The sequence below is a fragment of the Macaca thibetana genome, chromosome 1 (genome assembly GCF_024542745.1).
Source record: "Macaca thibetana thibetana isolate TM-01 chromosome 1, ASM2454274v1, whole genome shotgun sequence".
NCBI lineage: Eukaryota > Metazoa > Chordata > Mammalia > Primates > Cercopithecidae > Macaca > Macaca thibetana.
The window spans coordinates 26,026,011-26,164,267 of NC_065578.1; the positions used below are offsets into that span (position 1 = coordinate 26,026,011).

The window sequence follows — 138,257 nt, forward strand, 5'->3', positions numbered from 1 at the left end:
GGCCCGTATACATGCTATGGTGGCAGGGATGACTGGCTATGTCTGGTGTGGTAGGCAGAGTAACAGCACTCCAAAAATGTCCATGGTCTAATCCTTAGAACTAAATATGTTGCATGGTACACGGCAAAGGGTGAATTTTTTTTTTTTTTTTTTTTTTTTTGACACAGTCTTGCTCTCTCACTCAGGCTGGAGTGCAGTGGTGCGATCTCAGCTCACTGCAACCTCCACTTCCCGAGTTCAAGCGATTCTTCTGCCTCAGCCTCCCAAGTAGCTTGGTACTACAGGTACCCACCATGCCCAATTAGTTTTTGTATTTTTAGTAGAGACCGGGTTTCGTCACGTTGGCCAGGCTAGTCTCGAACTCCTGACCTCAAGAGATCCACCCGCCTCAGTCTCCCAAAGTGCTGGGATTACAGGCGTGAGCCACTGTGACCAGCTGCAAAGGGTGAATTAAGGCAGAAGATGGAATAAGGTTGCTAATCAGGTGACCTTACAAATAGGGAGATTGGCCGGGCGCAGTGGCTCACGCCTGTAATCCCTGCACTTTGGGAGGCTGAGGCAGATGGATCACGAGGTCAGGAGATCAAGACCATCCTGGTTAACACTGTGAAACCCCGTCTCTACTAAAAATACAAAAAATACAAAAGGGGGCAAGCTGGCCACCTACTGGCAGATTGATTACACCGACCCCCTGTCATGAAGAGAGCAGTCTTTCTTTATTCTTTTTTCTTTCTTTTCTTTCCTTTTTCTTTTCTTTCTTCTTTCTTTCTTTCCTTTTTTTTTTTTTTCTGAGTCTCACTCTGTCGTCCAGTCTGGAGTGCAGTGGCGTGATCTCAGCTCACTGCAACCTCTGGCTCCTTGGTTCCAGTGATTCTCCTGCCTCAGCCTCCTGAGTAGCTGGGATTATAGGCGCCTGCCACCATGCCCGGCTAATTTTCGTATTTTTGGTAGAAACAGGGTTTCACCATGTTGGCCAGGCTGGTCTCGAAGTCCTGACTTCAAGTGACCTGCCCACCTCGACCTCCCAACGGGCTGGGATTACAGGTGTGAGACACTGCGCCCGGCCCAGAACACACTGGTCTTAAAACAGGCCCTGTAACCAGAAGAAGCTGACTGGGCAGAACAGAGTTACAGCGCCAGGTGGGAGACAACCTCCGCAGCTGAGCTGTTGATGGGTAGGAGGCAGCACACGCTTGAAATCAGTGGCTAATACATGGTCCTACCTCTTTGACAACCGAAATACACAGGCCCAGGGACCAAGGGATGGATATGGGAGTAGCTTTTCTCACCACTATTCTCAATTACCTACTGGAGGAGTTTTGGCTTCCTATCCCCTCAATTTTGTGTTCAGTGTGTGAGCTCAATGCTCAAAGGAGGAACACTCCCTCCAGGGAATGTGAATATGACTCCTTTAGAATTGGAAGTAGAGAGGCCAGGAACGGTGGCTCACGCCTGTAATCCCAGCACTTCGGGAGGCCAAGGTGGGTGGATCACTTGAGGTCACGAGTTTAAGACCAGTCTGGCCAACATGGTGAAACTTCGTCCCTACTAACAATACAAAAATTAGTCGGGCATGGTGGTGCATGCCTGTAATCCCAGCTACTCGGGAGGCTGGGGCATGAGAAGCACTTGAACGCAGGAGGCGGAGGTTGCAGTGAGCTGAGATCACACCACTGCACTCCACCCTGGGTGACAGAGCGAGATTCGTTTCAAAAAAAAAAAAAGAATTGGAAGTAGAGTGTTCTCCTCTGGTCATTTTGAGGTCTGCATGTTGCTTAACTAAAAGGCAGAGAAGAGGGTCAACTGTCCTGTACCTGACAGGGTGATTAGCTAGGATTGCCGGAAGAAAAATATGTTACTGCTACACAATGTGGGGAGGGCAGAAGACAATGACAGAAAAGAGGGGATTCACCAGGTGCCTCAGTCCCCCCAGTCCCCCTTCCAGTATTGACAGGGAAGGGGAAATGTGACAAACATAAGACCAGAAGAGGCTGAACTGCACAGGAGTAAAGGTTTAGGACACCCCACCTATAAAAACCCCAGTCAACCAAAGTGCTGGCACATGGTTAGAGGAAAGTGGGGGTGGAGGAAGGATGCTGTGATTGCTAACTTGGGCCTGCTGACCAGCTGCCAAAGTGGGGGCTGTAGCAATTTTCTGTTGTTATTTGCATGCCCCACTGTCTTATTTAAAGAGCCCGGTTGCGCGGTGGCTCATGCCTGTAATCCCAGCACTTTGGGAAGCTGAGGTAGGCAGATCACGAGGTCAGGAGATGGAGACCATCCTAGCTAACACGGTGAAACCCCGTCTCTATTAAAAATACAAAAAATTAGCCAGGCGTTGTGGCGGGCGCCTGTAGTCCCAGCTACTCAGGAGGCTGAGGCAGGAGAATGGCGTGAACCTGGGAGGCAGAGCTTGCAGTGAGCTGAGATTGTGCCACTGCACTCCAGCCTGGGCAACAGAGCAAGACTCCGTCTCAAAAATAAATAAATAAATAAATAAATAAATAAATAAGCCCTGTTGATGACTAATGTGTTAAGTTAGGCTCCAGGTGAGTATGACTGAAGGTTAACAAGAACAGGGTGAATCTGACAAGGTTGATGGTGTTGATGAGACTGTTCCTTCCATTAAAAAAAAAATGAAGATGAAATTCACATAACATAAAACTAACCATTTTAAAGCAAATACTTCAGTGGTGTCTAGTACATTCATGATGTTGTACAATCATCACCACAACCTATTTCCCAAACTTTTTCATCACCCCAAACAGAAATTCTGCAACCATTAAGCAACAGGGACATGAGTTTTTCACCCAAAGGACAAGAGTGGGTGCTGAGGGGTAAAAGGAATAGCCCTGCTTGGATCTCGTTTCCCTTCCACATCCACACTCCCCATTCGATGAAGGGCCAACCTGCTCTGGCTGCCTTCCCTTCGGGCTTTCAGTTGGGATTGGCCAGTGGGAGGCACCATCAGGATGAAACCTGTCCACCCCCAACCTCCCTGACGCCCTCTCTGGCAGGGGCTGTTGTAAACATGGCCACAGCTCTAGCTGGGCAGTCCCCTCCCATGATGAGAGCTCCCTCCTCTTGCCCTTTCAGCTCTATGGGTTGTAACGGCTTCCTGTAGCGTGAGCCCTGCTGGGTCCCATCCTTGGTAGGTTCCCACAACCCTGCCCACATCTCCAGTTAATCCCTTAGTTGAAGGCTCTTGGTACCCCTTTGAATATACAGTCGGCCTCTGTACCCTCGGGTTCTGCAGCCTCAGATTCAACCTAGCACAAATTGAAAACATAAAAACAAGTAAACAAAAAATAACAATACAATAAAAATACAACTTTAAAAACCAGTATAACAACTTTTTTTTGTTTTGTTTTGTTTTGTTTTTAAGACAGGGTCTTGCTGTCGCCCAGGCTGGAGTGCAGTGGCGCGAACATGGCTTACTGCAGTCACGACCTCCTGGGCTCCAGCAATCCTCCCACCTCAGCCTCCCAAGTAGCTGGGACCATAGGCGTGCACCACCATGCCCAAGCAAATTTTGTATTTTTTGTAGAGATGGGGTTTCACCGTGTTGCACAGGCTGGTCTTGAATTCCTAGGCTCAAGTGATCTGCCCATCTCCGCCTCCCGAAGTGCCGAGGTTATAGGAGTGAGCCATCATACCTAGCCGACAACTACTTACACAGCATTTACATTGTATTAGGTATTATAGGTAATCTATGGATGATTTACAGTATATGGGAAGATGAGTGTTGGTTATATGCAAATGTATTCATCTCTTGGTATCCATGGAGGATTGGTTCCAGGACCCTCCCAGGTACCAAAATTCATGGAAACTCAAGTCCCTTATATAAAATAATGTAGTATTTGCCTATAACCTACATACATTCTCCCATATATATTTTTTTGTTGCCCAAGCTGGAGTGCAGTGGCACAATCTCAGCTCACTGGAAAGTCCACCTCCTGGGTTCAAGTGATTCTCCTGCCTCAGCCTCCCCAGTAGCTAGGACGACAGGCATGCTCACCACACCCAGCTAATTTTTTTATTTTTAGTAGAGACGGGGTTTCACCATGTTGGTCAGGCTGGTCTCAAACTCCTATCCTCAAATGATCCACCTGCCTCGGCCTCCCAAAGTGCTGGTACTACAGGCGTGAACCATCGTGCCCAGCCATTCTCCCATATACGTTAAATCATCTCTAGATTACAATGTAAATACTATGTAAATAGTTGTTACACTTTATTATTTGAAATTTTTCCCCCAATATTTTCAATTTGCAGTTGGTTGAATCCATGGATGCAGAACCCATGAAGGGCCAACAGCACTACACCATTTTACATCAGGAACTTAAGCATCCAAGGATTTTGGTTTCCATGTGGATCCTGGAACCAATCCCCGGAAAATATGGAGGGATGGCTGTAACATCCATTTCCTGCTAGGGAACGGATGGATACAGGAATAATCCTTTAATAATAACTCTGTAATCCTCTTGAAACTAACCACTTCAGATTTTGTGAGTCAAACCAGTTCCATACTCAGGTCCCAGCCCGGGCAAAGGAGATGCTTTCCTGGACAGCCCAGGTTCGAAGGGTGCCTGGGGTGCGTGCCAAGGCCCCACTGCCCTCTGGTGGTTGGATCCAGGAAATGCACCTCAGGGCTCCAGCCTCTGCTGAATTGACCCCATTAGGAATTGAGCGATCCTTACCCCAAATGCTTGAAAGCAGAAGTGTTTCAGATTTTGGAATATTTGTACATACATAATGAGATATCTTGGGGATAGAGTCCAAGTCTAAACATGAAATTCATTTGTTTCATATACAGTTTCTACAAATAGCCTGAAAGCAATGTTATATATATATATATTTTTTGAGACAGAGTCTTGCTCTGTTGCCCAGGCTAGAATGCAATGGTTTGATCTCAGCTCACTGGAACCTCCACCTCCTGGGTTCAAGTGATTCTCCTGCCTCAGCCTCCCGAGTAGCTGGGATTACAGGCATACACCACCATGCCCAGCTAATTTTTGCATTTTTAGTAGAGATGGGGTTTTGCCATGTTGGCCAGACTGGTCTCGAACTCCTGACCTCAGGTGATCCACCCAGTTTGGCCTCCCAAAATGCTGGGATTACAGGCATAAGCCATCACGCCCAGCCCAATTTTATATATTTTAAATAATTTTGCGCATGAAGCAAAGTTTTGACTGCAACCTGTCTCATGAGGTCAGATGTGCATTCTCCATTCGTGGCATTGTGCTGGGTTTTCTGATTAGGGATGCTCAGTCTGCACACACCCGAGCTTATCTCATGCAGGGGTCACTGTCCCCACTTTACAGGTGAGAACTTGAGGGCTCCAGTGACTTCCCACTGCCCTTTTGGTCTTCCCACGGTTAAGAGCAAAATCTTAACCGTGGAACACGAGGCCCCATCCTTGCCTCCCCTGTCACTCTGACCCAGCCACCTGGCCTTTCTCAGGTCCCAGTGTTCGTGGGCACAGCTCCCAGTTACAATGTTTGGGAACTTTCTGGGTCCTTTTCCACCCGGAGGCTTCAGCTCCTTCTCCAGTCCCCTCCCGGGGATATCACTCACTCGGGACTCAGGAGGGTCCTCCTCCCCATCCCCTCCCTCTCCTCTGCCTCTTATTCACCTCTTGCACAAACACTTGGCCCTGGTTAGTGCCGCTCTCCCCCACGGGGCAGGGGCAGGGCACGTCCTGCTTAGCTTGTTGCAGTATCTCAGTGCCTGGCATGTGGGAACAACCATCCCAGCAGCTGACAGCCATGAAGTGTTTCTGTGCCAGCCTTTGAACTAAGTACTTCAGGCCCCCAGGCCATTCTCCCTCCTAAAGACCCTTGTCCCCAGGAAGCAGCCCTTGACTCTGTTAAAAACTCACATTGATTTATTGGAATATGAAAAAGACTCAGTTTCTTCTGTGCAGGCGGCAGAGTGGCAGCAGCCGCGGCGGCTTGGTACATGGTTGTCGACGTCACCCTTGCATGGTGACTCCTGCCCAAACAGCACTTGCATGGAGAGGAGGATGGACAGATGGGCCGAGGACCCATGGCCCAGTCCCCTGCAAAGAGGGACACTCTGACTATTGCACAATCCTGGGGGAGCGCCCCAGGGACAGGGGGAAGGAGTGTGTGTGAGCAAAGGTCTCTGGGGGCCCAGGATTCTGCCCAACCCACCAGCCCCGGGGGACAGGAGATCCTCAGGGGAGGCCTTCCCCCCCCACCCCCGACCGCCTCCACAATGGGCTCCACGGCAGGCAGGGTGTGGTACACACGAGGGAGAGGTTCCAGGGGCCAAACCCAGGGTGGGGGAAGTAAGAGCAGGCCAGCAGGACTGGAGGTCAGGCCCAAGAGCTAGGCAGGCGCCAAGAGGCCAGCATCTGTGAGGCTGGAGAGACTCTTGATTAGGATGGGAGTTACTTCTGATGTCACAGTCTTCGGGCAATAGTTAAGAGCCCAGCAGGCAGAGAAACATGGGGGACGGGGTTGGACAGACAGGCACAAATGAAGAAGGGTAATTCCTGGAGTGTGAGGAGTTAGAGGCAGAGCACTGTTCAGCCAGGGGTTTTCAAAATGTTTTAAAAAACAGGAGTGCCCTCCGTGCAAACAATCATATATAGAAGTGTGAACAAACGAAACTTAAAAACGCAGCACATTCTGGAGCCACGGCCAGTCCTTCCCCCAGCAGCATCCCCTGAGGGGCCCAGTGGTCCCCATGGGAGCACAGTTCGGAAAGCTCTGAGTCACGTCACTGTCGACCTAGAAACCACCCCTGCTCCCGGCAGAGACGCTCAGAGATGCCCTCAGCCCGCAGCTCTGAGTAAGGACAGGTTGGGGTGGTAGCCAGGGTGACAGAGCTGGCAGGAGTGTGAGACCTTGGTGGGTCAGCAGTCCCTCCCCCAGCCATGTGACTGGTACCTCTGGCGTGTCCCCTAATAAAGCAGGGCCTGCTCGAGGGAGGCCTCAGCTCCCTCCCTTCCTGGGTGGGACCACGGCTGAGCCAGAGACTCTTTGGTTAGAAACTAAGATTGGTCTGAATGAGGAGGAGGATGAGGCAGAGGGAGGAGCCTCCGAGGCCCTAGTCCAGGTCCGGGAGAAGCCTGGATCTAGGGAGAGGCAGAGCCGGCCTCACCAGCCCCAGCAGTTCTGCCAAATGGATTGGGGAGGCAGCTCTGGTGGGGCGGATGCTTCCCAGGAGGCGGTGGCGGGGAGCTGTGCTGGGGTGGGGGCTGTGGGCCCAGCTGCCATGCGGTAGGGGGAGGGGCAGGGCCAATCCGGGTCAGGAAGGGCAAGGGGAGCCCCCAGCAGCCCCTGCTCTGGTGGGAGAGTCTGTGAGGGGACGGGCGCTGCCTGCTGGCCCTGGCGCTACTGCCCCTTAGGGATGAACGGCTCTCCCTCCCCCGGCTCAGGGTGCGGGCCTGGGTCACTGAGGCAGCGCTGTATCCTCTGGGAGCTGGGGCTGTCACTGGGTGCGGGGGTGAAGACATCGTCGGTTCCTGGGGTCGAAGGCTCCTTGCTCCGCATCATGATACCCCCGTCGTCCTCCTCGTCCTCCTCCACCACCTTCGCAGGATCCCGGCTCAACCCCAAGACCTTGCCCTTCAGCTCCTCGTTCACCAGGTCCACAGACTCGGGTGACTGCGGGGAGGCCGGGTCGATGGTGATGACAGGCAGGTCCTCCTTCGGCTCATACGCCAGCGGGTCTGGGACCAAAAGCAAGACACAAGCTGGATTCTGCTCTGGAGCCCAGCCCAGCACGTGCCATTCGCCGCGTCAGCGCTTCCTGCAGGTCTTCTCATGAGCACAGCTGTCCTGGTCCCAACGGGCCTCAGAAGCAGGCCTCTGAGACCCTCCACCCCACAGCTTCTCTTCCTCAGACTGTGCCCCTCTCCTCTGACAGGGACTCCCAGAGGTGTCCCTCCACAGGCCAAGACCTGGGGCTCCTCCCGGCATGAGTCTACCCTGGGGCCCTGCCCTCACGTTCCCCACACGCGTTAGGGGTTTTGAAGGGGCAGATACCCTGCCTTCCTGCCAGGCACCATGGCTCTCCCAGCTCCCCACACAGTCCTCATCCAGAACGTCTCTGTCCCTAGGGATGGCCCCTGACGTAGAAGCAGCTCATGGCTTGGGAGGGGCCCCTGAGGTCAGCGAGGGCCAGGCCTGTCCTCCCAGTGGCTGGGGCCTGTTCCTGTGGACCCCCATCCTCAGGAGGTGGCGGCTCGGAGCGCCCAGACCTGAGGCCCCTCACCAGGCCCTTACCTGAGCCGATGCGGGCCCGAGACATGGTGGGCGAGTCCAGCTTGTGGGCTGGCACTGTCAGGTAGTTGTTGATCTGACAGAGAGGACAGACGGGGTGAGCACAGGCAGCTGGGCAGAGGGAGCCCCTCAGGACAGAACCAGGCCACTGCCACCCCACCTTCCGTGTATGCGGGGCGCTCGTTCCCCGTCCCTTGTGCCTGTGTGGGCAGCCGTACTGGCCCTTCAGGAGCTCCTGAGGGCTCAACCCAGGCTCCTGTCACAGCCTCCCACAACACACCTACACTGCCCAGCCTTAAATCCACCCATTCCTCTGTCCCCTGCCACTGCCCTAACCCAGGCCACACCCCACACCCCCACGCCAATCCCTTGCTTAGAACTCTTCATGGCTCTCCATGCCCTTACACGGCCAACAAGCCCCTCGAAAGCCAAACCCTGTTCCTAGAATGGGTACATTTCCGCAGAGGCTGTTGTGGAGCTTGGGTGAGTGGGGTGGGATACAGGTTCCCAGAGAAAGGCAGAGGCTACCTTCTGCTCCAGCTGCCGGGCCTTCTGCCTCCGGAGCAGCATCTGGTTCCAGGCTTCCTCGTAGGGGTCCGCCACCAGCGTGTGTCTGTTGTAGGACCGCAGCTGTGGAAGGCACAGCATCAGGGCAGTGCAGGCGCCGGAAGGCTCTGGTCATGGAGGGGTGGGGGCAGTTCTGGAGGCCAGGCCAGCCCTGGGGTGGGTGCCGAGGGGCACGGGCAGGGCAGGGCTGCCGTGGAGAGGGGCTGAAGGGCTCCTGTACCCCGGGGGTCGGGCTGGGGAGCAGGCCCTCACCCGCTGCCTGGTCTTCTGCAAGTTGTTCCTCAGGATTTTGCGAATCTCCTCCTCCTTGTCCTTGGACAGTGCTGGCAGGATGCGCTCAGAAGGCAGGGACTTGGGGTGGATGTTCCTGGGACAACAGGACATAGGTTAGGTCCCCAAGATCCTTGGGATCCTAAAGCCTCCCAGGTTTGGCTAGAAGGAAGTCACCCTAGGGATGACCCAGGTGGGCACCAAAGCCTCAGGTCCTTAGTGTGAGCCCACAGCTCTCTTGTCCGCCCCAACAGGACAACAGAGGGCTCTGCCCTCAGGTGGCCGCCTCCAGCTGGGCTGGAGGGGCCGGTGTGTGGGAGCAGAAGCTGCCTGGTTGCCCCGGCACTCACTGCATGGAGACGGTGGAGACGGCAGAGGGGATCTTGCCCATGCCCCCGCTCTCCACCAGCTCGATGGCCTGCTTCATCTCCATCTTGTGGTAGAAGGCGATGAGTTGGGGCTCCTTGGAGCGCTCGCCGGCTATCAGACACTTCTTCACGTATTTCTTATTAAACCGGTTGAGCCTGGTGGGAGAGGAGGGAGATGGATGGAGCCAGCTCCCAGGAGTGGGGAGATGCCCAGGCCCAGGAGACCCTTGCCTGCCCCTCCCGGCCTGCCCACCAGGCCTGCCACCTACTTGTCCTTCCAGTGGTGGTGACCGTAGTGGCCACAGATGTCCTCGATGCCTGTCAGAAGGTGGTCCAGGAACTGAAAGGGGCCCAGGGCCAGGTCAAGCCTCGCTATGGGGCACCTTCCCTACCAAGACCCCTGACTAGCCCCCCTCCCTCCTGCAGCTGCAGCCTTGCTGGGCCCAGCCCTGTGGTTCCATGAGCAGCCAGCAGGTGGTGCCCAAACTCCACTCATCAAACCCAGTGGCCCTGACTCTGGATATCTTGAACCCTCGCCTGTGTCTGGCTGAGCCCCCTTCTCTAATCCCACCCGGGATCCATGCCTAGGATAGGTCTCAAATGGAGGCAGAGATGGCATGATGCCCCCTCCTCAGGCTCCCAGCTGCTCACACCACACCTTCCTATGGCTCCTGGGGCAGAGGGAGACCCCGGGCACCAGCACAGGGAGGAGCGGCTGATGCGGGGCAGGGACATGAGGCCCAGCTGCTCCCCATCTCCCTGTTCCTCCTCCTGCAACCGAGGGCCCAGCCCGCACTCCAGTACCTGCGTGTGGATCTCCTCGTTGATGGAGCGCTTCGTCTCTTGCTTTTTCTTCACAGCCAACAGGTCTACCAGGGGCCGAATGGTCATGCCCTGGGAGGCAGGCAGATGTCAGGCACTCTAGTTCTGCTACCCAAGCAGGGAGGCCACGGAGCCTCCCTATGCCCACCCTAGACCCCCAAGGCTAGGATGCCCTCTCTGCTTTGCCCTCTCCCAGGACCCAAGGGTGTGAGAACTCTCCCACCTCCCGGCACTTATCTAAAGACAAGTCCTTCAGGCCTGCTTTTTCCTGGAGACACGGGCAGAGGTTTCACTGCCAAATGACCCGCATGCTGGTCATCTGGCCTGGGCCAGGCAGCAGCCAGCCTGGGTTCAGATGTAGACAGCACCGCAGACTCGCTCTACAACCCCAAGGAAGTCAGGCCCCACACACAGGGAAAAGCACCTCTGCACTGCCTCCCTACCAGGACTGCGAGAAGGACCAAGTAATAACAGCAGCAGTGGATGGAACTGCACACCTGCCATGTGACCAACACATGTGCTTGGAAGTGTTCTAGCATCAGCTCTCTAATACCCACACACTAAAAGGCAGGTCCTTCCATTGTCCCTATTTAACAGATGCAGAAACTGAGGCTCAGAGAGGTTAAGCAGCTTTCTAAGATTCCACAGAAGCAGTAAAGCCATGGTTCAAACCCAGGCAGGCTGGCTCTGAAGGGACGCCCCCTCCCCAGTGCTGCCTTCAATGAAAATGGGCTTGGAAAATCATTAGCACAACCAACTTGTAAAATCAAGGTGAAAAAAATATTTTTGAAGACGGAAGCAGTGCAAGAGGACAAAAGTAGCAGCCTCCTCCTCTCCTTTTCCTTTTCTTTTTTTTTTTTGAGATGGAGTCGTGCTGTTGCCCAGGCTGAAGTGCAGTGGCATGATCTTGGCTCACTGCAATCTCTGCCTCCCGGGTTCAAGCAATTTTCCTGCCTCAGCCTCCAAGTAGCTGGGATTACAGGCGCCCATCACCACACCCAACTACTTCTTGTATTTTTAGTAGAGACAGGGTTTCACCATGTTGGCCAGGCTGGTCTCAAACTCTTGACCTCAGGCAATCTGCCTGCCTCAGCCTCCCAAATTGCTGGGATTACAGGCATGAGCCACCATGCCCAGCCTCTCTCCTTTTTCTTAACTCGAGACAGAGTCTCACTCTGTTACACAGGCTGGAGGAGTACAGTGGCGCAATCACAGCTAACAGCTGCCTTAACCTCCTGCGCTCAAGCTATCCCCTCCTACCTCAGCTTCCCAAGTAGCTGGGACTATAGGTGTGCACCACCACACCTGCCTATTTATTTTATTTTTTTGTAGAGACAAGGTCTTGCCATGTTGCCTAGGCTGCTCTTGAACTCCTGGGCTCAAAGGATCCTCCTGCCTACGCCTCCCAAAGTACTGGGATTATAGGCGTGAGCCACTGCACCAGGGTCCCCTCTCCCTTTAAAGGACAGAAAATAAGCCCAGCCCCAGGTTTCCCCTATCTTTTTTTCTCGAGAGAACGCAAAGATGTATCCCATCTAGGGCTTTTTGAGGATCAGTGCCCAGAAAAGACAGAAGGGATGGTAAAGAAATGGAGGCTCAGACAGAGTGTTTCTCATTTGCCCAAGGTCAGACAAAGTCAGGTAAGGAAGAGCAATTTGCACCATCACAGGCTGGGCATCCTTGGGGACCTTAGGCAGGAAAGTGGCTCTCAGCTAAGCCTGGGCCAGTTAAATGCACAGAAATCACTGACCAGCAGGCTGGAAGGATTCTTGGGAATCATCTCACCCAGTTCCCTCACTTTATAGATGGGAACTGAGACCCAGAGAAGCAGGGGGTCTTTCTTAGGGTCAAATGGACACCAACACAGAGCTAGGGCTGACTCCAGGCTTCCTGCTGCCTATCTCAGAGCCCTTTCCAGTTCCCCATGCTGTGATATTACTCCCATTTTACAGATGCAGAAACTGAGACCCTAAGATATGAAATCTCTTGCCTAAAGCTCTACAATGAGTTGGTAGCAAAGAGAGATCTTGGGCCTATTGACTGTACCCACTTCTCTTTTTTTTTTTTTTTTTTTGAGATAGAATTTCACTCTTGCCCAGGCTGAAGTGCAATGGCGCGATCTCAGCTCACTGCAACCTCCACCTCCCGGGTTCAAGTGATTCTCCTGCCTCAGCCTCTCAAGTAGCTGGGATTACAGGCATGCGTCACCACGCCCAGCTAATTTTGTATTTTTAGTAGAGGCAGGGTTTTACCATGTTGGTCAGGCTGGTCTCAAACTCCTGACCTCAGGTGATCCACCCCCTCAGCTTCCCAAAGTGCTGGGATTACAGGCGTGAGCCACCACGCCCACTTCTCTTAATGCTCTATGAGTTCCAAATTAAGTTGGGCAGCATTCTGGTTCCTTTACATTTTGATCAGTCACTCTGCAATGACTCATCACAATTCTCATTTTATGACGGAAGAAACTGAGGCCCAGAAAGGGGGAGTGGCTTGCCCAAGGTCACTCAGCAAGTTAGTGGTGGAGCTGGGACTAGAATCGCATTTCAAATCACACGCTTTCCTCTCTTTCCACGGGAACAGCATGAGGGTCCCCAGGGCCTTCTCTGCCCTGGCCCAGCACCTGCACAAAGACGGTGAAGAAGATGACGGTGATGATGGCAGTGAGGAATAGGTCACACATAGGGAAGTGCTTCTTGTCCAGGAGGTAGCCCAGAGAGAAGGCGATGGCCCCTCGCAGGCCCCCATAGGCGATGATGAATTGGTCCTTGGGGGTCAGCTTCACGATGCGGAACTTGTTGATGAACCAGGTCAAGCCCAGCACGCCTGCAGGGGAGGGGATGGGGGGGATAAGGGTCAGGTCGCTGTCCCCAGTCCCTCCTAGCTTCTGCATCAGTGATTTCTCTGCGTATCCAGGAAGTCTCCACTACTAAGCCCACCCCGCTCACTCAATTCCTGGGTCCCTCAGCCCAGAGTGCCCTGAACCCCTCAATTCAAGAGCTGGGTGGATCCTTAAGGGACTTCCCCAACCTGGATGTGCTTTAGAGACATCATGGAGGCTTCCAGTGACTGGAGGGTGGGGGTCAGGAAGAGGGAGAAAAGGTCAAACAAGATGGGTCCCAGGTCAATACTCGTTAAATGTGACGGGTATGTTGGAGGGGTCATGATCCTATTCTCTCTACTTCTCTAAGTACTTGAAATTTTCCATAATAAAGCATAAAAAATGCAGAGGGCTGGGCCCAACCTCCACCCACAGAACCAGAATCCCTGGAGGATGAGGCTCAGGAACAAAGGGGATTTCAAAAGTGCACCAAATAAATGCGAGGTCGCACCAGGCGTGGGGACACAGACCTAACCCTCAGAGAGGAAATGAGAGATCCAGGAGGAGGCGACGGAGGCACTGGGGTGAGGTATGTGGGGCACATGTGAGTGGAACCCATGCACCTGGGGCCCGGTCCCCACGTGTGCCCCAGCCTGCCGCATAGGTTTGGAGGACTGCATGTGGCTCTGCACACGGTTCAGCACGTGCTCACGTCACCTGTGCTTGAGACAGTGCAGAGAGCACTCAGCTCAGAGTCACAGACCTATGTTCTGTGGGCCTCAGGCCCCTTGTCAGGACAGCCACAGGCTCAGAGTCTCAGGGCCCCCTCACTTTGACACAGTTGACTCTGTCTCCAGAGACTACAGCCTTGCTGTGACACAGGCTTCTCCCAGCTCAAGGGCCCATCATGGAAACGGGAAGCCCCTCCTGTCCAGCTGTGCTGGGAGCAGGCAGGAGCCAATCAGGAAGCCTCCACCACAAACTGCATCACACATATACCCCCAGCCCCTCCACACACACACACACACCCCCTACACATACACACACACACCCAGCCCCTACACACACACACACACACACACACACACACACACACACACCAGCCCCTACACACACACACACACACACACACACAGCCCCCTACACACACACACACCACACACACACCCCTAGCCCCTACACATACACACACCCCCAGCCCCTACACACACACACCCCCCCAGCCCCTACACACACACACACACACACCCCCAGCCCCTACACACACACACATATACACACATTCAGCCCCTACACACACACACACACACACCCAGCCCCTACACACACACACACACCCCCAGCCCCTCACACACACACACATACACACACATTCAGCCCCTACACACACACACACCCAGCCCCTACACACACACACACACACATACACACATTCAGCCCCTACACACACACACACACCCAGCCCCTACACACACACACACATATACACACATTCAGCTCCTACACACACACCCAGCCCACACACACACACACACACACCCCCAGCCCCTACACAGACACACACCCCCAGCCCCTACACACACACACACCCAGCCCCTACACACACATTCAGCCCCTCCACACACACCCACACACACCCAGCCCCTACACACACACACCCCCACACACCCAGTCCCTACACACACACACACCCAGCCCCTCCCACACACAGCTGCTCCACACACACCCAGCCCCTCCACACACACACATACACACACATCCAGCCCCTCCACACACACAGCCACCCCCCACACCCAGCCCCTCCACACACACCAGCCCCTACACACACACCTAGCCGCTCCACACACACACCAGCGCCTACACACACATCCAGCCTCTCCACACACACACATACACACACACACCCAGTCCCTCCACACACACCCAGCCGCTCCACACACACACCAGCCCCTACACACACACCCAGCCACTCCACACACAAACACACCCAGCCCCTACACACACACCCAGCCCCTACACACAGCCCCTCAACACACACCCCATTTCCTCCACACACATACCCAGCCTCCCAGACACACCCCCCAGCCCCTCCACAGACACACCCAGCTCCTCCCGACACAAAGCACCTCCCCAACACACACACAGCCCCTCCACATACATACACACCCAACCCCTCCACACACACACCCAGCCCCTACACACACACCCAGCCCCTCCACACACACACCCCTAACCCCTACACACACACACACACACTCAGCCCCTCCACACACACACACCCAGCCCATCCAGACACACACCCCAGCCCCTCCACACACCCCAGCCCCTCCACAGACACACCCAGCTCCTCCCGACACAAAGCACCTTCCCAACACACACACAGCCCCTCCACATACATACACACCCAGCCCCTCCACACACACACCCAGCCCCTACACACACACACCCACACACATCCAACTCCTTCACACACACATCCAGCCCCTACACACACATCCAGCCCCTACACACACACACATCCAGCCCCATCCACACACACACACCCCTAACCCCTACACACACACACATCCAACCCCTACACACATACTCCCAGCTCCTCCACACACACCCAGCCCCTCCACACACTCCCAGCTCCTACACACCCAGCCCCCTACACACACACACACCCAGCCCCTCCACACACACACACACCCAGCCCCTCCAGACATACACACATTGCCAACCCTCCAAATACACCCCAGCCCCTCCACACACACAAAGCCCCTCCACACAACGCACTACATACACACACCCCTAGCCCCTCACACACACCCCCAGCCCCCACACACACTCAAAGCCCCTCCACACAACACACTATACACACCCAGTCCCTCCACACAAACACACACAACCCCTACATACACCCAGCCCCTACACACAAACACACACAACCCCTACACACACACCCAGCCCCTACACACACACAACACACACACAAAGCTCTTCCACACAACACACTATACACACACACTGCACCATAGCCCAACCCCTCCACACAGCACACACACATATACAAAGCCCCTTCACACAACATACTACACACACACACCCCCAACCCCTCCACACAACACTACATACACACCACACACACATCCAGCCCCCGACAATGCACTACACACACCACACACGCAATACACGTACACACACGACATAGCCCAGCCCCTCCACACAATCCACACTGCACCACATGCACACACCACATAGCCTGGCCCTTCCACATAGTGCACTACACACCCCACACACACAGCACCACAGCCCACCACCTCCCACACATACCACACCCCCCCCCACCCCAGCCCTGGCCCTCACCCAGCACGCGGGCGATGAGGCAGAAGAGCAGGGTGCTGATGACGAAGGTCCAGTTCCAGTGGTGGGAGCCAGCCACCGTGGAGACGCCAAGGAAGATGAAGATGAGGGTCTCGCTGACGCTGCTCCACATCTTCAGGAAGTATTTGATGGTGGTGTGGGACTTGTGGGAGATGTTGGCCTCCACATAGGGGCGCATCACCACTCCCGAGGCTATAAGCCTGGGGCAGGAAAGAGCGGGGTCAGGGTTCCACGTCGAGCTGCACCTGCCCGAGCCCCTCCGCTGCCAGGGGCAATGGGGCCATGACCAAGGTGCCTGTGTTCCGAGCTCCTCTATGGGCCAGGGACCCGCTGTGTGCTTTACACCCTGTTGCCACTCATCCTCACATCAACCCTACAGACACGGGTCTACTCCTCCATTTTTAAAATGAGTGATCTTGGCTGGGCACGGTGGCTCACGCCTGTAATCCCAGCACTTTGGGAGACGGAGACAGGCAGCTCACTTGAGGCCAGGAATTTGAGACCAGCCTGGCCAACGTGGTGAAACCCAGTCTCTTCTAAAAATACAAAAATTAGCTGGGCGCGGTGGTGGGCACCTGTAATCCCACGTAATTGAGAGGCTGAGGTGGGAGAATCTCTTGAACCCAGAAGGTGGAGGCTGCAGTGAGCTGAGATTGTGCCACTGCACTCCAGTCTGGGTGACAGAGTGAGATCCCATCTCAAAAAGAAAAAAAAAAGAGAGAAATCTGATTCTAAGAGAAATAGTCACCTGTCCCATCACGCTGCCTGCAGGTAGCAAAGGCAAGACACACAAACCACACTGTGTCCAACTCCAAAGCCTGCACCTTTGACCCAAGGCCACGCTGCCACTTGACCCAATAGGAGTCAGTGACACAGGCCCATGGTCTCCTGGGTTTCTTCCCCTCAAGGGTGGCATCTGCCACTGCATGGGGGTCTCCACAGGGAGCTTTGTTCCAAGCAGCTGCTTGGAGCTCGGGGTCCTCCCAGCCCAGCGCTCACACCCGGGCTCTGCTCCTGGGAGCCAGGGGTCCTGAACCCCAGTTCTGCCTTGCCTCGGCACTGGAACACGTTCGCCCCTCACTGCCTCTCCACACCCCATTCTCCCCATTTCCAGACCTGGCGGGGGCCTCAGGACTGCCAGGACTCAGGCCTGGTGAGCCTCCTACTGGGGCTGCTAAGGGGGCTCCCTTTGAGACAAATGAAGTAGCAGGGCTGTGGCTTTCCTCAGCTTGAAGCTTGGTGGCTTCCAACGCTCTGCTCTCATCTACTCTGGGCTTGCCCTCATGCAGGTCACTCTTGCCTCATCTGCTCATAGCCTGAAATGCTCTCTCCAGATTCCTGGACCCCAGGGTGCCTAGCAGAAGTGCCCCTCTTCTAGGAAGCCACTGATGCCCTCGGCCATTTAAATGGCTACCAAGCACGTCTGGAGCCTGGAGCTCATGTCTCATCCCTGGAGCTCAAGGCTGGGCCCTGGGAGCTCCGTGACCCTACAAGCCTGGGGAATCCAAGCTGGCAGCCCCCGTCCCCACCCTGCCAAGCCCACTGCCTGCTGCACGCAGACTCACGCCATGATGCCTGACAGGTGGAAGAGCTCGGCCGACAAGTAGGCCATGTAGCTGTAGAGGAAGACGAAGAGCGGCTCGATGACCCGGATGTGCGAGGTAAATCGGGAGGTGAAGGCTGCAACGACCCCGTAGACCACGCCTACAAACACCCCGCCCAGGGCCACCACGAAGAAGCTCAGGAAGCCGAGGAAGATGTCCACGATGCCCACGTGCTCATAGTTGGCAAACTCCTCAAAGAGGTGATACAGGACCTGGGGAGGGTGTGTAGGCTGGTGGGTGAGAGGAGAGGGCCCTGGCCCCACAGCTCCCTGGGGTCCACCCTGGGCGATCCTGTCCCCTCCGTTAACCATGGCCACAAGAAGAGGCCACACGGTAGCAGAGAAACCCTAGTGCCAAGGAGGTGCTCAACCCTAGTGCGGGGCTTGCTCTGGGCCGGCCACGTGCCACACTGGTGAAGGGTGGACCCTGGGGAGCTCTGTGAAGACCCTGAAGCCAAACTGCCTGGACTGGAATCCTGGCTCTGCCTCTCCTGAGCTGTGTAAAGGAAGCAAATTCATCCTGTGTTTCAGTTTTCCCTGTCTATAAAATGAGGATAATAATGCCAACTTTTAGGACTGCTGTGAGGACTAAATCAGCGAATCAAGTGCTCGGAGCCTTACCTGATGCAGTGTTAGCCACACCTGGTGCTATCAAGTCTGCCTCTCACTGCCTGACCTTGGGTATGTCATACCCATCACTGGGTTTCAGTCCCTCCTTCAGCACAAAAAAGGGACATTCACACAACGAACTAGAAGGTGATTTCTTAACCTCTGGAGCTTTCTGAAAATACATATGTTCAGGCCATACTGGACTTGGACTCTCTGGGATAGGGCCAAGAAATCTCTATGTAACAAGCCCCCCAGGGATTGCAATGAACAGCCAAGTTCAGATGCTATGGAATTAGAGGCTCGCTAAGGTGCCCCTGTCTCCTGGACTGGGAAACAGATGGTCACTGCAACCCTACCATCAGACGTTTAAGTGGCGGCACTTCATATACTGTAAAGCCCTTTGATGGTCTTTATCCAAGTCGACACTCAACCACCATGTGAGGCAGGTGGGTCAAGGATGCTCCTTTGCTAAACTGAGGCTCACAGTGGTAAACTGAGGCTAAACATGCCGGGGGCCCCCAGCCCAGGAGCAGAACTGGGCCCAGAACTTGTTCCCTGACAGCCATGGCTGAGGCCTCCTCAGCAGGCTCGGCTTTGAGGGTCTGCCCCGCCTGTTGCTGGGTCCCTGAGCTGCCTGGCTCAAGGCTGTCCTAGACAGCTCTGTCAGGAAGCAGCAGGGACTTTCCAGGCCTGGGGGAAGGGAGGGGAGGACTTGAGGATCCATGACAGGGAACCCTCCAAAGCCCCCAGGACCTGGAGCAGGAGGAATGGACTGTGAGGAGTGACCTGTCTAGGGCACAGACCTGAGACCAGGCAGCTCAGGGTCGGCCTCCGGCTTTACTCTCTGGGAAATGGGGCACTCACACCCGTGCTCAGAGCTCCAGAAAGACCTGACTTGGGCCAGGCAGGAAGGGGAGATGCAGAGCACTGGCCAGACCTGGTGCTGCCTGGCCCCAGCCGTCTGGGGGATAGGGCAGGGCTCCAGCAGCAGACAGCCTCTTAGCAGGGGCATGCTCAGCCGTGGGCTACCTAAACTCATTCCTGGCCTGAGGGGACTCATGGGTCCTCATGGTCTACCACATGGGCCCATGGAGTGGGCACAGAGGGGAAAGTCCTCCTTTCCGGCCTGGTGCTATTATCCCTGGAACTACAGAGAAGCAGAGTAACACAGTGGTAAGCACTTGGGCTTTGGACTCAGACTACGGATTTGAACCTCAGCTATATCATATATCAGGCTAATGTAACCTCTCTGTCCCTCAGTTTCCTCATCTCAAAAAGCTGGGATATAACTGTGTCAACCTCATGGAGTTACTGTATAGATTAAATGAGGCAACACAGGTCAGGCACCATGGCTCACGCCTGTAATCTCAGCACTCTGGGAGGCCAAGGAGGGAGCATGGCTTGTGCTCGGGAGATTGAGACCAGCCCAGGCAATATAATGAGACCCCATATCTACAAAATAAACAAACAAATAAATACATTAGCTGGGTGTGATGGCCAGCACCTGCAGTCCCAGCTACTCGGGAGGCTAAGAGGGGAGGATCATTTGAGGAGTTTGAGGCTGCAGTGAGCTATGATTGTGCCACTGCACTCCTGGGCGACATTGTCTGTGTGACAGAAGGAGACTCTGTCTCTAAACAAATAAATAAAAATGAGGCAATACACATTCAGACAGGAAGCACCCAGTGAACACCAGCAATCACTACCACCGCTGCCACTGCTTTTGGGAGACACGACTGTGGGTCCACAAGTGGCTGGGTCTGTTACCTGCTTGATGCAACCATGCCCCAAGCTCCACAGCAGTGCTCACCTGAACCCCAACACCCAGATCCCACTGGAGAGGGCTTTATCTTTGGCACCCACTGGCTTCACAGACATTAGTGAGTATGACTCACTAACGTAAGTAACCCTGTAAGAAGCCTGGGAGGATGACAGGCTGAGTACTGCAATCCCTATGTCACAGATGGGGAAACTGAGGCTCATGTGGTAACCCTGGGCAACAGCCTGTGCTAGAGGAAGCCAGGACAGAGGCCTGCCTGCTCAGGCCAGGCTGCTGCTCTACCCAGCCTCATGAGGAGGCCAGGTAGGAACAGGAAGCTGAGGCTGCCAGCAGCCGAACACCACAGTCTGTCTCTACTCTGAGGTGCTGCTTCCTGAGGGCTGGGGCTGCAGAGGAGGGAGTCATGGCCTGGACATGCACATGTGCCCTTGAGCTTTCCTGTGAGTGCAGCTGCTCTGAGGGGGACAGCTCAGGAGAGGGTGGAAGTGTTCTCACAACACAATGTTTGAATATGCACATGCACACATCTGTTTCCCAAGGAAACCAGCTGGGAGGAAGGGCATGTGCAGGTGTATATGGCGCCACCACGTGCAGATCCTGAACGAAAGCACTAATCGTCTGCCACTTTGCAGCTATCAAAGGTGAGGCCGGCTGGGCGCGGTGGCTCACGCCTGTAATCCCAGCACTTTGGGAGGCTGAGGTGGGTGGATCACCTGAGGTCAGGAGTTCAAGATCAGCCTGGCCAACATGGCGAAACCCGGTCTCTACTAAAAACACAAAAACTAGCTGGGCATGGTGACACACGCCTGTAATCCCAGCTACTTGGGAGGCTGAGGAAGGAGAACTGCTTGAACCTGGGAGGCGGAGGTTGCAGTGAGCTGAGGTTGCAACACTGCACTCCTGTCTGGGAGACAGAGCAAGATTCCGTCTCAGAAAAAAAAAAAAAAAGGTGAGGGCCACAGAGGTATAGCATTTGCTTAAGGTCGCACAGCAAGCAAGTGGCCAACTTATTTTACTTATTACCTTCTAGATGTTTTGGAGACAAGGTCCCTTTCCATAATCTCTGCCCAAAAACTGTGCACAAACCGAATTCTAACTTAAGATACAGCCAACATGAGAGCTGAAAGACCCCTCACAGATGACATGGTCTGTGAAGAGGGAACTGAGGCACAGAGAGTAAAAGTAATTTGCCCAAGATCACATGAAAATGCAAGTGACGGGCCAGGCTTGTTGGTTCAGGTCTGTAATCTCAGCACTTTGGGAGGCTGAGGCAGGATTGTTTGAGGCCAAGAGTTCAAGACCAGCCTGGGTAACATGGTCAAACCCCATCTCTACAAAAAATTTAAAAAATTAGCCAGGTGTGGTGCTGCATGCCTGTAGTCCTAGCCACTCGGAAGGCTGAGGCAGGAGGATCTCAGGCCCAGGTATTTGAGGCTGCAGTGAGTTATGACCATACCATTTCACCAGCCTAGGAGACAGGGCAAAACCCTGTCTCTTAAAAAACAAAAAGCAAGTCAAGTCAAGGAGAGAGCATATAACCTAGCAAAACCAAGAGTTTAGGCCCTGGAGTCAGACAGACCTGGTTCAATCACAAACTGGTTCATACTCCAGCAGGTTATTTAACTTCTTTGGGACTGTGTCCTCCCCTGGAAAATGAGAATAATAAGCACCTCCTAAGGCAGCCATGAGGACTTAAATGAGATAATCCATGCCAAACGGCTCAGCATGGTGCCTGGCACTCAGGAAGGGGAAATGGGCCTTAGCTGTGGTTTTTTTTTTTTTTTTTTTTTTTTTTGAGAAAGAGTCTCGCTCTGTCGCCCAGACTGGAGTGCAGTGGCCAGATCTCAGCTCACTGCAAGTGCCACCTCCTGGGTTCACGCCATTCTCCTTCCTCAGCCTCCCGAGTAGCTGAGACTACAGGCGCCTGCCACCACGCCCAGCTAATTTTTTGTATTTTTAGTAGAGACGGGGTTTCACCGTGGTAGCCAGGATGGTCTAGATCTCCTGACCTCGTGATCCACCCACCTCAGCCTCCTGAAGTGCTGGGATTACAGGCATGAGCCACCGTGCCCGGCCCCAGCTGTTTTTATTACTGTTATTAACGAGCGGATGAGGGATTCACTGCTGGGCCTGGATTCGGGTTTGTACCGTTTGGACATGGGCATGGCCCCTGGCCTCCTCACCACAGTGACGGCGTCATTGAGCAAGGACTCCCCAAAGACAAGGATGTGCAGCAGCTCATTGATGTGAATTTCCTCAAAGACAGCCAGAACCGCCACGGGGTCCACGGCCGAGATGATGCTGCCGAAGAGCAGGTTGTCCAGGAGGCCGATGTTGTTGATCTGCTCACCGCCCACCAGGCACACGGCGTACATGAGGCCGCCCAGGAAGAAGGCGTTCCACAGTGTGCCCACCACGGCAAAGATCAGGATGGTGCCCAGGTTTTCTGTGAACTGCCGCAGCGGCAGGAAGTAGCCGGCATCCAGGATGATGGGCGGCAGCAGGAAGAGGAAGAAGACGTCGGACTGCAGGAAGGGGGGTGTCTCGCCTACACCCTTGATCAGGCCCCCCACCAGCAGCCCCACCACGATCAGCAGGCAGCTCTCCGGGACGATGCTTGAGATAGTGGGGATCACATGGAAACCTGCGGAGGGCGAGAGAACGGGAGGCCATGGGCTTTCGGAGGAGCCGGGAGAACAGAAGGCTGGGGACGGGCCGGGGATGAGGAGCGCAGCTGGCCAGAGGTGCACAGGCTGGGTCTCAGAGGGCTGCTCTGTTAACTCTCTGAGCCGCTGCTTCCTCGCCTGGAAGGGACAATGCTAGCTTCACAGGTTTGCCATCATAAACCAAGTGACAGTGTTTTTAAAGCACTTTTTTCAAAGGATACATACATGCTATCTCTGTCGCTGTCATAAAATGTTATCAAGTAGCAGTTCTATATGCCTCCAGAAGGCAGAAATTATAAATTGATTACTGACGTGCCAAGTACCTACGGGCATCACCTACGCCTGAACCCAAGGCATTATTCCAGGCACAAGTTCAGGGAAGCAGATCTGAGCTCAACCTGAGGAATAACAATCTAATAATTCTGTCTGAGGGAAGATGGCAGTTCCCTATCACGGAGCTGTTTAAGCAGAAGGCAGACAACCAGCTGGTGGGGAGTGGCATAGGAGACAGAAGAAAGCACAGAAGAATCTAAGAATACCAGCGTGGGAAGGAACTTGGGGATAATAAGGCCTGGGGTCTGCAAACCTGCAAAAGAGTAGGCTTTCCAGCTGAGTCCAGGCAGCTGCCTGAGACATGGCTCAAGGACGCCAGTGGCAACCAGGTTTGGCAGGTGAGATAAAATCTATTTGCTATCCCACTTCTAGCTCAATGCCACCCACTTTAAAGATGGGGCAACTAAGGCTCAGAAAAGGGAAGGGACTTGCCCAAAGTCACACAGCAAATGGGGAGCAGAACCAGATAGAACCCAGGTCTGATGCCCCAGTTCCCATCAAACTGCACAGTTCTGTAATTCAAGCTCGCCTATCCTTCCCTTCCATCAAGGCCTCCTCACACACCCTTCTGCCTGAGACCCACCAGCCGTCTCCCCAGGCCGCGTCCTGGCCAGCAGCAGGCCGCTCTGCTGTATTCCACCTTGAGGCTCCAAACCCAGAGCTGAGAAGTAGCAAAAATCCCCATGAGAGGGCCTCTCTCAATACCAGGTATGACCAGAGAACCCTGAGCTCCTGTGAATGGTTTCTAGTGTTTGTTTTGTTTTGGGGTGGGAAAGTAGGTGGAAAAACCTGAGCATCTAGTTGTATGTTGGGTACCATGCTCCTAGGGGTGGCAGAGTCAAGAGTCATAGTCATAGTCATGACCCTTTGCTCAAGAGGAAAGTTCTCTCTGGCCTGGCACGGTGGCTCATGTCTGTAATCCCAGCACTTTAGGAGGCTGGGGTGGGAGGATCGCTTGAGGTCAATAATTTGACACCAGCTTGTACAACATAGGAGACCTCATCTCCACTTAAAAAAAAAAAAAAATAGCTGGGCATGGTGTGCGCCTGTAGTCCCAACTAGTCAGGAGGGCTGAGGCAGGAGGATCACTTGAGCCCAGCCTCAAAAAAAAATAAAATAAAATAAATAAATAAATAAACAAACAAAAGCAAGGCTCTTTCTCCTCCCCTTCCCTATCTTGCAAGCTCTGTGCAGGCAGATCCCGTAACTGCTTATCATTATACACCCAGGGCTAGGACACTAGAGGTGCTCAACAAATACCGGCTGACTTGAAAATACAGAGGGCTGGGACATCACCCAAGATTTCCGATAACCTGCATGCCTGGCCAGGCCTCTGCTCTCATTACTTACTCTTGAGATCCTTGGGACAGAGGAGGAACTTCCCTCTCCATGCCCAAAGCCCTTCCTACTCTCAGGTAGGAATCTGGGCGGTGCTAGTACAGTGACAAGTCAAAGTTCACACTGCTGGCTGGGCACAGTGGCTCATGCCTGTAATTCCAGCACTTTGGGAGGCCAAGGTGGGTGGATCACCTGAGGTCAAGAGTTCAAGATGAGTCTGACCAATATGGTGAAACACTGTCTCTACTAAAAATATAAAAAGTGGCCAGGCATGGTGGCGGGCACCTGTAGTCCCAGCTACTTGGGAGGCTGAGACAGGAGAATTGCTTGAACCTGGGAGGTGGAAGTTACAGTGAGCTGAGATTGCGCCATTGCACTCCAGCCTGGGCAACAGAGCAAGATTCCATCTCAAAAAAAAGAAAAGAAAAGAAAAAAAAAAAGTTCACACACTGAACACTATCCAGGCCCAGAATCCTGGCACAATGCCAAGCACCCTGGGACACTCAAAACACATTGGGAAAAAAAGACATCGCCATCCTAGGCCAAGAGGACCTCGAAGGCACCATGTGCATTCTCCTGATTTCAAAATAGACATGACCAAAAGTCACTTTTTGTTCATCTACTTTCCACATCAATAAAAGCGAAAATAATTCCAAAATCACCTCTTTTGCTGAAAAGTACCCCAGTCTTTGTACTGTCCACCAGTCAACATCCAGTGTGTAGCTGGCTGGTCCACTGAGAAGGGCTAGTCATGTTGGGCCCAAGTCTCTCTTGCTGTAGAGGATAAAGCCCACGTTTTCAGCACGGCCTCTGTCATCTGGTCTTGCCTCATGTCCCATTCTCCCCACTGTCAACTCAGGTTTCAGCCTTGCCAAATTCCTTGCAATTGCCCCATATGAGCCACATCCTCTTTTTGCCTGCCAACCTTCGCCTAGTCTAGTTCCTCTCTAGAAATCATTCCTCTACCCCTACCCCCACTGTATGTGGCTGACATCATATCCTCTGCCTGCCTCCTCCTCCAGGAAGTATTCCCTGACCACCACCTGTCTGCCCAGGTTAGGGCAGGAATCTTCTGGTACCTCCCTCTCTCATAGCCTTCAATCTGCAGTCGTCTCCTAGGTTCCTGTCTCTCTTCCTGGCACCCACTGAGATCAGTCAGACAACCCAGGCAGAAGCAGCTGAGGTAAGACAATGGCACCACACCCCAAAGACCTGCAGCGTGCTGGAGGGGAGACAGGTACAGCACAGGGGAGATAAGCAGGATGAAGATTTAGGGGAGCAGAGCTCCTTCAGGCAGGGGCCAGAAAGCACCTTCCCAAGGCCAGAAGTCCAGCTCCAGCCAGCTGCATGCTGGCCCCCTCCACAGCCTCCCTGCCCCTGACCTGGCGTCAGCACCAAGAGCTGCCTTAGGAGAAGGCAGAGTCTAAACAGAGTCCAGGGCAGGCAGACGATGGCTTCTACCTCCACCTAAGAGGTCAGGCTCTAAAAATGCCTCCTACCCCGACTCTGTGCCATCAGCCCAATCCACAGAGCTTTCCTGGCCCCATAAATCGCCAGACAGTGCCTGGGAGACCCAGAGAAGAGTTGGCCACAGCTCCTGCCTGGGGAGGGGGCAGGCATGTGAAACAAGCCAAGAGCAGCAACATAAAGAAGGCTCCTCAGCTCTGAGGGTGTCCCATGAGCCAGAACTGTGCTGGGAGCCTGGCACCCACCATCTCATTCAGTCCTCACCACAGTCCTTGGGATAGGTATTGCCTCCATTTTGCAGAAGACAAAGCTGAGGTCGGCAAGGCTATGCCGCTTCGCCAGTGTCTAAGGGAGGACCTCTATTCTAGCTTAGGTGTCTCAAACCTGTAGCAGAGAACGCTAATTAATTCTTTACTCAAAGCTCGGTATTTTCTCTGAGCCAGGCCATATTGGACACTGAAGACATTGAGGTGACTCAGACTCTGAACCTCCGTGAGCAGCTAATGGGGAGGGCCATGCTATTCCAGCCCTTGGAGCTTCTATGACCAGGTGAACAGACAGCTGGCATTCCTATTGGACACAAGAAAAGCAAGCTCTGAGAGGAGGCTGGATGCACTCAGCCAGGCCAACCACGACTGGGTCCTGCGCCTCCTGACTACAGCACAGCGACCTCTTTCTCCTTCAGCCAGCTCCAGAGTACTTGGGGCTGGAGCCATGTTCCCGGAGCTGGTTTCCCCGGCTTTCCTGTTTTGGCTCTGGCGCTCAGTGAGCTGAAGGAGCTCTAGGCCCTGATGGGCTCTCTGGACCCGAGGGGAGGGCCGGGCCGAGCCGGGCCAGGCTGATGAGAAAGGTCTGAGATCCACTCTTGGCTCCCTGCCCACGGGTAGGAGGCACATTACTGGAAAGCACTTCCAGGGCTGGGGGAGGAAGGGATTCTGTCATCAGAAGGAGGCTCCTTCAGGAGCAATGGCTCAGGCAAGTGGGAAGCAGCCCCTGGACCTGTGCTGGCTTGTCCCTCTCCCAACGTCCTGACTCCACCAACTGCGCTCACTCTGCATCCCTGCAGAGTCCCCACAAAGTGTAAGGCGCTTGCTGACTCCTGGTGTGGTGAAAGGGGCACAGAAGGATGGCTGGGGCCCCTGGAACCCTGACAAAAGCCCTGCATGGAGGCAAGATCCCAGGATGCCAAGAGATGAGGCAAAACTTTCAGAGCCCAAACGTGCAGCAGCGGTGATGTCACCAGGGTGAAATCAGGGGTGGGAAGAGACAGAGTAAGAACCAGAGACGTGAGAGCTGGAATGGATCTTGGAGAGCATCTAAATTCTCCATTATACAGTCAGGGAAATGGAGACAGAGACAGCCAGTGACCTGTCATTGATCACGTGTCCAGTTCTACCCCAGTAGTCCGTGACACTCCAAGCCCTGTGGTGTGCACAAGCCACACAGCCTCCTTCGAGGACGTCCAGTCCTCCCAGAACAAGGAGGCACAAAAGTGTGGAATTTGGCATCTCCAAGCACAGCCACAGGCCAAACCCTCTGACACAGTTCAGAGTTGGCTCTCCTTTTACAAGAGGCTGGGGGATGGGAGAAGTGTTTTTCATTCTATCTAGTGTAGGTGGTAGCTGGAACGAACACACACACATACACACACACACACACACACACACACACACACACACACACACACACTCTTGCTGAGCAGACACCTCACCAAACCTCCAATTGATGGGGGTTCCCAGCCCCCTGCGGCTGCTCTGCACCACAAGAATGTTTTATTTATATCTCCTCGGACGGTCCCCATCTGCTGAGACTGGCTCAGTGGAGCAGGCAAGGCTGTCCCACATCACCCTGGGTTGCCAGGGTGACCAGACATGCCTGATCCCCCTTCCCACAACCCTCCTCTGGCCTGGGAAGTCAGAGGAGAGTGCTGGGAAGAGGGGTCTCTTTGGCCCATAGTGCCAGGTCACCAGGGACCCAGGGACACACTGAGGGCTCTGTCGCCCTACTTCCAGGCCTGAGGACTGCTCTGGGGCTGCAACTCGGCCAGGTCCCAAGGGATTCCTAGTTGCACAACGATTCCATTTCTTTAACTCCCTCTTCAACTGCCCCAGCAACCAGTCTCAACTGCAGCAATGAAAGCTAATACTTCCTAACGAAAGCCCAGCACTCTACAGTTTACAGCAGCACACTCTGATGCTTCTTAACCCATTTGCTCTTCACCACAGTTCTGGGAAGTCACAATTACCATCCCCCTATTTTACAGATGAGGAAACTGAAGCACAGAAAGGTTAAGCAACTTGATCAAAGTCACATAGCTGGTAACTGAGATTCAAATCCAGGTAGTCTGGCTCCAGAGTCTGTGTTCTGGCCACTCACCGTTTTATCCCTGGCTTTATTCTCACTTTGTTTCTGAGGGGTGTGTGAGCCTAGGACTAAAGAGGCCCAAAGCAGTTCCCAAAGGGTCAGAGGTAGGTATTTCTTTCCATGAGCTCCTCTCCAGGAAGTATCCCACTGCTCCCCTTCTAGTCTAGTGGCCTAGTAAAGACTTCATGAAATCCTTCCTATCTTCTAAGGCTGCCCCCTCCAGGAAGCTCTCCTGAGTTAACTCAGCCAGGATGGGTCAGTCTTTTCTACCAAACTTGTAGAGCAAGAAGTGGTAACTATTCAGACTGTTCAGCCCCTGCCTGGCTGATCTGCACTCAGCCCTGGTGTCCACTGGGGCTGGAGGACCCATGGGTCCAGGAGGGCTCTGACTCTTTTTGAGTCTGATTCTCAAGGCTAATTCTTCCTACCATCAATGTCAGCTATGAGGACCAGGGAGAAAGAAAAGCCACATTAGGACAGACTCAGCCACTGCCTCAGCAGGTTCACAGCCAGACCTGCAGAGGAGACAAAGACACATGGCACTGGCCACCCCGCCCTATGTTCCCACTGTCAGAAAACTGAGTTCTAATCAGAGCCCAGCCACAACTTGCTGGGGGGCTTTAGACAAGTTACTTTACATCCCTCCCCTCAAAGTTTCTCCATCTGTGTAAAAGCCTATTTCAGAGGGTTTCTGGAGTACAAGAGGAGATAAGGATAAAAAGCACCAAGCAATAATGGTACTCAATGTTAGCCAGTGTGGTGCCTCCTATTACTATTGTAATTTTCTTTAAAACCCAAGCATAATACAATTCACTCTGCATTACTGTGACCTGTTGGTGTGTCTGTGTCCATCACTGGGCTATAAGCTCCTTGAGGGTAGTAACTGTCTAGATTCACATGGGTCTCCAGCTTCCAGCACAGAGTAGGCATCAACTATTTGTGAACTGCAACAAAACTGACCTCAGCACTTTGGGAGACCGAGGGGAGAAGACTGCTTGAGGCTAGGAATTTGAGACCAGTCTGGGCAATATAGTGAGACCCCATCTCTACAAAAAATAATAATAATAATAATAATTAGCTGGATGTGGTGGTGTATGAGGCAGGAGGATTGCTTAAGTCCATGAGTTTGGAGCTACAGTGAGCTATGACAGTGCCACTACTCTTCAGCCTGGGAGATAGAGTGAGCCTTTATCTCTAATGTAAAAAGGAAAGAAAAATGAAGTAAACTTCACTTGTTAGATGTGAAGTATGGGAAAGAAGGAGGTGGGGATGGGTCTGGAGTTTCAAGACTAAGTGGTGTTCCTAGAGCGGGGACCATTTGAATTGGGCTTTGAAGGATCAATAGAAGTTTGCCAGAAGAGAAGGGTTTGTATCCTTTAAAAAGTCTAGTATAGTACCTTGCACATAGTAAATGGATATGTGGGTAATGAATGAAAGAAAAACAAGTAAAGAAGACAATAAATAGGAAGGCAGGCTGACTTCACCAAGCTTTTGTCAATATCCAAACAAGAGGGCTCTTGTGAAGATTAAATGATATGACGTACATAAAAGACTCAGCACAATACCTGGTACATGTGTCTTTGAGTCTCATTTCCTCTCTGTAACTAGGATGATGATGATTAAAAGCAACTTTGAGATAATTTAATTAGAACTCCCGGCCAGGCTCGGAGGCTCACACCTGTAATCCCAGCACTTTGGGAGGCCGAGGTGGGTGGATCACCTGAGGTCAGGAGTTTGAGACTAGCCTGGCCAACATGGTGAAACCCCTCTTCTATTAAAAATACAAAATTAGCCAGGCGTGGTGGTGGGTACCTGTAATCCCAGCCACTGGAGAGGTTAAGGCAGGAGAATCGCCTGAACCTGGAAGGCGGAGGCTGCAGGGAGCCGAAATTGTGCCACTATACTCCAGCCTGGGCAACAAGAGTGAGACTCCGTTTCAGAAACAACAACAACAACAACAACAACAACAAAACTCCCATCCCACAGCAGAAAATCAATGAATAATACTTTTCATTTTTTATTTATTTTTCTGAGGTGGACTCTTGCTCTGTTGCCAGTCTGGAGTGCAGTGGTGTGATCTCAGCTCACCTCCTGGGTTTAAGCAATTCTCCTGCCTCAGCCTCCTGAGTAGCTAAACTACAGGCGTGCACCACCATGCCCAACTACTTTTTGTATTTTTAGTAGAGATGGGGTTTCACCATGTTGGCCAGGATGGTCTCGATCTCGACCTCGTCATCCGCCCACCTTGGCCTCCCAAAGTGCTGGGATTACAGACGTGAGCCACCGTGCCTGGCCAAATAATACTTTTTTAAAAATGTAGCAGCCAGCTGGGCGTGGCAGCTCACGTCTGTAATCCCAGCACTTTGGGAGGCCAAGGCAGGTGGATCTCCTGAGGTCAGGAGTTCTAGACCACAGTGACCAACGTGGCGAAACCTCGTCTCTACTAAAAATATAAAAATTAGTCAGGTGTGGTGGCAGGCGCCTCTAATCCCAGCTACTCAGGAGGCTGAGGCAGGAGAATCACTTGAACCTATTAGGCAGAGGTTGCAGTGAGCTGAGATCACACCATTGCACTCCAGCCTGGGCAACAGAGCAAAATTCCGTTTCAAAAAAAAAAAAAAAGATAAACTCTCTAGCACCCAGGAGACAAACACTGGACACTTGGAGAATCTGATGGAAGGCTCTGTGCAGGGGGCTTATACACACCCCCTCTCATTTCATCTCACATACTGACCCCCAATTTGACAGATGAAGAAATCCAGGTTCAGAGAGGTGACTTGTCCAAGGCTACCTAGCTGGGAAGTGGCAGGGTCATCATTAGAATCCAGTTCTCTGAACTGCTAGTTCTTTGGGCCATGCTGCTTCAAAGAAAACAGCTTGTCAGGATCACCAGGAAGAGAATTCAAGTCTGCAATAAATATGCCTCCCCCACAAAAACAGCCATAAATAAATCTGTTCCAAGTACCTGGGCAGGCATGCTTCCCCATACCCAGGGCAATCAGTCTCTCTCTGTGCCTTTCCCCATCATTCTTCCAAACAGCACTTTTCTTTCTTGTTTGTTTCAATCCACATTTCAGGGGGTTGGAGAGACAGGGTCTCACCCTCTGGGAACATCAGGTCTGGATGAGAAAGCAGGTAAAAAGCTGTCAGAAAACACAACCAGCATACACTGGGCTACCTGAGTCATGGAAAAGAGAAGAACGCGCCAGGAGGCCAAAACCCTGGGTCCAGACCCTGCTCTGCCCTTTAAGAACCATAAGCTTTGGGTAAATCACTACACAATGGAATAGCCTCCATTTTCTTGTCTGTAAACAAGTGAGAACAGGGACTAGACACAGGAGCAACTTGTGCACTGAGACGACTGAGAAAAGAGAGGTAAGGCAGGCTGGGGGGCCTGGGAGGCCCCTGGAGTAATAAGCAGCGATTTAGCCAGCACCAACTGCCTTAGAGACCTGGCAAGAGAGGCTGTTCCAGAGGCAGGCATGTTGCGATAAGGGATTACAGGCTCAGGGACCTTGGCACTGAGTTACAAATCCCTCACGATGTATAGCCTCTCTCTCTCTCCTTCCTTTCTCCTCTCACCTGTCCCATCTACATCAACTCCTTGACTCCAGCAGCCAGAAGTCCCCAAATCCTACCTCTAAGCAAACAGCGGGAAAATCTTCCTCACCTGGAACTTCTACCCACCTTTCAAATCTCAGTGGAGGGCCGGGCACGGTGGTTCACACCTGTAATCCCAGCACTTTGGGAGGCAGAGGTGGGCGGATCACCTGAGGTCCCGAGTTCGAGATTACCCTGGCCAACATGGTGAAAATCCATCTCTACTAAAAACAGAAAAAATTAGCTGGGTGTGCGCCTGTAGTCCCACTACTCAGGAGGGTGAGGCATGAGAAATGCTCGACCCTGCAGGCGCAGGTTGCAGACAGCCAAGATCGCGCCACTGCACTCCAGCCTGGGCAACAGAGTGAGACTCCGTCTCAAAACAACAAAAAGAAAAAAACAAAAAACCCCAGTGCAGGTGTCACCTCCTCTGGGAAGCCTTCCTGGAGCCACATCCCCGCCCTCCCCAGGCTGAGTCAGATGCTCCTCCAAACTGAGGAGCTCTGTGTTCAGTGCTTCAGCCAGCCTGGCATCCCAGCACACAGCTCTGGGCCCCCAAAAAGTGATGCTCAGAAAAAGCAGGTTAAGGGAATGATGAACACTTCCTGAAGGGTATAGGACTAAAGTTTGGTCTCAAGGGTGGCTGACTAAAGGGGGAAGAGTGTGAACAAATGAAAAGAGAGGTAATCTCAAAAGCCTTCTGAGGATCCTGAAGCCTGCAGCCAGCCTGGAAATGAGAGTGAACAGTGCAGGAGACGCCGGCACACAGGCCTGACCAGGGCAGACCAAGGAAGGAACTGAGTCAAGGAGCCTGAGCCGACACAGCAGGCCTCAGAGGGTCCCCTGACCTTCAGCCTGGCCCTGAATGCCCCATCCTAGCCTGCGGCCTGGTTCTACCACCACCAGCCTTCTCCCTGGGTCTCAAGGACCCATTTCCGTAACCCCTATACCACCCCAAGCTGGGGCAGCACCTCTTGGTATCCAGCTCAACCTTCCCAATCATCCAAGCTCTGCATAAACATTTGTTGAATAAATTTCACTCCAGCAGATCGCCCCTCCCCCTGCAGAAAAGGCGCTGGATCAAGAGTCCCCATGCAGTGAAGCAGAGGATGACTCACAGGGGAGAGGGGAGGGACAGGGACTGGGACTGGCAGTAAACAGCCTGTGTGTTGACAAGAGGCAGAGCTCCAACAGGCCCAACAGTACCTGGCAAGGGAGAGGTGCCAGGCAGCGGGGTGATTACCTGGGGAGAGGGTTATCTGGGGAAGCATTGGGGGTTAGCTCAGGGGGTGGGGGGCAGCTCAGGGGGTGGGGGGCAGCTCAGGGGTAGGACCTCAAGCTCCAAAGACTCTCATGGCTGGATTGGGTATCTGGTAGGTGACCATATGATATGCACTGGTTTCTTCTGATTTTCTCAAAATGGAAATATATTATATTGCTTTGGTGATTTTAAATAAAACTCATGGTTTTTTTTTCTAACAGTCATATAAGTGTTTAAGTATAAGGAAAATCATCTCTCAGTGATTCTCCCCCTTCCCCTTTACCAGCTATAGCAGTCTCCCCCACAACCAAATTTCCATTAAGTTTGGTATATATTCTTGCAGACTTTTCTGCATCTATAGGTTGTTTAAAATTACGTGGGAATGGTAAATCACACCTGCTGTGCTTAAACTGCTTCTATGGGGCAGAGACTGCACTAAGCACCGAGGCATCTCATTTAATTCTCTCAACAACCCTAATGCAGTCGGTATAAGTATGACCCAAATTTTATTTTTATTTTTATTTATTTTTTTTTTTTTTTGAGACAGAGTCTTGCTCTGTCACCCAGGCTGGAGTGCTGGAGTGCAATGGCACAATCCTGGCTCACTGCAACCTCCACCTCCCGGGTTCAAGTGATACTTCTGCCTCAGCCTCCCAAGTAGCTGGGATTACAGGTGCCCGCCACCATGCCTGGCTAATTTTTGTGTTTTTAGTAAAGATGGGGTTTCGGCCGGGCGCGGTGGCTCAAGCCTGTAATCCCAGCACTTTGGGAGGCCAGATGGGCGGATCACGAGGTCTCGAGACCATCCTGGCTAACACCCCCGTCACTAAGAAATACAAAAAATCGAGGTGGCACGCCTGTACCCAGCTACTCGGGAGCTGAGGCTCCCCGGGAGGCGGAGTGCAGTGATTGACATCCGGCCACTGCATCCAGCCTGGGCCAGAGCGAGACTCCGTCTCAAAAAAAAAAAAAAAAAAAAAGATGGGGTTTCACCAGGTTGGCCAGGCTGATCTCAGACTCCTGACCTCAGCTAATCCACCTACCTTGGCCTCCCAAAGTGCTGGGATTACAGGCATGAGCCACCACGCCCAGCCCTTTATTGGGCTTTTAAAAAAAAATGTTTTTTGTTTGTTTGTTTGTTTGTTTTTTGAGACAGAATCCCGCACTGTCACTCAGCTGGATGGAGTGCAGTGGCACAATCTCGGCTCACTGCAACCTCCGCCTCCCGGGTTCAAGCGATTCTCCTGCCTCAGCCTCCTGAGTAGCTGGGATTACAGGTGCGTACCACGCCCGGCTAATTTTGTATTTCAAGCCACCATCTCCCTCCTTTCCTTTCCCAGTGTCCCGGGTGTGTGGCTCCCCAGCTCAGGGGCTCCCTTCCCCACTCCATCTCTATCCCTGGCCTGTCCTTGCCTGTTGCTCCAGGCACCAGTTTGCCCCACATCTGGGGTGGGGCAGAGGTGGGGAAAGAAACAAAGGGTCAGTAAGAGAGCTTCCATTTCTAGAAACTTTAGAGCCATGGGAAAGCTAGATTTTTCTTTCCTCTTTGCTGGGGGTACAGTAGAGCTTGCAAAATGCAAATCTGAGATTTAAAAAATTGAGTATACCAAATATCTGTTGTTCTTAGTATTGCTTCCAGTTGCAAGTCAGTTAGCTCAGAAGCTTAACAATGTGTTAAATTCATTATATATATAACTTCAACTTGCTCAAAATCTCATCCTACTTGGCTACAGAGAGGTGGAATATAGAGAGGTAGCAGTAGGAAAGCAACACGAGAAGAAATTCTACAATTTCCAGGACAATTGCCCTGCAGAAAGCAAGTCACAGTGTCCTATTTTCAGCACTACAAGGAATGCGGGGGACTGCAAAGGAAGAACAAAACACAGGTGGCACTGGCTGGGTGGGGAAGAGAGACCAGCAGCTTCTAGGAGGCAACTGGGGCCCCTTCTATCCCTTGTAGCTTAATCAGCTTTATGGGATCTATTGTGTGCTTCATAGCATCTGAGGGCAGTGATGAAGAAGGTGTGTTAGACATCCTCCACTTGGGCATTTTAGTGACCTCTCAGAAGGGCCAGAAAAGGATCAGTGAGAGAAAATGACTCTCAGGGGACAGAGTCTGGAATAGGGCAGAAAAGATGGGGGGCCTTTGCAGAGGGGTGGGGCATGAGCATCCTTAGGCTGGTGTGTTACAGTGTGCGTGGGGTGGACTGCAGAATGGCAAATGCACAGGAACTGCGTGCTCCTGACAGGAAATTCTTATTTTCTCATCCCCAAACATGCTCCTCAGGCCCCAGACTCTGGAGTTGTCCTGATTCCTTTCTTCCTCTCACTGCTGACATCCAATCCATCACCAAACCCTGCTGGTTCTGCCTTCTAGACATGAACAGACCCTGACACTTCTCACCATCTCCATTACTAACACGCATCCAAGCCAGCACCATCACTTGCCTGGACCACTGCAGCAGCATCCAATCAGTCTCCTGCAACCATTTTTTTCTTTCTTTCTTTCTTTCTTTCTTTCTTTCTTTCTTTCTTTCTTTTTCTTTTTCTTTCTTTTTTTTTTTTTTGAGAAAGAGTCTTGCTCTGTTGTCTAGGCTGGAGTGCAGTGGCGCAATCTCGGCTCACTTCAACCTTCACCTCCCGGGTTCAAGAGATTCTTGTGCTTCAGCCACCTGAGTAGCTGGGATTACAGGCACATGCTACCACACCTGGCCAATTTTTATATTTCAGTAGAGACACGGTTTCACCATGTTGGTCAGGCTGGTCTCGAACTCCACGGTGATCTGTCCACCGTGGCCTCCCAAAGTGCCGGGATTACAGGCATGAGCCACCGCACCCAGCCCACATATCCACTCTTGCCCCCCAGGCTCTTCCTACACCAGCCAAGAGTGAAACTTTTTTTTTCTTTTTTGAGATGGAGTCTCACTCTGTATCCAGGCTGGAGTGCAGGGGCGCAATCTCGGCTCGCTGCAACCTCCGCCTCTTGGGTTCAAGCAATTCTCCTGCCTCGGCCTCCTGAGTAGACAGGACTACAGATGTGTGCCACCACGCCCAGCTAATTTTTGTATTCTTAGTAGAGGTGAGGTTTCACCATGTTGTCCAGGATGGTCTCGATCTCTTGACCTCGTGATCTGCCCACCTCAGCCTCCCAAAGTGCTGGGAGTACAGGTGTGAGCCACTGTGTCCGGCCAAGAGTGAAGCTTTTTAAGAAGTAAGACATACTACTGAAAGGTAGGGACTACACCCCCCTCTGCGTCTTTCCACCACACCTGAATCTCCACTCACTCCCCTCTAGCTCCACCGGCCTCCTTGCTTTTCCTTGAGTACAAACATGCTTCCACCTCAGGGCCTTTGCATTTGCTGTTCCCTGTGCCTAAGACACTCTTCCCCATGTAGGTGAATGACAGATTCCCTCCCTTCCTTCAGGTCCCTGCTCAGATGCCACCTCCCCAGAGAGGTCCTCCCAACTCTCTCAATCTGCTTACTCTTGCCACTTCCTGACGTCTAGATGTGCTTTCTGACTATTCCCCACCCAGAACATAAGCCTCGTGAGGGCAGCCTCTGTCCCAATCACTGTTGTATTCCTGGCACCTTAGACTGTACCTGGCACACGGCAGGCTCACAACCAATGTTTGCTGGATGGATGACTTTCTCTTACCTCAGTGACCTCACAAGGTTGTTGTGAGGATTACATGAGACCACAAACACAAAAGCACTGGGCGAACCACAAGATGTTGTCAGGGTGGGTCACCATCAGCTTGTCCCTTGGAGAGCCACTCCTCCTCCAAGGTGCTGCTCAGCAGGTTTTCCTAAATACCCCAGGGAGCAGAACGCAGTCACGCTCAGTTCTGTGGGCCTGCAGAGCCTGGGACCACACAGCCCTCTATTAAGAGTCTGATGACACGGCACAGCTGGTTGGTCTGTCTCCCCCTTCAGACCACAAGCAAGTTTCTACCTGCAAGCAAGCGTAGGGACCCTGTCCTATTCATCTTTGACTCTCCAGGCCTCGGCATGGAGCCTAACACATGGTGAGGATAAAGATTTGTTGAGCCAGCAGAACTGTTTGAGGGCAGAAGTCACGTCTGGTTTAACTTTTTTTTCTTCCTTTTCGTGTATATATTTTTGGGTTTAACTTAGTCTCCAGTGTTTGGCACTAAGCACATGGACACTAAACTCCAGCTGAATTGGCCTTTTCCTTGAAGGAAGGGTGAGAGTTAGGTACCAAGAAGGCCTGGCAGGCATATCAGCAGCATCTGGAAAGGTAGGACAGGGAAACGAATGTGGTGTAGGTAGAAGATTTCTTTTTTTGTGGGGGAGGGGGTGAGGAAAACGGAGTCTGGCTGTGTTGCCCAGGCTGGAGTGCAGTGGTATGAACACGGCTCACTGCAGCCTTGACTTCCTGGACTTAAGCGATCCTCTCACTTCAGCCCCCCAAGTAGCTAGGGCTACAGGCGCGCACCACCACGCCTGGCTAGTTTTTGTATTTTTTGTAGACGTGGGGGTTTCACCATGTTGCTCAAGTCTCAAACTCCTGAGCTCAAGAGATCTGCCTGCCTTGGCCTCCCAAAGTGCTGAGATTACAGGCGTGAGCCACTGAACCCAACCCAGGTAGAGGATTTCTATTGGAGCAAATGGCAGTGGACTGGAGTGGAAATCATTACTTAGATGCTGTAAAGCAGCCTTTTCTCTCACCCTCACAACAAGCCATGGCAGTGGGCAACAGATGAGAGAACAGACACTGAGAGAAGTCCAAACATAGGCCCAGGATCACATGGGTAGCAATGGAGACTGGTCCCAAACCCAGAACTACTGACTCTCAATCCAGCGCTCAGCCAAGGCCAGTTATGAAAGGCCACAAATATCCTGTGGGGAGAGAATTCCCAATCACCCTGCTGAGCCAGGGAGAGCCACTGGAGGGCTCTGGCCCGGGGAACAACATGAAATTCTGACCCCTCAGGGAGGTGGTCAAGGGAGCAGCGCTGGCCACCTAGGCTCAGCATCTGGCATAGGGCAAAGTTGTCCAACTGCACAGCCATTTAGTCTCAGCTCCAGGGACAGCTGGTACCGCCTCCTGCACAACACCAGCAGGATGGGTAAGCCCTCCCCCATCCTACCTCCAAATGCCTCAAAAGACCAGAAAACTACAATTCTGAGAAAAGAAAGGCCTGAGTCAAGCCCAGGCTGGGGATCAGGGGAACTGGGCTTCAGTCTAGACTCAGCCACTAACATTCTGAGGGCTTTGAACAAACCCTTGGTTTTCTTTGGTCTCAGTTTCTCCATCCTTGGGGGCTTGTTGAGAGCCTCTCTACCTCTGACATCTGACTGATGAACTCTGCAGCTGGACAAAGTTGGGCTCTGTGATACTCACCATCTCTGTCCACGTCAGCAACCATGGCATCTGGATACAGAACAGCATTCATGCCATAGCAAGCTTGCACGAGGCAGCAGCGGGCAGCGTAAAGAACTCTGGTCCATCAATGAGGGAGGCAGTTGCTGTCCCAATTCTAAATCTTAACTTCTCTGTGACCTATGGCAAATCACAGGACTGCCCTGAACCTCAGTTTCTTCCTTTCTAACATTGGGATAAACAATGTCTATGGCACAGGGTTGCTGTAAGAGGAGAGAACAGAGATAAAAACACTCAGAAAAAAGCAAAAACAAAAATATATGTCCATACCGGGTGAGGTAGCTCACACCTGTAATCCCAGCAGTTGGGGAGGCTGAGGTGAGAGGATCACTTGAGCCCAGGAGTTTGAGACCAGCCTGGGCAACGTGGTGAAATCCATCTCTACAAAAAATTTAAAAAGTAGCTGGGCATGGTTGGTGCATACCTGTAGTCCCAGCTACTAGGGAGGCGGAGGTGGGAGGATCACCTGAGCCTGAGAGGTTGAGGTTTCAGTGAGCCGAGATCATGCCATTGCACTCTAGCCTGGGCAACAGGGTGAGACCCTGTCTGGGGAAAAGAAAAAAGAAAAAAAAAGGCCGGGCACGGTGGCTCATGCCTATAATCCCAGTACTTTGAGACACCGAGGCGGGCGGATCACCTGAGGTCAGGGGTTTGAGACCAGCCTGGCCAACATGGTGAAACCCCGACTCTACTAAAAATACAAAATTAGCCAGGTGTGGTGGTGCATCCTGTAATCCCAGCTACTTGGGAGGCTGAGGCAGGAGAATCACTTGAACCCAGGAGGCGGAGGTTGCCGTGAGCCAAGATTGCGCCATTGCCCTCCAGCCTGGGCAAAAAGAGGGAAACTAACTAACTGACTGACTAAATAAATAAATAAATGCATGCATGCCAGATACTGCCGTGCAGATCTAGGTTCCCTGAAACCAGCAGTGTCAGGGTCCCAGAGGCAAGCTGGCAGCACTAGGGAGGCGAGAGCTTCTCCTAAGCAGGCGCCTGAGGGGGAAGCTGTCCAACTGCACAGCATTAAGGCTCCAGGGGCAGCAGGCACTGCCTCCTGCACAATACCAGCAAGGTGGGTGAGCCCTCCTGATACTGGATCCTCTATCTCCAGGGGATGCCCTAAGGGTCTCCCATACGCTTCTGATAACAATCCAGCTGGCTGGGCTCTGTGTGTGGTGGGAGAGACAGGGCATGCTTGGAGGGCCTCTCCCTGCCTCCTCTCCCACCACACTGGGGATAGTTTGTCACCTCAGGCCTCTAGGAGCCACGAGATGTAGAGTGGATAGGAGAACCGAGCATGCTCAGATGAGGCTGCCCTTTAGAGGACACTGCAGAGAAAAGACGAGGACATGGCCAGCTGCAGGGCTTGGTCCTAGTGCCAGGAGGGCCCAGGGCTCTAGGAACAGCAATTGCAGGTCAGGCCTCTCCTGGGGGAGAAGAGGGGCACCAAGAAGTCAGAGATTAGAGGAGGGAGGGCCCTCTGAGACCATCCAATGCAACCCCTCTATTTCACAGATGCAAAGGATGAAGCCCAGAGAGGGGATGCAACTTGATTGAGGTTACACAGCAAAGTGGTAGCAGAGCTGGGACACACACCCAGGATGGTCCACTCCAAAACTGGTCCTTGCTTGGAATATGGTGCCAACCCCCCATTCCACTCCCACTTTTTTTTTTTTTTTTTTTTTTTTTTTTTTGAGACTGGAGTCTCGCTCTGTCGCCCAGGCTGGAGTGCAGTGGCCGGATCCCAGCTCACTGCAAGCTCCACCTCCCAGGTTTACGCCATTCTCCCGCCTCAGCCTCCCAAGTAGCTGGGACTACAGGCGCCCGCCACCACACCCGGCTAGTTTTTTGTATGTTTTTTAGTAGAGACGGGGTTTCACCACGTTAGCCAGGATGGTCTCGATCTCCTGACCTTGTGATCCGCCCGTCTCGGCCTCCCAAAGTGCTGGGATTACAGACTTGAGCCACCGTGCCCGGCCCCCCCTTTGTTTTTTAAAACTACCTTCTATTGAGTGCCTCACTTTGATGCTCTGTATACTTCAACCACATGATTCTCCTAGCAGCCCTCTGACACAGGGATCACCCTCCTCATTCTACAGCTGAGGAAACCGGGGCAGAGAGAAATGGTCTGACTCCAGAGCCACAGCCCCAACCATGCTGCCTGCAGCTCTGAGCCCCAGTTTTCTGGACCAAATGGTGGGTATGGGGCACAGCAGCCCTGGTTTATTGCCAGGTCTGTCACTCCTTTGCTGTGTGACCTTGGTCAGGTCACTCACTAAACTGCTGGTCTCTCTAAGACCCCTAGCAGTAGCAGCGTGCCCTGGTTCTGTGTGTGCCTTGCAAGGAAAGAAGCAGGAGCTATCTGGCACATTAGTAATGGGGAATGGAGCTCCACTGTCAGTAGCTCCCCAGATTGGGTCTAGCCTGCAGGCCTCTGCTCAAAACCCATGTGCAATGCCTCAGGAGACACAGTGCAGCCCTCCAGCACACGCCACTGTGGGAAGGGAGAATTACTACTGAGCCCTGGGCCTTCTCATTTAGCCTCAGCAATGCCATGAGGTAGACACTACTGTTTCCATTTTCCAGTAGAGACATTGAGGCTCAGAGCTTAATAAACTAGCTCAAATGACACACAGCCAGGAAACAACCAAACTGGTATTTGATCCCAAAAGCCAAGCTCTGCCCTCAAGCCAGGCCTGGTAACTGCTTCCTGTTGGCACTCTGGTCCTCAGGGCACAGGTTCTAGAGTAAGAGCCCACTGGTGACAAGCTGAGCACAAAGGGCCAAGGGCTCCAGGCAGGCTGAGAGGTTGCCTGCTTGCCTACTTGTCTGTCAACCAGCCCACCCCATAGAAGTAAGTGCCCCATGCCCAGGAAGGAGATAAGGAAGGCTTTGTCAGTGCCCACTTCCGCCTGGCCTGTGCTAGCTGCTGGGACTGGGCAGGGCCTGTCGTGTGAAACCGCACATGGCATTGGCACGAGGTGCACATGCCTCCCTCCAGTAGGGCAGGGGAAATAGCTGGGGCAGCCAGAACTGCAGAAGCAGCCACCACTAGGCAGGACAAGGAGGCTCAAGAATTCAGGCAGGAGCCATGGTTCTTTTTTCTTTTTTGCCACCCCGCCCCCAGACCATAGTTCTAATCAGCCCAGTCACACAGCCTCCAGTTGAAATGGGGAGGTTAATAATAATAATAGTGGCTGGGTGTGATGGCTCATGCCTGTACTCTCAGCACTTTGGGAGGCTTGACCTGGCCTTGTGGTCAGCCTGGCCAACTTGGTGAAACCCCATCTCTTAAAAAAAAAAAAAAAAAAAAAAAAAAAAAGGCCAGGCACGGTGGCTCATGCCTGTAATCCCAGTACTTTGGGAGGTCAAGGTGGGCAGATCACAAGATGATGAAGGCAGAGAGTCTAGCACAGGACCAGACAAAGCATACTGCAACATGAAGTGGGGGTACCTCCTACTATTAGAGCAGGACTTTTTCTCATCACTGTTCACTGCCACTGGAATGAGTGTCACTCCATGACCTCACCCTGAAAGCAGATACCAGGGCTAGCAGTCCCTCCCCAACCCCCACCCTGGGCCAACAGGGCACTCCCAGACAGCCCCGCCTGGTTCCCTGATTATCATTGCCACGGTGCTTTCTTAATGAGCTGTGGCTCCAGGGAAGGGCGGAAGCTGGAGCACCAGGAGCCATTTCAACTGCCTGGTACCTGGTACTGCACTGTGACGTGGTAGCTAAATACCCGGGACAGTGGGGCCCAACTGGCCCAGTACCATGGAAATCTTATCATGCCAAATGCTTCCTGGGAGGGAGCAGGGTGGGTGAGGCAAAGGCCTAGCCCATGCCCGTCAGGGTTTCATTTCCTGATTTTCTTTTTTTGAGACGGAGTCTCACTCTGTTGCCCAGGCTGGAGTGCAGTGGTGTGATCTCAGCTCACTGCAACCTCCATCTCCCGGGTTCAAGCGATTCTCATGCCCCAGCCTCCCCAGCAGCTGGGATTACAGGCATGCACCATCACACCCGGCTAATTTTTGTATTTTTTAGTAGAGGTGTGGTTTCATCATGTTGGCCAAGTTCCATCCCCTCTCTGGGCTTCATCCTTTGCATCTATTACTTGCTGGCTCTGTGACCTTCTCTGGGCTACAGTTTCCTCACAGATAAGATGATGGGGCTGGGTTAACTTCTCAGAGATTTCCTGGCCTCAAGTGACCCACCCGTGCTTGGCTTCCCAAAGTGCTGGGGTTACAGGCATGAGCCATCACACCTGGCCCATTTCCTGATTCTTGATGTCAACCTAGGTTGTAATCTCGTAAGTATGGGGGCTCCCTCTTTATCTTCTTGAAGCTGAGGAGACCCAAACACTGAGCTAGAAGAAGTGTAAGAGACTACTCAAAGCCAGGACTTCATCTAAGAGGTCAGGGGGTGGGGTCCTAGCTTGACTTCTTGGGGATGGGAGTGAGCCTGGTGGGAGCAGGGAACTAAGGCCCAGGTTTGGAGGTAGTTAGGACAGGAAGGGTGCTGTGCCCTATTGGGTCAGCATCTCCCGCCCCATCCAAACACCCACTCTCCTGCCTTCTTAGACCAAAGGATGTTGGGCACACTTCACTGCCTGGAAGTCCCTCAGCTAGGGATGGGGAGACTGGAAAGGATTTTTTTCTCTTTTTTTTTTTTTTTTTTTTTTTTGGGACGGAGTCACTTTGTCGCCCAGGCTGGAGTGCAGTGGCCAGATCTCAGCTCACTGCAAGCTGCCTCCCGGGTTTAAGTCCCTGCAGCTAGGGGGATGGGCGCCTGCCACCTCGCCCGGCTAGTTTTTTGTATTTTTAGTAGAACGGGGTTTCACCATGCCAGGATGGTCTCGATCTCTGACCTCGTGATCCGCCCGTCTCGGCCTCCCAAAGTGCTGGGATTTTGAGCCACCGCGCCCGGCCCTTCTTTTTTTTTTTTTGAGACAGAGTCTCAGTTTGTTGCCTAGGCTGGAGTGCAGGGGCGCCATCTCGGCTCACTGCAACCTCTGCTGCCCCGGTTCAAGCAATTCTCCTGTCTCAGCCTCCTGAGAAGCTGGGATTACAGGTGCCTGCCACCACACCTGGCTAATTTTTGTATTTTTAGTAGAGACAGGGTTTCACCATCTTGGCCAGGCTGGTCTTGAAGTCCTGACCTCGTGATCTACCCACCTCAGCCTCCCAAAGCGCTGGGATTACAGGCGTGAGCTACCGTGCCCGGTCTGAGCCCTAGACATTTTCTAAAGTGCCTTTCCACTGTAGCAGGAAGCCCTACAGTTAAGAAGTGAGTTGGTCAGAGCTAAGCTCTGGCCCAGAGACAGTGAGAACCCTCCAGGGGAGTTCCCACTGCCCAGGAAGAGGCACAGTGCAGACTTCTGGGAGTCAGAAACCCTTGGTTCAGTTTTGACTCTATTACTTGCTGGCTCTGTGACCTTCCCTGGGCTACAGTTTCCTCACAGATAAGATGATGGGGCTGGGTTAACTTCTCAGAGATTTCCTCTAGCTCTGACAGCCCACAATTTTACATAATAACCAGAACACATCACTTTTCATTTTGCTTTGTTCTTTCATGTACATTATATCATTTAAACCTCATGGTATCTCTCTGAGGGTCCTCCTACGTTAAAGATGAGAAAACCAAAGTTCAGGGCATTTAAGCCTGAGAACACACCCAGAAAGGGAGCAACAGAGCCAAGATTTGCACCCCAGGTTCCGGAAGCCAGATCCTGGGTTCCACCTAGAAGGAAATCTGCCCAGCCAGGGTGAAAGGCCGCAAGTGACTGGTTTCAGGGTCCATCCCAGACTCTCAATCTTGAAGCTATTCCCTTGATGCAGATAAGGAAACTCTTTCAAAAGATCCGATTTAATTTAAAAAGTTAAGCTGCAAGAGTACAGACAGCATGATTTTGTTTGTTTGTTTTGAGAGCAAATCGCTCTGTCACCCAGGCTGGAGTGTAGTGGTGCAATCTCAGCTCACTGCAACATCTGCCTCCCGGGTTCAAATGATTCTCCCACCTTAGCCTCCCGAGTAGCTGCGACTTCAGGCACGTGTCACCATGTCCAGCTAATTTTTGTATTTTTAGTAGACATGGGGTTTCACCATGTTGGCCAGGCTGGTCTCCAACTCCTGACCTCAGGTGATCTGCCTGCCTCGGGCTCCCAAAGTGCTGGGATTACAGGCATGAGGCACCATGCCAGACCAGCATGGTTGCTTTTATGCCAATTTTTTTTTTTTTTAGGCAGAGTCTTGCTCTGTCAGACTGGAGTGCAGTGGCACAATCATGGCTCACTGCAGCCTCGACTTCTTGAGCTCAAGCAATCCTCCTGCTTCAGCCTCCCAAGTAGCTGGGACCACAGGCCTGTGCCACCATGACCTGCTAATTTTTTATTTTTGTAGAGACAGGGTCTCCCTAGGTTGCCCAGGTTGGTCTGAAACTCCCAGGTTCAAATGATGCTCCCACGTTGGTCTCCCAAAGTGCTGGGATTACAGGGGTGAGCCACTGCGCCCGGCTTAACATTTTTTATGAAAAAGCGGTTCACGGGCCGGGCGCGGTGGCTCACGCCTGTAATCCCAGCGCTTTGGGAGGCCGAGGCAGGCGGATCACAAGGTCAGGAGATCAAGACCACGGTGAAACCCCGTCTCTACTAAAAATACAAAAAATTAGCCGGGCGCGGTTGTGGGCGCCTGTAGTCCCAGCTACTCGGGAGGCTGAGGCAGGAGAATGGCGTGAACCCGGGAGGCGGAGCTTGCAGTGAGCCGAGATAGCGCCACTGCACTCCAGCCTGGGCGACAGAGCAAGACTCCGTCTCCGTCTCAAAAAAAAAAAAAAAAAAAAAAAAAAAGAAAAAGCGGTTCACACCACTGTAGAGAAAAGTCCAGGATGAACTATTCAGAGTGCTCAGCCCGAGAAGCAAGGGAGTAAAAGGGGTATGACTTGCATTTTTCTTCTTTATATACTTAAGCAGTGTTTGAATTTTTTTTATTTCTTCCTTTTTTCTGAAAAAAAAAAAAAATCTGGAGGGAAAATGTTCTGAGCACCTGCTGTGAGTCAAAATTCAGTATTAAACACTTTACTGTCACAGATTATTTCATTTAATTCTCACAAAACCCTATGGAGTACAAGAATGCTCAGAGCAGCGTTATTCACAATTGTCAAAAAAAAGGGAACCAATCCAAAAGCCCATCAACAGGAGAGTGAGCCAACTGTGCTGTATTCATACGCGGTAACACCGAACAGCAATAAAATGAACAAACCTCTGCTACATGTGACAGTGAAGAGGAATCTCACAGAGAGGCTGAGCAAAAGCAGCCAGACACACAAGAGTACCTATGATTCCATTCAGATGAAGTTCAAGAACAGGTAAGATCAACTGATGATGATCCAAGTCAGAATTGTGGTTACCCCAGAATTATCTGCAGAAAAATGACACAGGTCAGATAATCAGCCTATAGGCATATAGCAGGCAGGTAGTGGAGCTGGGATTCAGACAGGTCTGTTGGACTCTGCAGTCTCTATTGGCCCCTGACTGCCCAGAAGGATGCCTTGAATCTCCACCTGCAGAGCCTTCTGGGCCCCTCTAGAGGCAGTCTTGCTCCTGGCTTCAGAAGTGGGGAGCCCCTTCTCCTCAGTGCTAAGCACCCGTCCCTGTGGTTCAGTCACATGGAGACCTGCTGCTTAACTAGCAAGGGGACAGCAGCCAGGTCCACGACTCAAGCTCTGGTCTGCTGGGAGCAGGGGACAGGAGGAGGACTGCTCTGTGCCAAGGGAGGATGCCCAGTGCACACTCACCACTCCTAACTAACCCTGGCCCACAATACAGGAATTTCCAAGCAAAGCTGGGACTGGGCTTGGCCCCACCCACTGGGCCACACTGCCTCACACTTTCCCCAGCTCTTGTAGACTCAGAAAAGTCAGACCCTTCCAGTCACCCTAATCCCTATCCTCAACCGAGGACAAGACCAGGAGTTTTGAGGGACTCAGCTCCCCCAGAAGCACCTGTATCTTCCTGCTCTAAATTCCCAGCCCTGCCCAGGCTTCCCTCCCTCCCCTCTGAAGGGAGCCACCACCTGCTGCTTGGCACGGATCCCCCTCTCCGGCTACATCCTCTCCACTCTCCCCCCAACTCCTACACAATCCCTGTCCCAAACAATTTCCTGCAGTTTCCCATCTGATCAATTTCTTAGGAAGGATAATTATCCATGGAAGGAGGAGGCGGAAAATTCCCAGAGCCAAGAACACTGGGGAAAAAGCTTCATCTAGTCCCTTCTCCATCAGCCAGGAAAGCCCTCATCTTAAACACAGGCCAGTCATGGTCCATGGCTCTTCCAGAACCTCTGCAGTTCCCCCATCTTCAGGAAAGAGCCCACGCTCCTCTGCATTTAATCCAAGGCCCTCTTGATCTGTTCTAACTTCGGTTTGGGCCTCACTGCCATTCCATTGTAAGTGGTAGTGCCAGATGGAGCCCCATCTGCCCCCAGGGCCCACCTGCAACGTGCTGTGTCCCTGCGGCACTTCAGCCTGCCTTGTGTTTTAGCTGTTTACGTGTCTGTCTCCCACACACAAGTGTCAGCGCTTCCAGGGTGGGAACCACCAACCACGCAGCTGTGTCTGCTGCATGGTAGGTGCTCAGAGGCAGGCTGAAAAGAAAGTGGGACAGGCAGGAGGCCGCCTCACCTCTGCAGAGGGAACGATGTGGGAAGAAGGACCACTTATAGCATCACAGGAGAGCCTGGACTAGAGGTCGGGGAGCTGAGCTCAATGCAGCTCTGTGGCCCTTGAGCAAGTCACTTCCGCCCTGGCCTCTGCTTCCTCTGTGAGCTGAGGGGGTTGGGACAGGCTCTGTCATCATGTCAGACATTTAGAAGCCCTTACTGCTAGGTGCTCGCCACAGCATTCTCATGTAACCGCCACACCTTTGCACACGGGGACCACACAGCTGCAAGTGGGGGAGAGGGGTTTCAGTCCAGGTCTTTTGATTCCCTAACCCCTTATCTTTTCCTCCTGGACTCCTGCAGTCTCTAGGATCCCTCCCAGCGCTAAAGTCTGGTTCTGATTCTAGGTCTGCCCTTTCCTGAGCTGACAACTCCCAGGTCATGACCATAGGGTTCAGCAGGGAACAGGCATGTCCAACCCTGGTGTTCGCCAATGCCACATCTCCCACATGACAGGTCTGGTGACTGTTTGCCTGCAGGCGCTGAGGCTCACCAAGGGAGGGGTGGCCGGCAGGAGTCCAGCAGAGCCTGGTGACCATTCAGCCCCTCCCTCCCCCACGTGCCCCCGACTCCACGCCCACTCTGCTCCAGCACCCTGCTCGCCTCTCCCTGCTAGCTGCTCTCCTAGGCTGCAGCTTCCATCTCACTGCTGGCTTGGCCAGTGCTGCCTGTCGGGAAGCTTTACTCTGTTGCCCTCATAGACCCAGGCTGAGCTGCTGGGAGAGGCAGGGCACTCTGGGGCCAGCCCAGGGCCTGAGCTGACTCTATCACACCCCCAAGCTGTCCGCACATCCCTCCCCAGGTCAGACCATGTTATGCTACTCAAGAGCCTTTGATGGCACCATACAGCACCATGAATCCTAGCCCCAGGCCCACGGGCCCAACATGATCTGGCTTCTGCCCTCTTTTCCGTTCTCACACGACGCTTCCCTTCTTCCCCCGCACTTCAGGTTCCTCAAACACACCCTTCTCAGGGGCCCTAGTCTTTGGAAGATGGGCTCTTCTTGTCCTTTGGGTCTCAGCTCAGACGCCAGCTCCTTAGAGAACCCTTGTTGGCCATCCAGCAGCCCCACCTCTCCCTCATGTCTGCCTTCTTCAGGACACTTACCACTGCCTGACACTGCTGTGTCCACATCCAATGCTCCATGCTGGCATGGGAGCTCCCTGACATCAGGAGCCTCTTCTGTCTTGTTCCTGGCTGTGTCCTCAGATCCAGAATAGTGTCTGACATGGGGGCAGAGGCAGTTGGTGGGGCGCGTGCTGCACGTTAGACTGGACAGTCAGGGAGGCCTCTCTGAAGAGATGATGTTTGATGTGGGACCTGAATAAGAGTGCCGGCATGCGGCAGTCTAGAGGCAGTGCTCCAGGCTGGGGAACGAGCAAGTGCCACAGCTGTATGGAGGAACGGGCCTGGCAAGGCAGATGTGCATGAGGGACACAGGAAGGCTGGTATGACTGTAGTAGGGGAAAGGGTAGAGGGGCATGAGGTGGAGAAAGGGGTGGGCCACGCTTTCCTTGCATTTTCTCCCAGGTTCATCAGGAAGCATTTGAAAGGTTTTCAGCAGGGGGAACACCATGCTCTGGTTTACAGGTCTCAAAGCTCCCTGTGGCTGCTCTGTGGAGAGCTGCCTGCAGGCAGACAGCAGTGGAGCCACAAGACCATTCGGGAGGCCCGGGAGTCACCCAGGTTGGAGATGCTCATAGTGGAGATGGAGTGAAGGGGCAAGCCTTTGACAAGTGTGGTTGTGTCTGCCACCAGTCTGAGAAGCCCTGGCCAAGTCTACACCCCTCTGGAGTTCCAGATGCTTCATCCAGCCCCACCCACCTACCCAGTCTTATTTCTCACTGACTCCTCACCCAGACTTTTCCTGCAGCTGGCTGGGCCCCCTAACAGGTGCCTGTTCATACCCAGTACTCAGAGCTTGCAAAGAGCCTTGACCACTGTCATGGTCCTTGCCTGATTGGTCACTTTCCCTCCCTCTTAGAAGGGTCTGGTGAAGGTGTTTGCACAAAGATCTCTGCTCCATGCTCATTCCAGCCACATTTCCCCCCTCCCTAAAGGTCTCCTGTTCTTTGAGGCAACAGTACAGCAATCATTGAGCACTTAATGATTCCCTGTTTCACTTTCCTAAAGTAGCTGTAAGCTAAATAAAGCTAGAAACCATGACTCGCACCTTCGGGGCGTCTCATAGTGCAGAAGACAATGATCCACTAAGCGAAACCCTCAGAACAAAGCCAAGCACTGGCAGGGTCTCAGTAAGCGGTAGGTAGCTCTGTGCTCACTGCCTGTACCAGGGCGACAGCCATCACAGGTGCTCACTGCCCCACAGGTGCAGTTAGCTTCTCTGCCCAGCCAAGCAGGTGAGTGAGGCGTGTTTGGGGATGAGGTGGAAGGGTTGGAAACATCACAATGAGTTTCAGAAGCAAAGGTCAATGGTTCTGCATGATCTATGGCTCTGCATCATTCACGTCTCTGTGTCCTTCTCCAGTTCTCCCCTCTGTGTGAGCTAAGCACACTCACTCTTTTTTTTTTTTTCTTTTTGAAACAGAGTTTTGCTCTGTCGCCTAGGCCAGAGTGCAGTGAGGCGATCTCGGTTCATAGCAACCTCCGCCTACTGGGTTCAAGACATTCTCCTGTCCCAACCTACCAAGTAGCTGGGATTAGAGACTTGCGCCATCACACCTGGCTAATTTTTGTATTTTTAGTAGAGACGGCTTTCACCATGTTGTCCAGGCTGGTTTGGAACTCCTGACCTCAAGTGATCCGCCCATCTCAGCCTCCCAAAGTGCTGGGATTACGGGTGTGAGCCAACGCACCTGGCCAAAACACTCATTCTTAACTTTGAGGACCCAGCTCAAAGCTCTGGGAAGCCTTCCTGACCCATCCACCTCCACTCCTCCCTCCTGCGCACCAACAGCTCTGCAGGCTCCTGCTGCAGCACTTCACAGCACATCACAAGTGCCTGTTTACATGCCAGCCTCTCCCTTGAGGCTGGGATTATATTTATCCATCTTTCCATCTTCAGTACAGTATTTATCAGCACGAATCCCATTGCTGAACATGTGTCTCCCCACCTCGCAACTAAAGAACAAACTCAGACAATTCAGCTCATGGTCTCACTTGCACCCCCAACCTCAGTACTCAGCTTACCCCAATGCCCTCTAGTCCATATACCTAAAACCATCCTCCAGTGCTTGACCCCACCCTTACCTCTTCCTTTAAGGCTCCAGGAATAGTAGCAACTGCCATTACTGAGCACTTTTAATGTGCTCAGGGCTTTACAGACATCAACCCCTTTAGACTGGGGAAACTGAGGCTCAGACAGGATGATGTAGCTTAAAAAGGGCACACCTTCTCCCCTTAATACTGGCATCACTCACCTAGCACTTATCATAGCTGGAACTATTTTTAAAACCATCATCTGTTCTGCAAAATTGAGTGCTTTTATAGCTACACATCAAGTTGTCATACAAAATCACGCTTTGCTCATTAAATGTTTCAGGCGATCAGTCTTGCTACTCCAGCTAGGTGGGGTAACATAACATAAATGTTATGTCGGAGAAATAGCACAGGACTTGGAAGGGGAAGCCCTGGAGTCCAGCTTAAACTGTGCCACAGTTAGGCTATATGACAGTAGGCAAGTCACCTCCACAGGCCAGGCACGGCAGCTCACGCCTGTAATCCCAGCACTTTGGGAGGACCAGGTGGCGAGATCACTTGAGGTCAGGAGTTCAAAACCAGCCTGGCCAACATGATGAAACCTCATCTCTACTAAAAATACAAAAATTAGCCAGGCGTGGTGGCACAAGCCTGTAATCCCAGCTACTTGGGAGGCAGGAGAATCGCTTAAAGCAGGGAGGCAGAAGTTGCAGTGAGCGAAGATTGTGCCACTGTACTCCAGTCTGGGTGACAGAGAGAACCTCCATCTCAAAATAAAAAATTAAATAAAAAAAATTTTAAAACAGGATAAGTGACTTGCCCAAGGTCACGGTGCTACAAAGTAGTGAAGCTGAGATTTTAACACAGTTCTGTCAAGCTGCAAAGCTTGTTTTTCTAAACACCATGCCTGTGGGCATGTTTCCAAAGGGACCTGCTCTGGGGCATTCTTCTGCAATCCAGAGGTTCTGAACCAAGTAGAAGCTTCTGGTTGTGCCCAGTGAGATTTCACTCAAGTATCTCATCTAAATCCTACATATACTTCAAGGCCTAGCTCAGTGATCACTTGCACAGCCTCCCGGGATCTTCCCAGGTACGAAGTTCTCTCTCCCATCTCTAAATTCCCATAGAATTCTACCTGTACTTCAAATCACACCCCCTTTCTACTGTCTGACTGTTCTGCATCTGAACCGCATTTCTCAAACAAGGCGTTGAGCTCGGTAAGAAAAGCAGTTCTCATGCATCTCTGCACCTTCCACCAGCAAGGCAGGTAGGGCTCAGTCAGGGAAGAGGGTGGGGTAGGGTGCCTGCTCCCCCTCCCCCATCTTGCTGTAATCTGAGTCTTAGGCTTTGCCCAGCTAGGTGAGTTGGCCCCACCTCACGCTGGCATAATGCCTACCTGGTACAGCATCCAGATTCCTGTGGGCCCTGGCCACTGGGGAGGTAAGATCTTATTCCCTGGCTTGATGACAAAGATGCTATAAAAAGTACAGCACCCAAGCGCAACACTGGCTTGTGATGGATTACACGACCTGAGGGATTCAATGCGTGAAGGCAGAAGCCTCTGGGCTGGCTCAGAGGTCCTAAGACCTGTACTTGGCTCCCCTGTAAGGACCAGTGTAAGGACCAGTGGTTTCTCTGCCAAGGACAGCTCCCTAATAGATACCCCAGGAGGAAGCTGCCCTTCTCTAGGCTTAAAGGGCCCACTGGAAGAACTGAGATTTGCCAGTGCTACCAATATCCAAGTCAAAAACCACAGCCCCTCCTCTTGATCCACTGTCCAGGTCTTACTGCCTAGAGACGCCTGAGTTAGTTAACAGAGCAGGGAAGATGCCTGCCTCTGCCATTAATTCATGTGTGGCCTGGGGCCAATCGTCTCCGACCTCAACTGGAAAAAGAGAACTTGATCAAAACATCTCCATTTCCCCTTTGGGCCTGGGGGTTACAAGCTATGATAAGGATCTTTCCATCTCTAACATTCTAGAATTAGAATATCCTATACTTTCACTCCCAGAAGCAGAGTGAGAACAGAGAACAGGGACCTTCAGTCCAGGAAACAGCAGAGGTCAGTCAGGGCTTCCTAGCTGTATCCTCAAAGCCTGTCCACCTTCAGAGGCTTTCTCTTGCGTCTGCTGCCTCAAAGGTGGCTGCTTCCCCGCTAGCAGAACCTCAGAGATGTGCCTGGGCCCTAGCCGCTTTAGGGAAATGGGCAGGAGGTCTGAGTCACCTACTGGGTGTGAGCTGGGCTCACCATGGCAACCCAGCAGACCCAGAGGGCATAAAGAAGCCAGTACCTTCCCTGCCTGCACAGTGTAGGCGGAGCATGCTGCATCTGCTTTGATTTCCAACCCAGAAAAGTTTTTCTCTACTTTAAGGACTCATTTTCCTTTCCCTTCTCTCAGGACACAGCTTACTCACTCTAGGGTCCTTCTCCTTGCCTGGAAGATATTCTGCAGTCCCCCAGGCAAACCCTACTCATCCCAGAATTAAGTACCACCTCCTCCAAGGATTCATCCCAGACCAGTTAGTCCTATATCCTTCTTCAAGTTCCCACCGCATAAAAGGCAGAAGCTCTTAGCCTTCAGAATCTGTGTCTTACACATGACAATCAACTGTGTTAAAAAAAAAAAAAAATCTGAGTCTACTATGGGCCTTCTCCCTTGATAAAATCACATATATACAACTGTCTGCAGACTATTTTGGGAGCTCCACAAACTTTATCATGGACTCAGAAACAATCTTAGAAACCTAGATCCTAGAAGAACAACAGATCAGATCATCCAGTCCATCCTCTCACCTAAACCAGAAGCCCTTAGCAACCCCTCCTGAATGATGTTCCTCTTCTACCCCAGCCCATCTCTCAAGGCCACCTCCCTTAAGAAGCTTCCCTCATCTCTCCTCCTTTCCTCTGATTCCCCTGAGCATCCAGCCTGAACCACCCAATTTCCCACCTGTGCTTTCTCCCTTGTATGTTGTGTCACTTCCCCAGCAAGACGGCTGGCTCCCTGTGGGCTCATTTCTTCAACCCTGTAACCCTCAGCTGGACTTAGAGATGACCGTGATCTGTACTTGTACTGAATTCTGTGCTTTGAAGCCAGGGCTCACTGACAGCACTGGCCTACTCCCAAAGGACAGAGCTGCGGAGTTTTCCGTCTGACGGCCTCACAGTCTGCTTAGGCCTCAACAGAACAGGGGCTTCCCTGGAATGACTGCCTTTCCCCAGAGAGCCCTTCAAGATGAAATTGACAGATAGGGAAACTAAGGCCCAGGAAGGCAAACACAGCTTAGCAAAGGTCAATATGCAGGAAAGAGGTGAGTTAGGACTAGGACCCAGGTCCCCAGTTACCAGCCTAGAGCTCTTTTCCTTTATGCAATGGCTTTATGAAAACTAAATTTGCCCTGCATGCACACATACTCACATACTCAATATATGCATGGAGAATTTCTAAAAAAGATGGACAAGACAGTAAACAGTGGTAACCTCTGGAATGTATGACAGTGGGAGTGGTCACAGAAGTAATGAGAGGGACTTTTCCTTTTCACCTCAATACCCTCTGTACTGTTGGGTTTTATTTTTGTTGTTTTATTTTGTTTTTACCATTGACATGTTTTATTTATTCATATTATACAAATAAACCTGCCATAGAAAGGAGATTCTGGTCCAGCCCACCCATTCCCAATACACATAAAAGCAAAGAGAAGCCATAAGTAAACCTGTCCAGGTACAACTATAAATTAACAAGATTGCCTTCTTGTATGGTTTACAGGCACTGGTCTCATTAATTTACAGTCACAGTGCAGTTTATGGCTTGAGGAATCTTCCCAGGAAAAGCTTAATTCAATTAGGGCTCTCGGCAGCTCCCCAAGGAAGCTCTGGTATCTTACTTTTACTTACACAAATTGAGGGCAGACCAAACAGATCCAGATCTTCCCAGAGAGACCCCACCCAGCCCAGAGAGGATGTCCTTGCAGACCCTCCATTAGAGCCAAGCAGAGGGAGGTGGCCACGGCAGCACCATGTAAACACTGACTGGCGCCTAAGGCATCATTCTGTGAGTGTCCTCCCAGCAAGCTCAGTTAAACTCCCTGGCTTGGCAGTCTGGTGCCAAGGAGCCTCTGCAACCTTTGCTCTCCCTCCTCTCTGAGCAGTCAAACTGGTTTCTTGTCTGCCCTAGGGCTTTGCAGGGATCCTATCTTTACACTGAAGTCAATCACATATTCATTCATGTATTCCTTCCCCAAATATTTATGGAGCCCTTACTCTGTGCCAGGCACAGATAAGAAAGTGAACAGGCTGGGCGTGGTGGCTCACGCCTGTAATCTCAGCACTTTGGGAGGCTGAGGTGGGCGGATTACCTGAGGTCAGGAGTTCAAGACCAGACTGGCCAACATAGCAAAACTCCATCTCTACTAAAAACACAAAAAATTAGCTGGGTGTGGTGATGTGCACCTGTAATCCCAGCTACTCCAGAGGCTGAGGCAGGAGAATTGCTTGAACCTGGGAGGCAGAAGTTGCAGTGAAATGAGATCACGCCACTGCACTCCAGCACTCCAACCAGGGTGACAGAGCAGGATTCCATCTCAAAAAAAAGGAAAAAAAAGAAAGTGAACAAAGGCCCTGTCCTCAAGAGGCTGACATTCTTATGGAAATTGGTACTAAGTATGGCCTGCTTATCTAATTCCTTTCCATCTTTCAAGACTCAGACTCATGTTCCACCTCCTTTGAGAGGCCTTCTCTAAACACCCCAGTCCTCAGGGACTGCTTGCTCCCTCTGCACTTTGCCTCTGCCAGGAGTCTGCCCAGCCCTGGCAGGCTGGAAGCTCCTAAAGAGCAGGGCCTGGGTTTACTCTTCTTTGTTCCTTGATGGCCATATGCTAAATGCCTGCTGGCTGATTTCAGCTGACCTGCCTCTTCCACCCAGGATCTTAGTGAGCTGCTCTTGGTCCCGGCTGGCTGGTGCAAAGACACAGCCTCTTCCAGCTTCACTTGGCAAACGGCAAATGCTATGCAAGTGTTAGCTATTTATTGGTTTTGTGAACTTGTGGGCTCTAACACACAGCTGTGATATCACTCCTCCGCCTTCTATGGCCTGGTCTCAAATAGGCTCAGCACTGTGGAAAGGCCAGTCTGGGCTTAGGGGTAAGTGCTCCCCAAGGGACAGGGAAGGGGGCCTGGGAAGGAACAGAGTTTCTCATCCTGAATCTCAGTTGGAACTGCTTAAGGACGTATCTTTTCAGGAAAGAACGTGCTGGGGTAATTTGGGGGAATTCTGGATTCTTGGCAAGTAGTATAAAAACTCAGGGCTCAGGTCTGGCCTAATAGACCCCAAAACTGGCCCTGTATATTAGATGAGCTTTAGGGGGAAGAAAATGAAGTCAGCATGATCCCAGGGAAGCGGGGCAGCCCACTGATCCAGGCCCAACCCAAAACTTAGTTCGGTTAAAATTAGATTAGCCCATAAGATTAAAGTACCAACATATAATCACGGGCTGCTTTAAAGTATCAGTTGATGTTTATCGGCATCTAGAGACAGTTTGGCCCAGTGCAGTGTGTGCAGACAACCTTGGGGAGACATGTCTGACTCAGACATTTGCAAGGGGAGCGAGTGCTGCAAAATGAGGCCCACACAGGCGATGGATGACTCAGGAATAACCCAGGTCCTGGGTATGCTGAGCGAGCCTTCTCTCCCTGCCTCAGGAGGAAAGGGGGCAGGTGAGAGAGGCGGTGAGGAGGAAAGGAGGCTGTGTACGGGCTGGCATTCCCAGAGACAGCCTCAGACCCCCAGCTCCAGTTCCCTGTCACTCCTGTATTTTTCTGCATGCTGCCACCTCCAAGAAAGGTTATTTGCTTCACAGTGGGACTTGGAGTGGGTAAGCTTTTTCCCCAAACCCAAGAAGTGATCCAAGGCTCAAAATACTAAAGCCTTTAAATCTCCCCCAGCCGGGCGCGGTGGCTCAAGCCTGTAATCCCAGCACTTTGGGAGGCCGAGACGGGCGGATCACGAGGTCAGGAGATCGAGACCATCCTGGCTAACACAGTGAAACCCCGTCTCTACTAAAAAATACAAAAAACTAGCCGGGCGAGGTGGCGGGCGCCTGTAGTCCCAGCCACTCGGGAGGCTGAGGCAGGAGAATGGCGTGAACCCGGGAGGCGGAGCTTGCAGTGAGCTGAGATCCGGCCACTGCACTCCAGCCCGGGCGGCAGAGACTCCATCTCAAAAAAATAAATAAATAAATAAATAAATAAATAAATAAATAAATCTCCCCCAATTCAAAATGATTATGGGAAAAATTAAATTTCTAAACTGAAAAAGCCCTTGGAATCAGGGCATGAGGATGAAAAGAACACAGGCTCTGAAGTCAGACAAATCTGGGCTTAAACCCCAATGTTTTCTAGCTGTGCAAGTACCTTTCACAACCTCTAAACTAGGTATGAATAAGTAGCAGCTTAGCCAGATGTGGTGGCCTGTGCCTGTGGTCCCAGCTACTCAGGAGGCTGAGGTGGGGGGATTGCCTGAGCCCGGGAGGTTGAAGCTGTGGTGAGTGGTGATTGCGCCACTGCACTCCAGCCTAGGAGACAGAGCAAAATCCTGTCTCAAAAATAAACAAAGTAAAAAATTAGTAAGTGGCAGCTAATATAATTAACAAGTATTTAACAAATACATCACCAATTATCAGCTGGGCGCAGTGGCTCATGCCTGTAATCCCAGCACTTTGGGAGGCCGGGACAGGCAGATCGCCTGAGGTCAGGAGTTCAAGACCAGCCTGGCCAACATGGCAAAAACCCATCTCTACTAAAAATACAAAAATTAGGCCGGGCACAGCGGCTCATGCCTGTAATATCAGGACTTTGGGAGACTGAGGTGGGCAGATCACCTGAGGTCAGGAGTTAGAGACCGGCCTGGCCAACATGGTGAAATCCGGTCTCTACCAAAAAAAAAAATACAATTAGCCAGGCACAATGGTGGGTGCCTGTAATCCCAGCTACTCGGGAGGCTGAGGCAGGAGAATCACTTGAATACGGGAGGCAGAGGTTGCAGTGAGCCAAGATCATGCCTCTGCACTCCAGTCTGTGTGACAGAGCGAGACTCTGTCTCAAAAAACAAAAAAGAAAAGAAAAACAATACAAAAATTAGCTGGGGGTGGTGGCACGTGCCTGTAGTCCCAGCTACTTGGGAGGCTGAGGTAGGAGAATCACTTGAACCCGGAGGCGGAGGTTGCTGTGAGCAGAGATCATGCCACTGCACTCCAGCCTGGGCGACAGAGTGAGACTCCATCTCAAAAAAATAAAAATAAAATAATAGGGAGCCAGGCATGATGGCTCATGCCTGTAATTCCAGTTACTCAGGAAACTGAGGCAGGAGGGTCATTTGAGGCCAGGGATTCAAAACCAGCCTGGACAACAACATTGGAAGGCCCCCATCCTCCATCTCTAAAAAAAAAAAAAAAAAAAAAAAAAAACATGAAAAATTAAGTATCTATAATATCAATTAGAAAACAGGGGCTCAGGCCGGGCGCGGTGGCTCAAGCCTGTAATCCCAGCACTTTGGGAGGCCGAGACGGGTGGATCACGAGGTCAGGAGATCGAGACCATCCTGGCTAACACCGTGAAACCCCGTCTCTACTAAAAATACAAAAAACTAGCCGGGCGAGGTGGCGGGCGCCTGTAGTCCCAGCTACTCCGGAGGCTGAGGCAGGAGAATGGCATAAACCCGGGAGGCGGAGCTTGCAGTGAGCTGAGATCCGGCCACTGTACTCCAGCCCGGGCTACAGAGCAAGACTCCGTCTCAAAAAAAAAAAAAAAAAAGAAAACAGGGGCTCAGGCCTGGAGCGGTGGCTCACACCTGTGATCCCAGCACTTTGGGAGGCCAAGGTGAGCGGATCACCTGGGGTCAGGAGTTTAAGACGAGCCTGACCAACATGGCAAAACCCCATCCCTACTAAAAATACAAAATTAGCCGGGTGTGGTGGCACATGCCTGTAATCCCCACCACTCAGGAGGCCGAGGCAGAAGAATCGCTTGAACCTGAGAGGCAGAGGTTGCAGCGAGTTGAGATTGCACCACTGCACTCCAGGCTGGGCAACAAGAGGGAAACTCTTGTCTCGAAAGAAAAGAAAAAAGAAAACAGGGGCTCAGAGAGCCTTGCCTAAAGTCACACAGCTGGGCAACAGACAGCTGAGACTAGATCTCAGGTCTCTTGACCTTTCACCCCATCCTGCATGTTCTCCATTGTAATCATTTCTCTGCCTCCTTTTCTCTCCTAGAGGGCATACAACATTTTGGGGGAAAGGATAAGTCCTCCATTTCAAAGATTTGCTGTTCCACAGATAAGGGCTATGAGAATGACAGTCCCCAGTACGACTCTGGCCCTCATCCTCCTTCATGCAAATACAGGTATGTTCAAGCTGTAGAAAAGAACTTGGAGCTGAGCCAAAGCTGTCAGGGCTCCAGAGCACCTGGACCCTTTAGCCCTTCCTTCCTACAGAAGGAACAGGTGTCCCTCCTGACAACAATCCAGGTTACCAATGTGGATGTGTCTGGTCATTTACTCTCCTCAAAGCCCCTTTAAATCGCTCATCCCCCTTGATCCAACAAGAACGCAGCATGTTGGCCTGGCAGGAGAGAGTTTGGCCTTGAGTGATTAGTCCCAGGCTTGCTAAGTGACCTCAGGCAGGTCACAACCGAAGGCTGTTTCCTCAGATGTAAAATGAACACATCAATACCACACGCTATTCCAACCCACAGGACCACTGAGAAGATCTAAATTAAAGATTGTACATGCAAGTGCTTTGGAAACAAATTTCAGCGCTAATGAGAAGTACTACTAAACTCCTCCTGCCTTGTAGAGCTAAACAAAGTTGTGCCACCTGCTCCCAACAGAGGCTGCCTCTCAGGGGACTCTGCTGGGCCCTGAGGGTAACCAAAAGCAGCCTGTCACCTTTCCTGATCAGAGGCAGGAGGTCATAAGGTCAGCCACCCCTTGTGGCTAAAGGAGATCACCCTTTACCTGGCACTCCCCTGCCCAAGCAGGGAAGAAGCAAGCTCTGGTCTGATGGCTGAGAGGGCCCCGACAGAGAGATGGCAGGCAGGGTCGCTGGCAGAGAACAAGGGATAGGCCCTACCTGAATGCAGGATTCGGCTGCATCCAAGGAGACTCACAAAAACAAAGGACAGGCGCACAGCCAGACACAGAACACCTACAGCTTTCTCAAGGCAGGGACAGGGCTCCCACCAATGACACGCGCCCAACTCCTAGAGGGAGTCCTACAATTCCTGAGTGCAGGTGCAGCGAGCTGGGAGCTTCTCAGTGCAGGGCTGTGCGCATCTGCTGCAGGGAATGCCAGAGGCAGGAGATGCAGCTGCACCCCTCTAGGAGGCTATGCCAAGACTCGAACAGACAATAAATAGCGATTCAACATCACTGATGATAACCTCTCTAAGCCATTTCCTCATCTGCAAAACAGAGACATCTTTTATCTCTTATGATTTGAGTAAGGATTAAATAAGATTGCTTTTATAAAGTGCCTGACACTACTCTGCAGATACCAAGTGGCAACTATTATTAAAACACACACACCCGTTCAACACGGGAGATGTCACAGGGCAGGCAAGGCCTCATGCCAATGTTATGGATAACCAATAAGGGAAAAGGGTTTGGGAGAGAAAGAGCAAGTGACTGCTGTGGGTTGGGAGGACCTCCCAAAAGGGGAAGAATCTGCATGGCCCTGAAAGTTACTACAGTGAGCTGGGCATTCTACCAGGCGTTCCCACATTCAGCCTCTACACTGGTCTTAAGGATGAGGCAAGTCAGGTTCAGAGAATGAGGTGCACGGACCTTAAGGTTCATGGTCACACAGGTACCGTGAGGCAGGGTCAGGAGCAGAACCCAGGGCTTCTGACCACGTCTTTCCTTTATACCAGGGCTGGATGCCATGGGGCTGGCTCGGAAGGAGAGAAAAGGCAAGCTTCGTGGGTGCTCAGCAGAATGAAGTCTGGGCAATCTGACCAACTAAGCCCTCTAAGTGCCTTGGCACTCCTAGAGACACATGTCCTACCTGAAGCCTTCCTCCAGTCCCCAGTTGACCTCCCTCCCACTGTTCTGCAGTCAGTCTGCTATTTTCCCAAAGAGAAAAAGGTCATCTCTTCCTTTTCACAGAGTCCTATCTGGGCTTCTTGAGACAGTTTCAAGGTGACCTTTAAGCTATTTGTTCTTCTCTTCTTTTGAGAAGTGAGAGAGGCACCTTCTAGTGTCACTTTCACAGGAAACCAGTTGCTGGGTCTGATATCCATGCATGTCAAGTGGGCAGTGACCACATCTCCCCTATTCACAGACTTAATCTACAGAGGAGATGGCAGGATTAGCCTTGCAAAGACCAAAACCAAAAAAAGCTATAAGACGTAAAGGGACAAAATAAGCCTTTTGTGTCCCTGGTCAGGAGACAAGATGAATACCTGCTTTATGGGCTCCTGGGCCTCTGCCAGGCATTCCGGGTCAGGAACATGGGTAAACAAATGCAGGAGATGCCAGTGCTGAGCTGAGTTACAGTGAAGCTCTCCCTTGGAACAAGTACTAGCCCGGGAGTCAGGTGAACTCGGAACAAAGCAGAGTTCATGCAGGGTCCAAAGCACAATGTGGGGTGGGGAATGCATCTAACTCCTAAGGCTTGGGGTCATTCCCATAGTTTTCCCAATAGCCTAAATCCTCTTCACACCACTAGCCCCTCCCCAGCAAGGACAAGTAAGAATTCCTGACTGTTGAGGGGAGAAAAAAGGCCCAGAGAGGGAAGGTGACTTGCCTAATGTCACCCACTGAGTCAGAGGTAGACTAGAACCCAGAAGCAACTGTTCTAGAACTTCACCTCCCACCCTGCTCTTCCCACCCCAGTCTCTGCAAGAGTCTACCTGAGGCTCTGCTCCATGGTTAGGGTAGGAAGGAGAACTGCACAAAGTACTTTCTATTCTTAAAGGAGGGGTAACCTGCAAGGGAAGCAGCTGCCATAGATGACAGAATGAGGGCTCCAACGGAACTCCTACCCACGCTGGGGTGTTGAGAGAATAGGCAAGACCCCAAAATCAGCTCCCAGGCTCTTGGGTATCTGAGAGTGCAGACAGAGCATGGCCTCAGCCCCCCACCCTTATCCCCACAAGGCAGCTGGTGCCATCTTCCCTCCTGCCATGACCAGCTCAAGTGAACAGTATAGGACACATGGAAACCCTGATACCTTAAGGAAGGACACCGGTGGCAGCCTAGGTTTGAGAGATTTGTAATCCTTCAGCTCAGAGGAAGGTTGTAGGAGGCTGAGGTAGGGATGCATTTGCTGTAGGTGGTTAAAATATTAACAGGGGCAGATGTTACTCATTGAATGCTTCCTGTATATACAAACTCAGTTTTATGTGCATTAATTTATGTAATCATCACATTAATAGCACTGTAACTGGATACTATTAGTTCCCATTTTTAAAAGATTTATTTATTTATTTATTTAGAGACGGGGTTTCACTATAGTTGCCCAGGCTGGAGTGCAATGGCGCAATCTCGGCTCACTGCAACCTTCGCCTCCCGGGTTCAAGTGATCCTCCTGCCTCAGCCTCCAGAGTAGCTGGGATTACAGGCGCCCACCACCATGCCCAGCTAATTTTTTATAATTTTAGTAGAGACGGGGTTTCACCATGTTGGCCAGGCTGGTCTCAAACTCCTGACTTCAGGCAATCCACCCTGCCTCAGTCTCCCAAAGTGCTGGGATTACAGGCGTGAGCCACTGCGCCCAGCTTAGTTCCCCTTTTATACATAAGGAAACCGAGGCTCAGAGATGCTGCTAAGTGGCAGAGTGGTAGCTGAATTCTACACTGCAAAGGGGAAGCTGGGAAAAATGGGCTTTCATTTTTGAGGCCTGAACAGGGAGTCTTCAGATCTTTGGACCACCTTTCTCTCCACTCATGGCCAGATGCTAGAGCTCCTGTTTTCAGAGGCAGAAAAATGCCTTTCCATGGCAGAGACAGACTTTTGGAAAGGAGACCACGTCCAGCCTCATCATTTCACAATGGCAAAACTGAGGTCCAAGGCTGAGTGACTTGCCAGAGTTTCCAGAGTCAGTGGAATGACAGAAATATCACACCTAGAAGGGACCACCAAAATCAACTGACGGGTAGGGAGGCGTGACTGGTCCAAGGACAGAGGGAGGTGGGAAGAGAAGCCGGGTTTTCCTCACCTCTAGACTGATATTGTTGCCATGGCACCGTCTCTGCTCTCCAGCTGCCCAGGGTCCCGGGCACAGCACTTGGGTGGCGACAAAGCAGGCCAGGCCAAGCTGACCTCATTAGCACTAGAGATACCACGCCTGCAGGGACAAACTTCTGACTGCCTAGAGTGGGGTCTCTGTAGTCATGCTGTCGTCCCACCAGCAGCCACTGAGACTCAAAGCGTGTCTGCCAGCCCTGAATGCCCTAATAGAATGCCAGGTGTGGTGGGCAGGTGAGGGGATTGGGGACAGGAGGCAATTTATAGATTGCACTTGTGAGGTCTCCTCCTGGTCTTACACAGTCAAATGACATCACTGTCACTTCAGCTTCTTACAGCAAAATCAGACGACATTTCATGACTCAATTGGTATGGTAAAATTGAGAGTCTTACCCATTTCACAGGTGAGGGAGACCTGCAGAAAAAGGCCTCAGCTATTCAAGGTCATGCATTTATGTCGGAATCAGTACACATGGTTCCCCTTGTCCAGTCCTTGATTTCTCTCCAGGAAGCTAAGTGCCATCAGGGTATAGGTGCTGATGGCTTAGTTCCATGTAAGGCTCTGCTACTGTGACTAGCTTGGCACAAGAGCCCTGCACCAGGAACCCAGCTCCTGGATCTATCAAATTAGAGGCACCACTTTCCTCCCGCAGCATGTCCCAGAGTCTGCCTCACACCAGCCCAGCAGCACCGCTCAGCTCCTGCACGTCCTTGGGAGAGGTGGAAGGTTTCCTGCCAAATCCCCAAACCCAAATCTCAGGCAGAGGGGACAGCAGAGTCCCAGGACCTCACGCCTTCCACAACCAGCTGGGGGCAAGCCGAAAATGCAAAGGCAGCTTTCAAAGGCCCCCTGAACACCACTTCCAGGGACTTCTGGGCTGTGTAGGCTCCAGTAAGCTACCCCAGTCACTCAGCAGAACAGAGCGCTCAGGCCTAGCAGGGAGACCGACACTCTGAGAGGGAATAACTTGTCTATTTCCTTCTCCCCAAAAGGTTTCAAAGTCTCTTCAGGCCTGAACATCCCTAGCCTCCCCCTATGTACCTCACCTACTTGATTGAGCAGCAGACCAGACAGCACCCTGAGACACAGCCAGGCAGCGACCTGGCGGTGAGCTGGGGTCGGACCAAGCCTCAACCTCCTCTACTCTCCCTCCACTCCCAAAACAGACTTCAGAAATTTCCAGGGCCCCTTGTCCCACAGATCCTATAAAGTATGGCATTCCTGGACCGGAAATTGACTCAGGGGCTCCTAACTAGCCTGGGCAAGGAAAGCTGACAGATAACATTCCGGAGATGAAGGAAAGGTGGGAATATGGGGATCCCCTGTGTTCCACCACACTTGTAAGTTTCCTGCCCAGGTCTCCACTATGCTTAAACTCCTCAAGCAGGCCAAGTAGAAATATACTCCATCCTGGAACACACTCCAGTAAAGCCGGTCATAAATTGCACTGGTTGCTTTTGACAGAGCAGAATGTGCCACTTGCCAGAAGACACTCCTTTCTGTCTCACATACAGCAGGGTGCCTGGCTCTCCTGGGGATCTGGCCCAGCCAGAGAAGACTTGCCAGTCGTGGACGCCTTTACTGAAGGGAGCTAGGATCAGAAGCATCCCATCCTCTAAACCTGCTCTCTTCTGTGCACAGTGCTGGCTCCCATCTTGGGAAGCCTCAGGTCACAAATCAGAAGTCACAGAACTGGAGCTTGAGAAGGACCAAGGTGGCAGGATGGAGACTGCCTACCTTATGGGGGTAGTTCAGATCCTTACTCCTGGACAGCCTCAAATGGTGCGAGATGAGGCAAGAAGCTCACCAGTCTGGCGGCCGCCGCAGCATCGGAGCAAACGGGACTTACCTATCTTCATGAGGCAGGCCAGAAGGATCCAGAGGGAGATCTCGAAGGGGGTGCGCACGTGTGTGTAGTCGATGCCCAGGACTGGAAAGGCCTTGCGCGGCTTCATGCCATGATCAGTGACGGAATGATTAACAGGGCGGCTCTCTGGGGTGACCTCCGGTGGAGCGGTGGTGACATCTCCAATCGAGCGTTCTCGTGGTGGCTCTGAGCTTCGAATGGTGCTGGCAGTTGGGCTGAGCTGGAGGCCATGGCTCCTGAGAACAGGGAGCAGCCCCACCAAAGCGACCACCACGAGCAAGGAAGGGAGGATCCGAGGTGGAGAGAGGCCACAGATGCCAGACCGCAGAACCATGGTGCTGCTCCCAGAGCCGGCCTCGACCTTACCCAAGTGAGAGTAAAACCGGGCACATAGGTAGCAAGGGGTCAGCAAGTGGGAAGAGAGACTGGTGTAGTCTCTAGGAAAAGTTCATGCTTTAGAGAGGCATTTCCATGGAAGCAATTTTCTGGGGGTGGAGGGAGGCTGGGTTTGCAACCTGGAACTCCAAAGTGGAGAAAGGGGGCAAGCACCCCGGAAGGACCACGGAAGGAGACCAAAAGGTCTGGAACTCCGGGCCTGGGAAGGGGGAGGAGGGATGTGGGAAACAGAGCCCTAGGGATAGAGGAAGGGGCAGGATAGGCTGGACCCGTGCAAGGGAAAGGAAGAGGGAAGGCTGGGACCTTTGGCTGAGGAAAGTGACTGAGGAGCTGGGACTCTGGGCTGTGGGCTAAGGGAAGCGGTAGGGAGCCTGAGCTAATGGAAGGGGACCGAAGGGGGTGAGACCCAGTCCAGGAAAAGGAGAGAGGGGGCTGGGAGCCCAGGCTGAGAAGGAGTGAAACCGGGAAGCGGCCGGGAGTTTGTCCACCCAGAGAAGGGCAGGGGTCCAGGCGCGCCGGGCTGAGATTCCGGGGAAATGGAGAGAGGCGGAAGGCGGAGGCAGGCGGCCTGGCGGGAAGGCGCCTCGGCGCGGGCTGGGGGCGGCTCGCGGTGGGCCAGCAGCAACACGCCCCTCCTCGCGGCCCCGGCGCAGCGCGGCGCTCCGCCCCGGCCCAGCTGCAGCTCCCGATCCAGCTCCAGAACTAACCCTAGCCCCGGCCCCGGCGGCAGCGGACTGAAGCCTCGCTGAGCCCGGCGCTGTCACTTATAGGCACCAGCGAGCAGCCGGTGCGGCGGGCTAGAGAGACCGTCGGTGACCGCGCAGCGCAGCGGCCCCTGTCGCCGAGGGAAGGAAGTATCGCGTAGGAAGAGGAAGGAGAGTCAGAGATGACAAAAAAAAAAAAGTCCTGAAAAAGTCCTGAATATACAGAGAACCTCACTAACGCGGGTAAAACGCCGACTACTTACAAAGCGATTTCACGTCCACATCTGCAGTCTCATAAGGGCTTTCCAATAATCCTGTAAAGAATGTATTATTAGTTTATGTATTTAGTTACCGTGTGACCTTGAGCAAGTTATTTAACCTTTCTGTTTCACAACTTTCTCATCTGTTAAGTGGAGATAGTAGTAGTGACTATGTCAGAGGGATGATGTAATGACTCAGACAATCCATGTAAACTATTTGGAATGCACCCTGGCACATTATTACAATTCCACTTTTACAGATGAGGAAACAGGTGAAGAGAGTCTCCTGGCTACTATGTAAGTAGTTGTATTGCTTACTAGGGCTACCGTAACAAAGTACCACAAACTGGGTGGCTGCAACAACAGAAATTGATTGTCTCACAGTTGTGGAGGCTGGAGGTCGGATCTAGGTGTTGGCAGGGTTGGTTTCAGCTGAGAGCTATGAGGGAGAATTTGTCCCACGCCTTTCTACCTTCCAGTGGTTTGTTGGGAATAGCTGGTATTCCATGGAGTTCTCCTAGTGTCTATCTCTGCGTCCAGATTCCCCGCCTCCACTTTTTTTTTTTTTTTTTTTTTTTTTTTTTTTTTTTTTTTTGAGATAGAATCTCGCTCTTGTTGCCCAGGCTGGAGTGCAGTGGTGCCATCTCGGCTCACTGCAACCTCTGCCTCCTGGATTCAAGCGATTCTCTTGCCTCAGCCTCCAGAGTAGCTGGGATTACAGGCACCCACCACCACATCCAGCTAATTTTTGTATTTTTAGTAGAGATGGGGTTTCACCATGTTGGTCAGGCTGGTCTCAAACTCCTGACCTCAGGTGATCCGCCCGCCTCGGCCTCCCAAAGTGCTGGGATTACAGGGGTGAGCCACCACCCCCAGTCAGATATCCCCTTTTTATAAGGACACCAGTCATTGGATTAGGAATCCAACCTAATTACTTCATCTTAACCTGATCATCTTCAAAGACTCCATCCTAATTAGTCCATCTTCACAGGCACTGGGCATTAGGACTTCAACTTCTTTTACGGGGACACAATTCAACCTACAACAGTGGCATGCTTTCAGTAATGGAACTTAAATTTGAATCTATGGTGTTGGTTGAAATTGGTGAGGTTCAAGGGATCATGGCTATACAATGGAATCACTGGAAAGCTTTTTTAAAATACCATTGTCGGGCCGGGCGCGGTGGCTCAAGCCTGTAATCCCAGCACTTTGGGAGGCCGAGACGGGTGGATCATGAGGTCAGGAGATCAAGACCATCCTGGCTAGCACAGTGAAACCCCGTCTCTACTAAAAAATACAAAAAACTAGCCGGGCGAGGTGGCAGGCGCCTGTAGTCCCAGCTAATGTAGTCCCAGCTACTCGGGAGGCTGAGGCAGGAGAATGGCGTAAACCCGGGAGGCGGAGCTTGCAGTGAGCTGAGATCCGGCCACTGCACTCCAGTCTGGGTGACAGAGCGAGACTCCGTCTCAAAAATAAAATAAAATAAATAAAATAAAATAAAATAAAATACCATTGTCTAGGCTGGGCGTGGTGGCTCATGCCTGTAATCCCAGCACTTTGGGAGGCTAAGGCAGGTGGATCACGAGGGGAGTTCAAGACTGGCCTGACCAACATGGTGAAACCCCGTCTCTACTAAAAATACAAAAATTAGCCGGGCATGGTGGTGTGTGCCTGTAATCCCAGCTACTCAGGAAGCTGAGGCAGGAGAATCGCTTGAACCTGAGTGGCAGAGGTTGCAGTGAGCCAAGATTGCGTCACTGTACTCCAGCCTGGGCAACAGAGAGAGAGACTCTGTCTCAAAATAATAATAATAATAATAAATACCATTGTCTGATAAAATTAGCTGGCCATGGTAGTCCTAGCCACTTGGGAGGCTGAAGCAGGAGTATCATTTGAACCTAGGAGTTTGAGACTACAGTGAACTATGATCGCACCACAGCACTCCAGCCTGGGCAGCAAAGGGAGGCCCTGTCAATAATAATAAGAAGAATAAACTTTTGTAAAATACCATTGCCTGGGACCCACCTTCAGAGATTTAGATTCGATTGCTTCAGGGTTGTGCCCAAGTATTTTTTTCAAAGACTCTGATGTACAACTAGGGTTGGGAGGTATTGAAATCACTGAAATACTGTCCCTGTTTTGCGGAAGAGTAAGGCCAAAACATTCAAAGCGTCTAGCACAAGGTCACATCACAAGTACTTGAGGTTCAATTTAGTTTAACAAATGTTTACTGGGCCTCTTGACAGGGCTTTGTGCTGGGCTCTGGCAACACAGAGATAAGCCAGAGGGAGGAAGGACGTGGTAGGAATTGGGAGGGGGCATAAAGTGGACATAATGAGGGCTTCTAGAATGCTGGTAATGTTCTATTTCTTTACTGGGCGATAACTACAAAGGTTACAGCGACGTAGTTGTTTTGTGATAACTCATTGAAGACTCAAGATGTGTGCAATTTTGTCTAGGTATGCAATCCTTCCACAGAAAAATATATTAAAATAATAATAAGCTAGGAGCAGTGGCTCATGCCTGTAATCCCAACAACTCAGGAGCCTGAGATGGGAGTATCAGTTGAGGCCAGGAGTTTAAGACCAACCTAGGCAACATAGCGAGACCCTGTCTCTAAAAGAAATAAGTAAAATAAAATAATAATACCCAGATGCAGTGGCATGCACCTGTAGTCCCAGCTACTTGGGAGGCTGAGGCAGGAGAGTCACTTGAACCCAGGAACTTGAGACTGTAATGCACTATGATTGTGCTTGTGAAATAGCCACTGCATTCCAGCCTGGGAAGCATAGTGAGACCCATCTCTAAAAATTAATTAAACCAGGCACGGTGGTTCACGCCTGTAATTCCAGCACTGTGGGAGGCTGAAGTAGGCAGATCACTTGAGGTCAGGAGTTCAAGACCAGCCTGGCCAACACGGCGAAATCCTGTCTCTACCAAAAACTGCAAAAATTGGCTGGGCATGGTGGCGCACGCCTATAGTCCCAGCTACTCAGGAGGCTGAGGTGGGAGAATCCCTTGAACCCAGTAGACAGAGGTTGCAGTGAGCTGAGATTATGCCACTGTACTCCACCCTGGTGACAGAGGGAGACTCTGTCTCAAAATAAATAAATAAATATAAAAATAAAGTAATTAATTGAGTGATATGATAGTAACTGAGGGTGGCAACATTAAACTGAATTCTCTCCTCTCTTTTTATAATCCCATGCCTAAACTGAGTTCTGTGTACCTCACATTCTCCAGGCACAAATTCCAGCCACCTGGGAAATGACAAAGGAGACTTCAGAGAAGGGCAGGGGACTTGTGTCATCTGGGAGCAGATGAAAGGAGAACATCAGCTATAATGAAAGTAACCAAAGAGCATTTAGAGCAAGGATCAGAATAATAACAATAATGCATCACAATTGTTCAGCCCTTTAGAGTTCACAACCAAGTGCACCAGGTTTATCAATGATCCAAATGCTAGGCTGGGTGTGGTGGCTCATGCCTGTAATCCCAGCACTTTCGGAGGCCGAGGCGGGTGGATCACCTGAGGTCAGGAGTTCGTGACCAGCCTGGCCAACACGGCAAAACCCCGTCTCTGCTAAAAATGCAAAAATTAGCTGGGTATGGTGGCACGTGCCTGTAGTCCCAGCTACTTGGGAGGCTGAGGCACGAGAATCACTTGAAGCCAGGAGGCAGAGGTTACAGTGAGCCGAGATCACACCACTGCACTCCAGCCTGGGTGACAGAGTGAAAACCTGTCTCAGAAAAAAACAGTACCTATTATTCTTATTTTATTTTATTTTATTTTATTTTGTTTTATTTTTTTGAGACGGAGTTTCACTCTTGTCACCCAGGCTGGAGTGCAGTGACGATCTCGGCTCACTTGCAATCTCCACCTCCCGGTTCAAGTGATTCTCCTGCCTCAGCCTCCCGAGTACCTGGGATTACAAGCGCCAGCCACCACACCCAGCCAATTTTTGTATTTTTAGTAGAGACGGGGTTTCACCATGTTGACCAGGCTGGTCACGAACTCCTGACTTCAGGTAATCCACCTGCCTCGGCCTCCAAAAGTGCTAGGATTACAGGCATGAGTCACCGCACCGGGCCAAAGAGTAGCTATTATTCTCATTCCCATTTTACAGGTGAAAAGACAAAGGCAGAGAGACATAAAGCTATTTGCCCAAAGTCACACATCTATTAAGATGCAGATCCATGCCTGGCATAGTGGCTCACACCTGTAATCCCAGCACTTTGGGAGGCCGAGCCGGGCAGATCATTTGAAGTCAGAGGTTCAAGACCAGCCTGGGCAACATGGTGAAACCCCATCTCTACTGAAAATACAAAAATTAGCTGGGCGTGGTGGCAGACACCTGTAATCCCAGCTACTCAGGAGGTTGAGGCAGGAGAAACACTTGAACCTGGGAGGCAGAGGTTGCAGTGAGTCAATAAAATTAAATTAAAATTTAAAAAAAGAAGCGGATCCAGGACTTAAGTCAGGTTTCTAACACCTAAATCCAGCACTCTTTTAAAACATCACAGGTTCAGTGTAGAAAGAAGAAAAGAGGGAAAGCATGGGGCTGGTGGAGTGACTTTCCACAGGTGCCCCAGGGCCAGAAGCCCAAGACCTACTGTTCTTTCCAGTCTTGAAGGCAGCGTTCACTGGTGTGCTCCCCACTCTCTTACTCTCCCTCACTCAGGCCTCAGCGAGTCTTTGGGTGCCAGTCTGGGACGTGGTAGATCCCAGGACAACCAGGAAATGCCAGCCCTGAGATCCTCCACAGCGTGGAGAAGGTTATAACAACAGGACAATATCAGGAAACTGGCCTTGGGAGAAACCACATGGGAGAACTGATGGCCAAGGCCCAGCCTGGCCAGGCAGTGTAGAATAATGAATGGTTAAATGCTGGGGCTGCCGAACATGGGTAGCCACATTGTCTCTGTACAGTGTTCCAGCACCACTGCTCACTAGTCACGAGAACCTGGGCAAATCAGTGCCTGTTCTGCGGCTTCTTCCTCCATAGGGAGGGACAACAATAGTGTCAACCTCATGGGGCTCTCATGAAGATATCAGCCAATGTATGTGAAGCATTTAGCACCGCCCCCAGCAAGTACCACGTATATTTACTGTCATTCTATTTTTTTTACATGCACCGAGGACCTCAAGAGTAGACTTTTGATGTTGGAAACCACATGAAGTTATGCCTTCAGTCACAGAGAAAATTGACAGGCTGGAAACAGACCCTCACATCCATGAGATGGGTCCCACCCTCAGACCACACTACCTGCAGCATGATATGAATTTAATATTTGTAAATAAATCACATTGCTATGGGTTTTGTTTTTTTTTTTTTGAGACAGAGTCTCGCTCTGTCGCCCAGGCTGGAGTGCAGTGACGCGATCTCGGCTCACTGCAAGTTCCGCCTCCCGGGTTAATACCATTCTCCTGCCTCAGCCTCCCGAGTAGCTGGGACTACAGTCGCCCGCCACCACGCCCGGCTAATTTTTTGTATTTTTAGTAGAGACGGGGTTTCATCGTGTTAGCCAGGATGGTCTCGATCTCCTGACCTCATGATCCGCCCACCTCGGCCTTAAAAGCCTTGTCTTCTTAAAGACAATCAATTCAAATACACAGCAATATTTGTAACCATGTTTTTGTTTTGTTTTGTTTTTTTGAGACAGAGTTTCACTCTTGTTGCCCAGGCTGGAATGCAAGGGCGCGATCTCAGCTCACTACAACCTCTGCCTCCTGGGTTCAAGCGATTCTGCTGCTTCAGCCTCCCGAGTAGCTGGGATTACAGGCACCTGCCACCATGCCTGGCTAATTTTTTGTATTTTTAGTAGAAACAGCATTTCACCATGTGGGCCAGGCTGGTCTCAAACGCTTGACCTCAGGTGATCCACCTGCCTCAGCCTCCAAAAGTGCTGGGATTACAGGCATGAGCCACCACGCCTGGCCAAGTTCTCATTTTTTAACCATTGCAGGCCCACACTGCTTTTGACTTAGACAGGCCAGGTCTCTGCAGACCCTTCCCCTGCAGATCCAGGACAGCCTCAGGAAGCCTGGGCCCTGGGTGGCATCTCCCACTGCTTAAGCCATGTCTGCTCCCCAATCCCCTCCTTGAATCCTTTCACTAAAAGTGCTTGGAGTTTTATGACACATAATGCACAGCCCTAGGAAAGAATCTGCTCAGCCCCTATTAGCTGCGCATTATGAGCAAGTCACACCTTGTTTCTGTCTCTCGGGGTGTTCATGTATATGAAAGGTGGGTGAAGTCACATTACTTGCTTTGTGAGTTTTATTGTAAGAATGAAAAGGCCAATGTATGTCAAACATAGTTTCTGGTACACAGTCAGTGCTCAGTGACTGGGTTCATTTCCTTTCTTTTTCTTTTCTTTTTTTTTTGCAGGCTAAAGTGCAATGGTGCAATCATAGCTCACTGCCACCTCAAACTCCTGGGTTCAATTGATCCTCCAGACTCACCCTCCCGAGCAGCTTGGACTACAGGCACATGCCGCCACACCTGGCTAATTTTTAAAAATATTTTTTGTAGGAATAGGGTCTTACTATGTTGCCCAGGCTGGTCTCAAACCCCTGGCCTTGATTGATTTTCTTGCCTCGACCTCCCAAAGTGTTGGGATTACAAGGGTAAGTCATTGTTCTCAGCCACTCCTTCTTTCGTCATAACATCACAGCCCAGCAAAGCCTTTTTCTGATCTCCCTGGCACTCATATGCTGGCAGACACACTTCTGCCTTAGGGCCTTTGCACTCACTATTCCTTCTGCCCGGAACACTCTTCCCCAGATATCCACATGGCTGGTTACCTGACCTCCTTCAAGCCTTTCTGCGAATCTCACTTCCTGACGTGGCCTACTACATTATAATCCTATATAATAGTGATGCTTCCCCTGCCCCTGGCCACCACCACTACCACCCAGCCCCTTCCCCTGCTTCTTTTTTTTTTTTTTTCTTATGTAGCACTTTTCACCTTCTCACATATGGTATAATTCTCCTATTTATTACTTTTATTCTTTTTTGCCTGTTGGGTTCAAGCTATTCTCCTGCTTCAGCCTCCTGAGTAGCTGGGGTTACAGGCGTGTGCAACCATGCCCAGCTGATTTTTTTTTTTTTTTTTGAGACAGTTTTGCTCTTGTTGCCCAGGCTAGAGTGCAATGACGCGATCTTGGCTCACTGCAACCTCCGCCTCCTGGGTTCAAGCAATTCTCCCACCTCAGTCTCCCTAGTAGCTGGGATTATAGGCACCTGCCACCACACTCAGCTTATTATTTTTTTTAATTTATTTTTAGTAGAGATAGGGTTTCACCATGTTGGCCAGGCTGGTCTCAAACTCCTGACCTCAGGCAATCCACCCGCCTCAGCCTCCCAAAGTGCTGGGATTACAGGCATGAGCCACTGCACCCTGCCTAATATTTGTATTTTTAGTAGAGACAGGGTTTCACCATGTTGGTCAGGCTGGTCTCGAACTCCTGACCTTGTGATCCGCCTGCCTCTGCCTCTCAAAGTGCCGGAATTACAGGTGTGAGCCACTGCGCCCAGCCTATTACCTTTATTTTTTTATTTATTTATTTATTTTTTTGAGACGGAGTCTCGCTCTGTCGCCCAGGCTGGAGTGCAGTGGCCAGATCTCAGCTCACTGCAAGCTCCGCCTCCCGGGTTCACGCCATTCTCCTGCCTCAGCCTCCCGAGTAGCTGGGACTACAGGCGCCCGCCACCTCGCCCGGCTAGTTTTTTGTATTTTTTTTGTAGAGACGGGGTTTCACCGTGTTAGCCAGGATGGTCTCGATCTCCCGACCTCGTGATCCGCCCGTCTCGGCCTCCCAAAGTGCTGGGATTACAGGCTTGAGCCACCGCGCCCAGCCTACCTTTATTTTTTACTGCATTTTTCTCCCTTCAGGATGTGAGCTCAGCTAGGGCAGGGACCACGTCTATCTCATCCATCACTGTTTCTCCACCATGTAGAACAATGCCCAGTGCATATTGGTACTCAATAAATATTTGCTGAGTGAATGAATCACAGGATGCGTTATCCATGAGAAAACCAAGACTCCCAGAGGAGAATTGCTTGTCTGAGGCCATAGAGCTGGGAAGAAGAGGAGACAGGTTTGGATGCAGGTCGGCCTAACTGTCCAGGCTTTTCCCAGTTCTCCAGGCCAATAGCTACCATGAAAAAGCATGTACACCCTGGGTAACTAGAAGAGAATTCGGAGGTTGGTAAGAAGTTGGAACTTAGGATCCAGCAAATTGCCTTTAAGCTAAGTTCATAATTTTGCAATACACATTTAGTGAGTTCCTACTATGTGCAACTTCCTGTGCTTTCTGCTGGAGGAAAATCAATAATGGATTTGACAAACACACATCGGCAAACTTGACACCCTAATGTTCACTGACTGGATGTCCCACAGGCACCTCCATCGACTTCACCCACCATCTTCCACTAAACTTGCCCCCTTTCTACACTGTCAGAATCGTGTGTGTGTGTGTGTGTGTGTGTGTGTGTGTGTGACCGTGCTGGAAAAGTTAGGATTTATCAGATCTGAGGGAACGGGTCCAGGATTGACTTTTTTTTTTTTTTGAGAGGGAGTTTTGCTCTTGTCTCCCAGCAGCAGTGGCGCAATCTCAGCTCACTGCAACTTCTGCCTCTTGGGTTCAAGGGATTCTTCTGTCTCAGCCTCCCGCGTAGCTGGGATTACAACAGGCACGTGCCATCACACCCAGCTAATTTTTTTGTATTTTTAGTAGAGATAGGGTTTCAGCATGTTGGTCAGGCTGGTCTTGAACTTCTGACCTCAGGTGATCCCTCCATCTCAGCCTCCCAAAGTGCTGGGATTACAGGCATGAGCCACCACCCTCGGCCTACACAGCTTTCGGGAAGAGTTGTCTGAGCCATGGTCATCCCTGGTTTAGACAGGCACACACCCCATGCCAGCATGGCACTCAAAATCCTGCACACAATTTGGCCCACAAACCTTTTTTTCCCCTAATTATTTATAAGAAATTTTAAAAGTATAAAGGTAATATAGCAAACATCCAAATTCAGAATTATCAGCTGTAACAGTTTATTTACTTTCAATAATATATGTATATTTTGGCTAGACACAGTAGTTCACTCCAGTAATCCCAGCACCTTAGAAGGCTGAGGTGGGAGGATCGCTTGAGGCCAGGAGTTCGAGACCAGTCTAGGCAACATAGGGAGACTCTGTGTCTACAAAATAATTTATGTATTTATTTGGTGGTGGTGGTGGTGGTGGCGGTGTTTTGAGAAGGTCTCACTCTGTCACCCAGACTAGAGTGTAGTAGTGTAATTATAGCTCACTGTTGCCTCAAACTGCTGGGCTCCAGCCATCCTCCCACCTCAGCTTCCTGAGTAACTAAGACTACAGGTGCGTGCCACCATGCCCAGCTAATTTTCTTATTTTATTTTTAGTAGAGACGAGATCTTGCTATGTTGCCCAGGCTGATCTTAAGCTCCTGCACTCAAGCAATCCTCCTGCCTCAGCCTCCCAAAGTGTTGAGATTACAGGCATGAGCCACTGTGCCTGGCAAAATAATTTCAAAATTAGCCAGGCATGGCAGTATGTACCTATAGTCTCTACTACTGGGGAGACTGAGGCGGGAGGATCACTTGAGCCCAGAAGTTCAAGGTTACAGTGAGCTATGATCATGCCACTGCACTTCAGTTTGGGCAACATAGCAGGACTCTGTCTCTTAAAAAACTGGCCAGATGCTGTGGCTCACACCTGTAATCCCAGCACTTTGGGAGGCTGAGGCAAACAGATCACTTGAGGTCAGGAGTTCAAGACCAGCCTGGCCAACATGCTGAAACTCTGTCTCTACTAAAAATACAAAAATTAGCCGGGCGTGGTGGTGCTTGCCTGTAGTCCCAGCTACTCGGGAGGCTTAGTCAGGAGAATTGCTTGAATCCGGGAGGCGAAGGTCACAGTGAGCTGAGATTGCACCACTGCACTCAAGCCTGGGTGACAGAGTGAGACTCCATCTCAAAAAAACAAAACGAAAAACAAACAAAAAACTCCCGTGTGTGTGTGTGTGTGTGTGTGTGTGTGTGTGTGTGTGTGTGTGCTTTTAATGTGTTTTACAGATATCTGTAAAATTTTTATCAAATTTTAAAGTATTTTAAACTATCAATGACACTTTTCTCCCTTCCTGATGCCCCAGGCAACGTCTAACATAAGTATAATGTGTTATTTTAACACTGTAACACACATCTCATCTCTTCATCCCGCACCCACTCCCAGCACTGCCAAATGCTTACGAGAGTTGTCTACATTGCCCGTATTGTTTTTCTCTCCTATTGTCTCCAACTGGTCCAGGTGGGCTTGCCCTCTCATATGCTGTCCCTAACCTGCTCTTGGCCAGGTGCGGTGGCTCATGCCGGTAATTCTAGCACTTTGGGACACTGAGGTGGGAAGATCGCTTGAGCCCAGGAGTTTGAGACCAGCCTAGGCAAATCGGGAGACCCCTATCTCTAAAAAAAATATATATGTGTGTGTGTGTATATATGTACATATATATGTATATGTGTATACATATGTATATATGTGTATATGTGTATATATACATAGGTATATATGCATATATGTATATATGTGTATGTGTGTATATATACATAGGTATATATGCATATATGTATATATGTGTATGTGTGTATATATACATAGGTATATATGCATATATGTATATATGTGTGTGTGTATATACATAGATATATATGCATATATGTATATATGTGTATATGTGTATATATACATAGGTATATATGCATATGTGTATATATATAATATACATATATACACACATAGTATAACATATATTCCTAGCACTTTGGGAGGCTAAGGCAAACAGTTTATATATATATAAACTTATATATATGTGTGTATATACATATATTATATATACATATATATGTGTATATATGTGTGTGTGTATACATATGTATAAATAAAAATAAATAAAATAGGCCAGGTGCAGTGGCTCATGCCTGTAATCCTAGCACTTTGCAAGGCCAAGGTGGGCGGATCACTGAAGTCAGGAGTTAGAGACCAGCCTGGTCAACATGGTGAAACCCCATCTCTACTAAAAATACAAAAATTAGCTGGATATGGTGGCGTGCACCTGTAATCCCACCTACTCTGGAGGCTGAGGCATGAGAATCGCTTGAACCTGGGAGGCAGAGGTTGCAGTGAACCAAGATCGCTCTACTGCACTCCAGCCTGGGTGACAGAGCAAGACTCTGTCTCAATAAATAAATAAATAAATAAATAAAATAACCGTCCTTCTCAGTGTTGCCAGTGACCCTCCATGTTGTTCAATCACATGGTCATTTCTCGATCCTCATCTTTCTTTCCCCATCAGCAGACTTCAACACATATAATCACTTGCTCCTTCTGAAAACACTTTCTTCAATTAGCTTATGAGAACCTGCAACCTCCTGGCTTTCCTCCCACCTCACTGGCTGTTCATTCTCAATTTCCCCTTGTTGACTCTTCCTCCTTCTCTCCTATTTCCCCCTCTGCCACAACTTCTAAATACTGAGGGCCCCAGGGCTTGGTTCTTGCCTTTTCACTGCTCTATCTACATTCTTTTCTCTGATGACCTCATTTTTTCTCATGATTTCAAGCCCCAGCTATATGAGGACAACTCGTAGATTTCTATCTTTAACCCAGTTCCCTACTGTAAACTCCAGACTCCTGCATCCAACTGAACATTCAACATTTTTACATGGTTGTGCAACAGGCATCTCAAACTCAGCATGTCCAAAACTGAACTCCAGACCTTTCCACTCTCTCCCCAAACCTGCTTCTCCCACTGTCTTCCCCATCCAAGAGATAGCCTCTCCATCTTCCCACTTACTCTGGCCAAAAACTTGAGTCATCCTTGGCTCCTTTCTGTCATATCAATCCTCCACAAATAGTGTCAATTCAATCTTCAACATATATCCAGAATCCATCCATTTCTTACCACCTCCATTACCCACTCTGGTCGTAGCAGTGCCATTTCCCCCGCCCAGATTATTGTTTCAACAAAGCAGCCAGAAGGATCCCTTTAAAAGCCTAAGTCAGATGGTGTCATCTCCTGCCAGAACCCCGCCTCGGGGTCCTTATTATGACCTACAAAGCCCCACCCAGTCTACTCCCACCTCTGCCTCTAGCCTCCTCTCCTTTATTCCTTCCTCTTCCCTTTTCTCTCTGCATTAGCCACCCTGGCTTCCTTGCTATTTATTCCTTAAATACTCCAGGTTTATCCCTATCAGAGCCTTTGAGCTTACGGCTAACCCCGGATAGCTACATGGTTTCCTCCTTCACTTCCTTGCGATCTTTGCACAAATGTCTCTCAGTAAGGCATTCCCTGACCAGTCCCTCTCTCTCTCTCTCTCTCTCTCTCTATATATATATATATATATAAAGTCTATATATACATATAAGTCCATATACATACATATATATATATATATATATATTTTTTTTTTTTTTTTTTTTTTTTTTTTGAGACGGAGTCTCGCTCTGCCGCCCAGGCTGGAGTGCAATGGCCGGATCTCAGCTCACTGCAAGCTCCGCCTCCCGGGTTCACGCCATTCTCCGGCCTCAGCCTCCCGAGTAGTTGGGACTACAGGCGCCCGCCACCTCGCCCGGCTAATTTTTTGTATTTTTAGTAGAGACGGGGTTTCACCGTGTTAGCCAGGATGGTCTCGATCTCCTGACCTCGTGATCCGCCCGTCTCGGCCTCCCAAAGTGCTGGGATTACAGGCTTGAGCCACCGCGCCCGGCCATATATATATATTTTTTAGAGGGAATCTCGTTCTGTCGCCTAGGTTGGAGTGCAGTGGCATGATCTTGGCTCACTGCAACCTCCACCTCCTGGGTTCAAGCAATTCTCCTGCCTCAGCCTCCCGAGTAGCCAGGATTATAGGCACGTGCCACCATGCCCGGCTAATTTTTGTATTTTCAGTAGAGACGGGGGTTTCACCATGTTGGCCAGGCTGGTCTCAAACTCCTGACGTCAGGTGATCCACCTGCCTCGGCCTCCCAAAGTGGTGGGATTACAGGCGTGAGCCACTGTGCCCAGCTGTACCATATTTTTCTATTGCCTGTGTTGACCCACTAGACTGTAAGCTCCTCAACGGCAGAAATTTGAGGCAGTAGAGCATAATGATTAATAGGGCTGACTTGGATCCAAACTGTCTGGATTCGATTGCTGTCTCTACCACTATCATTTCTTTTCTTTTCCTTTCTTTTTTTTTTTTTGAGACAGGGTCTTACCCTCTTGCCCAGGCTGGGCAGTGGCACAATCATGGCTCAGTGCAGCCTTGACCTCCTGGGCTCAAGCAATCCTCCTGCCTCAGCCACCCGAGTAGCAGGCCTGGATAATTTTGTAGTTTTAGTGGAAACAGGATTTCACCATGTTGGCCAGGCTGGTCTCGAACTCCTGACCTCAGGTGATCCACCTGCCTCGGCCTCCCAAAGTGTTGGGATTACAGGTGTGAGCCACTGCACCCAGCCTTAATGTTTTATTTTTTGTAGAGGTGAGACCTTGCTATGTTGCCCAGGCTGGCATAAAACTCCTGAGCTCAAGAAATCCTCCTTCCTCGACCTCCCAAAGTGCTGAGATTACAGGCGTGAGCCACTGTCCCCAGCCTCTACCACTGTCTAGTCATGTGACCTTTGGCAAGTTATTTAACTTCACTGCACCCCAGTGTCTTCATCTAAAAGATGAGGGAGGGGGATTGGGCGCAGTGGCTCACATCTGTAATCCTAGCACTTTGGGAGGCTGAGGCAGGAGGAATGCTTGAGCTCAGAAGTTCGAGACCAGCCTGGGCAACATGGTGAAACCCCATCTCTACTAAAATACCAAAAAAAAAAAAAAAAAAAAAAAAAAAAAAAAAAAAATTAGCTGGGTGTGGTGGTGGGCGCCTGTAGTCCCAGCTATTCGGCAGGCTGAGGCAGGAGAATTGCTTGAACCTGGGAGGCAGAGGTTGCAGTGAGCCAAGATCGTGCCACTGCACTCCAGCCTGGGTGACAGAGCAAGACTCTGTTTCTAAAAAAAGGGGGGTGGATAATAGTAGAACCTATGTGGTAAGGATATTGTAAGGATTAAATGAGTTAATGCATGTAAACTGTTTGGAATTGTATCTACGTAAGTGTTTGCTGCAATTATTATTATTTATGAATGGCTGGGCGCAGTGGTTCATGTCTGTAATCCCAGCATTTTGGGAGGCCAAAGCAGGAAGATTGCTTGGACTCAAGAGTTCAAGACCAGCCTGGGCAACATGGTGAAACCCTATCTCTACTAAAAATAGAAAAAATTAGCCAAGTGTGGTGGCACACAGCTGTGATCCCAGCTACTCGGGAGGCTGGGGTGGAAGGATTGCTTGAGCCTGGGAGGTAGAGTTTTCAGTGAGTCAAGATCGTGCCACTGCACTCCAGCCTAGGCAACAGAATGAGACTCTGTCTAAAAAAAAAAAAAAAAAAAAAACGGCTCCTGGTAACTCCTGTATAAGTGTTCACTGCTGTATCCCCAGACCTGACAATAGCACTTAGAACATAATAAGACATTCAGTAAAAAATTTGTGAGATGAATTAATTAAGACATGTGCATACATAAACAATGGCATTTTTGTGTGCCCTTAAAATTTGTATTAATAGCATTATATCATATACATTCTTCTTCATCTTTACTTTTTAACACATTATATTTATAACATCAAGCCATGCTGATACATATAAATCTCATCGTGTCCTTTTAACTGTTTTAAATATTCCATATATTAATATATGTCAATTTTTATATCTTTTTTTTTTTTTTGAGAGAGGGTCTCTCTCTGGCACCCAGACTGGAATGCAGTGGCACAATCTTGGCTCACTGCAACCTCTCTCTCCCAGGTTCAAGCAATTCTCGTGTCTCAGCCTCCTGAGCAGCTGGGATTGCAGCAGTGTGCCACCACACCAGGCTAATTTTTGCAATTTTAGTAGAGATGAGGTTTTGCCATGTTGACCAGGCTAATCTCAAACTCCTGACCTCAGGTGATCCACCTACCTCGGCCTCTCAAAGTGCTGGGATTACAGATGTGAGCCACCAAGGCCGGCCTCTGTTCTCCTGTTAATAGCTGTTCAGGTTGTTCCAATTTTATGTTATTATGAACAATGTTGTATCAAACATCCTTGTACATCTCTCTCTCTCTTTTTTTTTTTTTTTTTTTTTTGAGATGGAGTCTCGCTCTGTCGCTCATACTGGAGTGCAATAGTGTGATCTTGGCTCACTGCAATCTTCGCCTCTTGGGTTCAAGAGATTCTCCTGCCTCAGCCTTCCGAGTAGCTGAGATTACAGGCACTCACCACCAAGCCCGGCTAATTTTTGTATTTTTAGTAGAGATGGGGTTTCACCATGTTGGCCAGGCTGGCCTTGAACTCCTGACCTCAGGTGATTCACCCATCTCAGCCTCCCAAAGTGCTGGGATTACAGGCATGAGCCACCACACCCCTGCCCCAAATCTTTATTAAAGCTCATGTTGCACTCTATTAATTGTCGTTTGTTTAATCGCGTGCCTGTTGCTCCCACTACTTTGTTATTACTTGAGAAGAGGGGCCCTATTCGGTTTGTCTTTAACCAAGCACTGAGCTTGATGCAGTCAGTGTTTACTGAACGAATGAATGAGGAAATGAATGAATGAGCCTACTGTCTGGATCAGTGGTCCTTGGACGTTTTTCTCTTGTACCCCCTAAAATAATGTTTTATATTTATTTTATTTTATTATTTTGTTTATTTTTTGAGACAGGGTCTTGCTCTATCACCCAGACTGAAGTGCAGTGGTGCGATCTCAGCTCCCTATAGTCTCGACTTCCCAGGCTCAAGTGATCCTTCCACCTCAATCTCCTAAGCAGCTGAGACTATAGGTGCATGCTACCACGCCTGCCTAATTTTTGCATTTTTGGCAGAGACAAGGTTTCACCATGTTGCCCAGGTTGGTCTCAAACTCCCGAGCTCAAGTGATCCACCCGCCTCGGCCTCCCAAGTGCTGGGATTATAGGCATGAACCACTACACCTGGCTTAAAATAATTTTTTAAAACTTTGCACCCCCTCTTTGTGAGGATTCTAACAGGAAACAAATGGCACAATCAACACAATTCAAGGAGGTTATATACACAAAACGACTAATTTGGATGTGTGGTCAGGGTGTAGGAAAATCACAGGAGATAGGGCAGGAAGCTGGGACTGGTAGCAGCCAGGCTGTTACCACCCTAGGCCTGAAGGGGCAAATCCTCTGTCTTAAAAGGAGCACTACTAACTTTCTGTCCAGGGACAGGACCAACTTCACTGGGCCTCACAGGGCAGGAACCAGAGGGATACATCCTGGCCTCACTCCTTTGCCTCTCTCGGATTTCCTTCCAGGACTCCTTAGTGGCCAAACCAAAGCAGAACCCAAGACCAGAGGGCACAGGAGCCACTGATACCTTCCGTCCAAATAAGTCAACCAGGGGAGAGGCAGGGTGGAGGACAGAGCCTGGATCTGCAGGGATACCACTAAACTGTTCACCTTAAACACAAATCATTGCCAAGGCTATACCTCCTAGCATGTTGGAAATTAATTATTTTTATTTAATTATTTATTAATTAACATTTGTTAATTATTAATTAATAAAAATTAATTAATATTTTATTTATCTATTTATTTATTTATTTGTTTGTTTGAGATGGATTCTCACTCTGTTGCCCAGGCTGGAGTGAAGTGGCATGATCTCGGTTCACTGCAACCAATGCCTCCTGGATTCAAGCGATTCTCCTCCCTCAGCCTCCCAAGTAGCTGGGATTACAGGCGCCTGCCACCATGCCTGGCTAATTTTTGTATTTTTGGTAGAGACAGGGTTTCACGATGTTGGCCAGGCTGATCTCAGATTCCTGACCTCAGGTGATCCACCTGCCTCAGCCTCCCAAATTGTTGGGATTATAGGCGTGAGCCGCCGTGCCCAGCCAATACTAATATTTTAAATAAAACAGTTCTATCACTTGACTGAATGTAAGTACCATGGTGATTTGATATCCACTATTATCCATTTAAAGAAAGTACTTGGCCAGGTGCAGTGGCTCATGCCTCTAATCCCAGCACTTTGGGAGGCTGAGGCAGGCGGATCACCTGAGGACAGGAGTTCGAGACTAGCCTGGCCAATATGGCAAAACCCTGTCTCTTCTAAAAATACAAAAATTAGCCAGCATGGTGGCGGGCGCCTGTAATCCCAGCTACTTGGGAGGCTGAGGGAGGAGAATCGCTTGAACCCGGGAGGCGGAGGTTGCAGTGAGCTGAGATTGTGCCACTGAACTCCTGTCTTGGTGACAGAGCAAGACTCTATCTGGGGGGAAAACAAAGAAAAGAAAATACTGAACAAACTCTACGTTAACAAACAGAAATGCTACATCATTACTTTTCTTCTTGAATGTATGGTTATATTTTGCTTCCTCTTACAGAATGGTATTCTAGTGTAATATATTTTATGCTTGAAAGCTTGTTATTTGGTTGGGTGCAGTGGCTCACACCTGTAATTCCAGCACTTTGGGAAGCCAAAGTGAGTGGATTCCCTGAGGTCAGGAGTTCAAGACCAGCCTGGTCAATATGGTAAAATCCTGTCTCTACTAAAAATACAAAAACTAGCCAGGCACCGTGGTGTGCTCTTGTAATCCCAGGCACTTGGGAGGCTGAGGCAGGAGAATTGTTTAACCTGGGAGGCGGAGGTTGCAGTGAGTCGAGATTGTGTGCCACTGTGCTCTAGCCTGGGCAACAGAGCGAGAAAAAAAGAAAGCTTGTTATTGATCACCTAACTTATATTTTCACAGAAATTTATATAGTGTTAAATTACAGTTTACAAATTTGGGGGTCAGGAGGTGCTGGCTCACTTTGGGAGGCCAAAGTGGGAGGATTGCTTGAGCTTGAGGCCAGGAGTTTGAGACTATAGCGAGCTGTGACTGTATCATTGCACTCCAGCCTGGGTGACAGCGAGACCCCGTCTCTAAAAACTAAAAATAATAGGCCAGGTGCAGTGGCTCATGCCTATAATCCCAGGACTTTGGGAGGCTGAGGAGGATCGCTTGAGCTCAGGAGTTCGAGACCAGCCTGGGCAACATAGTGAGACCCTGTCTCTACAAAAAAATACAGAAGTTAGCCGGGCATGGTGGTGCATGCCTGTAGTCCCAGCTACTTGGTAGGCTGAGGTGGGAGGATTGCTTGAGCCTGGGAGGCAGAAGTTGCAGTGAGCTGAGGTCATACTACTGCACTCTAGCCTGGGTGACAGAGCCAGATGCTATCTTTAAAAAGTAAAATTATGGCCAGATGCAGTGGCTCATGCCTGTAATCCCAGCACTTTGGGAGGCTGAGGTGGGTGGATCATCTGAGGTCAGGAGTTCTAGACTAGCCTGACCAACATGGAGAAACCCCGTCTCTACTAAAAATACAAAAATTAGCCGGGCGAGGTGGCACATGCCTGTAATCCCAGCTACTTGGAAGGCTGAGGCAGGAGAATTGCTTGAATCCGGGAGGTGGAGGTTGCAATGAGCCAAGATTGCGCCACTGTACTCCAGCCTAGGCGACAAGATCAAAACTCTGTCTCAAAAAAAAATTACTGGAGGCCAAACACAGAGACTCATGCCTATAATCCCAACACTTTGGGGAGGCCAAAGCAGGAGGATCACTTGAGCCCAGAATTTTGAAGTTGCAATCAGCTATGATCACACCACTGCACTCTAGCCTGGGTAAAACCAGCCTGGGTGACACAGCAAGACCTGTTTTTTTGTTGTTGTTGTTGTTTTTTGAGAGAAAAAAAAGTCTCGCTCTGTCACCCATGCTGGAGGGCAGTGGTGCGCTGTCGGCTCACTGCAACCTCTGCTTCCTGTGTTCAAGGAGTTCTCTGCCTCAGCCTCCTGAGTAGCTGGGATTACAGGCACCTGCCACCACACCCAGCTAATTTTTGTATTTTTAGTAGAGACGGGGTTTCACCATGTTGGCCAGGCTGATCTTGAACTCCTGACCTTGTGATCCACCCGCCTCAGCCTCCCAAAGTGCTGGGATTACAAGTGTGAGCCACCAAGCCTGGCCAAGACCCTGTCTTTAAAAAGAAAAAAGAAAAAAGAATGGAGGGAATTGTGTTACAATAATGTCTGTCACCCAGATTGGAGTGTGGTGACACAATCTTGGCTCACTGCAAACTCTACCTCCCAGGTTCAAGCGATTCTCATTCCTCAACCTCCCGAGTAGCTGGGACTACAGGTATGCGCCACCGTGCCCAGCTAATTTTGTATTTTAGTAGAGACGGTTACACCATGTTGACCAGGCTGGTCTCGAACTCCTGGCCTCAAGTGATTTGTTCACCTCAGCCTCCCAAAGTGCTGGGATTACAGGTAGAAGCCACCATGCCTGGCCTTTTTTTTTTTTTTTTTTTTTTTCCTTTTTTGAGATGGAGTCTTCCTCTGTCACCCAGGCTGGAGTGTAGTGTCATGATCTCAGCTCACTGCAACCTCTGCCTCCTGGGTTCAAGCAATCCTCCCACCTCAGCCTCCTGAGTAGCTAGGATTACAGTTGTGTGGCACCATGTCTGGCTATGTTTTTCGTATTTTTAGTACAGACTAGTTTTCATCATGTTGGCCAGACTGGTCTCGAACTCCTGACCTCAAGTAATCCACCTGCTCAGCCTCCCAAAGTACTGGGATTATAAGCGTGAGCCACCACACCTGGCCACAGTAATGTCACTTAATTAGTTGAATTCCTTCTGGGTTACAAGCCAAAAATCACATAGTGACCTATCACTGAAACTTATTTTTAATGACAACAGAATTAGAACCTCCTTTGCCTTTGTTGAAAGCAAAGATCTGGCAACTGCCAGGTATGCAAAGCTCCTTGTTATTTGGTCAATAGAGCCCTTCACCTTTGATTGGTGCCCCTGGAGGTTTTCATTCCCTCTCCAGTCCCCAACCCCCAATGCTGTAGGGTAAAATTCCTTTGCAAAGTGTGAGGAGGGAGGTGGGAAAGAAGCAGCACCTGGATGTCAGTGCCAGTTCTCCTGAAGATGGATCATAGGAAAGAAAACCAATGGAGGTTGGGGACCTGGACGTCAATTTCCTAGAAATACAGGAAACTAATGCAAAAGTGAGACCTGGCCAGGCAGGGTGACTCAGGCCTGTAAACCCAGGAATTTGGGAGGCTGAGGTAGGAGGATCCCTTGAGCCCAGGAGTTGGAGATCAGCCTGGGCAACATAGTGAGACCCCTGGGAGTAGGGGAGCTGAAGATCACTTGCACCTGGGAGGTGGAGGCTGCAGTGAGCTAGGATTACACCACTGCACTCCAGCCTGGGCAATAAAGTGTGACCCTGACTTAAAAAAAAGGAGAAAGAGTCCTTTTGCGGGTGTCAACCAGCTCTTAGAGGATGCCATGAAGGCCTTGGGCACACTATGAGAGTACAAGGCGGTGGGTCACTCCCTGCCCACCCCCAAATGCCACACACCGCCCCTCTACCGCATGGGAATCTTTGCGCCTAATCATGTCGTCGCCAGGTCCCACTTCTGGTACTTCGTATCTCAAAGAAGATGAAGGAGTCTTCAGGGGGATTGTCTACTGTGGGCTGGTGTCTGAGAAGTCCCCCCTACGGCTGAAGAACTTCGGCATCTGGCTGTGCTATGACTCCCGCGCGGCACCCACAGCATGTACTGAGAATACCGGGACCTGAACACTGCGGGCACTGTCACCCAGTGCTACAGAGATATGGGCGCCCGGCACCCCGCCTGGACCCATTCCATCCAGATCATGAAGGTGGAGGAGATCGCAGCCAGCAAATGCCCGCCGCCGCCGACAAGAAATTCCACGACTCCAAGATCAAGTTCCTGCTGCCCCATGGGGTCCTGTGCTGTCAGCACAAGCCACACTTCACCACCAGGAGACCCAACACCTTCTTCTAGGTACAGGGCCCTGGCCCGGTATGTGCCCCAAATAAGGTCATGAACGCCCCGGTATTTAAAAAAAAAAAAAAAAAAAGAAAGATTCCGGTCGCGGTGGCTCACATCTGTAATCCCAGCACTTTGGGAGGCTGAGGCGGGCAGATTACCTGAGGTCAGGAGTTCGAGACCAGCCTTGCCAACATGGTGAAACCCCATCTCTACTAAAAATACAAAAATTAGCTGGGCGTGGTGGTGCATCCCTGTGTGTAATCCCAGCTACTCCGGAGGCTGAGGCATGAGAATCGCTTAAACCCAGGATGCAGAGGTTGCAGTGAGCCGAGATCACGCCACTGCACTCCAAATTGGGCAACAGAGTGAGACTTTGTCTCCAAAAAAAAAAAAAAAGAGAGAGAGAGAGAGGCCCTGGGAGTTCATTGTAGAAGGAAAATTAGAATAGGGATGGGGGAAAAGGGTGCATTACAGAAGGTACATCATCCCCTCCCATGCTGGCTTAGGGCTCCTCTGGCTGGGCACTTCTGTTTCTCACTCTGGGCTAGGAATTCTTGTTTTCCAGAGAATTCCCAGTGCCAGGGCATGGGACCTGCTCAGGAAATGGTTGATTCACTGGCTGCATGAATGAATGAATGAATGAATGAATGAATGAATGAATGACATTTGAAGGACAGGTAGCACTTGACTATAGGAAACAGGAGAATGAGTATTCCTGAGAAAATTAAAAATATAATTTAAAATTAAGAAATGAATGCTGGGCACAGTGGCTCATGCCTGTTATCCCAGCACTTTGGGAGGCCGAGGCAGGCGAATCACCTGAGGTCGAGAGTTCAAGACCAGCCTGACCAACATGGAGAAACCCTTCTCTACTAAAAATACAAAATTAGGTGGGCATGGTGGCACATGCCTATAATCCCAGCTACTCAGGAGGCTGAGGCAGGAGCATCACTTGAACCTGGGAGGCGTAGGTTGCGATGAGCTGAGATCATGCCATTGCATTCCAGCCTGGGCAACGACAGCAAAACTCCATCTCAAAAAAAAAAAAAAAAAAAAAAAAAAAAAAAAAAAATTTGTTATAAAGATCACCTAATCCTGAAGCTAAGCTATGAGTGAGGCAGAAGAATAGGGCCTGGGGGCAGGGAACCTAAGGACTTCCTAGAACTAAATCAAATGGAGACACTTCAGCTATGAGAGGAAATATCCTCCTCATTTACATAGGGTGTACATCAAGTAAATAACTTTGTAACTTTACTTCATCCTCTTCATTTACATAAGGACTACACCAAGTAACCAATGGAAACCTCTAGAGGGTATTTAAAACCCTGAAGATTATGTAACGGGGCTCTTGAGCCCCTAAATCCGGCCCCGTTCCCACCATGTGGAGTGTGCTTTCATTTTCAATAAATCTCTTCTTTTGTTGTTTTATTCTTTCCTTGCTTTGTTTGTGTGTTTTGTCCAGTTCTTTGTTCAAGATGCCAAAAACCTGGACACCCTCCACTGGTTACATGAGGATGCAAAGGCATAAGAATCATATAATGGGCAAGCTGCGGTGGCCTACACCTGTAATCCTAGCACTTTGGGAGTGGGAGGAGAGCTGATCAGGAGGTCAGGAGTTCAAGACCAGCCTGGCACATAATGAAACCTCATCTCTACTAAAAATTTAAAAATTAGCTGGGCATGGTGGTGCGCAGCTGTAATCCCAGCTACTCAGGAGGCTGAAGCAGGAGAATTGCTTGAACCCAGGAGGCAGAGGTTTCAGTGAGCCGAGATGGCACCACTGCACTCCAGCCTGGGCGACAGAGCAAGACTCCATCTCAAACAAACAAATAAATCTGATAGAGAATTGAAGACATTTGGCTAATTAACATTTTTGTAGTTAAAGCTCTTAGTCTTGATTAAAGTAAAATAAGAAGTATTATAGGCTGGGCACAGTGGCTCACGCCTGTAATCCTAGCACTTTGGGAGGCCAAGGCGGGTGGATCACAAGGTCAGGAGTTTGAGACCAGCCTAGCCAATATGCTGAAACTCTGTCTCTAATAAAAATACAAAAATTAGCCAGGCGTGGTGGTGGGTGCCTGTAGTCCCAGCTACTCGGGAGGCTTAGGCAGGAGAATTGCTTGAATCCGGGAGGCGAAGGTCGCAGTGAGCTGAGATAGCACCGCTGTACTCCAGCCTGGGCGACAGAGTAAGACTCCATCTCAAAAAAAAAAAAAAAAAAAGTCCTGGAAAGAAACACATTGGCAGTTTGGCCATTCTCTTTTAAATACAGTTAAGCATGAAGCCAGATTTGGTGTGGAGCCAAATTTCACATACATGCTTGCATTGCTTCATATTATGTTTACTGTTTTGCCTGGATAGTGCTGGCACTGGAGTACGTATTTGTCATGTGCCTGGAGTGAATTTCTTGATTGCACTAGACTTATGGTGATATTGTGGACTTCAGGATATTCAATTGTGTATCAGGAATAAAATATTCATTATGTGTGTTTTTTGGGGCCCTGGGTAACACTGTAGCTTCCAGAGTAGACTGAGTAGGAAAATTAAGGGTTGGTTGTTTGTTTGCTTCTAATTTTCATTCATTTGCTGTTTATTGTCCTCTGAGCTTTACTTGTGTATGCATACATATAAAACCATGATTTTTTTTTAGTTTCTAGTGGAAGGTTTTTATTTGGTTCTATGAATAGTTATTTTGTTTCCTATGCATTTCTAGCAAGTCATCATTTGTTCCATTTATCTGGAATTCCTAAGCTACCTCTGCTAGGCCTGCAGGAATTAATGGAAAACACCAACTATTTAACCTTAAACTAACTTTTTGGAGTTTAGGCTTCCTGATACTTTAAGTGTGTTAAGTATACTTTCATAGATAGAATTTGAGTCATATTTCTCTATCTGCCTAGTTTCTCCAAAATTTCTAAACTATTTGTGAATATTCTTAATTCATGGCAATGTGTTCGTTTGCATACAGTTGAGCAGGGTTGCTAGGGCTGCTCAGAGAGAACCCAGAAACCTGACATGCAGGCAAAAGGGTAAGAACTTCTTACCTTACTCTGGTCTCTCTCTCTCTGTGCAAACTGGTTTAATGAAGGATAAAAGTCACTGTTCATCGCCTCTGTAAAGTTTTGATTATTACAAAAAAGAATTCTGGGGCTGGTCTTAAGTTGTAGTGAATTTGGTGTGCTTTGTGTTTTTCTGTATTGTTCTGTCATAAAGAGGGGTACCTTAGGATAAAATGCATGCCTAGGACCCCATAGGTCTTCAAGATGGCCCAGCAAACTGGTCAGTCATGTCCTTGGGAGGCTGACCTTTAGTAACCACGTGGCCATGCTTTCTCTTTTCACAATGGCAGCCTAGGTTTAGAGTTCAATTCCTGGCTTAGGGAATGAGTCCTTTGTTTTCTGTCTGTCTGTGTATTTATATGTCTTCTATATAAACTATAGAAGAGCTTTAATTAATTAGTTTAATAAAAGCTTAAATAAAATATTTTGTCAGAAAAGGGAAAGGTGTAATACCTTTTATTTAGTTTATGTGACTTAAGTAATCTTTGGGAAATAAAGTTTTTTGTTTATTTATTTGTTTGTTTTGTGAGATGGAATCTTGCTCTGTCACCCAGGCTGGAGTGTAGTGGCATGATCTGCAACCTCTGCTTCCTAGGTTCAAGCAATTTTCCTGCCTCAGCCTCCTGAGTACCCGAGTAGCTGGGATTACCGGTGTGCACCACCATGCCTGCCTTTTTTTTTTTTTTTTTTGGCAGAGACTGGATTTCACATGTTGGCCAGGCTGGTCTCAAACTCCTGACCTCAGGTGATACACCCACCTTGGCCTCCCAAAGTGCTGGGATTACAGGCATGAACCACAGAGTCTGGCCAAAGAGAGTTTAAAGATTATTGGTAAAATAAAAATATCTTCAAAAATGTGAACATTGGCCGGGCGCGGTGGCTCAAGCCTGTAATCCCAGCACTTTGGGAGGCCGAGACGGGCAGATCACGAGGTCAGGAGATCGAGAGACGATCCCGGCTAACACGGTGAAACCCCGTCTCTACTAAAAAATACAAAAAAATAGCCGGGCGAGGTGGCGGGCGCCTGTAGTCCCAGCCACTCGGGAGGCTGAGGCAGGAGAATGGCGTAAAACCCGGGAGGCGGAGCTTGCAGTGAGCTGAGATCCGGCCACTGCACTCCAGCCTGGGTGACAGAGCAAGACTCCGTCTCAAAAAAAAAAAAAAAAAAAAAAAAAGTGAACATTTGGTCTAAATTATGCAGGTCAGATATTAGGTTTGCTAAATGCTTTATGGTCATAAGCTGATTCTTTGATTTTTAAAGATTGTTTAATTTATTTTGGAACATTAGATTCTATATAAGGCCTGGGGACATGTGAAATTAGCCATGCCCCCTAGCTATGCAAAGAAGGTTATAAAGAAAAGAGCTTTTACATAAGAAAGGATCTTTTATGGTAAATTCTTGTCCTAAAGTAAAATAACTGGTTGTTCAAAAAGGGGGGGTGTTGGCGAAGCACAGTGACTCACACCTGTAATCCCAGCACTTTGGGAGGCCAAGGGGGGTGGATCATGAGGTCAGGAGTTCAAGATCAGCCTGACCAACTTGGTGAAACCCCATCTCTACTAAAAATACTATATATATATATATATATATATATATATATATATATATATATATATATTCGAGTGTGGTGACACACGCCTATAATCCCAGCTACTCAGGAGAGGCTGAGGCAGGAGAATTGCTTGAACCTGGGAGGCAGAGGTTGCGGTGAGCTGAGATCATGCCATTGCACTCCAGCCTGGGTGACAAAGCGAGACTCCATTTCAGAAAAAAAAGAAAAAGAAAAAGAAAAAAGGCCAGGTGCAGAGGCTCATGTCTGTAATCCCAGCACTTTGGGAAGCTGAGGAGGGTGGATCATGAGGTCAGGAGATTGAGACCATCCTGGCCAACATGGTGAAATCCCATCTGTACTAAAAATACAAAAACTAAAAATACAAAAATACCACTGGGCGTGGTCATGGGCGCCTATAATCCCAGCTACTCAGGAGGCTGGGGCAGGAGAATGACGTGAACCTGGGAGGCAGAGGTTGCAGTGAGCCAAGATCATGCCACTGCACTCCAGCCTGGTGACAGAGCAAGACTCTGTCTCAAAAAAAAAAAAAAAAAAAAAAAAAAAAAAAAAAAGGGATGTTTAGGACAAGTCAGAAAGTCCAAGCATGTCCTACACGGTCTGTGTAAGTCATGAAAGGATTTATTTATTTATTTATTTATTGAGACGGAGTTCACTCTTGTCACCCAGGCTGGAGTGCAATGGCGTGATCTCAGCTCACTGCAACCTCCGCCTCCTGGGTTCAACCCTGAGTAGCTGGGATTACAGGTGCCCACCAGTATGCCTGGCTAATTTTTGTATTTTTAGTAGAGACAGGGTTTCACCATGTTGGCCAGGCTCATCTTGAACTCCTGACCTCAGGTGATCTGCCTGCCTTGGCCTCCCAAAGTGCTGAGATTACAGGCATGAGCCATTGCACCCAGCTGTGAAAGAATTTATGAGAGAATTTATGCAAGAAATGTTTAACAATTTAAAAATGATTAGTCCTCATAACTACTTCAAAAAATGCCACCATGACTCTTTCTTTTTTTTTTTTTTTTTTTTTTTTTTGAGACGGAGTCTCACTCTGTCGCCCAGGCTGGAGTGCAGTGGCCGGATCTCAGCTCACTGCAAGCTTCGCCTCCTGGGTTCACGCCATTCTCCTGCCTCAGCCTCCTGAGTAGCTGGGACTACAGGCGTCTGCCACATCGTCCGGCTAGTTTTTTGTATTTTTTAGTAGAGATGGGGTTTCACCATGTTAGCCAGGATGGTCTCGATCTCCTGACCTCGTGATCCACCCGTCTCGGCCTCCCAAAGTGCTGGGATTACAGGCTTGAGCCACCGCGCCCGGCCCACCATGACTCTTTCACTGTACAACTTGCCTGCCTTACAGGTAGCTAAGGCCTGGGACACATGGCGTTAGATGCTGGAAAGAGTCAGACCTCATCTGCACTTCTGTCTGGGTCTAGGCTCCACACCTAATACATAATTAAAATTCCTAACTTACCAAGGTTTTCACCAAAAGTAAAAGTCGCTAAGAGTTAACATTGTAACCTGTAATTGAGAATACTGAAGAAACAGTTTTACGTGCAAGTATGTAAGAAAACTGAAATGTGTTTTTGTAAAAGATTATAAACAGGTGTGGTAATATGGATTTTTTTGCCTGAAGAGTTAAAAGATTGTTTTAAGTTAGGATAAAGCTAAAGGTTTGAACAAGTTGTGAAAGGTTTGTAAAAAAATTAATCTTGTAAAAAATTCTGGGCTGAGTGCGATGGCTCACGCTTATAATCCTAGCACTTTGGGAGGCCAAGGCTGGTGAATCACCTGAGGTGAGGTCTAGAGTTCGAGACCACCCTGGCCAACAGGGTAAAACCTCATCTCTACTAAAAATACAAAAATTAGCTGGGCATGGTGGCATGAACCTGTAGTCCCAGTTACTCAGGAGGCTGAGGCAGGAGAATCACTTGAACCTGGGAGGCAGGGGTTGCAATGAGCCGAGATCACACCACTGTGCACCATCCGGGCAACAGAACGAGATTAGGTCTTTAAAAAAAAAAAAAAAGAGAGACTTTGAGACCAGCCTGGCCAACATGGTAAAACCTCCTCTCTACTAAAAATAAAAAATTAGCTGGGCATGGTGGCAGATACCTGTAATCCCAGCTACTTGGGAGGCTGAGGCACAAGAATTACTTGAACCCAAGAGGCAGAGGTTACAGTGCGCTGAGATTGCACCATTGCACTCCAGCCCAGGCAACAGAGCAAAAACTCCATCTCAAAATAATAATAATAATAAGTTAAAGGTTTAAAACACTTAATATTATGAAATAGAATTCCAGGTTACCATAAGTCATTCATTTAGCCAAAATGGTGACTAACAGACTTTTGAAAGGCAAAAACCTTTACTTATTGATAGAGGGAAGACTTAGCTTTCCAAACATTCTATCTCTTGTCTTTCCCTTCTTTTTTTTTTTCCCCAGTAGTTTATTCAAAAGGCAAACAAAAATCTTTCATTGTCTTTTAAAATTACGTGGAAATCTTGTTCAAGAGAGAAAGCCAAATTTTCATTCTTGCATTACTGTGTTATTAATGTCAACCCCAAACCCAATTTTTAATAAAACCTTATAGACAAATCTTTCCAATTTTTTTTTTTTTTTACTTATTTAACTTTATTGGCCGGGCATGGTGGCTCAAGCCTGTAATCCCAGCACTTTGGGAGGCCGAGATGGGCAGATCATGAGGTCAGGACATTGAGACCATCCTGGCTAACACGGTGAAACCCCGTCTCTACTAAAAAATACAAAAAAACTAGCTGGGCGAGGTGGCGGGCGCCTGTAGTCCCAGCTACACGGGAGGCTGAGGCAGGAGAATGGCGTAAGCCTGGGAGGCGGAGTTTGTAGTGAGCTGAGATCCGGCCACTGCACTCCAGCCCGGGCGACAGAGCAAGACTCCGTCTCAAAAAACAAACAAACAAACAAACAAACAAACAAACAAACAAAAAAACTTTATTAACTCACCTTTAACTTATTTAATAGGCATCCCAAAATCAAATTTCTGCTTCAAAATTCTCTTTTCTTTTCTTTTTTTCTTTAAGAGAGAGTCTCACTCTGTTGACCAGGCTGGAGTGCAGTGGTGCTATCTTGGCTCACAGCAACCTCCACCTTCCAATGATTCTCCTGCCTCAGCCTCCCGAGTAGCTGGGACTACAGGTGCACACCATGCCAGGCTAATTTTTTGTATTTTTAGTAGAGACAGGGTTTCACCATGTTGGTCAGGCTGGTCTTGAACTCCTGACCTCAGGTGATTTGCCCATCTCGACCTTCCAAAATGCTGGGATTATAAAAGTTTCTTTTCTGACCTAACTTTGAGATACCATAGCATGCTCCTGAAGCATTCAAAAGAGAAGTAAACAGGCTTATTTGATATGTTTAGTTCCCTGGGAAGCACTGTCAAAATAAAAAAAGTTTAATCTTTTTCAAGTTATACTTTAGTAAATACTAATGTATGTTAGAAAATTGCATGGGATTTCTAAAATTCTAAATGTCTGAGTATATGCTATCAATCATAATTATGTTTATTATGTTGAGTTACTGTAGACCACAGAAATAAGCAAATTTCCTTGTATAAAACTGCTAACTTAAGTAGAACAAAAATTAATTGAATACCAAGAAAATACATTCCCAGATTTGCATGCTAAATCAGCTGATACTGAAATTGTTTAGATATACAATTTGAATAAACTCCATGGTCTAAGTGAAATTACCTGTGATAACCCATTCGTTATCAGTGCTATGCACCTAAATTGGAGAAACAACTGATATTCAAAAGGACATAAGTTCAATGTTAAGCATGGACTCATGGTGAACCAACGCAGCCACCTGTCCTTCCTGAGTCCTTAAAGCTTTCGTTAGTAAAGGTTATGCATTCCATGACTCATCATGGAAAAGATAAAATGATCCAAATTAAATATATATTGGTGTGCTGACTTATACATTGCTAATTCAGTTTATAACCAATGTTTGGTTTGTCAAATTCATATTCTCGGGAAGACAGTCAAAGCTTCAGGTCACTCGCCTTGGCCTCCCAAAGTGCTAGGATTACAGGCATGAGCCACTGCACTTGGCCCCAAAGCTTCAGGTACATTTAAACATTTCAATTGTCATTTTCAATGCCTGTTTTCTGGTTACACAATAGCTTTCCCATGCAAGAGGGCTGATTTTATAACAGTAGATTATTATGCTACAGTGTATTTTCACCAGGTAAAGAAAGTTTTTTATAGTTCACTGATAGGACAATCAACCCCTTCACAATCTAGAACCCAAAAATTGGATCTTCTGAGAACATCAGAGAAAGACTCCCCTTGCCATCCACACTACAGCAAAACTGTGGGACCTTGAACTTTGGATTCATAATCTCACAACTGAGAAGGGTCCCTCCACATTCTTGGAACTGTACACCCATTAGAATCCTTAAGATAACGCTAAAGAAGTTTCTCCCCAGAAGAAGATGGCATCCTTGGTGTGAACAGCTTTTCCCAAGATCATGGATCAAGACTTCTCTACAGGCTGGGAGCGATGGCTCACGCCTGAAATCCCAGCACTTTGGGAGTCCAAGGCGGGAGGATCACGAGGTCAGGAGTTCAGGACCAGCCTGGCCAACATGACGAAACCCCGTCTCTACTAAAAATACAAAAAATTAACCAAGTGTGGTGGTGCATGCCTGTAATCCCAGCTACTTGGGAGGCTGAGGTAGAAGAATCGCTTGAACCCAGGAGGCGGAGGTTACAGTGAGCCGAAATGATGCCATTTCACTCCAGCCTGGGCAACAGGGCAAGACTCCGTCTCAAAAAAGAAATAAATAAAGACTTCTCTATCATCGTGAGACTCAAGACTTCTCTACTATCTTTTTTTTTTTTTTTTTTTTTTTTTTTTTTTTTGAGACGGAGTCTCACTCTGTCGCCCAGGCTGGAGTGCGGTGGCCGGATCTCAGCTCACTGCAAGCTCCGCCTCCTGGGTTCACGCCATTCTCCTGCCTCAGCCTCCCGAGTAGCTGGGACTACAGGCACCCGCCACCTCGCCCGGCTAATTTTTTGTATTTTTTAGTAGAGACGGGGTTTCACCGTGTTAGCCAGGATGGTCTCGATCTCCTGAGCTCGTGATCCGCCCGTCTCGACTTCTCTACTATCTTGAGACTCTTTGAATATTTTTCCCTTGCTTATGCCTCTGTGAACAATAGAAATGGAAAAGGGGTCTGTTGTGTGCACTTGTGGGGCATACTTTTATGTATGAAGGGTTTTGCAGCCAGCCTTATAAATGGATAAGATCATACTTTGACAGATAAAAGATGAAGGCCAATGTAAGTGAGAAACTTTAATGATACATACATTGCCTCATAATCAGTCAGAAACATAAAATTGGCTCACTCTCCTTCACCCACACAGTGGGTTAAAGAGAACATTGTCAGGAGCCTTCATTCTTCTGAAAGGGCATCATTTGTTAGGTCCTTTTCCCATGGTTTGGAAATGCAGTGATTAGACATGTATCCCTCATGATAGGCTCTATAGCAGATTCTACTGCAAAGGCTATAGCTACATGATAGACTTTATTTATTTTATTTTATTTTATTTTATTTTTGAAACCGAGTCTTACTCTGTCACCAAGGCTGGAGTGCAGTGGCACAATCTCGACTCACCACAACCTTTGCTTCCTGGGTTCAAGCAATTCTCCTTCCTCAGCCTCCAAAGTAGCTGGGATTACAGGGGCCCACCACCATCCCTGACTAATTTTTGTGCTTTTAGTAGAGACAGGGTTTCACCATGTTGGTCAGGCTGGTCTCAAACTCCTGACCTCAAGTGATCTGCCCGCCTTGGCCTCCCAAAGTGCTGGGATTACAGGCCACACGATAGACTTTAAATTCTCTTGTGAAAGTTGGAATTGGCTGAACAAGGAAATATCTGTGCAACTGCTGCTACTTGTGGCCTATGGAAAAATACATCAAATGAAAATTATAGAGATTCAGTGGTAGGGGATTAGCAAAGAGATTGCTTAGTTAGGTGAATAGACTCTTTAGCTCATTCTTTTTTTTTTTTTTTTTTTTTTGAGACGGAGTCTTGCTCTGTAGCCCGGGCTGGAGTGCAGTGGCCGGATCTCAGCTCACTGCAAGCTCCGCCTCCCAGGTTTAGGCCATTCTCCTGCCTCAGCCTCCGGAGTAGCTGGGACTACAGGCGCCCGCCACCTCGCCCGGCTAGTTTTTTGTATTTTTAGTAGAGACGGGGTTTCACGGTGTTAGCCAGGATGGTCTCGATCTCCTGACCTCGTGATCCGCCCGTCTCGGCCTCCCAAAGTGCTGGGATTACAGGCTTGAGCCACCGCGCCCGGCCAGCTCATTCTTTGATCTATTTGATTATGGGAGATTTGGTTTATGGGGACCCTGGGTAAGGAGCATACTCCAAACCCTCGGTGTGCTGTACTCTCTCAAAGGTTTGAAATATTTGCATGCAGCTATCTCTAGAATGTCAAGTGGTCTCTCTTCAACTGGAATGACAAGAGCTGAAAGAAATGTGTGACCATGAGGATACTGTAACCGATGAATGATGTGCTGAGACCAGAAACTCAAAACGATGGTAACTGACAGTAGCACTAAGGCCCTAAGTTTTGGTCACTCTCACCTAAGTGAGAACCTGACCAAAAAGGGGGAATTTTTAAAAACAAAATTATGAGAGGCCATTGTTTTGGATTGAGCTCATGCACTAGGCCCCCATAGACCAAACTAGACCAAAATGGAGTCGCTCATGCTAAGACTTTAAGGAAACACATAGGTCCTAGAACAGGCAACAGACCAGGTTTTGTTTTTCTCCTGCAGATCTGTATAACAAACATTCCTGACAGCATAGCTATCCACCCTATGAAGTTACCATTAATTCTTTTTTTTTTTTTTTTTTTTTTTTTTTTTTTTTTTTTTTTTTTTGACGGAGTCTCGCTGTGTCGCCCAGGCTGGAGTGCAGTGGCCGGATCTCAGCTCACTGCAAGCTCTGCCTCCCGGGTTTTTACGCCATTCTCCTGCCTCAGCCTCCCGAGTAGCCGGGACTACAGGCGCCCGCCACCTCGCCCGGCTAGTTTTTTGTATTTTTTAGTAGAGACGGGGTTTCACCGTGTTAGCCAGGATGGTCTCGAACTCCTGACCTCGTGATCCACCCGTCTCGGCCTCCCAAAGTGCTGGGATTACAGGCTTGAGCCACTGCGCCCGGCCACCATTAATTCTTTTAACCAAATTCATTTCCTCTTGCCCAGAGACAATCAAGCTTCAGATGATCACGTGACAACTGTTCCAGCCAGTTCCAGGTGAAGACACCATCCCTGGCCTTCAAGGAGCTACCCCGTCTCCACTAGACAGAGCAGGGTGAGAGTTCTATGGTCCCCAATAGGTAGGCACTATGCCCCAAGCCAGGATGAAGCAGTTACAGAAAAAACACCATCGGTCCCTCTGCCTCCTATAAAGATTTATAGGAATCATGTCTTTCAAGGGGGAAATGAGGCAGGAGAATAGGGCCTGGAGACAGGGAACCTAAGGACTTCCTAGAACTAAATCAAATGGAAACACTTCAGCTATGACAGGAAATATCCTCTTCATTTACATAGGGTGTACACAGAATAAATGACTTTTTTTTTTTTTTTTTTTTTTTTTTTGAGAGGAGTCTCTCTTTGTTGCTCAGGCTGGAGTGCAGTGGCGCAATCTTGGCTTACTGCAACCTCAGTCTCCTTGGTTCAAGCGATTCTCCTGCCTTAGCCTCCCAAGTAGCAGGGATTACAGCATGTGCTACCACGTCTGGCTAATTTTTTTTTTCTTTTGAGACAGAATTTCACTCTTGTTGCCCAGGCTGGAGTGCAATGGCACAATCTCAGCTCACTGCAACCACCACCTCCCGGGTTCAAGCAATTCTCCTGCCTCAGCCTGCCAAGTAGCTGGGATTACAGGCACCCACTACCACGCCCAGCTAATTTTTGTATTTTTAGTAGAGAGGGGTTTCACCATGTTGGCCAGGCTGGTCTTGAAATCCTGACCTCGAGATCTGCCCGCCTCGGCCTCCCAAAGTGCTGGGATTACAGGTGTGAGCCACCGCACCTGGCTTTTTTTTGTTTTTTTTTTTTTTTGAGACGGAGTTTCATTCTTGTTGCCCAGGCTGGAGTGCAATGAAACGATCTCGTCTCACCACAACCTCCGCCTCCAGGGTTCAAGCGATTCTCCTGCTTCAGGCTCCCGAGCACCTGGGATTACAGGCATGCACCACCACGCCTAGCTAGTTCTTGTATTTTTTAGTAGAGACCAGGTTTCTCCATGTTGGTCAGGCTGGTCTTGAACTCCCGACCTCAGGTGATCCGCCCGCCTTGGCCTCCCAAAGTGCTGGGATTACAGGCATAAGCCACCACGCCCAGCCTTAATTTTTGTGTTTTTAGTAGAGATGGGGTTTCACCATGTTGGCCAGGCTGGTCTTGAACTCCTGACCTCAAGCGGTCCACCCTCCTCAGCCTCCCAAAGGATTACAGGTGTGAGCCACCGTGCCTGGCCAATAACTTTGTAACTTTACTTCATCCTCTTCATTTACATAGGGGCTACACCAAGTAACCAATGGAAACCTCTAGAGGGTATTTAAATCCCAAAAAATTCTGTAATGGGGCTCTTGAGCCCTATGTCCAGGCCCACTCCCACCCTGTGGAATGTACTTTCATTTTCTTTTTTTTTTTTTTTTTTTTTTTTTTTTGAGACGGAGTCTTGCTCTGTCACCCAGGCTGGAGTGCAGTGGCCGGATCTCAGTTCACTGCAAGCTCCGCCTCCCGGGTTTACGCCATTCTTCTGCCTCAGCCTCCCGAGTAGCTGGGACTACAGGCGCCCGCCACTGCGCCTGGCTAGTTTTTTGTATTTTTAGTAGAGACGGGGTTTCACCGTGTTAGCCAGGATGGTCTCGATCTCCTGACCTCGTGATCCGCCCGCCTCGGCCTCCCAAAGTGCTGGGATTACAGGCTTGAGCCACCGCGCCCGGCCGTACTTTCATTTTCAATAAATCTTTGCTTTTTTTTCTTTTTCTTTTTTTTTATTTTTTTATTTTTTATTTTGAGAGGGAGTCTCGCTCTGTCGCCAGGCTGGAGTGCAATGATTCTCTCGGCTGACTGCAACCTCCGACTCCTGGGTTCAAGTGATTCTCTGCCTCAGCCTCCTGAGTAGCTGGGATTACAGGTGTGCACCACCATGCCCAGCTAATTTTTGTATTTTTAGTAGAGACAGGGTTTCATTCATGTTGGCCAGGCTGGTCTCTATCTCCTGCCCTCATGATCCACCTGCCTCGGCCTCCCAAAGTGCTGGGATTACAGGTGTGAGCCACTGCACCCAGCAAATCTGTGCTTTTGTTGCTTCATTCTTTCCTTGCTTTGTGTGTTTTGTCCAATTCTTTGTTCAAGACGCCAAGAACCTGGACACCCTCTACCAGTTACACGAGGATGCAAAGGCATAAGAATGATATAATGGGCAAGCTGCGGTGGCTCACACCTGTAATCTCAGCATTTTGGGAGGTGGAGGAGAGCTGATCACGAGGTCAGGAGTTCGAAACCAGCCTGACCAACATAGTGAAATCTCATCTCTACTAAAAACACAAAAATTGGTCGGGTGTGGTGGTGCACAGCTATAGTCCCAGCTACTCGGGAGGCTGAGGCAGGAGAATCGCTTGAACCTGGGAGGCAGAGGTTTCAGTGAGCCGAGATGGCACCACTGCACTCCAGCCTGGGCAACATAGCTAGACTCCATCTCGGAAAACACACACACACACACACACACACACACACACACACACACACACACACAAAACATACTTTTTTCTTTTCTTTTTTTTTTTTTTTTTTGAGACAGAGTTTCACTCTGTTGACCAGGCTAGAGTGCAGTGGTGCAATCTCGGCTCACTGCAAGTTCCACCTTCCAGGTTCACACCATTCTCCTGCCTCAGCCTCCCAAGTAGCTGTGACTACAGGCACCTGCCACCACGTCTGGCTAATTTTTTTGTATTTTTAGTAGAGACAGAGTTTCACCGTGTTAGCCAGGATGGTCTCGATCTCCTGACCTCGTGATCCACCCGCCTTGGCCTCCCAAAGTGCTGGGATTACAGGTGTGAGCCACCGCACCTGGCCAACAAAACATACTTTTTAATAATTAAAAGAAAATCACCTAATCCAAACTCTGCTACCACCACCCACCACCCTACACCCAAATCCACCCAGTGCTCAAATATATCTAACACAAGCCATGTATATAATTGAACACATTCTGGTAACTACCAAAAAAGTAAAAAGAAAGAGGTGAAATTAATTTTAATAATATATTTTATTTAACTCAGCAAATCTGAAATATTTTATCTTTCAACATGATATGATTATAAAAAATTGTTAAGGAGATTTTTTTGTATTAAATCGTCTTGCCGGGTGTGGTGGCTCATGCCTGTAATCCTAGCACTTGGGAGGCCAAGGTGGGCGGATTGTATGAGTCTAGGAGTTCGAGACCACCCTGGGCAAGATGGCAAGACTCTGTCTCTACAAAAAATAGAAAAATTAGTTGGGCATGGTGGTACATGCCTGTAGTCCCAGCTACTCAGGAGGCTGATGTGGGAGGACTGCTTGAGCCCAGGTCAAGGCTGCAGTGCGCCATGATCAAGCCACTGCACTCCAGCCTGGGTGACAGAGCAAGACCCTGTCTCAAAAATAGTCAGCATCATAATAAATAATAAATGTAAAAAATCATCTCCATGTAGACCATTTCATGTGCTCATCAGCCACATGGGGCTGGTGAATGAAGCACAGACTTACAGGGATCCTATTCCATCCTCAGACCACTCTGATAGGAAGTTTTCCCCTAAATGGTAAAATAATGCTGACTTTGTTTCTTCTTCTTCTTCTTTTTTTTTTTTTTTTTTTTTTTTTTTTTTTGACACAGAGTCTCGCTCTGCCGCCCAGGCTGGAGTGCAGTGGCGCAATCTCAGCTCACTGCAAGCTCCGCCTCCCGGGTTTACGGCATTCTCCTGCTTCAGCCTCCGGAGTAGCTGGGACTACAGACGCCCGCCACCTCGCCCGGCTAATTTTTTGTATTTTTAGTGGAGACGGGGTTTCACCGTTTTAGCCAGGATGGTCTCGATCTCCTGATCTCATGATCCGCCCGCCTCCACCTCCCAAAGTGCTGGGATCACAGGTGTGAGTCACTGCGCCCGGCCGACTTTAGGCTTTTTCTGCAAAGCGCTGGGATTACAGGCATGAGTCACTGTGCCCGGCTCCTAATTTTTTTTTTTTTTTAAGAGACAGAGTCTAGGCCGGGCGCGGTGGCTCAAGCCTGTAATCCCAGCACTTTGGGAGGCCGAGACGGGCGGATCACGAGGTCAGGAGATCGAGACCATCCTGGCTAACACGGTGAAACCCCGTCTCTACTGAAAAAAAAATACAAAAAACTAGCCGGACGAGGTGGCGGGCGCCTGTAGTCCCAGCTACTCGGGAGGCTGAGGCAGGAGAATGGCGTGAACCCGGGAGGCGGAGCTTGCAGTGAGCTGAGATCTGGCCACTGCACTCCAGCCCGGGCGGCAGAGACTCCGTCTCAAAAAAAAAAAAAAAAAAAAAAAAAAAAAAGAGACAGAGTCAGCCAGCCGTCTATAATCCCAGCTACTCTCCCCTCCTGAGGCAGGAGAGAGAATCGCTTGAACTAAGGAGGTGGAGGCTGCAGTGAGCCAAGACCACAGCACCGCACTGCAGCCTGAGTGACAGAGCGAGACTCTGTCTCAAAAAAAAGAAAAGAGAGACAGAGTCTCGCTGTGTTCCCCAGGCTGGTCTCAAACTTCTGGCCTCAAGGGAATCTTCCCAACTCAGCCTCCCAGAGTGCTGAGATTATAGGGGTGAGCCACTGCACCCAGCTCCCTTGACTATCTCTGCAACTTCTCTGTAAATCTAAAATTATTCCAAATAAAAGGTTTATTAAACATAGATATTATATTTTGTGTGTATCATATTAGGAAGCCCGGGGGGGAAAGGCAAAATTAAAAAAAAAAAAAAAAAAAGATTCTGACTTGGCTCTGGTTGAATAACAAAGAAAAAAACAATGAAAAAGAAAAAAAAAAAAAAAAGAGACCAAGCAGAGACCTCTGAGGCTGCATTTCAGGAAGCATGGGGAAGCGGTGGAGTAGCAAGCCAAATGAAATCATAGGTTGGATCAGGGTTAAGTTTTTGGGACTTTATCCTGTGGCATGGGGAGTCATTGAAGGCTATTGAGCAAGGGTGTGGCCTGATTACACAGTGATTCAGCCAAGGTCACACAGTCCAGCTTCCCCCGATCCTTCCCTCCCACTACCCACTGCCCCTCCCTTCCACGTGCTCTTCCTTCTTGGCCTCCAGAGGCCTAGCTCTGGCACAACTCTAAGTCACTAGCATAGAGATGAGCACCTCCACTGCCCACACCTGCCCCAGCCTGGTTCAGGTGTCTTTAAAGACTCAACATTTCTTTTTTTGTTTGTTTTGAGAAGCAGTCTCTGTCGAGCAGGCTGCAGTGGCGCAATCTCAGCTCACCGTAATCCCCGCCTCCCAGATTCAAATGTTTCTCTTGCCTCAGCCTCCAGAGTAGCTGGGATTACAGGTGCGTGCCCTGTAATCCACACCCAGCTAATTTTTGTATTTTTGTTAGAGACAGGGTTTCACCATGTTGGCCAGGTTGATCTCAAACTCCTGGCCTCCACCTGCCTTGGCCTCCCAAAGTGCTGGGATTACAGGTGTGAGCCACCACGCCTGACTCTTGACATTTCTTTTTTATTCTCGCTCTGTTGCCCAGGCTAGAGTGCAATGGCGCAATCATAGCTCACTGCAACTTCAAACTCCTATGCTCGTGATCCTTCTGCCTCAGCCTCTTGAGTAGTTGAGACTACTGATGAGGCTCAACATTTAGAATCTCAACATGCCACACCTGGTAAGGGCTGGCACCATTCCACCGACCCAGTACAGAGACCCTTTGGGCAGGGAGTTGCAGGGTGGAGCCTTATGCAAAATTCCACAAGTTCTAGGTTGAGTCATTTCTTCCACCACACCCGCTCTGCTCACTCTCTCCTCCCCCAGTGAGATAAGTCCAGTCCATCGGTGGAGGAAGGGGGCTCAGGAGCAGAAGAAGATGGGGCTTCAAGACTAAACCAGAATATTGTGCCACCAGGAGAATTGTCAATTCTTTCTCCAACGGGCCTTCTTGAAACCACACATATGTCCAGGTCAGAAGCTGGGGGGAAGAAAGTTGGATAGAAAAAGAAGTTGAAGGGGAATAAATGTGTGTGTTTGTGTACATTTTTTCTGCCAGCAATAGGGCAATGAGAGTTCAAGGCTAGAATTAATTAGATTCTCACACCCCAATTAATCCAGTTTTCTCCATCCTGGTTGTTAACAAAAGGCTAACATTATTAAACAGTCTGTTCTGTGCCAGGCACTGTATGCATAAATTCATTTATTCCTCATGGCAAATCTATATTAGTATACCCATTTTATAAATGAGAAAACTGAGGCTTGGAGAAGGTAAGGGATGTGCCCAGGTTTATGCAGCCAGTATGTGACCGAGCTGGCAAAGAGCACAACCAATTCAAGTCTTCAGAAGACTGCATGGGTTTAAAAGTGCTCTTGGGGAATTTCGTCTTTCAGGGGAGAAGGAAATGGTTTTACAGTAAAACCCTTATTCCTTTCAGGGTATTCAGCGCCCATTTCTGACCCCCGCTGTGACTGAAGTGGTTACAGCATGGATAGAACCCGTGACCTCAAAGCCACACCCATATTTTTGCCCAGAAGGGTGAGTCCCTGTATCTGCATGTGTCCCTCCTCCCTTCATCTCCTCCCTTCATTCAGGTCTCTGCCTAAAAATCAGAGAAGACTTCTCTGATCACCCTATCCAAATGACAACTGTCAGGCCTCTGAGCCCAAGCCAAGCCATCGCATCCCCTGTGACTTGCATGTACATACGCCCAGATGGCCTGAAGTAACTGAAGAATCACAAAAGAAGTGAAAATGCCCTGCCCCACCTTAACTGATGACATTCCACCACAAAAGAAGTGAAAATGGCCGGTACTTGCCTTAAGTGATGACTTCACCTTATGAAAGTCCTTTTCCTGGCTCATCCTGGCTCAAAAAGCTCCCCTACTGAGCACCTTGTGACTCCCACTCCTGCCCGCCAGAGAACAACCCCCCTTTGACTGTAATTTTCCTTTACCTACCCAAATCCTATAAAATGGCCCCACCCTTATCTCCCTTCGATGACTCTCTTTTCGGACTCAGCCCACCTGCACCCAGGTGATTAAAAAGCTTTATTGCTCACACAAAGCCTGTTTGGTGGTCTCTTCACACGGACACGCATGAGAACAACCTCCATGTGTAGCCTCATAATCAGTCTAATTTGTCTTCATAGCACCTACCACGCCTTGACATATTTACAGACATTTCTTTGCTTATTGTCTGTCTCCACCCACTAGAATGTAAACTCCATGAGGACAGGACCTGGTCTGTTTTGTTCACTGCTGTATTCCCAATGCCTGGACTGGTGCCTGACATATAGTAGGCCCCTAACAAATATGTGGGTTTTTTGTTTGTTTGTTGGTTGGTTTGTTTGTTTGTTTTTTGAGAAAGAGTCTTGCTCTGTCACCCAGGTTGCAGCGCAGTGGCACGATCTCGGCTCACTGCAACCTCCACCTCCCAGGTTCAAGCGATTCTCCTGCTTTAGCCTCATGAGTAGCTAGGATTACATGCCTGTGCCACCATGCCTCACTAATTTTTGTATTTTAAGTAGAGGCAGAGGTTTCACCATGTTGGCCAGGCTGGTCTCAAACTCCTAGCCTCAAGTGATCCACCCACCTCAGCTTCCCAAAGTGTTGGAATTGTGTTGAATGAATACAAAGGGAAAATTCAACTTGCTTTCACTAAGTATTTGACACTCCCGCTTTCCTCAGGGGCTAAATTCATCTTACCCCTCAAAGTCTTGCTCCTTTGTCCTCTCTTCAGGGACTTCTCCCTCATCTTCCCCAGCCCAGGGATTGATACAGCCACCCACCCCGCTGCTCCAGCCAGGAACTGGAAGATATCCTCACCTCTTCCTTCATTCTTTCCACCTCTGCCCCCCGACTCCCCACTACTTCCAGTGTTCAATTAATCACCAGCTCCAGTCCACTCTGCCTGTTTTTAAAACTTTTTTGGGACAGGGTCTCACTCTGTTGCCCGGGATGGTCTCAAACTCCTGGGCTCAAGTAATCCTCTCACCTCTGGCCTCCCAAAGTGCTGGGATTACAGGCATGAGCCACCATGCCTGGCCTCCATTCTGTCTCTTAATATCTCCTAAATCTGCTCATCTCTCCCAATCTTTGCTACGCCCCCTCTACCAGGCAACCCTCCTATTTTCCCTGGGTTACGGCATCAAATTTCTCACCAGCCTCCTGCCTCCAGTTTGGCCCCGGCCAGTCAGTCTCCACATTGCAATCAGTGATTGGTCTAAAGCTTAAATTGCCTCGGTAAACAAAGCATTGAGTCCTTAGTGGCCTGAGATAAAGTCCAAGATCTTAATATGGGTTACAAAGCCCTGCCCCATCTGACCACAGTCTCATTCTTAGCCATACTCTGCTCCTGCCTGTTTGAACTATTTCCAGTTCCCCAAATGTGCTCCTGATAGTTATTTTGCCTGGGAGCTCTGCCCAACTCCTGCTCATCATTCAGGTCTCAGCTTGGATGTTGCTTTCTCCAGGAAGGCCTCCCTGACTTCTGTCCAACTAGGCTGGGCTAGGGGTCCTTAGTGTATCTTAGGGTATAGAATCAGGGCATTCTCCCTACCTGGAGGACTGCCAGTGGTCACTGGTCCCATTTCCACCCTTTTCCGTTTCTTGATTGGTGTCACTGCTTAAATAGCCGTCTCTGCTTCTCTGATGCCTCTCACCCTTCAAGACCTATCTTTCTAGACTTGTTGTCCAGAAAACTCTCTGGGGAGTAAAAAGAAGGCAGCCTCTGAGTCAGGATGCCCCACGCTCAAGCCACCTCTGCCACTTCTTAGTGATACAACCTTGGGCGTGTCACTGTAAAATGGGGATAACATTAATATCCACCTTACAGTTGTTACAAGTAAAATTATAAATGTTAAAGGACAATTGGCCGGGTGCAGTGGCTCACGCCTAGAATCCCATCACTTTGGGAGGCCAAGGCGAACGGATTATCTGAGGTCAGGTGGTCGAGACCAGCCTGGCCAACATGGCGAAACACTGTCTCTACTAAAAACACAAACATTAGCAGGGCCTGGTGGCATATGCCCGTAATTTCAGCTACTCAGGAGGCTGAGGCAGGAGAATTGCTTGAACCTGGAAGGTGGAGGTTGCAGTGAGCCGAGATAGTGCCATTGCACTCTAGCCTAGGCGACAAGAGCAAAACTCCATCTCAAGAAAGAAAAAGAAAGGAAGGAAGGAAGGAAGGAAGGAAGGAAGGAAGGAAGGAAGGAAGGAAGGAAGGAAGGAAAGAAAGAAAGAAAAAGAGATGTTAAAGGACAATGTAAACACTGCAGTGTGTTATAGAGACGTGAGGATGATTATTCTCTCCTGGTACTGTGCTCCTGCAGCGCTCACAGGCCGTGACCTGCCATTTGCATTTCATTATATCCTGCCTCCAGTGATCTGCTCTCTACAACCAGCGTGGAAGCCAGCTAGGTTCTCTTCTCTAGCTCTTCTGCATCCCCTGGAGTTCAGAGATTGGTGCTGAGCAAATAGAAGGTGTATGTGATTATAACCAACTACCATTTATTTATCAGCTACTATGCACTAATTACCTTACATATATTACAGTCAGGCACTGCATAATGATGTTTTACTCAACTACACTGCTGTATATGTGGTGTAGCAGTGGTTCCATACGATTGGAATACCAGCAGTGGTTCCATACGATTGGAATACCATGTTTGTATTGTACATTTTTTATGTTTGGGTATGTTTAGATACACAAATACTTACCATTGTGTTACAATTGCCTACAGCATTCAGTACACTAACCTGCTGTATAGGTTTGTAGCCTAGAAGCAATAGGCTATGCCATATAGCCTAGGTGTGTAAGAGGCCTTACTGTCTAGGTTTGTGTAAGTACACTCTATGATGTTTACACGACGAATTCACCTAATAATGCATTTCTCAGAATGTATCCTTGTTGTTAAGAAACGCATAGCTAGGCCGGGTGCGGTGGCTCAAGCCTGTAATCCCAGCACTTTGGGAGGCTGAGACAGGCGGATCACGAGGTCAGGAGATCGAGACCATCCTGGCTAACATGGTGAAACCCTGTCTCTACTAAAAAATACACAAAACTAGCCGGGCGTGGTGGCGGGTGCCTGTAGTCCCAGCTACTCAGGAGGCTGAGGCAGGAGAATGGCGTAAACCCGGGAGGTGGAGCTTGCAGTGAGCTGAGATCCGGCCACTGCGCTCCAGCCTGGGCGACAGAGTGAGACTCCGTCTCAAAAAAAAAAAAAAAAAAGAAAAGAAACGCATAGCTGTAGTTCTTTTTCTTTTCTTTTCTTTTTTTTTTTGAGACGGAGTCTCACTCTGTCACCCAGGCTGGAGTGCAGTGGCGTGATCTCGGCTCACTGCACCCTCCAGCTCCCAGGTTCAAGTGATTCTTCTGCCTCAGCCTCGCAAGTAGCTGGGACTACAGGCATGCGCCACCACACCCAGCTAATTTTTGTATTTTTAGTAGAAATGGGGTTTCACCATATTGGCCAGGCTGGTCTTGAACTCCCGACCTCGTGATCTGCCCGCCTCAGCCTCCCAAAGTTCTGGGATTACAGGCTTGAGCCACCACACCTGGCCCGCATAGCTGTATTTATAATTCTCAGAACTACCCAGGAGACAAGTAATTTTATCTCCATGATGCAACCTAAGGATTAAAAAAATTAAATTACTTGTCCAAGGTCACAGAGCTGTTGGTTAGGGACCTTGGGGGTCTTTCTGGCACTTTCCCCAGCTTAATGTTAACAGGCTCATGGCCTTCCTCCTGCCATTTCCTCTCTTGGTCATAAGCTGAGCTGTGTTCAGAGAAAGAAAAAATAAATCAAACTTGGGGCCTGGCAAAGGGGGTGAGTGTCATGCCACAGACCAGACACAGGGCAGCAGGAGACTTTTATTTTCTTTTATTTTATTTTTGAGATGGAGTTTCACTCTTGTCGCCAGCTGGAGTACAGTGGTGCAATCTCAGCCCACTGCAACCTCCTCCTCCTCCCAGGTTTAAGCAATTCTCCTGCCTTAGCCTCCCAGGTAGCTGGGATTACAGGCGCCTGCCACCACACCCAGCTACTTTTTGTATTTTTAATAAAGATGGGATTTTTTTGTTAGCCAGGCTGGTCTTGAACTCCTGACCTCAGGTGATCTACCCGCCTCACCCTCCCAAAGTACTGGGATTACAAGCATTGGCCACTGCGCCCGGACAGGAGGAGAGTTGTTTTTTTTTTTGAGATGGAGTCTCACCATGTCGCCCAGGCTGGAGTGCAGCGGCACCATGTCAGCTCACTGCAATCTCCATCTCCTGGGTTCAAGCAATTCTCCTGCCTCAGCCTCCTGAGTAGCTGGGATTACAAGGGCCCACCACCATGCCTGGCTAATTTTTGTATTTTTAGTAGAGACGAGAGTTCACCATGTTGGCCAGGCTGGTCTCGAACTTCTGACCTCAGGTGATCCGCCCGTCTTGGCCTCCCAAAGTGCTGGGATTACAGGCGTGAGCCACCGCGCCTGGCCAGGAGACTTTAAAAATGAAAAGTAAGATACGTCTCCACCCAGAGCACTGTCACAAAGCCCTGGTTCTGTGAATACAGAGTGTGACAGGTGGTCAGGAAAAGCACTGAGACATCTTCTAGCTGCATCAGCACTGAAGTGATGCCCACATCTTACACATGGAAAGTAGATCGGAGTGGGATCTGTTAGGCAGATCACTCACAATAAGGGAATGGTCCACCATTACTCACAAGGGTTTCTATCCTCTCCAACAAAAATTTTAATTCAAGAAGAGAAGATGCAGGGTTCATAGTGAGCCACGAGGTGGCACTGTGAGAGGAGGGCACACAAAGTACCAAATTAGAACCTCTGGACGTGAAGGATTAGAAGACGTTTTACAGCAGAGAAATGTAAAGTAAACGCCTCCTTTTACAGAAGAGATATGAGGTCCAGAGAAGTTATCCAAGTTGTAGAGTTTTGTGGTTAAGCCAGTACCAGAGACCCAGGTCTGTCTGTTTCTAAGTCTGGTGCACTTAACCTGTAATGCTCACCAAATCACATCTACAGATTCCTACCCATTCATTGTGTGATCTTGCTCAAGTCACTGATGTATTTCTGAGTCTCAGTCTTCCTGACCATAGAATATAGGACTAGTCTAGATCTGGGTTTTCTTTTTCTTTTTCGTTTATTTTGAGACAGAGTTTTGCTCTTGTTGCCCAGGCTGGAGTGCAATGACGCGATATCAGCTCACTGCAACCTCTGCCTGCCGGGTTCAAGCGATTTTCCTGCTTCAGTCTCCCGAGTAGTTGGGACTTCGGGCGCGCATCACCACACCCAGCTAATTTTTGTATTATTAACAGAGACAGGATTTCACCATATTGGCCATGATGGTCTCGAACTCCTGACTTCATTATCTGCCTGCCTCAGCTTCCCAAAGTGCTGGGATTACAGGCGTGAGCCACCATGCCTGGCCTTATTTTTATATTTTTGTTTTTTTGTTTGAGATGGAGTCTTACTCTGTCACCCAGGCTAGAGTACAGTGGCATGATCTTGGCTCACTGCAACCTCTACCTCCCAGACTCAAGTGATTCTCTTGCCTCAGCCTCCCGAATAGCTGCGATTACAGGCATGCGCCACCACACTCAGCTAATTTTTTTGTATTTTTAGTACAGATGGGGTTTCACCATGTTGGCCAGGCTGGTCTCGAACTCCTGACCTCAAATGGCCCGCCTGCCTCAGCCTCCCAGAATGCTGGGATTACAGGTGTGAGCCACCGTGCCTGGTTTTTTTTTTTGGTTTGTTTGTTTGTTTGTTTTTAGGAGCTGAAGTTTAATAGGTAAGAGAAAGAGAAAGGAAAACAGCTCTCTTCTCTAGTGAGAGAGAGAGGGGACTTCTGAGAGGAGAAGGCTGGTCAGTGGTGGATGCACTGGATTTTATATGCAGGCTTGAGGAGGTGCTGTCTGCATACACAGAAAGGATAGGAGACATGGCAGTCATGGACAGAAAAGGAGGGGATTACGATAGAAAAGTTGAAGATCCTGTTGCTGACACCCCATCGGGTGGTCGGAGGCTGGGGTCAGTCCAGAAGCCTTTGGATAACACCATGGGGTAGCCTCAGCCAGAAATCCTTGGTTACTTCCAAGACCTCTTCCAGCGCCACATGACAACTAAGTCCTCTGTGAAAGGAAGCTGGTTCAAACATGGCTAATATGCCCAGCAACCTGTGGATACTGGGAGATTCTCTGTGTTCTCCTCAGCAAGCCTCACATCTAAGTCTTTAAGAACATAGCCATGCTAATTGTATTCTTAAATGGCTGAAGGATGCCTGTTAGTGATTTGATTTGGTTCTAAAATGGAGGCCGGACACGGTGTGGCTCACGCTTGTTATCCCATCACTTTGGGAGGCTGAGGCGGGCAGATCACCTGAGGTCAGGAGTTCAAGACCAGCCTGGCCAACACAACAAAACTCCATGTCTACTAACAATACAAAATTAGCTCAGCATGGTGGTGCAGGCCTGTAATCCCAGCTACTTGGGAGGCTGAGGCATGAGAATCATTTGAACCTAGGAGGTGGAGGTTGCTGTGAGCTGAGATCACACCACTGCACTCCAGCCTGGGTCAGAGAGGAAGACCCTGCCTCAAAATAAAATAAAATAAAATAAAATAAAATAAAATGGAGGCTGAGAGCCCCAAAATGAAAGGACAGAGTTGGAGTCTGCTCCTCTACTCACCGTTTCAATGAATGATGTACGTTGGTATCCTGGACAAGGTCCCCAATATGAAGCAGCTATGTTGTCTAGGTAAGTACCCAGGGTTCATTATCTCACACCGAGAAAATTTAGGAGGTGAGCCGGGCGCGGTGGCTCAAGCCTGTAATCCCAGCACTTTAGGAGGCTGAGACGGGCGGATCACAAGGTCAGGAGATCGAGACCATCCTGGCTAACACGGTGAAACCCCGTCTCTACTAAAAAATACAAAAAACTAGCCGGGCGAGGTGGCGGGCGCCTGTGGTCCCAGCTACTCCGGAGGCTGAGGCAGGAGAATGGCGTAAACCCGGGAGGCGGAGCTTGCAGTGAGCTGAGATCCGGCCACTGCACTCCAGCCTGGGCGACAGAGCCAGACTCAGTCTCAAAAAAAAAAAAGAAAATTTAGGAGGTGGACACACATGAGGAGTTTAGGAGTGGAGGTGTAACAGGCAAGAGAAAGAGAAAGAAAGAGAAAGGAAAACAGCTCTCTCTCCAGTGAGAGAGAGGGGACTTCTGAGAGGAAACATCGCCCTCTTTTTTTTTTTTTTTTTTTGAGATGGAGTCCTGCTCTGTCACTCATGCTGGAGTGCATTGGCGCAATCTCAGCCACTGCACTCTCCACCTAGCAGGTTCAAGCGATTATCCTGCCTCAGCTTCCTGAGTAGCTAGGACTACAGGCACACGTTACTATGCCTGTCTAACTATTATATTTTTTTTTTTGTAGAGACAGTGTTTTGCCATGTTAGCCAAGCTGGTCTTGAACCCGTGAATTCACGTGATCTGCCCACCTCAGCCTCCCAAAGTGCTGGGATTACAGGCGTGAGCCACTGTGGCCGGACATTTTTTTCTTATTGTCTACACAGATGTATAGTCTAGATCTGTGATGTCAATACGGTAGCCACTAGTCACATGTAGCTATTTGAATTAATTAAAACTAATTAAAATTTAAAATTCAGTTCTCAGCTAGCAACATTTCAAGAGCTGAATAAATAATTGTAGATAGTAGTTGTCATATTAGACAGCATAAACATAAAACATTTCCATTATCGCAAATAGTTCTAGTAAACAGCATTGGGGGATGAAAACATTGAGATGGTAGTTAAGGTCCTTCCAGCTTTAGTATCCCATGGCTCCTCTGTGTGACTATTGGAGGGTGTAGGATTCCAGCTCTCAGCCTGAGTTCTCTCCCTCTCTTTTTTTTTTTTTTTTTTTTTTTTTGAGACAGAGTCTTACTTTGTCACCCAGGCTGGAGTGCAGTGGCGTGGTCTTGTCTCACTGCAACCTCCGCCTCCTGGGTTCAAGTGATTCTCCTACCTCAGGCTCCCGTGTAACTGAGATTACTGGTATGTGCCACTATACCCAGCTAATTTTTGTATTTTCAATAGAGATGGGGTTTCACCATGTTGGCCAGGCTAGTCTTGAATTCCTGACCTCAAGTGATCTGCCTAGCTCGGCCTCCCAAAGTGCTGGGATTATAGACATGAGCCATCATGCCCAGCCTTAGCCGGAGTTCTTAACCAAATACAAGCACTGGGGGATACAGAAGATAAGATAAACATCTTCCCTTTGTGAAGCTGATTTTTTTTTTTTTTTTTTTTTTTTTTTTGAGACAAGGACTCACTCTGTTGCCCAGGCTGGAGTGCAGTGACACAATCACGGCTCACTGCAGCCTCGACCTCCTGGGCTTAAGCAATCTTCCCATCTCAGCCTCCCCAGTAGCTGAGACCACAGGCACATGCCACCATGCCTGGCTAATTTTTTGTATTTTTTCTAGAAACAGGGTTTCGTCATGTTGCCCAAGATGGTCTCAAACTCCTGAGCTCAAGCCATCCACCTGTCTTGACCTCCCTAAGTGCTGGGATTACAGGTGTGGGCCACCATGCGCAGCCAGAATTTACATTCTAACGGGCCTAGGGTACTGAGTACAAAATCCACAGCTCCTGCCATCAAGGTAGCTAAGAACAGCGTGTCTTAGCTTTAATATACATACCCATTTAGTTTAAAATGCAACTTCTGATTCAACAGGTCTGGGGTAGCGCCTGTGAACCTACATTTCTATTTTTTTTTTTTTTTTTTGAGACGGAGTCTCACTCTGTCGCCCAGGCTGGAGTGCAGTGGCCGGATCTCAGCTCGCTGCAAGCTCCGCCTTCCGGGTTTACGCCATTCTCCTGCCTCAGCCTCCCGAGTAGCTGGGACTACAGGCGCCCGCCACCTCGCCCGGCTAGTTTTTTGTATTTTTTAGTAGAGACGGGGTTTCACCGTGTTAGCCAGGATGGTCTCGATCTCCTGACCTCGTGATCCGCCCGTCTCGGCCTCCCAAAGTGCTGGGATTACAGGCTTGAGCCACCGTGCCCGGCCAAACCTACATTTCTAATAAGCTCCTTGGTGATGTCAATGCTGCTGGTCGCAGAGTGTACTTTAAGTAGCAAGTCTTGTGGCATATGGCCTGGCGTGGTAGCTCACGCCTGTAATGCCAGCACTTTGGGAGGCCGAGGCAGGCAGACCACGAGACCATCCTGGCTAACACGGCGAAACCCCATCTCTACTAAAAACACAAAAAATTAGCCAGGCATGGTGGCGGTCACCTGCAGTCCCAGCTACTCGGGAGGCTGAGGCAGGAGAATGGCGAGAACCTGGGAGGTGGAGCTTGCAGTGAGCCAAGATCGTGCCATTGCACTCCAGCCTGAGCAACAGAGCAAGACTCCGTCTCAAAAAAAATTAAAAATACAGCCGGGCGCGGTGGCTCAAGCCTGTAATCCCAGCACTTTGGGAGGCCGAGACGGGTGGATCACGAGGTCAGGAGATCGAGACTATCCTGGCTAACACGGTGAAACCCCGTCTCTACTAAAAAATACAAAAAACTAGCCGGGCGAGGTGGCGGGCGCCTGTAGTCCCAGCTACTCGGGAGGCTGAGGCAGGAGAATGGCGTGAACCCGGGAGGCGGAGCTTGCAGTGAGCTGAGATCCGGCCACTGCACTCCAGCCTGGGCGACAGAGCGAGACTCCGTCTCAAAAAAAAAAAAAAAAAAAAATTAAAAATACACAATATGTGTGAGTCAACTAAAATAATGTGTTTATATTGTGGATCTTCCCGGGACACCTGGGTTTAAATCGCACTGCTGGGTAGCTCACTCTTCCTAATCTTCAGTGCTAGGTTATGGAGGCTCTTCCAGGCATCTGTCATCCTTTATTCTTCCCCTAACCTGGCTTTATTCATGCTATACTGCCTTTCCTTTTTTTTTTTCTTTTCTTTTTTTTTGAGACTGAGTCTCACTGTGTAGCCCAGGCTGGAGTGCAGTGGTATGAATGGCTCACTGCAACCTCTGCCTCCCAGGTTCAAGCAATCTTGCACCTCAACCTCCTGAGTAGCTGGGATTACAGGCACCTGCCACCACGCCCGGCTAATTTTTGTATTTTTAGTAGAGATGGGGTTTCACCATGTTGGCCAGGCTTGTCTCAAACTCCTGGCCTCAAGTGATCTGCGTGCTTCAGCTTCCCAAAGTGCTGGGATTACAGGCATGAGCCACCGTGCCTAACCAACAATTTGAGTTTTGAGAGTTATTTTCTTTACATATTTGGATCAGACATGTGATTAGAGCCAATATTTTCTCCATCTGTGCCTTGTCCATTCATTTTATGTTATCTTTTGAAGAGCAGAAGTTCTTGATTTTGATGAAGTCTAATTTATCAATATTTTTATTATAGATCATGCTTTTGTTGTCATAGCTAAGAAATCTTTGTCTAACTCAAGGTCATGAAGCATTTCTATTTTCTCCTAGAAATGTATACTGTTGGGTTTGTTTTCTTTTTTGTTTGTTTGTTTGTTTGTTGTTGTTGTTGTTGTTTTAGACGGAGTCGCACTCTATTGCCCAGGCTGGAGTGCAATGGCATGATCTAGGCTCACTGCAACCTCCGCCTCCCAGGTTCAAGCAATTCTCCTGCCTCAGCCTCCCAAATAGCTGGGATTATAGGCGCTCACCACCACGCTTGGCTAATTTTTGAATTTTAGTAGAGATGGGGTTTCACCATGTTGGCCAGGCTGATCTTGAACTCCTGACCTCATGATCCACCTGCCTTGGCCTCCCAAAGTGCTGGGATTCCAGGCGTGAGCCACCACGCCTGGCCCTGTTTTATCTTTTGGAGACAGAGTCTCACTCTGTCACCCAGGCTGCAGGGCACTGGCTCAATTATAGCTCACTGCAGGCTTAACCTCCTGGGCTCAAGCAATCCTCCCGCCTCAGCCTCCTGAGTAGCTGGGACTACAGGTGCATGCTACCACACTTGGTTAATTTTTTTTTTTTTGGAGATGGAGTCTCGCTCAGCCTCCCGGGGCTAGAGTGCAGTGGCATGATCTCGGCTCACTGCAACAACCATCTCCCAGGTTCAAGTGATTCTCCTGTCTCAGCCTCCTGAGTAGCTGGAATTACGGGCACCCACCATCATTCCCGGCTAATAATTTTTAATTTTTTTTGTAAAGATGGGATGTCCCTATGTTGCCCAGGCTGGCAGAACTTTATAGTTTTTGGTGTTACATTTAAGTTGATGATCCCTTTTCAGTTAATTCTTATATATTTTAAGGATTTTTGCATCTGTGTTCATGAAGGATATTGGTCTGTGTTTTTATTTTTGTATAATGTCTTCGTTTGGGCTTAATATTAGGGTAATGCTAGCCTCATAAAATGAGTCAGAAAGCGATCCCTTCTCTTCTGTTTTTTTACGAAAAGTTTGTATAGAATTTATATCATTTCTTCCTTAAGAGTAAGGTAGAGGCCAGGTGCGGTGGCTCACACCTGTAATCCCAGCACTTTGGGAGGCTGAGGCAGGTGGATCACGAGGTCAAGAGATCAAGACCATCTTGGCCAACATGGTGAAACCCTGTCTCTATTAAAAATACAAAAATTAGCTGGGCGTGGTAGCGTGCACCTGTAGTCCCATCCACTTGGGAGACTGAGGCAGGAGAATTGCTTGAACCCAGGAGGCAAAGGTTGCAGTGAGCCGAGATTGTACCACTGCACTCCAACCTGGCGACAGAGCGAGACTTTGTCTCAACAACAACAAAAAAGAATAAGGTAGAATTCACCAGTGAAGCAATTTGGATCTGGAGGTTTCCTTTTTTAAAAATTATTGTTATTTAAAAATATATATATATTAGGCCAGGCACAGTGGCTCACGCCTGTAATCCTAGCACTTTGGGAGGTCAAGGCAGGCAGATCACGAGGTCAATAGATTGAGACCATCCTGGCCAACATGGTGAAACTCCGTGCAACTAAAAATACAAAAATTAGCTGGGTGTGATGGTGTGCACCTGTATTCCCAGCTACTCAGGAGGCTGAGGCAGGAGAATCACTTGAACCTGGGAGGCGGAGATTGCAGTGAGTTGAGATCTTGCCACTGCACTCCAGCCTGGTGACAGAGCAAGATTTCATCTCAAAACAAACAAACAAACAAAAAAACCCATATATATAAAATAGAGATGGAGTCTCTTTATGTTGCCCAGGCTGGTCTCAAACTCCTGAGCTTAAGTGCCCCTCCCACCTAGGCTTCCCAGTCTGGAGTGCAGTGGCAAAATTGTGACTCACTTCGCCTTCAACATCCTGGGCTTAAGCGATCTTCCCACCTCAGCTTCCCTAGTAGTTAGGACCACAGGTGTACACCACCACACCTGGCTAATTTTTATAATTTTTTTGGAGAGATCCTCTTGCCTTGGCCTTCCAAAATGCTAGTATTACAGGCATGAGTCACTGCGCCCAGAAAGTTTTCTTTGTTGGAAGGTTGTACCTACAAATTTAAGTTATTTAATAGACTACTATGCAAGTTACCTATTTCTTCTTGAGGGGACTTTGCTAGTTTGTGTCATTCAAGGAATTTATCTATTTCATCTAAGTTACCAAATTTATTGGCATACAGTTGTTAATAATATTAATATCCTTATTATCTTTTTAGCTTCTGTGTTAGTCTGTTCACACACTGCTATGAGGAAATATCCGAGACTGGGTAATTTATAAAGGAAAGAGGTTGAATTGACTCACAGTTCTGCATTACTGGGGAGGCCTCAGGAAACTTACAATCATGGCAGAAGGCAAAAGAGAAGCAGGCACCTTCTTCACAAGGAGGCAGGACAGAGCGAGTGCAAGCAGGGGCAATGACAGACGCTTATAAAACCATCAGATCTCGGCCAGGCACGGTCACTCACACCTGTAATTCCAGCACTTTGGGAGGCGGAGGAGAGCTGATCACGAGGTCAGGAGTTTGAGACCAGCCTGGCCAAGATGGTGAACCACCATCTCTACTAAAAATACAAAAATTAGTCAGGCACAGTGGCGGGTGCCTATAATCCCAGCTACTCGGGAGGCTGAGGCAGGAGAATCGCTTGAACCCGGGAGGCAGAGGTTGCAGTGAGCTGAGATTGTGCCAATGCACTGTAGCCTAGGCAACAGAGCAACAGTCCATCTCAAAAAAAAGAAAAGAAAAAAAAAAAGAACCAGCTTTAGGCTTCTTTAATTTTTTAGATTATCTATCTCTTTTTCTTTTTTTGAGAGAGAGTTTCTCTCTTGTTGCCCAAGCTGGAGTACAATGGCACAATCTCAGCTCACTGCAACCTCCGCCTCCTGGGTTCAAATGATTCTCCTGCCTCAGCCTCCGGAGTAGCTGGGATTATAGGCATGTACCACCATGCCTGGCTAATTTTGTATTTTTAGTAGAGATGGGGTTTCTCCATGTTTGTCAGGCTGGTCTCGAACTCCTGACCTCAGGTGATCGGCCCAGCTTAGCCTCCAAAAATGCTGGGATTACAGACCTGAGCCACTGGGCCCAGCCTATTTATCTATTTTCAATTTCACTGACTTCTACTCTTTCTTTTATTATTTTCTTTTTCTGTTTGCTTTAGGTTTAATTTGCTCTTCTTCCAGTTTCTTAAGGTGGAAGCTTAGATTATTGATTTAAAACCTTTTTTTTTTTTTTTTTGAGACGGAGTCTCGCTCTGTCGCCCAGGTTGGAGTGCAGTGGCGTAATCTCAGCTCACTGCAAGCTCTGCCTCCCGGGTTCACGCCATTCTCCTGCCTCAGCCTCCTGAGTAGCTGAGACTACAGGCGCCCGCCACCATGCCCGGCTAATTTTTTGTATTTTTTTTTTTTAATTTTTGTATTTTGTATTTTTGGTAGAGACAGGGTTTCACCAAGTTAGCTAGGATGGTCTTGATCCCCTGACCTTGTGATCCGCCTGCCTCAGCCTCCCAAAGTGCTGGGATTACAGGCGTGAGCCACTGCACCTGGCCTAAAACCTTTCTTTTTAAGTTTGGTGCTATAAGATTTCCCCTAAGCACTGCTTTAAGCTTAAGCTATGTTCCACCAATTTTCAATTTTGCTACACTATTTTCCTTCCTTCCTTCCCTACTTCCTTCTTTCCTTCCTTCCTTCCTTCCTTCCTTACTTCCTTACTTCCTTCCTTCCCTCCTTCCCTCCCTCCCTCCCTCCCTCCTTTCTTTCTTTCTTTCTTTCTTTCTTTCTTTCTTTCTTTCTTTCTTTCTTTCTTTCTTTCTTTTCTTTTCTTTCTTTCTTTCTGACAAAGTTTTACCCTTGTTGCCCAGGCTTGGAGTGCAATGGCGTGATCTTGGCTCACTGCAACCTCTGCCTCCCAGGTTCAAGCAATTCTCCTGCATCAGCCTCCTGAGTAGCTGGGATTACAGGTGCCTACTACCGCGCCTGGCTAATTTTTGTATTTTTAGTAGAGACTGGGTTTCACCATGTTGGCCAGGTTGGTCTTGAACTCCTGATCTCAGATGATTCACCGGCCTCAGCCTCCCAAAGTGCTGGAATTATAGGCGTGAGCCACCATGGCCAGCCGCTACATTATTTTCATTGTCATTCTATTCAAAATGTTTTCTAGTTTCCTTTGTGACTTCCTCTTTGATTCATGGGTAACTTTTTAAAAATTTTTTATTTATTTTTTATTTTTGAGACGGAGTCTCACTCTGTTGCCCAGGCTGCAGTGTCATGGTGTGATCTGAACTCACTGCAACCTCCACCTCCCCAGTTTAAGCCTCAGCATCCCAAGTAGCTGGGACTACAGGTGTGCATCACCACACCCAGCTAATTTTTTTTTTTTTTTTTTGGTTTTTTTTTTTTTGAGACGGAGTCTTGTTCTGTCAACCACGCTAGAATACAGTGGCACAATCTCAGTTCACTGCAATCTCCGCCTCCCAGGTTCAAGCAATTCTCCTGCTTCGCCTCTGGAGTAGCTGGGATTACAGGCCCCAGCCACTGTATCTGGCTAATTTTTGTACTTTTAGTAGAGACGGAGTTTTGCCCTGTTGGCCAGGCTGGTCTTGAACTCCTGTCCTCAGGTGATCCACCCACCTTGGCCTCCCAAAGTGCTGGGATTACACCCAGCCTCATGGGTATTTTAAAGTGCTATTATTATTATTATTTTGAGATGGAGTCTCACTCTGTCACCCAAGTTGGATGGCAATGGTGTGATCTCGGCTCACTACAACCTTCGCCTCTCTGGTTCAAGTAATTCTCTCACCTCACCCTCCTGAGTAGCTGGCATTACAGGCATGCGCCACCACACTGGGCTAATTTTTTTTTTTTTTTTTTTTTGAGACAGAGTCTCCCTCTGTCACCCAGGCTGGAGTGCAGTGGTGAGATCTTGGCTCACTGCAAGCTCCGCCTCCCGAGTTTGCACCATTCTCCTGCCTCAGCCTCCCGAGTAGCTGGGACTACAGCTAATTTTTGTATTTTTAGTAGAGACGGGGTTTCACCATGTTGGCCCGGCTGGTCTCGAACTCCTGACTTCGTGATCTGTCCACCTCGGCCTCCCAAAGTGCTAGGATTACAGGTGTGAGCTAAAGTGTTATTATAATTTGTTTTATGGCCCAGAATATGGTATATCTGGATGAATGTTCCATGTGCATTTGAATTGAATGTACATTTTCCTGTTGGTGGGTGGGATGTTGGAATATTCTGTAAATGTCAGTTAGGTCAAGTTGTTTGACAGTGCTGTTCTTTCCTTTTTGTTTTTAGGCAGGATCTCACTTTGTCATCCAGGCTAGAGTGTGGTGGTGCAATCTCACTGCACAGTCGACCTTCTGGGCTCAAGTGATCCTCTCATTTCAGCCTCCCTAGTAGCTAGGACTACAGGCACACTTGGCTATTTTTAAATTTTTTTTGTAGAGATGGGGTTTTTACTATGTTGCCCAGGCTTGACAGCGTTTTATCGATTACTGAGAAAGTCATGTTGATGTCTCCAGCTATAATTGTGATTTCTGTATGTCTTTTTTCTTTTCTATCAGTTTTCGTGTCATGTGTTTTGAAGCTCTTTTGTTTGGTATATAGATACACATTTAGGAATTGTTACATCTTCTTCGTAAAAGGCCCTTCTTTGTCCCTAATAATACTACTTATTCTGAAGTCCATTTCCCGTTTTCTTTTCTTTTTCTTTTCTTTTTTTTTTTTTTTTTTTTTTTTTTTTTTTGAGACAGGCTCTCTTGTCCAGTCTGGAGTGCAGTGGTGCCATCTCAGCTCACTGCAACTTCTGCCTCCTGAGTAGCGGGAACTACAGGTGTGCACCACCACAACCGGCTAATTTTTGTATTTTTGTAGAGATGGGGTTTTGCCATGTTGCCCAAGCTGGTCTCAAACTCCAGAGCTCAAGTGATCCACCCCTGGTCAGCCTCCCAAAGTGTTGGGATTACAGGCATGAGCCAATGCGCCCAGCCTGAAGTTCATTTTCTTATTTACTTACTTATTCATTTTTATTTTTTAATTAGAGATGAGGTCTCACTATGTTGCCCAAGGTAGTCTCGAACTCCTGAGCTCAAGTGATCCTTCCACCTCGGCCTCCCAAATTGCTAGAATTACATGTGTGAGCCACTACGCCCAACCTGAAGTTCATTTTTTAATATTAGTATTGCTGTTTCACTTTCTTGTAATCAGTGTTTGCATGATATATTGTTTTCTCCCCCCCCTTTTTTTTTTTTTTTTTTTACTTTTAACCAACTTATATCTTTATATTTAAAATGGATTTATTATTGACAGGGTATAGTTGGGTCTTGCTCTCCTAATCCAATCTGACAATTTCTGCCTCTCAACTGGGGTGTGTAGGTTATTTTAAGTGTAATTTTTGATATGGTTGGATTTAAATTTACTTTGTTACCATGTGTTTTCTAATTTGTTGTATCTCTTATTTGTTCCTATTTTCCTGCCTTCTTCTGTATTGAGGGTTTTTTTTTTTCTTTTTTTTTTTTTTGAGACGGTGTTTCACTCTTGTTGCCCAGAGCTGGAGTGCAATGGTGCGATTTCGGCTCACTGCAACCTCTGGCCCTCCTGTGTTCAAGCGATTCTCCTGCCTCAGCCTCCCAAGTAGCTGGGATTACAGGCATGCACCACCACACCTGGCTAATTTTGTATTTTTAGTAGAGATGGGGTTTCTCCATGTTGGTCAGGCTGGTCTCAAACTCCTGACCTCATGTGATCCACCTGCCTTGGACTCCCAAAGTGCTGGGATTACAGGTGTGAGCCACTGTGCCTGGCAAGGGTTCTTTTTTAATTAGTCCCTAGATTGCTCAGCAGAAGAAAGTTTTAAACAATTATTCTACGACCGGGCACGGGACTACAGGCACCCACCACCATGCCCGGCTAATTTTTTGTATTTTTAGTAGAGACGGGTTTTCACCGTGTTAGCCAGGATGGTCTCGATCTCCTGACCCCGTGATCCGCCCCCCTCGGCCTCCCAAAGTGCTGGGATTACAGGCGTGAGCCACCACACCTGGCCTGAGTTTTTTCTTTTTTTTTTTTTTAAAGCTCATCATCTATTGTTAGTGTATTTTAGTTAGTGTTTAGTTTAGCATCTTTTTTTTTTTTTTTTTTTGAGATGGAGTCTCGCTCTGTCGCCCAGGCTGGAGTGCAGTGGCCGGATCTCAGCTCACTGCAAGCTCCGCCTCCCGGGTTCACGCCATTCTCCTGCCTCAGCCTCCCGAGTAGCTGGGAGTACAGGCGCCCGCCACCTCGCCCGGCTAGTTTTTTGTATTTTTTAGTAGAGACGGGGTTTCACCGTGTTAGCCAGGATGGTCTCGATCTCCTGACCTCGTGATCCGCCCGTCTCAGCCTCCCAAAGTGCTGGGATTACAGGCTTGAGCCACCGCGCCCGGCCAGTTTTCTCATCTTTAAAATGAAAATAGGCTGGGCATGGTGGCTCATGCTTGTAATCCTAGCACTTCGGAAGGCCAAAGTAGGAGGATTGCTTGAGACCAAGAGTTCGAGACCAGCCCTGGCAATATAGCAAGACCCTTGTCTCTATACAAAATTTAAAAAAAAAAAAATTATGGCCAGGTGCGGTGGTCTCATGCTTGTAACCTTTTGGGAGGCTAAGGCAGGAAGATCACTTGAGCTCAGGAGTTTGAGATCAGCCTGGGCAACACTGTAAGAATCTCATCTCTTAAAAAAAAAGAAAGAGAGAAAGAAAATTTTTAAAAAAAATAGCCAGGCATGGTAACACACGCCTGTAGTCCTAAGCCACTCAGGAGGCTGAGTTGGGGCAATTGCTTGACCCTAAGAGGTCCAGGTTGCAGAGCCATGATTATGCCACTGCAGTCCAACCTGGGTGACAGAGGGAGAGAGAGACTCTGTATCAAATAAATAAATAAACAAATAAATAAATAAAATGAAAATAATTATATTACCTCCTTTCATAGAGTTGTCATGAAGACGAGTTGATATTTGTATAGTGCTTACAATAATTCTTGGCACTTAGTAAGTGCTACATAAACGTTTGTTAAATAACTAAATTAACTGACTTAAGCATCAAAGGGAATCAATCCCATTGCAGCATTTTTTAAAATTGCAAAGAAGACTGAAAGTACCCTAAATGTGTATCAATACAGGAATGGTTAAACAACATTCATCGGATCTTTACTCCATGGTATACTACACAGCTGTTAAATGAGCTAGGTCTAGGAAGATCAATCTGGATAAATGAAATCATGTAGGAAGAAGCATGCCTGACTTCTTCCTACAGTGTTATGTTTGTGAGATCCTTCTAGATAGTTACATGTGGTGGTAGTTTTCTCCTTCTTGTTGCCATATAGTAATCTCTGGTATGAATAACACTGCAATTTAGATACACATTTATTTATCCACTCTACTACTGATGATCATTGGGTTGTTTTCAAATTTTGGTTGTGATGGTTGCATTGGCTCTTATATTCTTGTGCATACCTTGGTAAACATATGAACACGTATTCACAATCCACTTTAGAGCGGAGGATATGCATATGTGTGTTCAGCTTTTTTTTTTTTTTTTTTTTTTTTTTGAGACGGAGTCTCGCTCTGTCACCCAGGCTGGAGTGCAGTGGCCGGATCTCAGCTCACTGCAAGCTCCGCCTCCCAGGTTCACGCCATTCTCCTGCCTCAGCCTCCCAAGTAGCTGGGACTACAGGCGCCCGCCACCTCACCCGGCTAGTTTTGTTTTGTTTTGTTTTTGTATTTTTTAGTAGAGACAGGGTTTCACCGTGTTAGCCAGGATGGTCTCGATCTCCTGACCTCGTGATCCGCCCGTCTCGGCCTCCCAAAGTGCTGGGATTACAGGCTTGAGCCACCGTGCCCGGCCGTGTGTTCAGCTTTATTTGATACTGTCAGATAGTTTTGAAAGTGGTTGTACTCTTCTTCACTCCTACAAACAGTGAATAAGAGTATCAGTTGCTTCACATCCTCAGCAAAACTTGGTAGTGTCAATATTTTACATTTTAGCCATTTTGGTAGGTGAGTAGTGAGCTCTCATTGTACTTTTACTTTGTATTTCTCTCATGACTTGAGATTGATAAACTTTTCATATGTTTAATAATCATACGCATTTTCTGTCAGTAATGTTCCTGTTCAAGCATCTTGCTCATTTTTTATCGAGTTATATTTTTTCTTTCTTTTTTTTATTTTTTTTGAGACAGAGTCTCGGTCTCTCACCCAAGCTGGAGTGCAGTGGCACAATCTCAGCTCACTGCAACCTCCGCCTCCTGGGTTCAGGTGATTCTCCTGTCTCAGCCTCAGTAGCTGGGATTACAGGCGCCCGCCACCGCACCCGGCTAGTTTTTTGTATTTTTAGTAGAGATGGGGGTTTCACCATGTTGACCAGGCTGGTCTCGAACTCCTGACCTCAGGTGATCCACCCACCCCAGCCTCCCAAAGTGATGAGATTACAGGTGTGAGCCACCAAGCCCAGCCAGAGTCATCTTTTTTCTTATTGATTTATAGTGATTCTTTATATGGTATATCCTGAATACATGTCTGTTTATATGTGTTGTAAATATCTTCTCCTCCTTTGTGGTCTACCTTTTATTTTAGCAATATGTAAGGTTGCCCATCCTTCCCCATCTGGTCGGGTGTGGTGGCTAATACCTTAATCCCAGCATTTTGGGAGGCTGAGGTATGTGGATCACCTGAGGTCAAGAGTTTGAGACCAGCCTGGCCAACATGGTGAAATCCCATCTCTACTAAATAAACAAACAAACAAAAAACTACACAAAAATTAGCTGGCTGTGGTGGTAGGCACCTGTAATCTCAGCTACTCGGGAAGCTGAGGCAGGAGAATTGCTTGAACCCAGGAGGCAGAGGTTTCAGTGAGCCAAGATCGCACCACTGCACTCCAGCCTGGGCAATAGAGGGAGACTCGATCTCAAAAAAATAAAAAAAAAGAAAGAAAGAAATGCAATCTAAAAACACATTTTGCCAAAAAGCAAAAACTACGGTTTTTTGTTTTTGTTTTTGTTTTTTTTTTGAGACAGAGTTTCACTCATGTCTCCCAGGAGTGCAGTGACACGATCTCGGTTCACTGCAACCTCTGCCTCCCGGGTTCAAGTGATTCTCCTGCCTCAGCCTCCCGAGTAGCTGGGATTACAGGCCCATGACACCACGCCCGGCTAATTTTTGTATTTTCAGTAGAGACGGGGTTTCACCATGTTGGCCAGGTTGGTCTGGAACTCCTGACCTCAGGTGATCCACCTGCCTGGGCCTCCCAAAGTGCTAAGATTACAGGCGTGAGCCACCACTCCCAACCCACTGTATATTTCTTAATTAATATAATTATCTATTTGTTTTTGTTTTTGTTTTTTGAGACAAGTTCTGGCTCTACAGCCCAGGCCGGAGTGAGTGGCACAATCTTGGCTCACTGCCATCCTAGGCTCAAGCCATCCTCCCACCTCAGTCTCCTGAGTAGCTAGAACTATAGGCATGCACCATTACAGCTGGCTAATTTTTGTATTTTTTGTAGAGAGGGGGTTTTGCCATGTTGCCTAGGCTGGTCTGGAACTCATGAGCTCAAGAAATCCACCTGTCTCGGCCTCCCAAAGTGCTGGGATTATAGCTGTGAGCCACCACGAGAATTTATTTTTTAGAGTTGTTTTATTATTTATTTATTTATTTGTGTGTGTGTGTCTTTTTTCTTTTTCTTTTTTTTTTCTTTTTATTTTTTTGAGATCAACCCCTCATTCTGTTGCCCAGGCTGGAGTACAGTAGTATGATCTCGGCTCACTGCAACCTCCTCCACCTCCCGGGTTCAAGCAATTCTTGTGCCTCAGCCTCCTGAGTATCTGGAACTACAGGTGTGAACCACCACACTCGGCTAATTTTTGTATTTTTGGTAGAGACGGGCTTTCGCCATGTTGGCCAGGCTGGTCTCGAACTCCTGACATCTGGGGATCCGCCTGCCTCGGCCTCCCAAAGTGCTGGGATTACAGGCGTGAGCCACTGCGCCCAGCCGTGTTTCCTTTTTCTAGAAAAGTTTTAGATTTACAGGAAACTGGCCAGGCACAGTGGCTCACGCCTGTAATCCCAGCACTTTGGGAGGCCGAGGCGGGCGGATCACCTGAGGTCAGGAGTTTGAGAGCCTGGCCAACATGGCAAAAACCCATCTCTACTAAAAATACAAAACAAAAAAAATTAGCTGGGCATGGTGGCAGGCACCTGTAATCCCAGCTACTCAGGAGGCTGAGGCAGGAGAATTGCTGGAACCCAGCAGGTGGAGGCTGCAGTGAGCCGAGATTGTGTCATTGCACTCCAGTCTGGGTGACAGAATGAGACTCGGTCCAAAAAGATTTACAGGAAACTGAGCAGATAGTAGAGTTCCCATATACCTCCTTTCCACTCCCTCCCTCACAGTTTCCCCTATTATTAATATTACATTCGTGTGGTACATTTGTACCACACTGATTAAACCAACATGGATATGTTATTATTAATCATAATTTGAATATATTATTATTATTAGTTAAAGTCCATAGTTTACATTAAGGTTCACTGTGTCGCCGGGCGCGGTGGCTCACGCCTGTAATCCCAGCACTTTGGGAGGCCGAGGCGGGCGGATCACAAGGTCAGGAGATCGAGACCACGGTGAAACCCCGTCTCTACTAAAAATACAAAAAATTAGCCGGGCGCGGTTGTGGGCGCCTGTAGTCCCAGCTACTCGGGAGGCTAAGGCAGGAGAATGGCGTGAACCCGGGAGGCGGAGCTTGCAGTGAGCCGAGATCGCGCCACTGCAGTCCAGCCTGGGCGACAGAGCGAGACTCCGTCTCAAAAAAAAAAAAAAAAAAAAAAAAAAAAAAAAAAAAAAAAAGGTTCACTGTGTCATATAGCAATATGAGTTTTGAAAAAAATACAAAATGTTACATATCCACCACTATAGCATCACATAATATAGTTTCACTGCCCTAAAAATCCTCTTTTTATCCCTCCCCTTCTCTTCCCCTTGAACATCTGGCAGCCACTGATCTTTTTACTGTCTCTACAGTTTTGCTTTTTCCAGAAAGTCATGTATTTACAATCATACAATAGGAAGACTTTACAGACTGGCTTCTTTCAGAAAGCAATATGCATTTAAGTTTCCTCCGTATCTTTTTGTGGCTTGATAGCTCATTTATCACTGAATAACATTCTGTCGTGTGAATGTGCCACAGTTTGTTTATCCATTCACCTTTTGAAAGACATCTTGGCTGCTTCCAGGTTGGGGCAATTATGAATAAAGCTAGATAAATGTTCATGTGCAGGTTTTTATGTGGACATAAGTCTATTTGGTTCATTAGGGTATTTATTAAAGTAAATAAACTACTATTTACCCTAGTAAATACTCCCAGGTATTTACCTAAGACTGCAATTGCAGGATGGTGGGGTAATACTATTTTAAGCTTTGTAAGAAACTGCCGAACTATCTTCCAAAGTGGCTGTACCTTTGTGCACTTCCACCAGCAATGAATGAGAGTTCTTGTAGTGTCATAGCCTTGCCAGCATTTGTTGTTGTTAGTTTTATGGATTTTAGCCATTCCAATAGGTGTGTAATGGTATCTCATTTTAAGTTATAATTCCCTAATGATATATGTGGTTTGGCACCTTTCTATATGCTTATTTGCCACTTGTATATTTTCTTTTGTGAGATGTCTGTTTCGACCTTTTGCCCATTTTTAAATTGGGTTATTTTCTTATTGTTGAGGTTTTTTGGTGTTTTGCTTTTAGTTTTTTGAGACTGGGTCTTGCTTTGTCGCCCAGGGTAGAATGCAGTGGCATGATCATAGCTTACGGCAATCTTGTACTCCTGGGCTCAAGTGATCCACCGCAGGCTTCTGGATAGTTGGTGTAGCTTGGACTACAGGCATGTGCCACCATGCGTGGCTAATTTTTTTTAAATTTTTAAATTTTTTTAGATACATGATCTTTCTCTGTTGACCAGACTGGTCGTGAACTCCTGGCCTTAAGCAATCCTCCCACCTTTGCCTCCCAAAATGCTGGGATTACAGGCATGAACCACCATTCCCAGTCTTATTGTTGAGTTTTAAGAGTACTTTGTCTTTGCAAATGTTTTTTCCCAGTTGTGGTTTGTCTTTACATTCTCCTAACAACATCTTTTATAGAGCAGGTAGCAATTTATCCTTTCATGGATCTAAAAATTTATCATCAAACTCAAGGTCACCCACATTTTCTCCTATGTTATCTTGAAGAAGTTTATGTTTTTGCATTTAGGTTTATGATCCACTTTGAGTTAATTTTTGTGGAAGTTGTTTTGTTTGTTTTGAGATAGAGCCTTGCTCTGTTTCCCAGGCTGGAGTGCAGTGGTGCGATCTCCGCTCACTGTAACCTCCGCCTCCCGGGTTCAAGGGGTTATCCTGCCTCAGCCCCCGAGTAGCTGGTACTACAGGCACATACCACCAAGCCCAGCTAATTTTTGAATTTTCAGTGGAGACAGGGTTTTGTCATGTTGGCCAGGCTGGTCTCAAACTCCTGACCTCAAGTACTTCGCCTGCCTTAGCCTCTCAAAGTGTTGGGATTACAGGCGTGAGCCACCTCGCCTGGCTGGTTTTTGTCAAAGTTATAAAGTTAGTGTCTGGATGTCCTAGTCTCTTTGGGCTGCTATAACATAGACTGGATAGCTCATAAGCAACAGAAGTTTATTTTTTGCAGTTCTTGAGGCTGGGAAGTCCAAGATCAAGGCACTAGCAAATTTGAAGTCTGGTGAAGGCCGACTTCCTGGTACATGTACTATCTTTTTGCTGTGTCCTCACATGGCGATAGGGAGCAAAGGCGTCTCTTTCAAAAGAGCATTAATTCATGCAGGCTTTACTCTCATGACCTAATCACCTCTCAAATGCCCCGTCTCCTAATACCATCACCTTGGGAGTTAGGATTTCAACATACTAATTTTGGGGGAACACAAATGTTCAAATCATAGTGTTCGATTCATTTTTTACATGTGGATGTCCAGTTGTTCTAGCATCACTTCTTTTTTTTTTTTTTTTTTTTTTGAGATGGAGTCTTGCTCTGTTGCCCAGGCTGGAGTGCAGTGGTGCGATCTCTGCTCGCTGCAATCTTCGCCTCCTGAGTTCAAGCGATTCTCCTGCCTCAGCCTCCGGAGTAGCTGGGACTACAGGCACCAGCCACCACACCTGGCTAATTTATATTTTTAGTAGAGATGGGGTTTCGCCACATTGGCCAGGCTGGTCTTGAACTCCTGACCTTGTGATCTGCCCATCTCGGCCTCCCAAAGTGCTGGGATTACAGGCGTGAGCCACCGTGTCCGGCTTCTAGCATCATTTCTTTTTTTTTTTTTTTTTTAGTAGAGACGGGGTTTCACCATGTTGGTCAGGCTGGTCTCGAACTCCTGACCTCGTGATCCATCCACCTCGGCCTCCAAAAGTGCTGGGATTACAGGCATGAGCCACCGCACCCAGCCACATCATTTCTTAAGAAAACTACCCGGCCGGGCGCGGTGGCTCACACCTGTAATCCCAGCACTTTGGGAGGCCGAGGCGGGCGGATCACAAGGTCAGGAGATCGAGACCACGGTGAAACCCCGTCTCTACTAAAAATACAAAAAATGAGCTGGGCGCGGTGGCGGGCGCCTGTAGTCCCAGCTACTCGGGAGGCTGAGGCAGGAGAATGGCGTGAACCCAGGAGGCGGAGCTTTCAGTGAGCCAGGATCGCGCCACTGTACTCCAGCTTGGGTGACAGAGCAAGACTCTGTCTCAAAAAAAAAAAAAAAAAAAGAAAACTACCCATGGCCGGGCATGGTGGCTCACGCCTGCAATCCCAGCACTTTGGGCAGATTGCTTGGGCCCAGGAGTTGGAGACAAACCTGGGCAATATGGCAAAACCCCATCTCTACCAAAAATTACAAAAATTAGCCAGGTGTCGTGGCGCACCCCTATAGTCCCAACTACTTGTGAGGCTGAGGTGGGAGGATCATCTGAGCCTGGGAAGTTGAGGCTGCAGTTAGCCATGATTGTGCCACTGCACTCCAGCCTGCGTGACAGAGTGAGACTCTGTCTCAAAAAAAAAAAAAAAAATTATCCTTTCTCCATTGAATTGCCTTTGTGTGGGTCTATTTCTGAGTTCTATATTCTGTTCCATTAATCTATTTGTCTATTCTTTCACCTGTACCACACTCTCTTGATTATTGTAGCTTTTTTTTTCTTTTTTTGAGACAGTCTCATTCTGTCACCCAGGCTGAAGTATAGTGACATGATCTCGGCTCACTGCAATCTCTGCCTCCTGGGTTCAAGCGATTCTCCCGCCTCAACCTCCCAAGTAGCTGGGATTACGGGTGTGTGCTACCACACCCAGCTAATTTTTGTATTTTTAGTAGAGACAGGGTTTCGCCTTGTTGGCTAGGCTGATCTCCAACTCTTGATCTTAGGTGATCTGCCCACCTTGGCCTCCCAAAGTGATGGGATTATAGGCGTGAACCACCACACCCAGCCGATTATTGTAGCTTTATAGTAATCTGGAAGTTGGGTGGTGTCAGTTTTAAAATTTGAATTTCATTATTTCAATGTGTTCTACAAGCATACTGTGAATTTCTATTTATAACTCATCAAGTAGGTGGTGACATATGGTATACCCTATTTACAAGATATAAAAAGGTTAAATAACCTGCTCATCTAACAGGTTAACAGTCTTGGTTTTTCAGTGCCTTGATGCACTAACCTGCTCCCTGAGAGAGGAACCATGCTCTGTCTGTATTGTCAAGCAAGGTTAACAACTATTCCCCACTGCACATTAAAACACTGGAATTCTGTTGTTTCAGTTCGTTTGTTTATTTTCGAGACGGTGTCTTGTTCTGTCATCCAGGCTGGAGTGCAGTGGTGCAACCTCAGCTCACTACAACCTCCACCTCCTGAGTTCAAGCGATTCTCCTGCTATTAGTCTCCCAAGTAGCTGGGACTATAGGTGTGTACCACCAAACCCAGCTAATTTTTAAATTTTTAGTAGAGATGAGGTTTCACCATGTTGGCCAGGCTGTTCTCAAACTCCTGACCTCAAGTGATCCCCCTTCCTTAGCCTCCCAAAGTGCTGGGATTATAGGCGTGAGCCACCATGTCTGGCCCCTGGAATTCTATTTGATACGTCCTTTCTGAGTTTGACTAGCAGAAGTTATACCCCTGATTCATTTTATTTTGTTTTGTTTTGTTTTGTTTGGGTTTTTGCTATGTTGCCCAGACTGGTCTCGAACTCCTGGGCTCAAGCAATCCTCCTGCCTCAGCCTCCCAAAGTGTTGGGATTACAGGTGTGGGCCACTGTGCCTGACCTATCCCCCTGATTTTGACTGACACAGTTGAGAGTCTGTCCATATGGAACTAGGTTAGAGCCATGGATTTGAGTTCTACCCAAAATTATCACCTTGAAATATTCTGTGGCAGATATTCCTGGTTGGCTAGCTCAAATCCATGCCTCAATTTCTTTTCCTTTGCCTTCTCTTGCCATATAGAGGCTAGAAATACTAAATAATTGCTTTCCAGACTTTTCCAGATCTACCTTGTAGATAGAGGTCATCACAAGACGTAGCCCTGGCAAGTGAGATATAAATAGAAATCTGTTGGGGTCTTCTAAAAAGCTTTTGCTTTTTTGATAAAAAGCAGCTAGTGCCTCTCCCTTTCTCTTGTTCGTTTTGCCTTGAACACAGTTGAGATGCTTGGTGCTACAGCAGCCATTCTGTAACTATAGTGAAAAACTAAAACTTAGGATTCTGGAACAGAAAAAAGATAGAAATAAATTATGTTGAATGGCTGAACTAATTACAATAATCACTTCGGGACTTGCTGTGTGAGAAAACTCAACCTCGTCTGTTTAAGCCACTGCTAGTCAGATTGCATGTTATTTGCAACTGAAAACAGTCTCAACGGATCTAACTATTCTAGTGGGGCCATCATTGCATAAACATCTTTGGAATGACTCCTGGAAATGCCACAGGATTTCTTGACATAGTCTCATGAATGTTTTCACTGGTGGCAATCTTTGCCTTTGTTGGCTGGATTGGAAGGAAATGGAGACGTTTAGCTTGGGAAACAGAAGGCTTAGTGGGGACATGAGAGTTTCATTGCCCGAAGTTATTTTTTATTTTAGAAACAGGGTCTCACTTTGTGACCTAGGCTGGGGTGCAGGGGCATGATCATAGCTCACTGTAACCTTGAACTCCTGGGTTCAAGGCATCCTCCTACATAGTTAGGACTACAGGCACATGCCACCATGCCACATGCCTGGTTAATCTTTTTTTTTTTTTTTTTTTTTTTTTGAGACGGGGTCTGGCTCTGTCGCCCAGGCTGGAGTGCAGTGGCCGGATCTCAGCTCACTGCAAGCTCCGCCTCCCGGGTTCACGCCATTCTCCTGCCTCAGCCTCCCGAGTAGCTGGGACTACAGGCGCCCGCCACCGCGCCCGGCTAGTTTTTTGTATTTTTTTTTAGTAGAGACGGGGTTTCACCGTGTTAGCCAGGATGGTCTCGATCTCCTGACCTCGTGATCCGCCCGTCTCGGCCTCCCAAAGTGCTGGGATTACAGGCTTGAGCCACCGCGCCCGGCCGTTAATCTTTTAAAAAAGTATTTTCGGGGCCGGGCGCAGTGGCTCAAGCCTGTAATCCCAGCACTTTGGGAGGCCGAGACGGGCGGATCACGAGGTCAGGAGATCGAGACCATCCTGGCTAACACGGTGAAACCCCGTCTCTACTAAAAAAAAATACAAAAAACTAGCCGGGCGCGGTGGCGGGCGCCTGTAGTCCCAGCTACTCGGGAGGCTGAGGCAGGAGAATGGCGTGAACCCGGGAGGCGGAGCTTGCAGTGAGCTGAGATCCGGCCACTGCACTCCAGCCTGGGCGACAGAGCCAGACCCTGTCTCAAAAAAAAAAAAAAAAAAAAGTATTTTCGGGCCGGGTGCGGTGGCTCAAGCCTGTAATCCCAGCACTTTGGGAGGCCGAGACGGGCGGATCACGAGGTCAGGAGATCGAGACCATCCTGGCTAACACAGTGAAACCCTGTCTCTACTAAAAAATACAAAAAACTAGCCGGACGAGGTGGCGGGTGCCTGTAGTCCCAGCTACTCAGGAGGCTGAGGCAGGAGAATGGCGTGAACCTGGAAGGCAGAGGTTGCAGTGAGCTGAGATCCGGCCACTGCACTCCAGCCTGGGTGACAGAGCCAGACTCCGTCTCAAAAAAATAAATAAATAAAAATAAAAATAAATAAAAATTAAAAAGTATTTTCGGAGACGAGGTCTCTCTGTGTTGCCGAGATTGGTCTCAAACTCCTGGCCTCAAACTATCTTTTTGTCCAGGCCTCCCAAGTAGCTGGGATTACAGGTGTGAGTCACAATACACTAAAGGTTTTTTTTTTTTTTTTTTTTTTTGGAGAGACAGGCTCTCGCTGTGTTGCCCAGGCTGGCCTCAGAGTCCTGGGATCAAGCAATCCTCCTGCCTTAGCCTCCAAAAGTGCTAGAATTACAGGCATGAGTCACTGCACCCAGCCCTTGAAGCTTTATTAAGGGCAAAAGGGATCATCACGATTACCACTCCGGCTAATCCCCCCAAATTGTCCCAGACCTTTACAGTTTACACAAATATCACCTCATTTAATATATAAAACCTATGTTGCCACAGATAACAGAGTTGGGGCAAATAAGTGGAAGTTAAAACTTTATCATTAAGAAGAACTGCTTAATGATCAGAGTAGTTCCAACAAGAAAACATACTGCTGACGGGGTGAAGTGGCTTAACCTCTAATCCCAGCACTTTGGGAAGCTGAATCAGAAGGATTGCTTGAGGCCAGGAATTCAAGACCACCCTAGGCAAAAAAGTGAGATCCTGTATCTACAAAAAACATAAAATTTAATAAATGAAAATTTTAAAACATGTCACCTGTGAAACAGAGAACTTGTTTTCCTTGGAAAGGTTGAGCAGAAAAGTGAAGGTACAGAGAAAGGAAGCTAATTAGGGCCCACTCAAATCTAAGGTTCAGACTCAAGTCTGGGGAGTAAGATTGGCTAATTTTGTTTTTGTTTTTCTTTTTGTTTTTCTTTTTCTTTTTTTTGAGACAGAGTCTCACACTGTGGCTGAGGCTGGAGTGCAGTGCGCGAACTTCTGCTCACCACAACCTCCTCCTCCCAGGTTCAAGTGATTCTCCTGCCTCAGCCTCCTGAGTAGCTGGGATTACAGGCATGCACCACCATGCCCAGCTAATTTCTTGTATTTTTAGTAGAGAGGGGGTTTCACTATGTTGGCCAGGGTGGTCTTGAACTCCTGACCTTGTGATCTGCCCACCTTGGCCTCCCAAAGTGCTGGGATTACAGGCATGAGCCACCGCATTGGGCCTGGATTGGCTAATTCTTTCTTAGCCTAGCTAAGTAAGGTTTTAGAGGAGGAACAGAGATGGGAGTAGGAGAGTGATTTCAAGTGGAAGGCACAGCTGGAACACAGGTACGGTATGTGCCCAAGAGAAGTTTGGAAACTCTCAATGATTTGGACTAGAGTGTAGAGTTTGGGCTCTTGGTGATTTGTGACTTTAAGCAAGTTACTGAATTGTCCTAGGCCACAGTTTTCTCCTTGGTTAAACGAAGGAACTGACTGAAATCAGTGGATCTCTATCTTTTCTCATGGTGGCTTAGATTGTACTCCCGAGACTCTTTGCAACCAGAAGTCCTAAATAAAATAAAAGGAGGTAATACTTCTTTGTTGTTACTGTGTTTTGTTTTGTTTTGTTTTGTGTTGAGACAGAGTCTTGCTCTGTCATCCAGTCTGGAGTGTAGTGGCACAGATATCGGCTCACTGCAGCCTCCACCTCCCAGGTCTAAGCAATTCTCCTGCCTCAGCCTCCCGTGTAGCTGGGATTACAGGTGCACGCCACCATGCCCCACTAATTTTTGTATTTTTAGTAGAGACAGGGGTTTCGCCATGTTGGCCAGGTTGATCTCAAACTCCCGGCCTCAAGTGATCCTCCTGCCTTGGCCTCCCATAGGGCTGGGATTACAGACGTGAGCCACTGCACCCGGCCTGTTGTTTTTATTTAAACAATGAAATTCTTGTATGAGGCTGGGCATGGTGGCTCGCATCTGTAATCCCAGCACTTTGGGAGGCTGACGCAGGAGGATTGCTTGAGGTCAGGAGTTTAAGACCAGCTTGGGCAACATAGCAAGATCCCATCTCTAAAAAAAAAAAGAAAAAATTAGCCAGGAGTGGTGGTGCATGCCTGTAGTCTCTGTTATTCAGGAAGCTGAGGTGGGTGGATTCTTGAGTCTAGGAGATTTCGGCTATAGGGAGCTATGAGCCTACCACTGCACTCCAGTCTAGGCCACAGAATGAGACAGTGTCTCAAAAAAAAAAAAAAAAAAGGATGACGTTTTTGTATTTTAATAATTATCACAGTATAGAGATTATGGACCTTTAACTTTTAGTCAGGCTTAGTGCCTGTCAAGATGGATTTTTTTTTCTTCATTTAATTTAAAAAAATTTGTGGCCGGGTGTGGTGGCTCATGCCTGCAATCCCAGCACTTTAGGAGGTCAAGGCGGGAGGATCAGCTGAGGTCAGGAGTTTGAGACCAGCCTGGCCAATATGGTGAAACTCTGTCTCTACTAAAAATACAAAAATTAGCCAGGTATGGTGGCTCGTGCCTGTAGTGCCAGTTACTTGGGAGGCTGAAGCAGGAGAATTGCTTGAACCTGGGAGGCAGAGGTTGCAGTGAGCCGAGATCGCGCCACTGCACTCCAGCCTGGGCAACAAGAGTGAAACTGCCTCCAGAAAAAAAAAACAAACAAAAAATTGTAATGTTTAATTAGAAACTACTTCAAATATTCAGAAATCTACAGATAATATAACCACCAAGATAATAGTTCTAATCTCTTTTTTTCTAATCTTTTTTTCTAATCTCTTTAAGAGATAAAATGATATAAATACAGCTAAAACCCCATCCTCACCTCTTTTCTTCCCCTTTCTTAGAAGTGAGTACACTTGCTGGTTGACTATGAGTTAGCCCTGCTCCACAAGCAGCAGTACTGTTTTGGGGGACTTGGGGGGTTTTTGTGAGATAGGGTCTCACTCCAGTTGCCCTGGCTGGACATGCCCTGCAGTGGCATGATCTGGGCTCACTGCAGCCTCAACCTCCCAGGCTCAGGTGATTCTTCCACCTCAGGCTCCCTAGTAGCTGGGACTACAGGTGTGCCACCACACCCGGTTAATATATATATATATTTTTTTAGTAGAGATGGGGTTTTGCCATGTTGCCCAGGCTGGTCTCAAACTCGTGAATTCAAGCAATCCACCCCGCCTCAGCCTCCCAAAGTGCTGGGATTACAGGCGTGAGCTACCCAGCCTGGCCAGAAGTAGTACTGTTTAAAAAAAAAAAAAAAAGGAAAAAAGAAGCACTCTCCCAAAATTGCTGTCTTTCCCATTTAACTTTTTGTACTTTTCTACATATATATCTATAAATATATGACATTTTTGTGTTAAATTTTACATAAGTGCCATACTGAATGTATTATCTTTTTTTTTTTTTTTTTTTTTTTTTTTTTTGAGACGGAGTCTCACTCTGTCGCCCAGACTGGAGTGCAGTGGCGCGATCTCGGCTCACTGCAAGCTCCGCCTCCCGGGTTCACGCCATTCTCCTGCCTCAGCCTCCGGAGTAGCTGGGACTACAGGTGCCCGCCACCACGCCCGGCTAATTTCTTTTTGTATTTTTAGTAGAGACGGGGTTTCACCGTGTTAGCCAGGATGGTCT

At 48.9% G+C, this 138,257-nt stretch overlaps 1 protein-coding gene and 1 pseudogene across 3 annotated transcripts; one reads left to right on the forward strand and one right to left on the reverse strand.

The window, feature by feature from the left end:
• Positions 1–5,866: 5,866 nt before the first annotated feature.
• Positions 5,867–66,059, reverse strand: SLC9A1 (solute carrier family 9 member A1). Of its 3 annotated transcripts, XM_050794725.1 has the most exons (14): positions 48,716–56,713; positions 46,223–46,308; positions 38,853–39,094; positions 22,639–23,099; positions 18,029–18,279; positions 16,446–16,663; positions 12,900–13,102; positions 10,262–10,351; positions 9,727–9,797; positions 9,440–9,613; positions 9,072–9,186; positions 8,781–8,882; positions 8,256–8,328; positions 5,867–7,699 (listed from the first exon to the last, which is right to left on the reverse strand). In XM_050794725.1, exons 3-14 carry the CDS (start codon positions 38,902–38,904, stop codon positions 7,362–7,364), a joined length of 2,148 nt encoding a protein of 715 aa, XP_050650682.1. In that variant the 5' UTR covers positions 38,905–39,094; positions 46,223–46,308; positions 48,716–56,713; the 3' UTR covers positions 5,867–7,361. The 3 variants fall into 3 exon arrangements, with proteins under 3 accessions (XP_050650682.1, XP_050650671.1, XP_050650693.1); XM_050794714.1 differs by lacking the exons at positions 38,853–39,094; positions 46,223–46,308; positions 48,716–56,713 and adding an exon at positions 64,854–66,059; XM_050794736.1 differs by lacking the exons at positions 38,853–39,094; positions 48,716–56,713 and having other exon boundaries at positions 46,223–46,286.
• Positions 66,060–86,660: 20,601 nt separating this feature from the next.
• Positions 86,661–87,184, forward strand: LOC126958279 (60S ribosomal protein L18a-like; annotated as a pseudogene).
• The last annotated feature ends 51,073 nt before the right edge of the window (positions 87,185–138,257 follow it).

What these genes read in the sequence shown, in the direction of transcription:
- SLC9A1 (XM_050794714.1), bottom strand. Translation starts at nt 65,205, where the DNA reads ATGGTTCTGCGGTCTGGCATCTGTGGCCTCTCTCCACCTCGGATCCTC. An exon ending in CACCACCACTGGAAGGACAA is followed by an intron (nt 9,614 to 9,726) that starts GTAGGTGGCAGG and finishes CTCTCCCACCAG; the next exon opens with GCTCAACCGGTTTAATAAGA. An exon ending in TGCAGAAGACCAGGCAGCGG is followed by an intron (nt 8,883 to 9,071) that starts GTGAGGGCCTGC and finishes TGCCTTCCACAG; the next exon opens with CTGCGGTCCTACAACAGACA.